This window comes from Diplotaxodon limnothrissa, linkage group LG1 (genome assembly GCF_057381915.1).
Source record: "Diplotaxodon limnothrissa isolate DT_005_m linkage group LG1, D_limnothrissa_male_GT1.1, whole genome shotgun sequence".
Classification (NCBI taxonomy): domain Eukaryota; kingdom Metazoa; phylum Chordata; class Actinopteri; order Cichliformes; family Cichlidae; genus Diplotaxodon; species Diplotaxodon limnothrissa.
Genome location: NC_140596.1, coordinates 38,022,782 through 38,166,960, shown reverse-complemented (window position 1 = coordinate 38,166,960; position 144,179 = coordinate 38,022,782). Strand labels below are relative to the sequence as shown.

Genomic DNA, 144,179 nt, shown 5'->3' with positions numbered 1-144,179 from the left:
CTAAGGAAGGAGAAAAGGAGGTATCAACAGGCTGGACAGACAGATTGAGCGGGTAAGGAATAGGTGAGGGTGGTAAAGGTCAGCGATGGAAGTCAAGAAGACTTAATCGCTGCCAAAGGTACTTTACCTGTCACAGTGACTGTGTGGCTGGCAGAGGTTGGACCCAAACACAGGACTCAGAAACTCAAGGAATGAACTCATTGGTCTTTTTATTAAACTAAAATAAAATACAAAATAACAAAACCAGGAAAATCAAACCTTTGCATCTACAAGGAAAAGGTACTTTGAGGGAGAACACATGGAATATGTGTGTGTGTGTGTGTATATATATATATATATATATATATATATATATATATATATATATATATATATATATATATATATATATATATATATATATATATACATACAGTGGGGCAAAAAAGTATTTAGTCAGCTACCGATTGTGCAAGTTCCCCCACCTAAAATGATGACAGAGGTCAGTAATTTGTACCAGAGGTACACTTCAACTGTGAAAGACAGAATGTGAAAAAAAAATCCATGAATCCACATGGTAGGATTTGTAAAGAATTTATTCGTAAATCAGGGTGGAAAATAAGTATTTGGTCAATAACAAAAATACAACTCAATACTTTGTAACATAACCTTTGTTGGCAATAACAGAGGTCAAACGTTTACTATAGGTCTTTACCAGGTTTGCACACACAGTAGCTGGTATTTTGGCCCATTCCTCCATGCAGATCTTCTCGAGAGCAGTGATGTTTTGGGGCTGTCGCCGAGCAACACGGACTTTCAACTCCCGCCACAGATTTTCTATGGGGTTGAGGTCTGGAGACTGGCTAGGCCACTCCAGGACTTTCAAATGCTTCTTACGGAGCCACTCCTTTGTTGCCCGGGCGGTGTGTTTTGGATCATTGTCATGTTGGAAGACCCAGCCTCGTTTCATCTTCAAAGTTCTCACTGATGGAAGGAGGTTTTGGCTCCAAATCTCACGATACATGGCCCCATTCATTCTGTCCTTAACACGGATCAGTCGTGTCCCCTTGGCAGAAAAACAGCCCCATAGCATGATGTTTCCACCCCCATGCTTCACAGTAGGTATGGTGTTCTTGGGATGCAACTCAGTATTCTTCTTCCTCCAAACACGACGAGTTGAGTTTATGCCAAAAAGTTCTACTTTGGTTTCATCTGACCACATGACATTCTCCCAATCCTCTGCTGTATCATCCATGTGCTCTCTGGCAAACTTCAGACGGGCCTGGACATGCACTGGCTTCAGCAGCGGAACACGTCTGGCACTGCGGGATTTGATTCCCTGCCGTTGTAGTGTGTTACTGATGGTGACCTTTGTTACTTTGGTCCCAGCTCTCTGCAGGTCATTCACCAGGTCCCCCCGTGTGGTTCTGGGATCTTTGCTCACCGTTCTCATGATCATTTTGACCCCACAGGATGAGATCTTGCGTGGAGCCCCAGATCGAGGGAGATTATCAGTGGTCTTGTATGTCTTCCATTTTCTGATGATTGCTCCCACAGTTGATTTTTTCACACCAAGCTGCTTGCCTATTGTAGATTCACTCTTCCCAGTCTGGTGCAGGTCTACAATACTTTTCCTGGTGTCCTTCGAAAGCTCTTTGGTCTTGGCCATGGCGGAGTTTGGAGTCTGACTGTTTGAGGCTGTGGACAGGTGTCTTTTATACAGATGATGAGTTCAAACAGGTGCCATTCATACAGGTAACGAGTGGGGACAGAAAAGCTTCTTACAGAAGACGTTACAGGTCTGTGAGAGCCAGAGATTTTCCTTGTTTGAGGTGACCAAATACTTATTTTCCACCCTGATTTACGAATAAATTCTTTACAAATCCTACCATGTGGATTCATGGATTTTTTTTTCACATTCTGTCTCTCACAGTTGAAGTGTACTTCTGGTGCAAATTACTGACCTCTGTCATCATTTTAAGTGGGGGAACTTGCACAATCGGTGGCTGACTAAATACTTTTTTGCCCCACTGTATATATATTCCAGATACAGACGGACAAAATGGTGGTGGCTAACCAACCGGACATAGTGGTGGTAGACAAACAGAAGAAGACGGCCGTAGTGATCGATGTAGCGGTTCCGAATGACAGCAATATCAGGAAGAAGGAACACGAGAAGCTGGAGAAATACCAAGGGCTCAGAGAAGAGCTGGAGAGGATGTGGAGGGTGAAGGTAACGGTGGTCCCCGTGGTAATCGGAGCACTAGGTGCGGTGACTCCCAAGCTAGGCGAGTGGCTCCAGCAGATCCCGGGAACAACATCGGAGATCTCTGTCCAGAAGAGCGCAGTCCTGGGAACAGCTAAGATACTGCGCAGGACCCTCAAGCTCCCAGGCCTCTGGTAGAGGACCCGAGCTTGAAGGATAAACCGCCCGCAGGGGCGTGCTGGGTGTTTTTATATATATATATATATATATATATATATATATATATATATATATATATATATATATATATATATATATATACACATATATATACATACATACATCCATCCATCTTCATCCGCTTTATCCGAGGCCGGGTCGCGGGGGCAGCAGCCTAAGCAAAGAGGCCCAGACCTCCCTCTCCCCAGCCACCTCCTCCAGCTCATCCGGGGGAATACCAAGGCGTTCCCAGGCCAGCCGAGAGATATAATCTCTCCAGCGTGTCCTGGGTCTGCCCCGGGGCCTCCTCCCGGTGGGACATGCCTGGAACACCGCGCCCAGGGGGCCTCCTTGTCAGATGCCCGAACCACCTCAGCTGGCTCCTTTCGATGTGGAGCAGCAGCGGCTCTACTCTGAGCCCCTCGCGGATGGCCGAACTTCTCACCCTATCTCTAAGGGAGAGGCCAGCCAACCTTCAGAGGAAGCTCATTTCTTGTATCCGCGATCTCGTTCTTTCGGTCACTACCCACAGCTCGTGGCCATAGGTGAGGGTAGGGACGTAGATGGACCGGTAAATTGAGAGCTTCGCTTTTACACTCAGCTCCCTCTTCACCACGACGGACCGGTGCAGCGTCCGCATTACTGCAGCTGCAGCCCCAATCCGTCTGTCGATCTCCGGCTCCCTTCTCCCATCACTCGCGAACAAGACCCCGAGATACTTGAACTCCTCCACTTGGGGCAGGAACTCATCCCCGACCCGGAGTGGGCACGCCACCCTTTTCCGGCTGAGAACCATGGCCTCAGATTTGGAGGTGCTGATCCTCATTCCCGCTGCTTCACACTCGGCTGCGAACCGTTCCAGTGCGAGCTGGAGGCCCTCACCCGATGAAGCCAACAGAACCACATCATCCGCAAAAATCACAGATGAGATTCTGAGGCCACCAAAGCGAAAGCCCTCCGCCACTTGGCTGCGCCTAGAAATCCTGTCCATAAAAATTATGAACAGAACCGGAGACAAAGGGCAGCCCTGGCGGAGCCCATCACCCACCGACTCATTGCCGGCAATGCGAACCAAACTCTTGCAACGGTTGTATAGGGATCGAATGGCCCGTAGCAATGGGCCAGACACCCCATACTCCCGCAACACCTCCCACAGGACACCCCGAGGGACACGGTCGAATGCCTTCTCCAAGTCCACAAAACACATGTAGACTGGTTGGGCAAACTCCCATGCACCCTCAAGTATCCTCGAGAGGATAAAGAGCTGGTCCAGTGTTCCACGACCAGGACGAAAACCGCATTGTTCCTCCTGTATCCGAGGTTCGACTAACGGATGAACTCTCCTTTCCAGCACCCTGGCATAGACTTTCCCAGGGAGGCTGAGGAGTGTGATCCCCCTGTAGTTGGAACACACCCTCCGGTCCCCCTTCTTAAAGATGGGGACCACCACCCCGGTCTGCCAGTCCAAGGGTACTGCCCCTGATCTCCACGCAACATTGCAGAGGCGTGTCAACCAGGACAGCCCTACAACGTCCAGAGCCTTCAGGAACTCGGGGCGGACCTCATCAACACCAGGGGCTCTGCCACCAAGGAGTTGTTTAACTGCCTCAGTGACCTCGCCCCCGGAAATTGGCGGGTCATTCCCCTCATCCCCAGACTCTGCTTCCTCCTCGGAAGACGTGTCAGTGGGATTAAGGAGGTCCTCGAAGTATTCCTTCCACCGCCTGACAATTTTCTCAGTCGACGTCAGCAGCGCTCCGCCAGCACTATACACAGTGCAGGTAGAGCACCGCTTTCCCCTTCTGAGACGCCTGACGGTTTGCCAGAATCTCTTCGAGGCAGTCCGAAAGTCTTTTTCCATGGCCTCTCCGAACTCCTCCCACACCCGAGTTTTTGCTTCAGCCACTGCCCGAGCCGCATTCTGCTTGGCCTGTCGATACTACCTCCGGAGTCCCACAGGCTAACCAAGCCAGATAGGACTCCTTCTTCAGCCTGGTGGCTCCCTTCACCTCTGGTGTCCACCATTTGGTTCGGGGATTACCACCACGGCAGGCACCAACCACCTTGCGGCCGCAGCTCAATGCAGCAGCTTCGGCAATGGAGACGCTGAACATGGTCCATTCGGACTCAATGTCCCCAGTCTCCCTCGGAATGCTGTTGAAGCTCTGCCGGAGGTGTGCATTGAAGATCTCGCGGACTGGGGCCTCTGCTAGACGTTCCCAGCACACCCTCACTACACGTTTAGGTGCACCAGGTCTGTCCAGCGTCCTCCCCCGCCACCTGATCCAACTCACCACCAGGTGGTGATCAGTTGACAGCTCAGCCCCTCTCTTTACCCGAGTGTCCAGAACATATGGTCGCAGGTCTGGTGATATGATTACAAAATCGATCAGCCTAGAGCGTCCTGGCGCCACGTGCACTTATGGACACTCTTATGTTCGAACAGGGTGTTCGTTATGGCCAAACTGTGATTAGCACAGAATTCCAATAACAAAGCACCGCTCGGGTTCAGATCAGGGAGGCCGTTCCTCCCAATCACGCCCCTCCAGGTCTCGCTGTCGTTACCCACGTGAGCATTGAAGTCTCCCAGCAGGACAACAGAGTCTCCAGGTGGAGCACCTTCCAGCACCCCGCCCAGGGACTCTAAGAAGGCTGGGTACTCTGAATTGCCACTCGGCGCATAAGCGCAGATGACAGTCAGGACCCGTTCCCCGACCCTAAGGCGCAGGGAACAAACCCTCTCGTCCACCGGGAAAAACCCCAACGTACCGGCAGCAAGGGGATATTAGAATACCCACCCCAGCCCGCCGCCTCTCACCAGAGGCAACTCCAGACTGAGACAGAGTCCAGCCCCTCTCCAGGAGACTGGTTCCAGAGCCCAAGCCATGCGTAGAGGTGAGCCCGACTATATCTAGCCGGTACCTCTCAACCTCACACACTAACTCAGGCTCCTTCCCCACCAGAGAGGTGACATTCCATGTCCCTATTGCCAGTCTTGGCAGCCGGGGGTCAGTCCGCCAGGGCCTATATATATATATATATATATATATATATATATATATATATATATATATACACACATATATACATATATACTAGGGGTGCAACGATATTCGTATCGATATTGAACCGTTCGATACAGTGCTTTCGGTTCGGTACGCATATGTATCGAACAATACAAAATTTGTAATTTATTTTATCAACTTTCCTTCTGACGATGCTGTCTGTGTTGAGCGCTCAGTGAATCTGCGTTCGACTACTCCGCCTAGGGTCGACAGTGCAGCCTAGGCGGAGTAGTCGAACGCAGATTCACTGAGCGCTCAACACAGACAGCATCGTCAGAAGGAAGAGCGCAGGGCAAGCTAGCGAGACAGAAGTTAAGCTCTCTTTACAACATGGACCTCCCCCACTCTCATTCAGATCTGGCGTTTGGAATTATTTTGGTTTTCATGTGACGTATGACCCTGAAGGTAAGCGAGTCATGGACTAAAGTAAAACAGTATGTTGGATGTGCCATGCAATGCTCAATTACATGGGTGGGAACTAGTGTGTTAGCGCAGTTAGCTCGTTAACGTGTTGGCCGTCTAGCCCCATGCACGGGCGATCGGCGGTAGCTCGTTAACGGAGATTTGCCGTGTTGTGGCGTTAAGGTCATTTCAACGAGATTAACCTGAAAGCACTAGTGGGAACACAACGAATATGACTGCACATTTACGCCGCCATCATCCTAGTGCAAAGACAAGTGGAAGCAGAAAAAAAAACAAGCAAGCATGCTACTAACTTTAGCCGAGTCATTTAGACAGCTGTTTAATATGCTGCTGAGAATATAGCCCAGAAGAAGCGGATAGTATAGCTTTTATTTTGGAAAGAGGCATTTCTCTGTAATAAACTCTCTTTTCCAAAGATGAGTGATTCCTCAATCAGATACAGGGCTCGCAATATCGCTAGCCCAACGTCCTGGAGCTAGTGATTTTTTTCAGTCGGGCTACCAAAATCTATCTCTTCCCTGCCCGTCGGGCTATTGTAGGAAGGAAAAATATATGTCAATGCTTTTGCATTCTTTCGGAAATGTAGCTGGGTAATTATGTCATTGGCATCGGTGAGCCACTGTCAATATGTGACATATTGAAATCGCGTTTGAATTTGCGCTTGTTTTTTTGCTTTCACTTTGCAATCGTGCGAACTGTGTATAGAGGGCGACAGCACTGATCTGTGAGTGATGATAATTTGTGCACCAATTCCTCTGACATCGTCTTATCAATCGTTAGCTTACTGTGCAAACATGACAAGTGAAATCTCCCGCAGCAAGCTTAAACATGTGAGAGGTTGATCGCGCAGAGAATCGCTGAGCTTATGTGAGTGCGTGTGTAAAAGCAGCAGGATTTATATTTGACTACGATGACCTGGATGACTGAGAACCTTCACAGACAGATATATATTTTAGTTCTGCTGAGCCAAATAAGACAGGTCAGGGTGAAGAAGTGACAGCCAAAGAAAAGCTTACCACAAAACGGAGAAGTTATGACAAATCAGACTATAAGGCAAAAAGAAAGTGCAGCTTTATGGTTTCATGGACAAAAGAATTTCTGTGGCTGCAATATGACGAGCTAAATAACCAGGGCTGCACATAAGTGGTCCGCAGGTGCGCATTCGCTGTCAAAATAAAAAACACGCACAAGGGTTAGGGTTAAATTTACTTTTGAGTTAAAATATATATTTATAATTTTAATAAATGACAAATTAAAAAGGCATGAACATTTTTTTTGTATCGAAAAAATATCGAACCGTGACACCAAAGTATCGAACCGAACCGAACCGTGAATTTTGTGTATCGTTGCACCCCTAATATATACATATATATATGTGTGTGTGTGTGTGTGGTCCGCGTCAGGTGATGAGGAACCAGGGCACCCTGACGAGAAGTGGGCTACTGGAACAAGAAGGCATCGGTGGGCAAGAGACGAAAACAGGGCGTTGTTGGAATTCTACTACGCAAGTAACCCCGGCGGAAGGGGCTACATGAATAGGATGATTCTTCTATGGATTCTTCGATACCCAACATCCACAATAACGGCGAAACAACTAGTAGCTCAGTGTTCCAACATTCGAAAGAAGGGACTGCTCTCACAGCTAGAGATTGACGAGGTACAACATAAATGCTACGGCAAGGAGGAGTCAAGGTTCAAGGTTCAAGGTTCTTTATTATTTGTCACATGCATAGTTATACAAGTATAACACACAGTGAAATGTAGCCTGACACGCTCCTCGACATGTGCAAAAATTGGGGGGGGGGGTGTAGAGGAAGAACATTATATATAAACACCCAGCACGCCCCTGCGGGCGGTTTATCCTTCAAGCTCGGGTCCTCTACCAGAGGCCTGGGAGCTTGAGGGTCCTGCGCAGTATCTTAGCTGTTCCCAGGACTGCGCTCTTCTGGACAGAGATCTCCGATGTTGTTCCCGGGATCTGCTGGAGCCACTCGCCTAGCTTGGGAGTCACCGCACCTAGTGCTCCGATTACCACGGGGACCACCGTTACCTTCACCCTCCACATCCTCTCGAGCTCTTCTCTGAGCCCTTGGTATTTCTCCAGCTTCTCGTGTTCCTTCTTCCTGATATTGCTGTCATTCGGAACCGCTACATCGATCACTACGGCCGTCTTCTTCTGTTTGTCTACCACCACTATGTCCGGTTGGTTAGCCACCACCATTTTGTCCGTCTGTATCTGGAAGTCCCACAGGATCTTAGCTCGGTCATTCTGCACCACCCTTGGGGGCATCTCCCATTTTGACCTCGGGACTTCTAGGTTATACTCGGCACAGATGTTCCTGTACACTATGCCGGCCACTTGGTTATGGCGTTCCATGTATGCCTTGCCTGCTAGCATCTTGCACCCTGCTGTTATGTGCTGGATTGTTTCTGGGGCATCTTTACACAGCCTGCACCTGGGGTCTTGCCTGGTGTGATAGACCCCAGCCTCTATGGATCTTGTACTCAGAGCTTGTTCTTGTGCTGCCATGATTAGTGCCTCTGTGCTGTCTTTCAGTCCAGCTTTGTCCAGCCACTGGTAGGATTTCTGGATATATATATATATATATATATATATATATATATATATATATATATATATATATATATATATATATATATATATAAATATTAGGGGTGCAACGATACACAAAATTCACGGTTCGGTTCGGTTCGATACTCTGGTGTCACGGTTCGATATTTTTTCGATACAAAAAAAATGTTCATGCATTTTTAATTTGTCATTTATTAAAATTATAAATATATATTTTAACTCAAAAGTACAGTTTTTAAATTTAACCCTAACCCTTGTGCGTGTTTTTTATTTTGACAGCGAATGCGCACCTGCGGACCACTTATGTGCAGCCCTGGTTAGCTCGTCATATTGTAGCCACAGAAATTATTTTGTCCATGAAACCATAAAGCTGCACTTTCTTTTTGCCTTATAGTCTGATTTGTCATAACTTCTCCGTTTTGTGGTAAGCTTTTCTTTGGCTGTCACTTCTTCACCCTGACCTGTCTTGTTTGGCTCAGCAGAACTGAAATGCTTTTACACACTCACTCACATAAGCTCAGCGATTCTCTGCGCGATCAACCTCTCACATGTTTAAGCTTGCTGCGGGAGATTTCACTTGTCATGTTTGCATAGTAAGCTAACGATTAATAAGACGATGTCAGAGGAATTGGTGCACAAATTATCATCACTCACAGATCAGTGCTGTCGCTCTCTATACACAGTTCGCACGATTGCAAAGTGAAAGCAAAAAAACAAGCGCAAATTCAAACGCGATTTCAATATGTCACATATTGACAGTGGCTCACCGATGCCAATGACATAATTACCCAGCTACATTTCTGAAAGAATGCAAAAGCATTGACATATATTTTTCCTTCCTACAATAGCCCGACGGGCAGGGTAGCCCGACTGAAAAAATCGCTAGCCCCAGGATGTCAGGCTAGCGATATTGCAAGCCCTGTATCTGATTGAGGAATCACTCATCTTTGGAAAAGAGAGTTTATTACAGAGAAATGTCTCTTTCCAAAATAAAAGCTATACTATCCGCTTCTTCTGGGCTATATTCTCAGCAGCATAAGGAGAATCATGTGCTAACAGCTGTCTAAATGACTCGGCTAAAGTTAGTAGCATGCTTGTTGTTTTTGTCTTTGCACTAGGATGATGTCGGCGTAAATGTGCAGTCATATTCGTTGTGTTCCCACTAGTGCTTTCAGGTTAATCTCGTTGAAATGACCTTAACACCACAACACGGCAAATCTCCGTTAACGAGCTACCGCCGATCGCCCCGTGCATGGGGCTAGACGGCTAACACGTTAACGAGCTAACTGCGCTAACACACTAGTTCCCACCCATGTAATTGAGCATTGCATGGCACATCCAACATACTGTTTTACTTTAGTCCATGACTCGCTTACCTTCAGGGTCATACGTCACATGAAAACCAAAATAATTCCAAACGCCAGATCTGAATGAGGGTGGGGGAGGTGCCCTGCGCTCTTCCTTCTGACGATGCTGTCTGTGTGGAGCACTCAGTGGATCTGCGCTCGACAGTGCAGCCTAGGCGGAGTAGTCGAACGCAGATTCACTAAGCGCTCAACACAGACAGCATCGTCAGAAGGAAAGTTGATAAAATAAATTACAAATGTTGTATTGTTCGATACATATGCGTACCGAACCGAAAGCACTGTATCGAACGGTTCAATATCGATACGAATATCGTTGCACCCCTAATATATATATATATATATATATATATATATATATATATATATATATATATATATATATATATATATATATATTGTTACGACCCAGTGATGTGTGTGTTGTGTTATGCTTCCCACGGGGGGGATGGCTGTGGGTATCTTTCCCCTTTTTCTCTCCTAGGAGGTGGAAACCTGGGCGTGGCTGCTGGGTATCCGGGTGGAGTCTCTGCCTGTCCTGTGTGGATCCTGTGTGGATAATTGATGGACCACCTCCGGTACTTAAGGACTTAACGACAGCCACCTGGAAGCCCTCCCCGAGCCTCCACCACTCGACCAAGAACCTGTGTGATGATCTATGTTAGTGCAGTGTAGAGTTTTGAGTGTATATCTGGTTGGGATGTCTACTTGGTTGTAAATAGTGTAAATAGTATATCTGGGTGGGATGGCTATTATGTTGTAAATAATTGTAAATAGATTGTCAAGTAGTGATCATGGGTTGGTTCACCTGATATATCACTGTCACTGCCGCAGCCTAGTAGGCGTGAGAAGCCGTTTTCTTTTGTTGAGCAAGTTTTCTCCTGTTTTTCGTTAGATAGTTAGGTAAGTGACTTGTCTTTTGTTTTGGCTTCTTTTTATTTTGGTGTAGGGAAGAGTAGGGATTGTTTTATAGGGAGTTTTGTTTATTGTTTTGGCATTGCTCACTGCCGATGAAAATAAATGGCTGCTTAAATACTTGAAAAAGGTGTCGTTGTTGGGGTTTGTGCGTGGGTGGGAAGTGAGTGGGGCAAACTATTTGTTACGTTTATTTACTTGCCGGGACCAGAACGTAACATATTGGGGGCTCGTCTCTTTTGTGTTCTTTTTGTGGCTTGTTTTCTTGGTTGGCGGTTTTTTCTTGTGTGGGGGGGGGGTGTGTGTGTTAGGATGGAGTTTAAGTTGGAGGACTTCACTCTGAGCCCGTCTGCGGAGAAGTTGGACAGGTGTAAAAAGGCTGACCTCTTGCTTGTTGCTGATTTCTTTGATGTGACTGTGCCGTTGACTGCGAAGAAGAAAGAGCTTAGGGAGCTCCTGTGTGCCCAGTTGACGGACAGGGGGTTGTTTGGTGAGCCGGGTCCTGCAGGGGGGGTTGAGCTGGGGGCTGTTGCTGGTGTTTCTGCCCCACTGAAAAATCTCCCTTCTCCACCTAGCCCTTTTGCGGAGGAGCTGCGGTTAACGCTGCGCATTAAGGAGGTGGAGCTAAAGAAACAGCAGTTGGAGGTGGACGCTATGCACTTGAGGATCAGGGCTCTGGAGGTAGAGAGGGGAGCCTCTGTGTCTGCCAGTCCTCCTGTACCTCGGTCAGCCCCTCAGTCACCATCCCCGCAGGCACCCTCCCTGGAGTCATCATCCCCGCAGTCGCCATCTCCGCAGCCACCGGCCCCGATGCCAGGTGGTGGCTTTGATGTGAGTAAACACATCAAAATGGTGCCGGCGTTTCGGGAAACTGAGGTGGATTCGTATTTCACAGTGTTTGAACGTATCGCAGGTGTGCTGCACTGGCCAAAGGATGTGTGGTCTCTTTTACTCCAATGTAGATTGGTGGGGAAAGCTCAAGAGGTGTGCACCGCTCTTTCTCTGGAGGACAGTTTTGACTATGATGTGGTGAAGGCTGCTGTCCTGCGTGCTTACGAGCTTGTGCCAGAGGCTTACAGGCAGAGATTTAGGAATGGAAAAAAATCCGCCAACCAGACCTATGTGGAGTTTGCCAGAGAAAAGAAAACTCTGTTTGATAAGTGGTGTCATGCTACAGAAGTAAAAACCTTGGATGACCTGCGTGAGTTGGTGACGTTAGAAGAGTTTAAAAATCAACTACCAGACACTGTGGTAACCTACTTAAACGAACAGAAGGTTACGACTCTCGCCGCTGCTGCTATACGGGCTGATGAGTTTGTGTTGACACACAAAGTGGTGTTTTCGGCTCCTGCTCACAGTTTTCCGTCTTCCGGTAGCCCGCCCCGATGGTCTCCAAGGGGCACCCGCCGTGCCATCCCCTCATCCATTGAGAACCGCGTGTGTTATTTTTGCCATGAGCAGGGACACCTTATTGCAGTTTGCCCTGCTCTGAAAAGAAAAGAAATGACCAGGGAGGGTACATCTCCTTCCCCAATAAACCTTCTACAGACAAACCCTCCTACTTGGGGGGAGGTGATGGCACCCGAAAATGATAAAGTAGATAAGGAGTTTAAGCCGTTTGTGTCAAACGGCTTTGTTTCCTTGATAGGAGAAGATCGGCGGACTCCTGTCAGTATTTTGCGAGACACTGGTGCGAAACAGTCACTCATTCGTGAGGGGGTCTTACCGTTTTCAGCTCAATCCTGTTGTGGGGCGGATGTGTTAGCCTGGGGAGTTAGGATGTGTGTAATACGGGTTCCTTTACACTTGGTGCAGCTTTCGTCTCAGTTTTTGTCTGGTGAGGTTAAGCTTGGGGTGCGACCCCAGTTACCGGTTGCAGGTATTGACATCATCTTGGGAAACGATCTAGCTGGCGGCACAGTTTTTCCGTCGCCAGAAGTAGTTGATATACCACTTACAGATAACCATGGTTTCAATCGTGCCACATCAAAGGCTGTTCAAACCGTCAGTGTAAAGACATTTAGGCAGAGGAGAGGTGCGAGTGGATCCCAGCAACAGCAGCAGTGGAATAGGAGGCAGCCCAAGGGGACGAGAAGAACAAATATTCAAACCACAAGGGTCGCTGAAGCCACCATGCAATCAGACCCAAGTAGATTCACTTTTCAGGACAGTCAGCAGCAAAATGCTGAAACCAGGCCACCTGCTAGACAAAGACAAGGACCTCGACGGCACAGGAACCGCAGAAGAGGCCAGCTGATGGTGGCTAATGCTCCATCTCCCACCCTTAAATTTGACACAGACTTTGATTTTGATTCCTCCAACGCGCAATTCATTAAGGAGGCGCTTGAGAAGAAGTTACAGGAGAGGCTGAATCTAAAAGATGGGAATTCTGAGGGAAGGGAAAAGGAGGGGTTGCAGCTGAGTTCAGGGGAGGATCATTTTGGTCCAAAGTGCTACTATGACAAAGCAAAGTCTTTCTTTGACAACATCTCATCTGATAATGGGCTCAGACTGACATGGGCAGAGGAGCGAAAGCGCAATCTGGAGACTTTTGGTGTCCCTGGGCGGTTCCTGAGGGGCCAAGGATTCAGAGGTGGACGCCAGTGTTTTGGGGGCGGGTGCAGTGCTCGTGCAGGAGGATGAAAAAGGGCTTAGAGAATGTTATGGCTGATACCCTCTCTCGGTCTTGAATCAAACATCTTTGTGTAAGGATGGATGTTTGATTTTTTTGGGGGGGAGAACTGTTACGACCCAGTGATGTGTGTGTTGTGTTATGCTTCCCACGGGGGGGATGGCTGTGGGTATCTTTCCCCTTTTTCTCTCCTAGGAGGTGGAAACCTGGGCGTGGCTGCTGGGTATCCGGGTGGAGTCTCTGCCTGTCCTGTGTGGATCCTGTGTGGATAATTGATGGACCACCTCCGGTACTTAAGGACTTAACGACAGCCACCTGGAAGCCCTCCCCGAGCCTCCACCACTCGACCAAGAACCTGTGTGATGATCTATGTTAGTGCAGTGTAGAGTTTTGAGTGTATATCTGGTTGGGATGTCTACTTGGTTGTAAATAGTGTAAATAGTATATCTGGGTGGGATGGCTATTATGTTGTAAATAATTGTAAATAGATTGTCAAGTAGTGATCACGGGTTGGTTCACCTGATATATCACTGTCACTGCCGCAGCCTAGTAGGCGTGAGAAGCCGTTTTCTTTTGTTGAGCAAGTTTTCTCCTGTTTTTCGTTAGATAGTTAGGTAAGTGACTTGTCTTTTGTTTTGGCTTCTTTTTATTTTGGTGTAGGGAAGAGTAGGGATTGTTTTATAGGGAGTTTTGTTTATTGTTTTGGCATTGCTCACTGCCGATGAAAATAAATGGCTGCTTAAATACTTGAAAAAGGTGTCGTTGTTGGGGTTTGTGCGTGGGTGGGAAGTGAGTGGGGCAAACTATTTGTTACGTTTATTTACTTGCCGGGACCAGAACGTAACAATATATATATATATATATATATATATATATATATTAGGGGTGCAACGATATTCGTATCGATATTGAACCGTTCGATACAGTGCTTTCGGTTCGGTACGCATATGTATCGAACAATACAACATTTGTAATTTATTTTATCAACTTTCCTTCTGACGATGCTGTCTGTGTGGAGCGCTCAGTGAATCTGTGTTCGACTACTCCGCCTAGGCTGCACTGTCGAGCGCAGATCCACTGAGCGCTCCACACAGACAGCATAGTCAGAAGGAAGAGCACAGGGCAAGCTAGCGAGACAGAAGTTAAGCTTTCCTTGCAACAGGCAAATTGACCCTCATTCAGATCTGGCGTTTGGAATTATTTTGGTTTTCATGTGACGTATGACCCTGAAGGTAAGCGAGTCATGGACTAAAGTAAAACAGTATGTTGGATGTGCCATGCAATGCTCAATTACATTGGTGTGAACTAGTGTGTTAGCGCAGTTAGCTCGTTAACGTGTTGGCCGTCTAGCCCCATGCACGGAGCGATCGGCGGTAGCTCGTTAACGGAGATTTGCCGTGTTGTGGCGTTAAGGTCATTTCAACGAGATTAACCTGAAAGCACTAGTGGGAACACAACGAATATGACTGCACATTTACACCGACATCATCCTAGTGCAAAGACAAAAACAACAAGCATGCTACTAACTTTAGCCGAGTCATTTAGACAGCTGTTAGCACATGATTCTCCTTATGCTGCTGAGAATATAGCCCAGAAGAAGCGGATAGTATAGCTTTTATTTTGGAAAGAGCCATTTCTCTGTAATAAACTCTCTTTTCCAAAGATGAGTGATTCCTCAATCAGATACAGGGCTTGCAATATCGCTAGCCCGACGTCCCGGAGCTAGCGATTTTTTCAGTCGGGCTACCAAAATCTATCTCTTCCCTGCCCGTCGGGCTATTGTAGGAAAAATATATGTCAATGCTTTTGCATTCTTTCAGAAATGTAGCTGGGTAATTATGTCATTGGCATCGGTGAGCCACTGTCAATATGTGACATATTGAAGTCGCGTTTGAATTTGCGCTTGTTTTTTTGCTTTCACTTTGCAATCATGCGAACTGTGTATAGAGAGCGACAGCACTGATCTGTGAGTGATGATAATTTGTGCACCAATTCCTCTGACATCGTCTTATTAATCGTTAGCTTACTATGCAAACATGACAAGTGAAATCTCCCGCAGCAAGCTTAAACATGTGAGAGGTTGATCGCGCAGAGAATCGCTGAGCTTATGTGAGTGCGCGTGTAAAAGCATTTCAGTTCTGCTGAGCCAAATAAGACAGGTCAGGGTGAAGAAGTGACAGCCAAATAAAAGCTTACCACAAAACGGAGAAGTTATGACAAATCAGACTATAAGGCAAAAAGAAAGTGCAGCTTTATGGTTTCATGGACAAAATAATTTCTGTGGCTGCAATATGACGAGCTAAATAACCAGGGCTGCACATAAGTGGTCCGCAGGTGCGCATTCGCTGTCAAAATAAAAAACGCGCACAAGGGTTAGGGTTAGGGTTAAATTTAAAAACTGTACTTTTGAGTTAAAATATATATTTATAATTTTAATAAATGACAAATTAAAAATGCATGAACATTTTTTTTGTATCGAAAAAATATCGAACCGTGACACCAAAGTATCGAACCGAACCGAACCGTGAATTTTGTGTATCGTTGCACCCCTAATATATATATATATATATATATATATATATATATATATATATATATATATATATATACACATATAGTATATACACTGGGTGAATGTGCAGTAGTAGCAGCAAGCAGGTGAATTCTGTACATTAATATGAATAGATATCTGACTATTTTACAGGATAGACAATATAAACATATTTAAAATTAAAGGAATTGAAATGTACATTGTGCCTTGGTTTAGTGTCTGGAAGAGTCCTGTCTCAGTCAATTATAGATTATGTGATGATGTGAGAGGGCGGGTGTGTGTGTTTAGGGCACGGATGGCTTGGGGATAGAAGCTCCTCTTGAGTCTCTCTGTCCTTGCCCGGAAGATGCGGAACCTTCTACCAGATTACAGAAGTTGGAACAGTTTGTTGCCAGGATGGGACGGGTCCTTCAGTATCTGCGCTGCTCTAGTCCGGCATCTCCTGGTGTAGGTGTCCTGAAGCGGGGCGAGAGCAATCCTGCAGCAGCGTTCTGCTGTATGGATCACTCTCTGGAGAGCTTTTTGGTCCTTTCACACAGCTGTTCCCAAACCACGATGTCATGTTCTGTGTGAGGATGCTCTCCACAGCGCCTGTATAGAAAATCCTGAGGATCTTTGGAGAGACCCTGAACTTCCTCAGTTGTCGTAGGTGATACAGGCGCTGCCTAGCCTTTTTGGTCTGGACCTGAATGTGGGCAGCCCATGTCAGGTCTGAGGAGATGTGGACACCAAGATACTTGAAGGACTGCACCCTCTCCACTGGCGCTCCATTGATGATAATGGGCTTGTAGTCTCTGTGCTGACCCCTTCTGAAGTCCACCACCAGCTCCTTGGTCTTGCTGACGTTCAGCTGGAGGTGGTTGTCCTGGCACCACGATGCCAGATTCTTCACTTCATCCATGTAGGCCGCCTCATCGTTGTTGGAGATGGCACCCAACACCACTGTGTCGTCAGCAAACTTCACAATGGTGTTGGAGCCATGGGTGGCCACACAGTCTGAAGTGTAGAGGGAGTAGAGCAGTGGCGAGAGGACACATCCCTGAGGTGCTCCTGTGTTGATGGTGATGCTGTTGGAGAAGCACCTGCCCACCCTCACCAGAGTTCTGCCAGTGAGGAAGTCCAACACCCATGCACACAGACGGCTAGTCAGGACGCCAGGTCAGGGAGGAGATATCATCACCCCCACCCGAGATTGGCTACATAGCCCCAAGTGCGATAGGAGAAGGATCGTTGAGTGCGAGAGGAATTGACCTGAAAAATAGGATCATGGCCAAGCTTGACGCGGACCACACACACACACACACACACACACACACACACACACACACACACACACACACACACACACATATATACATATTTACCCTCAGAAGGTCTGCTAGATGATGTTAATGCAGCACTACGGACAATACCTACAACCACGATTACCGACACTAACAAGCTGATCTACAATACGGCAGCAGTGATCAGTGAGATGCTTGGCTACAAGTTGAACAGCCACAAGGGGCAGTACCCTCCATGGAGAAGGAGGCTAGAGGGCAAGATCAAAGTAGCACGGATATATCTGTATATGTATATATGTAAATATATATATATGTATATATATATATTTACATATATATGTATATATATATGTAAATATATATATATACATATATATGTAAATATATATAGGCGCTCGTGTATAGCGCCTAAATACGTTTATGTATATATATGTTTTCTATATTTTAAATGAAGCTTTTATTGAGTGTTTTTTTGTAAATCCCTTTTCCATTTGAACTATTTATGAATGGATTAATAGCTCATTTAGAAACATTTATACTTCCTAATTTTTGCTGACAATCCAGTGTTTAAATAATAAATTGCTTCATTAGTGTATAAATAAGTATTAGACATCAAAACTTAATTTATGAATGAATATAAAGTGAATAATTGTTTCACAATTAATAATTCATTCTTAAAATACTTTATGTTAATGTGCGTGACTCTCCATATGTACCGCGCACGTCATGCATCAACGTACTTTGTGTGTAACTGGGACACACCAGCCGCTTTAACAAAAGCCCATTATGTTATACAGTGGGCCTGATAATGGCCTGAGGTAACTCTGAGGTAATGTTAGATACTGATAACATTACGTAGGTCAAAAACTTACATCATCACGAGCACTGCTCCATGTGATCCAGTGATCACTGATCCTGATCCTGATCCTGATTCTGATCCTGATCCTGATCCTGATGGGCTCAGTGAGCACTGTGGTATTTAAGGCTGCCCTGGATTATTATAGCTAATGCAGGGATGTTGTGTATTTCATCTGACAATCTAATCTACACAAATGTAGCCAGTGATCATTAATCATGTAATTCAGATTAAAGTCAGCATGAACACATTTGCTCATTTCTTGCAGGCAGATGCATCTCTTCTGCTCTGTGGCTGCCATTGCTGTAAATGTATGAATTATAACATGAATAAAACTTTCTAAAAAAAGAAAATCCAAGCCAAGTCATCTACATAACATTTTGCAGTTGTTCGTTTGTCCCAGATCTAAAAGCACACGCAGCGATGATGTGTTTCTTACAGACTAAAGACTTTCAACATCACAGACAAAGAATAATAGTGACTTTTATTTCTTTTTATGTTTCATGTGAGTCATTGTAGCAGTTAGTTTATTATCTTTGAATCACGCCATCTAGTCGGGAACGGATCACATTACCTGGGTGGGGAGTGAAAACAACAGCTTTCTGTCTGCTGTAAAACAGCTCTCTCTATTGTGCTTCACAACTGTACAAAAAAAGAGCTTTTTTCATCAAGTTGGCACCACTTTAAGAGAACCCAGGGGAGTCATGAGGCTGGAAGAAACCAGGACAGAGTGAATGTGGTGTAACAGATTTAATGCTGGAAAAAAAAACCTTATTTGAAACATCACTGGGGTTGTGACGACAGCAGCCACTGTCCCAGTACAGTCCAGCACACAATAATTTTGGGCAATAGGACACAGATATATAGATTCCTTATCAGGCAGGATGTTGCTTTAATAAGAACTTTAACAATATTTCCAGGTGCTGAAGAGTATAAGGGCACCACAGAGAGCGATGTGAAGTCTGAAAACTACAAACTAAAACAGTGTGTGAAACTGTGAGCTTTCCAGACCTTTTTAGTCCTCCTGCAGGCCAGATTACTACTCCGAGGCTACATTAGGCCCTGCTACTGGTAACGGTGGGCTGTTAGCAGAAGAGAGGGCCTCCTCCGCAGTGATGTCAGAGACATGATACAGTCATACAGAATATCATCACTTCAACTAAACATGGTTCTACAATCTACTGAATCGTGGGGTGTTCTTGGTTTTTCACAGACCCCTGTGAAAACATTTACGTGGCTTACATTTTAAGTCAGTGTGGAAGTACCAAAACATGTGGTTCCTCTAATGAGACTTCAGGCTAATTTTAAAAGGCAGTGCATCTCCATACACTCCCATGTTACATGTTAAAATTCACAGGTAAGGTTGCCTTATTGGGGACACATGGTACACACTGTTTGCAATAATTAAAAACAGAAGCTTTTCATCCACTGTTGATTGACTTGTTTTTTAATGCAGGTTAAATTTCTTCAGCCGTTGGACAGGGGACGCATTACAGGGCTGTTTGTCTGCTATCTCTTCAACAGAAGCAGAGGAAGCCAAAGAACTTTAAATGAGCTCCTCGGTTTTTCATGGCGGATTAGGAGGATGAATGAAAAGCATGTATCTGTTGGCTGCAGGCCACATGTTTGCAGCATTACTGTACATATCTTTGGCGCAGCTGGACAGTGTGCTTTTATTTGTCACAGTTTGTGACTAAATACAGCCAAATATTATGAACACACTACATTTGTTCCAAGCTGTGGTTAAATGTGTCACGCAGCAGGGTGCACAGGCTCTGGAAAGAGCAAGAATAAAAGTTTAGGAAAGGGCAGTTATAAATAAGCATTTATAAATGATGAGCCGTCACGCTGATTTGTTTTTCTTTGGTCTGTTTCCACTTTGGGCTTAATAAGCATGTTGCACTTGGCTCCAGCCCAAGCAGCATCAGCCAGCAGAGGGTCTCCATCAACCTTTAAAGCCACAGTCCTGCAGGAGTCCAGTGCAGGAGCTGTTTAATGGCTCCTGCACTGGAGGGTTAAAAACAAAACATGAAGACAACTGCTTGTAGAAGTTATGTGACACACCCTGTAATACACTGCAGAAATATTCTGCTTCAAATTCTGACTTATTTTATAAATGAATATCTACCAAACAGTATATTAACAATATAATAATAACAATGATCCAGATAGACTGTGTGGAAGAGGCTTCCCCTCGTCAGGAACACAAGTTGTCCTTGTGTCTGCAGCACTATGGGGGGTTTAAGCCTTTTAACTCTTAAAAAAGTAATCGTTGTACCCAATCACTGCAGCTCACAGGCGGAGCCAGTGAAGGGTAAAAGGCTGTACACGGTGTGGACGTTGTGTCAGGCCACATCTCTTACTGAGTCCAGACATTTTCAGTCTCATTGCCACAGGTATCAACTCCAGCTTGTAGCCATGCAGCCGTTGCCAACATGTTTCAAAGAATGTGTTTTTGAATTCTGGCATGGTCCTGTAAGACGGTGCCACCAGTTTGTGAAATTTAGATGTTTCACAGTCGTTTAGGAGCAGCTTAGCCAAGAAGTGACTGATCATATAAAATTATAGAGTTTTGTTGCAGAGGTGTATAGTGCATACAAGTTGCCAACGCTCTGCTGACTCACTAACTGCAGATTTCCAAACACAAAAAGTGTGTGCCTCGAACATCATAGCAGGGTTTCCATTGCCAAACAACTCCTGTAGGTGTAATGTGTAGTTATCTACACAGTGTACTTGGGTGGTGATGCTAATAGAGCAAAAACAAGAGTGAATATTGGGTTTAAAGTAATCATCTGCATTGAAATATGATTCCAGATGATTGATGGTGTTGTTGTGATTCTGCTGGAAATAATGAACATCTTCACTATCATTCTCATTGTCATTGTATATTACAGTTTGTGTTTGTGTGTTTATAGACTTTTTTTTTTTTTTACTGATTTAAGTGCTCATTTTCAATTCCCATGAATATTCCCAGAAATATATAAAAACAACAACAAAAGAGCTCTGAGTCAATGGTAACTGCACAGTATGTCGTGCCTGTTATAAGCTGTGGTTACTTAGAAATGGCAGTGTGTGCTACCAACTTTATTCTGGCAACAGTTCGTCTTTTAATCGTCTTCTTTGTTACACGAAGTTAAAACACCTTTAACACACCTGACACTAATGTGAGTCTAAGTTGTATTCTGTTTACATTATACATGCTTCCCTTAGGCAGCATCATTAGAAGACATAGCATAAATTTTCACTGCTATGCAGATGACACCCAGCTCTATCTATCTATGAAGCCAGATAACACACACCAATTAGTTAAACTGCAGGAATGTCTTAAAGACAAAAAGACCTGGATGGCCGCTAACTTTCTGCTTCTTAATTCAGATCAAACTGAGGTTATTGTACTCGGCCCCGAAAATCTTAGAAATATGGTATCTAACCAGATTCTTACTCTGGATGGCATTACCTTGGCCTCCAGTAACACTGTGAGGAACCTTGGAGTCATTTTTGACCAGGACATGTCCTTCAATGCACATATTAAACAAATATTCAAAGGAGCTTGCAAAGAAAAGCGTCTGGACTTCTTTAAGTTACTTGAAGACGTTTCACCTCTCATCCGAGAAGTTTCTTCAGTTCTAAGGTCAAATGGTGGAGAGTCCCAGATATAAACCTAGTGGGAGTATCCCCCCACAGAAGGACAAAAGGACCCCCTGATGATCCTCTAATCGCCTGAGCCAACGTGTCGAACTCGGCATGGGTCCCAATCAGTCAGAGTTTCGGGTGAGTTCATTGTGAAACCTGGCCCCACCTTATCATGCGAATTCCTGAGGTCAGATGGCCCAGGATGTGAGTGGGCGTTAAGGCGTCTGGGAAGGGATCTCAAAACTGGATTATAGATGGCAGAGAGTTGGTGTCGTAAACCCCCGCCTCTGTTCAAAGATGGTCGCTCACAGTGGACATAGATGGCTTCTTTCACTCCTCTTTCAAACCATCTGTCCTCTCTGTCCAAAATGTGAACATTGGCATCCTTGAAAGGGAGAGAGCAGATTTCTCCTGTATTGGCTTCCCTTCATTGGCTCCCTGTTAAATCCAGAATTCAAAATCCTGCTCCTCACATACAAGGTCTTAAATAATCAGGCCCCATCTTATCTTAATGACCTTGTAGTACCATATCACCCTATTAGAGCACTTCGCTCTCGCTCTGCAGGCCTACTTGTTGTTCCTAGAGTATTTAAAAGTAGAATGGGAGGCAGAGCCTTCAGTTTTCAGGCCCCTCTTCTGTGGAACCAGCTTCCAGTTTGGATTCAGGAGACAGACACTATCTCTACTTTCAAGATTAGGCTTCAAACTTTCCTTTTTGCTAAAGCATATAGTTAGGGCTGGACCAGGTGACCCTGAATCCTCCTTTAGTTATGCTGCAATAGACGTAGGCTGCCGGGGATTCCCATGATGCACTGAGTTTTTCCTTTCCAGTCACCTTTCTCCCTCACTATGTATTAACAGACCTCTCTGCATTGAATCATATCTGTTATTAACCTCTGTCTCTCTTCCACAGCATGTCTTTATCCTGTCTTCCTTCTCTCACCCCAACCGGTCGCAGCAGATGGCCCCGCCCCTCCCTGAGCCTGGTTCTGCTGGAGGTTTCTTCCTGTTAAAAGGGAGTTTTTCCTTCCCACTGTCACCAAAGTGCTTGCTCATATAGGGGGTCATATGATTGTTGGGTTTTTCTCTGTATCTATTATTATAGGATATACTGTACAATATAAAGCGCCTTGGGGCGACTGTTGTTGTGATTTGACGCTATATAAATAAAACTGAATTGAATTGAAGTTTCTACATAAACAAATAAACCAGCGTGTCAGTACATTATACTTTTAAGGCTTTTCCCAAGTTTGAAACCTCCTATTTACGTATGCATTCTCCACTGGCCCGAAAGGCCTCTGAAACCAGAATAAATGTGTATCGTTACTGGACACACTCCAGCTACATTGAAGAGCTTGAATTTGCACAGTGCTGTCCTTCCAGCTGAGCAAACTTCCTGTGTAGTGTAATGGCTGCAGTGCCAATAAAAACGAATCCAAACAAGCTTTATACAACATGTTCTCATCTCCAATATAAAAACACACAGTAACCTGAATGACAAAGGGCGAGCGACACGGACCAAGAAATAACAAAAAAAACAAATTATATGTTGACGTGTTTATTGAAGATGAAACATTTACATTAAACACAACATATTCAGTACTGTCAGCAGTACAAAATCCATGCTTATCCTCAGGCGACAACTGTTTTAACAACAGCTATGACTATAAATGAAAGGGTTGGTTTATGGGAGCTGTGCTGAAGGATGTGTTTGGCATAGCAGAGGTGACAAATTAAAGGAGAGCCCTGGGCGGTTTAGATGCACTTGAGGAGGTAGGAGTTGCAGTTGGCTCCTCTTCCACAGTCGCAGAGCTTCCCGATGCGAGGCCCGTACTTCATGGCACACCGGTTCCCCAACCCGCACTGAGGGGAGCAGGAAGACACAGACTTGTTACTCTGAGCGAGTTTACTTATTTATCTTTGAATGTGGAAACAGCTGCAAAAAGAACTATGAGCTTTCACATCTGTCAGGGAGGATATTTATTTTTTATTCTGTTATTTGCGCACAAAAACTTCATTACTTTGCGAACAGTTATTCAATTTATTTAACAGAAAGAAGAAGATGAATCATTCTTCAGCGCTGTAATTAAATGCCATCCATTACCTCCAGCTGGGCCTGTAGGAAACAGGCTGACTTATTTTGTGTGAGGAGACAGGAGGATTGAAAGCTGTTTGCAGCTTTCCAGTTTCCCTCTCTCAGCTAATTGGAGTTGGGCAGCAGCCTTGATTAGTCTGTAATTGCACTGAATGAAAGAATGTTATCTTTTAATTACTGGCAGGTATATTTTCCATACGCTTTAATTAAACAGCAGTGGAGTGATGTACGCAGTACATATTAATGACTCGTCTTACAAGCCGAGACTAAATGACGTCCTTAGAGCCACGGTGCATTAATGTTAAAACCGGTGGGGGGGGGGGGGGGGGGGGGGAGTGACGTTACCAGTGGGATGCTTCCTCTTTTCTCAGGGGAGGAGACTTGATTATGGTTTCTGCCCAGGAGCACGTCCAGTGCCTCTAGCTGCTCAGCACAGAACAACAGAAAAAGTTTGATTTAAATAACATTCATCCACTTTTTGATACTTTTGCACATTTATTCGTGCTCAAACTTTTTAATGAAGCCAGAAGATACACAATAAAAACAAAAGTGTCAAACTAACTGTGATAGAGTGTTAACGCTACACTATGAGCTGTGTTACCCTTTCAGTCAGTTTCACTCAGGTTAGAGTTAAATGTTAAACGTGTTAGCATTTGTAACACTGCACTGTCAGCGTTATTCATGTTAATAACACAATTATGTTACAGAGTTACTACTAAGACTACAGTGAGATAATTTTTTGATACTGTAACTTTATTCCAGCAAACTAAAACATGTCCAGGTTCATTTGAATCATATGAATCATGAATTTATGAGTTTATATGTTTGCAGTTGGAAAAAAAATTAGACACATGACAAAGGATACAAATGCAATTAAATAGAAAGAACGCAATTTACTAAATTTCAACTGAACTCTCTGAAAAGCTGTTCAGCTTTTATAATAAAGCTTTTGTTTATTATGCTTATCATGCCATATGCTAAATGGCAAAACGTTCATAACTAACCACAGCAAAAACTTATGATGATAAACAGGCAAAACAGACAAAAGTGACCATTATAATCACCTCTCAGTTTGACGTTATTTACAGCGTGACTATTAATATAACGAGCCGTTGTGCAGTACATGTGTTGATAATTTATTGTAACTTTTTTTTTCTTTCTATTAAAAAAAATACTTCATCATTATTCACGGATCAAAGAAAAACATGGTTCTAATTATTGACAACGTGAGCCATCATTTTGGCCACCAGAAACCACCGAGGGTCAAGTAAATCACACTTAAGTTTCACGAAAAAAAAAAAAAAAAAAAAAACTGTGACGTGCAGCTGCATCCCCACTGAAACCCAAAGACATACAGCAGACAGAAAAGCAGCTGATGTGACAGTTAACAGTTGCTGTCATAGGAAATCCGGGAATATTGCATAAGTCTGCAAACTTTTACTTCTGTTTATTCTGATTGTGTTTAAGCAGCGTGGAAGTGAGAGAATCGCATGCAAATGAAATGCGCTTTATTTGGATCCTACGTGTTTATGTTGATTTGAGTATTTGTGCCTCACAAACAGTTTATACCTCACATGTACATTCGATAATCTTTAATCCTACAACTGTTTACAACTTGCATAGTTCCCATTTCTGTATAGCTGTATATCCCAGATTCTGTAAAGTTATTTATTTCATATTCTGTATAGTTTTTCATATTTATATCCTGTTCATATCCTGTACATAGCTTGTACTCACTACAGCCTGTACATACTTATAGTTATAGAATATTCACAACATACTTCATACCGTGTACATTATAACATACCATAATAGACCCATTTCTGTAATATACTCACATATCTATATTATTGCTAATATATATTGTAATATATCTATATCACTAAAGCACTTCTGGATGGATGCAAACTGCATTTCGTTGCCCTGTACCTGTGCATGTGCAATGACAATAAAGTTGAATTCTATTCTATTCTATTCTATGTAGTTTACAGCATCCGTCCAGAATTCTGAGTTTGTACTCAAAACGATATTTTCTTTTCTTAGTTATTTGGCGTCTCTCAGCTTTATCATTAAACTGCTCCCTCCCTCACTGTGGCCTTCCTCCATAAACTCACAGCTCTGCAGATACTCACCAGGTCTCTGTCTACAGCTGCTTCTTGTTTCTTCTCTCCAAAGTCTTCTGCGGAGACTTCCCGTGATGCCTGGCCGTGGCACAGGACGGACAGCAGGCCGACGAGCAGCAGCCCGCGGAGCATCCCGGAGCTATCCATGGTGCTGGTGGCGGTGAAGCGGGAGGGCGGAGGTCCCAGTGGGAGGCAGCAGATTAGAGGCTGAGGAGCACAGTGTCGCAGCAGGTCTACAGGTGACTCTCCCTCCACCCTCCGGACCATGTCCCCTCTTATACCGGTTCACACAGCCCCGCCCGGGAGGCCGCTGCGAGACTACCATACCGGAAAATACTGAAGGGGAGGGGGGGCAGAAGCACGAGAAGCCCACTCTCCTCCCTCTTTTGGTTAGACCACGAGGAACTCACACATCATGTGTAAACACACACACACGTTTAAATGTCTAGAAACCTCATCCCTCCAGCATCATCCCTGATTACCTGCTTACTTCATTTCCTGTGTGATAAAGGAAGGAGGGATTTTCATTCTGAACGTCTTTGCCCATCAAAATAACTTTTACTGTTGTAGCACCGCCATGTATCACAACGAAGTTATCATTTAGTCACATCAAATTACATCCTGAATAAAATATTCATATTTTAAATATTTATTTTCATATGAATTGTGTTGTAGGGCAGGTACTTATATATAAATATATATTTTAGATTACATCAGAAAACATCACACACAGTTGAGAGAATTACCTTCAACACCACTGTGTGTAAAACTGCCACTTCTGCATTCTTACTTCAAGTCTAACAAACACAAGTAAGAAATTCTTCCTCGGTAAGAAGAGCAGAAGCGTTTTCATGGAGCTGTGGCCTGAAACGGCCCTGGATCAAACTGTTATGGCTGGATTATTTCTCCTTAACTCTTTAGGCAGAGGTGAGCAGTGTTACAGTTTATATCCCTGCTTCCACCCTGCAGAGGCCCTCAGTCTCCTCCCAGTCACCTGTCTGACACACCCACTCCACCTTATCCCAGTTTCTCTACCTGCACCTCACTCATCATTCCTTTGTTTCCTGTAAACTCACCTCTCACCCTTTCAAACATGTTTAGTCGCCTGTCTACCAACCTGACTGCCACCCAGCAAGATCATCTTTTAAATAATAATTTGCGGAGTGCATCAGAGCAGTGACAGTACAAGAAGCAATACAGGCCAAAAGATCCATAACTGTTAGAGGCTGAGAAGCAGAAGCAAAAATGAGAGCCTCTGTGTGTGTGTGTGTGTGTGTGTGTGTGTGTGTGTGTGTGTGTGTGTGTGTGTGTGTGTGTGTGTGAGAGAGAGAGGTTTGGGGTCAATACTATTGAGCGTTTATTTTACATTACACTGACAAAACAAAGACTGGCTCTCTGTACTGATGATACAAGTCGGTGAGAATTACAACCCCACAAATAGCTGCAAGTCATCCTGCTGCAGATGTGACAGCCTGTTAACTGTGAATACTGTAAATGAAGCCATTACTCAGGCTGTTGGCCCCACAGGAAAGATGTGCCCCTGCAGAGTGTAGAACAACACCGATCAGACCCAAACCTTCAGCCCATTGATTTACATTTCTGCTGAGTGTGTGTGTGAGTAGAGAAACAGCTCATCCAGTGTCAGGGGGGCCTTATTGGAGCTCTGCGTCTTTTAGTAAATAGAGCTGTGTAGGTTACAACCTTAGGGCACGGTGATGCCTTACAGCAACAAGGACCTGGGTTTGAATCCACCATCTGACCCAGCACCACCCGGGACTGGCTCCAGCCGCTTTCCTACACCCTGAATGGGATAAGTGGAAAAGAAGGGATCAATTGGAGGAATATTATTTTTTGAGTGCACCATTATTACTAGTTTATTCATGTCCCACCCCCCTTTTTTTGGGGGGGGGGGGGGGGGGGCATAATAAAAGCTTGTTGGAACGTTTGACTGCCTTTTTAAAAAGTTGCTTCAACTCTAAACAAACAAGCTTTTTTATCCATGCTTTGATTTTTCCAGGCCCCCTTTTCCAAAGAAACTTGTCATTGCTGTCCTGGCTGATTTTGGAGAACGAAGACAAACTTGACAGTGATTTCCACGTGTGTTTAAATAAGTATCAGGAATATTTAAGTGTTTCTACAAGGAGGATGACACAAAAGCTATATTTTTGAAGTGTATTTGGCCACAGTCTTAACAAAAATTGTACCATAATGGTTGTTTTCAAGAGACATTTTGACACGTCACAGCAGGACCTGATAACACTGACAGTGGGTATAATAGTGATATTAATCAGGTGTGGGGAAGCTGTATTTATGAAATTCTTTTTTTTTTTTTTTATTAACATTTTAGAATCACTATACAATACCATCAACTTCAGCTATCTTTCAGTACATATATATTTTTCTTTTTTTCTATATTTAAACAACTAAAATATCCATACAATAAGAATAAAAGAAAAAGAAGAAAAGAAAAAGAAGCAAAACAGGAAACAACAAACAACATAAATAAAAAATACATAAGGAAAAAGAAAAAGGAAAGAAAAATAAATAAATAAATATAGGGAGTGTTTTTGTTTCCATTAATGTAACTAATATTTCCTCTAGTCTTCTAGTAGTTAACAAAGTCAAAATCTAAAGCAAAAGCAAAAACTGCCCTGCATTTTCTAATGTAGTCCATCCATTTCTTCCATCGTGATACAAACAGGTCCCTCTTGTAGTTCACATCTGCTGTCATTTTCTCCATTCTGTAAATGTCCAATGTGATGTTCATCCACATGTTCATAGTTGGGCTCTCTGAAGAAAGCCATTTTTTGTGATGGCTTTTTTGCCAGCTGCCAGTAAAATATTAAACAAGTATTTATCGTTCTTTGTCCATCCTTCTGGCATAAGTCCAAAAAATAGAGTTTTACTTTCCAAAGGTAAATATCTTCCAAATGTCTCTTGTATTGCTGCATGTATTCCCTTCCAATAAGTTTTAATAACATGACAGTCCCAGAAAATATGATAGTGATTGCATTTGTATTTCCACAATTTCTCCAGCAAGAGGGAGGGTTACCTTCAAAGTGAGATTTTTGGTGAGGTGTAATAAAATATCTTATCAGGCATTTCCACCCAAATTCCCTCCAGCTCTGTGAGCTGCTACATTTCCATTGATATGCCCATATTGTTGTCCATTCTTCCCCCTCTATCTCCATTCCTCCCTCCATTTCCCATTTTGTTTTGATATACAAGGTTGAGTGTAATTTCATATTTGTTAATCCTTTATAGAGGTCACCTATAATACCTCTATTTTTATTTGAACTATATGCCCTTTTAAATACGTCTAGCAGCTGTTTACTTAATTCAGCCTTAGCTTTTATCGTTTTATTGACAAAATGCCTCATCTGTAGATATCTATAAAAATCCTGTGTTTCTAATGAATATTTATCTTTCATTTTATCAAAACTAATTAGTCTCCCTTCCTCCATTACCATACATAAAGCTGTTAATCCTTTATATGTCCAATCTTTGAATCTGGTGTCCAATTTATTTGGAGCAAAATGTGTGTCATATGCACACCACTTAAGAACTGCTATATCCTCTTCTAGTTTATATTCTTTTATTACTGTTTCCCAAATTTTAAAAGTCAACTTGATCCATGGATTTTCAATAGTTTTTATTAAATTTTGCAAGCTTCTGTCTGCTATAATAGCTTGTATGGGGATGGAAGTCAGACCCTCCTCAATGGCTTTCCATTGAGCATCGTATGAAGGATTACACCAGCATATCATAGGCCTTAATTGTGCTGCCCAATAATATTCCCTAAGAGAAGGTAAGCCCCACCCCCCTTTTCCTTTGTTAAGTTGTAGGGTTTTAAATCTAATTCGGGGCCTAAAGGCATAAAAGAAAAACAACACAGGACATATTGGAGGAAATTAGGAAAACAAGAAATGAAATAAATGATTTGACCACATATGAAATTTAAAAAAATTAATGTTTCTTAAACAAAGGTATTATGAGGGAGGATCAAAAGCAATGAATGTATTAGCCTGGAAACTAAAAAAGAAAATAGCAGATAATACAGTTCACAAAATCAAACATCCAGTGACAAAACTAATAAAAAATAAACCAATAGAAGTTCAGAGTGCATTTGAAACATTTTATAAGACTCTTTATGCTAATAACACAGAGAGTAGTATAGTTGAAATTAACAGTTTTTTAGCTTCTCTTGATTTACCAGTACTGAATGAAGAACAGAATAAAACTTTGATTGAAGATATAACAGAAAAGGAACTAAGAATAGCAATAAGTAAAGTTAAAATAAATAAATCTCCAGGATCAGATGGATATACGTCAGAATGGTACAAGGAGCTAAAAGAAGAATTAATACCAGTGATGCTTCTAACAATGAACTGGGTCCTAAAGAAGGCTCAAGTACCTTCTAGCTGGAAAGAAGCGATTATCTCTGCCATCCCAAAAGAAAATAAGGAAAAATTAGAATGTGCGTCATATAGACCAATATCTGTTCTTAATACAGATTACAAGCTGTTTACATCTATCATGACTAGACGACTAGAAAAGTTCTTACCTAATCTAATTCATAATGATCAAACAGGTTTTATCCGAGAGCGCCAAATACAAGATAATGTACGACGGACATTACAAAGTATTAATCATATTCAAAAGAATGAAATAGAAGCAATGGTAATCAGTATCGATGCAGAAAAAGCATTCGATTCAGTCAATTGGAACTTTCTTTACCGAGTCTTGCATAGATTTGGCTTTCACGAAAATATAATTAAGACAATACAGGCACTTTATGATAACCCTACGGCAAGGATTAAAATTAATGGCTACCTATGGCTGTGCGTGCTCACCATTATTATTTGCGTTATATCTGGAACCATTGGCTCAATATATAAGACAAAATAAAGAAGTAGAAGGTATTAATATCCATGAAAAGGAGCATAAATTAGCTTGCTATGCAGATGATAGTTTAATATTTTTGGGTCAACCATCAAATTCTTTACCTAAATTAATGCAATCATTTGAATACTTTGGTCGACTATCTGGATATAGGGTTAATATGAGTAAAACACAATTGCTTAAGTACAATTATATTCCATCAGAAGAAATTAAAAATAAGTATCAATTAGCATGGCAAACAGAGTACTTTAAATATCTAGGAGTCATAATACCGAAGGATCTTACAGAACTATTAGAACGAAATTATTTACCAATACAAAAAAAAATTAAGGAAGATATAGCGAGATGGAATCTAATTCCATATTTAAGTTTATATTCGAGAATAGACTCAATTAAAATTAATATTCTTCCTAAATTATTATATTTATTCCAAACATTACCAATAGAAATTAACCAGAAACAGTTTAATGAATGGGATAAAATTTTGTCAAGATACATATGGCAAGGAAAATTTATGAAATTCTTAATTCAGCATGAATATAAATATCTGTTGTTTGTTGTTTGTTATCATTATTATCGTCCACATAACAGAATCTATTCCTAACGGCGTCGACGACATGCTTCAGTCTATCACAATAATACGTTTTAAATACAATTTTATGAAATATTTTAGAAAAAAAATGTAAATGGTTTAACGATAAAGCTTTCATCCTTCTAAAGAAGACTGTGTGTTTGCATCGATTCCTACAAGCTGAGTCCAACTTGTGTCTGCTTTTCACCATCGTTTGATTGGAACTGTAACTCAACAAAAGCTCTGAGCTCCAGCGAGTCGTGTGTGTGTGCACCATGGGCCTCGTTTTTCAGTGAATGTATCGGCCACCGAAACTCAAAAGTCTGCTGCTGACAGCGGCCTCTCAGGGGACGCTTACTGCACTGCTGGAAAACCCCTTTAAATTTAGTAACAGAGAAAAATGAGTCAGCAGCTGACCTTGTAGTTATGCACAAAGAAGGAATTATAAGAAGGCTTGTTGTTCTGTGGTTTATTAATAAGAGTTATCGCTCTGCTCTGCACTAACGTAACACTTCTATCATGTCTGCTCACAATGACATTTAACTAAAATTGCTCACATAAGAAGATCTTTACTTTAAGTGCCAGCTTGCGACTGATAAGTGGACTTGAATTTCCATAGAAACAGTATAACTGCAAGTTTGTTTGTTTGTTTGTTTTTTGTTTTTTTTTAATCTGATAACTGTTTTAGCCAATTAGCCTGTGAGACTTTATACAAACATGTATTTTATCTTATTATATAGATAGGTAGATATGGTGGTTAGCACTGTTGCCTCACAGTAAAAAGATCCTGGTTTGAACCGTCCAGAGTCTTTTTACGTCTTTGCACATTTTAAAATCCAAACTTATTAAAACGTGACTATTATGGATCAAGCTACCCAGAAGTATTTCAGTCATTAAAATCATCTCCCCTGCAACATTAAAGTAACACACATATATAAATATATTTTAGAGTGCCTCACAATTACCACATGTTTGCACTCAAACCAAGGGTCCAAATACTTTGTGAAACAATGTGAATTCAAAGGAATGTTTAAACTCGTGTGCAGTGCCACAGACGCACTCCTGCAGCCTGATAATAAAGTATTTATAACATTATACATACATAAAAAGAACAAATACATTTGTCACAAACCTAATATTTCACTGTGGTTTTTCCCTTTTGGTGAAAGACAGAAAAAGATTCTAGCGGTTGTGCACATTCGCCAACCATTTTTATCATTGTCATTCTGATTGTATTTGGTATGTTATTCTAGTTTATCTTATTTTATTCTATTGGGGGGGTTTTCTTAATTTTTGCTGCTCTTAACTTTGCACTGTCCACTTTCTGCTGTGAACAAACAAATTTCCCACGTGTGGCACTAATAAAGGTTTATCTTATCTTATTGTGTCTATTACTCCAGCTTTCTACTGTAAATACATCGTTATCCCAGTAACTGAAAGTCACAGCATCCTTTCCCCCCCCCCCCCAGTGTTTGTTGCAGATGAACACTTGGGTCAAATCCGCATTAACACATGCTGACTTATATGTACTGCCCATGATTACAGGTTGGACGGGAAGGTTCTTGGAAAATGCAACATTTTGTCATGTCATTGCGATTTCCCCGGTCCCCTGGGGTCCCCGGACCTCCGCTTGGGAACCTCCCTGCACTATCCCGCCTTCGAGTGGACGGCAGGGGGCGCTGCGCCTGCAGCTTGGCCGGCCCCAGGCTGCTAAACCGTGTTTCCTGAAACGCATACTTCAGGATTATGAAGAACACACCCAGTGACATCAGTGAGGTTTGAAGAAGAAGAAGAAAAAAAAGCTCGCAACTCAAACTGTGCAGAGGAGGAACAAGAGGGCCGAAAGGTCCTGTGCGCTTTTCTTTCGGCTCTTTCTCGGCGTGTTGCTCTTTTCAAAGTTCTGTTGAGTTTGGGACTGAAGTTGCGCTTCAACTTTTCTTCGTGACTGCAGTGGAGCGCAGAGAGTCGCGTTTCTCGACAGAGGAGGATGTCAACTTCAGAGGAGGGAGACGGGCCCCGGCCCAGATATGGCTGTAAGTTATGCGCTTTCCCCCCGTGCTCACCTTGAGATGCCAGGCAGGAAGGCTTCCTTTAACCGCACACAGCCCCGGACCACAGTGGACACTGCGCTCACGCAAGACTCCTCCAAAAGTCCCGAAACAGACGTTGTATGTTAGTAGAAAGCGCTCACGGCGAGCTTGGCTCTTTATTTCTGACGGCATGATACAGCCTAATCATGACTTCCGCGTTTTAATAGCAAGGCATCGTAGAGCGGGGAAGCAGTTTCCCCGACTTTTTCCTTCTTAAATGCCGCTTTACGTCCAAGTTAGTTCGGACGTGGGATGGGGACTGGACCTGGTGGAAACGGGACAGACGGCGATAGTCCAAAGTTTTGCGTCCTCGCACACATGAAGCGAACAGCTACCAACTTAACAACCACCGCCCATAAACTCAGACCTTTTGAGGCAACGTGTGGTGATTGCACTGTGACACTTTATCCACGCAGTGTGGAAAATGTGAAGTGGTTTGCTTAGCCGATGGTATGTCATTTATGAGTGGATACCAAACCTGGTTCCAAACAGGAGGCCGTTTCTGAAGTCTTAGCCCCGTATGTTCCGTTTCTGCTGAAAGCTGTTTTACCTGCTGAGGTGGTCCCTCCCCTCCTCTCGTCCCCATCCCCCTCCCATCATTATGTGGGAAAAACCCCACGGCCGTAGGGACTCATGCTCTGTGCAGGCCTCTGTGTAATCTCACGGGGAATCGCCCTGTGACTTCCTCTGCATTGTGTGGGTTACTGTTTGCCATCTCCACACACATGCATTCCCTAAAGTTACACGCACCTGTGTTCATGTGTGAAGCACAGATGACTTACAAACACGCTGGCTTTATGGAGAAAGTTAGAGGCCACGCTGCTGGTTGGAAAGATTTCCATAGTTATGCAAGCAAAACAAAAATTGATGAGGTGAACATTGTGTAAACGCTGTTTGTGAATAGCCACACTGTGAGGCTCTTTGTGCAGCAACACAGCCATAGTTTCTTATTTCCCATGTATTCCTGCTGTTTCAAAAGCATTCCTTGTGTTTCCTGCCTCCAGCTGTACTGGATGGCGTGGAGCGGCTCACAGCCGAGGAGATGGATGAGCGGCGCCAGCAGAACATGGCCTATGAGTACCTGTGCCACCTGGAGGAAGCCAAAAGGTAAGAAAGTCACTTCACCTGCAAGTCAGCTGAGCCTGCAGAGGCAGCAGGGTTCATGAGTAAGAGCTGTGAGTCAGCTCGCAATGAGCCCCTGCACCTAGTGTCAGATTATATACACAGAGAATTATGTAGAAAACTACCAGTTTCCAAAAAGCTACAGAAAACAGACCAGAGACGACTCATAAGAAGGTCAAAGTGATCGGCCTTGTTGCCTTTTTTTTTCTTTTTAAAGAATGTATGTCCAGTCTGAACTTGTTGCCAGTAAAGCTGGGCTGAAGCAACAAAAACACCCGGGACAGCATCCCAGCATCCCAGACTGGATTCAAAATCAGCGTCCAGAGTCTTTCAGGGCAGGGAGCTCGTCACCTCTCTGGGAAATGCTGTGATAGTGAAGGTCAAATGATCTGTGACACATGACATCACGGCTGTAAGCATTGCTGCACGGCTGTGATGTTCAGGCCTTCAGACAATTCTACATGTAAAAAAAGAAAAGGTGTTAATCATTTGTTGGGCTGAAGACCACTTGTGAAAACCACTTTCGCTGAACACAGTTCATCACTGTGTTCAACGAGCTCAAACCATGAAAACCATCCAGAAACAGTCTGTGGGTCCCATCCCCATTTAAATGGACTGAGGCAGAATATCAGACTGTCCTGTAATCTAACAACAAATATCAGAGAGGCTCAAACACTTTGTGTCAGTCACAGACTGAGGGGGACGGCCCGGGTTGTTATAGTTTAAATGCCAGCGTCCACGATAGTATCAGGGTACATTAGTGCATGTGGCACGGGTGAAGTGCTTATCTGTGAAGCCACTGATGACACATTAGGATACATACGAGGGTTATGTGTGTCTTTTAGGAAAGGCCATGATTGTTTCAGTGACACTGTGTCAACCCACAGTCTGTACATATTAAAGCAAGCCCGGCTCTGAAGTGAAAGAGTCTGGGTCGCCCACTGAAAACATTCAGCTCAATTTAAAACGAAGAATATTAGAACCAAACTGAGTTTAGTCGCTCTCGGTCCCCAAAACCCAGAGAATGTGGTTAAATGTTGCAACACAGTGAGAAAAATCCCGCCTGTCGTCCAAATGACTGAAAAGTGTTTCTGGCTTTAAAGAAAGGGAGAAAATGTCTTATCTGCGGCAGAACTCGTTCATGGCTTGTACGGCGGTGTCATCGTTTTCATTTCTGGCTAATCTGCCATCTGTTAACGCTTTATCGCTCACGACAGGCAGGCTGCACTTATTTAGTAATTTTGGCTCAAGATGTTTGAGGAGTTATGGTAATGTGAAGCATGCACGGGAAAATCTGAATAGCCAGAGCAAGTCACTGATTTGGTTCCTAATTCAACTGTATGTCTGCCCTCATGTAACCTGTGAGTATGAGATGTAACATTTGCTAGAAAGAAAGCAGGAGTCTATTTATTGACTGAAGCGTATCACAGCTTGACTGTTGCGTGCAGCGGAGACGTGTCATCGTTTAATCTCAACCTGTGCTGAAGTTACAGTTTGGAGAGAACAAGCAGCTTGGAAGTGACGTCTCTGAATGGCGGTGGTTTTGGTGCTGACTGCGTAACAGCGCGTCGCAATCCAATGTGATCCTTTCAGTGACTCTTTGATCTGACGGGTAAAACGTTTAGCTTTGGAGAACACTTGCTTTTTCTTAGGTGGATGTCATGTGTGGTGCTCCACTCAGTGACCAGCGTTGAAATGTTGGAAGAAGTTCTAATGATCTGTATGCTAACAAGCCCTACTTTCAAACATGTAGTGATGCTGGAGGTCTGTGGTTTCACTGGAGTAAAAGCCACAGGCGTACTCTGTTTACTTCTTTTCTTTGCTGTGTTGTCTGAGCAACACCCTGTGACCCCAACAGAAAGTCTCTATGAGGACCCTTGCAGTATGACTGGATACCTCAGTCGTCAGGGTGAGCGTACTTGAACATTAATTGCTAAATGCAGATCATCACACTTGAAAAGGTTCAAGCAGCCACACCTCATAACTTTATGTTGAGCCGACTTCTTGTTTTGGGGGTGATTTCGTTAGTACATTCATGACGAAATAGGTGAGGTCTGTTCTTTCTCTTAGACACGTGTGTGTGTGTGTGTGTGTGTGTGTGTGTGTGTGTGTGTGTGTGTGTGTGAAAGGTGGCGGTTGCCCGAGCTTGTCAGCAGCCACGTATGTTTGCTTTCAGTGTGTGTGGAGTCAGCGCGGGCTCATGGGTTCAAAAGAGGAAGGATTGTGTTAGACAGGAAGTGACTCAGTCCCTGTTGATTTTAATATCTCCCACTGTTGCCACAGAAACCCACAGTTGTCATAGCAACAGGTTCCGGTGTGAGTGGAGCCGGGTTGCTGCGAGGCTGCGTGCGCTCTGATTCTGTGTGATTGTACTTCTGCAGTGAAGGTGTGTGTTGCCCCTCGTCCCTCACCGGCTCACACGGGCGGGCATCAGGAAATCCTTGGAATGATTTCGGAGTATCTGACATTTCTGCTTCAGTTGGGCGGCTTTTTTTTTACCCCTGAAATGCTTTCTAGGATTTGTAAATTTGGTAAATCAGGACACTTGAGAGGAAAAGAGCACATTTTAGGTGAGCAAAGCACTAAGTATGAAATGTGGGGTCACATGAGTTTCCTGTGTTTTTCACACTGCGTTGCTGGAGGAAAGCATATGTGAGACCATATTGGTAAATTCGATATTTAGCTAAGTTCTTGCCTTAGTTTGGGAACCTAAACTACTTCAAGTTGTCAGCATTAATATGCTAATAATATAAGATCACACCATTCAACATGTGACACTTGTTCATTTTTCTTACACATTTGCTGTGAACTACAAGACTTCACTCTGATGGCACAGCCTGCTGATCGCACAGATTGTCACAGAGCTGTCATTACACAGTTCAGAATGAACCCGATTATATAAATATAAAAATATGCCACAGCGTGCTGCTTTTTGGTTGGGATTGTCAGTCTGAAGGAATCAAGGGACGTTACATCAGTCTTTGAGAGGGGGGGCTTTTGGACGAGGACGAGCCCTGAAAGCCCTGCAGCTGTGTTCTCTGCGCTTCCATCCACATGCACTTCATCAATGTAGTTGGCTGAAAGAGTTCACAAATGCTGCTGGTGGTAAGTGAAGACTAAAACCAGATGCTGCTACTACAACTTTCTCCCACGAGGACTCAAAACTCCCTCAGGAAAATGAGTGAAAATCACTGTCGGATTGTAAAAGAAGGAAAATATTAGACACTGTTCAGCTGGATGCTAAACGATGTGCTCACTGCCCCGATCCCGGAGGAAGCAGACAGTCTTCCTGGTCAGGCAGCTCAGCAATTCCCAAGAGCTCAGTGTGATGCAGGCATGTCTGATACACACAGTGGCCTGGAGAAGCGTTTGGGCCTGTAATTATGGGCCACGTTTCTGTGCGTCAACATGAAACTTACTCTGATATAAAACTGGAGAAGGACTGTATGACGGCAGTCATAACTAATCTTTGAAATTACCATTAGTAATAGACTTTTTATCATAAAATGAAAGTTACAAACTGACCTCTACCAGCTGAATGAAAGTGGAGCTTTTAACCAGCACAGCCTCCCAGTTGGCATCGAGGAGCAGGTGCTGCAAAGACACGCCTGCCTGTGTCTGTTTGAATAGCGGTTACGTTACGTTGGCTTCGACTCATTAACACAGGACTTTTTGTCTCACTGTGAGCTCCAAGATCATTCCAACTGTTTCACTACCCATCCTGCATTGCAACAATGGCCTATGAGTGTGAAAATATATTTCAATATTTTGAAATCTTTGATATTATTTTGAAATCAGATTTCAATTTCTGATGTTGATGTTACTGTAATAGTGAGGTAGCAATCATCAAATGTAAAAGCCTCATCAATTATAGTGATAGTGACCACAGTGATCCTGACTGATGCTCATTTCTGCTGTAAGCTCCTTTTACTTGGGAGCGTTTGGGAATTGACTCGTTTCTAGAACAGCCTCAAGTGGCCATTGCAGGTACTGCAGCTGTTAGCACTTGTGTCTTGGCTTCATATCTCAGGCCTGAAGGTGGCGTTGGGCAGGACGCCCTGTTTTCTTAAAATTAACAAACATGATTTTTCAACATTTCTCTGGTTTGTGAATATCAGACAAACCTGGAGGAAAGGATTCAGTAACGCGTGTGTGTGTCTGTGTGTGCGTGCGGTCCTGGATAAACCAGTCTGGGTTATTTCCCGTCTTCACATTCGTTTCTACCAGACTTAATCCAACTGCCCCACTAGCTGATCACAGCTTTGTTTCAAGGGAAGTCTACGATGTTTGATGAAGACACAATTCCTCTGTTGATTTAAATAGTCTGTTGCCAGTAGCAGCACAGTATTTGCTCTTGACCTCTACAAGAACGACTCCTCTGAGTGACGGTGTCCCGGGCCGTTGGTGGCAGGAATCTGTTACAGTTGTTACATCAGAGTTTCAGGCAGTGAAGCGACTCCATGTAGGGAACACCTGCAGAGAAAGGCCTGGGCACAGGAATGCTGGGAGTGTGTGTGGTATGATATGAATGTATGTGACAGATGCACAGCAGGGCGTGAGCCTGTACCTGGCTGTGGGAATGCACTGCCACCGCTCCAACACTACTACTGTCAGATGTGCATTCAAGTGTCGATACAGACACAAGTGCCCGTTTCATACCTGCCAGCCCGGCAGACGGATGCAAACGACAGCAGGTTTTATCGCTCTTATCTTCATGTTCCCATTAAATGCACAGAAGCAAGCAGTGAGGCTCAGGCAACCTGCTCTTTATCACACCATATTTGAATGGTAAGTGAGTCGCGCACCTCTGCTGAGCTCCGTTCACTGGAGAGGCCATGATTATTATGATTATTTTCATTGTCTAGTAATCAAGCAGCTGCCCCCCCCCCCCAAATGTTTCATGAAAAAGAAAAAATCCAAAGTAGAAATCCAGTCGTCCTGTTTGAGAAGTTGAAAGCAGCGTGTTTGGGTAACATTTACATAAGAAGAAACTTATCTTGTATCTAATGTTTCTGAAGTTTCGCTTCAATTTTCTTTCACTTTCTGCTCCTTTCGTGCAGTGTGCAGTGGGAATGCAGTCAGACATGTTTTCAGTGTGATACTATTTTTATTGATCCAGGCTACACATTCAGACATTTCATACATTGCCACAAGCAGAAAACAATTTCAAGTAGTCTCAGTGCACAGATGGCACATAGTGTCATGTGGGCTACAATTTTTTTTTTTTCTCATGATCATTTCCTGTCTGTATGTTCTGCAGTGTAGTGAAGCTGGGTACGAGTCACGCACTCAGCATATGTTTTCTGCAGATCACGATGTTGTGTTTGGGGTGTAGGAGCGGGTCGTGACAGGTTACCCCCCCCAAAGCTGATGGCACCATGCGCAGCATACTGTTTGTTTTGGCTGAAGAAGAGGGGCAGAGGTTACCTGTTTGATTTTACAGTATGGGCTGGTAAACAGATAGTATAGCTGGGTTTTTCCAGTTCAAAATTGGCCTTTAGCAGAGTGACTATACAAAAGGCATGTGTTACCTAATTGGACAAAAATGTGTGTGTTCCGATGTTATTTCTGTCCATTTGTTACAAAAAAATCAGTACTAGGGCTGCTCAATTAATCGAATTTTAATCACGATTACGATCTGGGCTTTCAACGATTATTAAAAATGACCGAGCCGATTATTAGCCCCTCCCTCATTTATCCGCGACACCTTAAAGGCCGGTCCGTGAAAATATTGTCGGGCATAAACCGGTCCGTGGCGCAAAAAAGGTTGGAGACCGCTGATTAAGAGGACCCGAGGGAAGCTCGGAAAGCTAAGCAGAAGTTATTTGGAGAGGAGAGTGACTGCCGTTGGTTGAAAAGAGAGGTAAAAAAACTTCAGTGGTGTTGCACACTATTTTATATTATTTTTTAAAGTCATTGTTAACCCTTTAAAGCCGGTCAGAGCTGCACGCTCCGTGTTGTGTAACTATTTTTAAATCCCTGTAGAACCTGAACCGTGTAAGCTAGTGCAATAATTTGTTTTGCATATGAAACCGGAGGAGTTGTACTTACATCTGATGCCATCAGCTTGTCCTCGGTCACGGTTTCCTTCCACATAAAGCTTTGCAAAAATTGCATTAAAAGCACTTGCAGGAACAAAAACATAATATTCCAGAAACACGCTTTGCCGATCTGATCAGCTGTTCGTAACACTTCCCACATTGAAACAGACGTCAGCGCGAACTATCACATGTCCGCCATTTCCTGGCCGAAACCGGAAGTGACGTCATTTTCGCGGAAATGTAGTTTTTTACTTGTAGGCCTTAAAAGCCTATACTGGTCATGTTTGACTTTTCTGAATAGTTGCTGGGATGCTTAGAACTCAAACATCACTGCTGGAAATAGTTTATTTTGATGCACATGCTGTTTTCTTTGCAAATTTGCATCATAGGATTGTTTTTTTTGTTTTTCCTGCAGTATATAAAAATTGGTGTATCTCCAAAATAAAACTATGAAGACACTCAAAAGAAGTTTCCTGTTGTTGTAAACTATTTTGTGCAACTTTTTTGTTTTTAAAGTTTTGAGGGATAAACCTCTTAAATTTCTCCAAGTAGAAATATATGTAAAAAAAACAAAAACGATTTTCAATTTTTTTGTAGTTTATTGTACTTTTTTGCAATTAATGTAGTTACTATGGACTTAATGCATACATATTATTAAAATATGGGCTATAACAGTTGTATAGCAACTTGAAATGCTCCCACAAATGGCACTACCACATATAAAAAAAATAATATAATCTCTGGCGGACTTGGTTCTATAGTAGGTCTTAAAGGGTTAAATAAATATCGTCAAATAATCGAGATCTCAATTTCAGTAAAAATAATCGTGATTATCATTTTTGCCATAATCGAGCAGCCCTAATCAGTACCTTTATATGATATAGTTTATTTATTCCAGATTTGGAAAATAATCTTGTTACAACAATAACAAAAAAATTTAAAATGTTTTGGGGGGAAAAAAGGAATTTAAAAGAAAACATTGAGTGGCAGTTATTTTAGGAAGGAAAAACTTTGTCATCTTCCAACTTGAGTTTCTTCTAATTTGTCCATTGGACATGAATTCTTGTTTTGTTTTGTTTTTATTAAAACTCACAGCCTGTTCAAAAGAACAAGGAGGAAGTGATAAAACTATTGTCCAGGCGTAGGTGGAATCCTGACTGACTTTTATGGTCAGATCAGAGATCAGACTCACCTGTCAGGTTAAAGAAGTAAAACGACAACAAACAATTCTTTTACCCGCAGACACCACGTGCATCACTCACCATGAAAATGTTATAATTGATAACAGAGGTGTGGGTACGTAGTCAGTTTGTGCTTCGTACCTTCTCAGAAGCACTTCAGTCACCAGGTCAGTGTGTACCACCGATGTCGTCCAGCTGCCATCTGTGGTATTAGTCCTGCCGCTGACAGCGCGCTGAGATGGCGAGATTAAGAACAGGAAGGTGTCTGGCTTTGTTTTCTTTTGTGAGAGTGTGGTTCATTTTCAGGTCTATTAACAGCTCACAGAAGTCAGAGAGGATGTCTCGTACGTATTTACATGACAGTTTTCCTGCAAAATGTTAGAAAGGATTTGGATTTGAAAACTGAAAAGAAATGGCAGTGCAGTTATGTAAATGACTGAAACAGGTTGCAATGACTCGTTGCTGGAACTTTCCGTTATAAAGCTTAGATTAAACCAGTTTTGAGTCCCTCTTTGATTTGGAGCTCAAGAGGCGGTCGTGCTTTGGTTGTTGGACAGACGAACAAATGAAATGTGAGAATTCGTGGCACTGATTAGGTGCTATGCTAACGGTTTCCCCGCTGGTCTCAGTACTAAGCTAACCTCGCTGGCTGCTGGTTATGTTCAGCACACACAAACGAGAGTGAACTCTGCAAGAAACCGAACATGTGAATCTAAAAAAATACGCCAACGATTTAAGCATTTTTAGGAAAGTTACATCGAATCTAACTTAGCGCTGTAGCTTACTTTCCATAACAGCCACTCGTCATGTGTAGCCCACATAACTGCTCTAAGATCATTTATTGTATCCATTATGTTTAAGGTCACTGCAAATGATGAACCCAGTCATTGTTCTTTATTGATTCCCCTTCTCTGATCTTTTTCCTCCCACACACACTTCGCAAACAGAATTTGGGTATGCTTTGCACGAGAGTTGAACCTTTACTCTGAATAAGACAGCACAAAGGTCAAATGATGCTGTGAAGCTCTTAGTGTAATGCTACCAGGTCTCGTATACAACGACAAACAAGTTTCTTTCTACTATTCAACCTCAAAGCCAGCCATACTGCTGTGATGTAACTGTAGATACCTGTGTGCAGGTGTTGTGCTCCAAAATACTGCACAGTTGTAGTTGATTAGTTTGGGATTTTTTCATGGACTTTGGTAATAAATTTGAAGGTGAACTAACAAAAAAAACCTAACTTGTTGCCATGACGACAGCAGAGTTTACCTGTGATTTCACCCTCGCTGACACTGACTGACATGCTGCACTCAGGCTGTTTTTGCTCAGATGAAATCCATCCTTCAGGTCATAGTAAATGCTGTTTGACAGCAAAGGTGTGTCACCTCTTAAAATGGGGAAAACATTTCGCCCATCACTTAAGAGCGATGAGAATTTCTTCACAGACGAGGTGGTCGACAGTGGGGAGAGATATCACAAGTGGCACAGTGAGGTGGTTGTTGGGTTACATCATTGGCAGCTGACAGCCACTAAGCTCTTGTTATACGAGTGGAAATCTTTGGGATTTTTGTGTAATCTGTTTAAATCCTTGTACTTTATTCAGCATAAATTCTATAGCAATAACTCTATATTGAAAATCAAACTGCTCTGCTCCCTTTCAATTAGAGAAGTAACTAGTTCAGTCAACCTCACGGCAGATATGAGCTGACGGTGCAGTCAACGAATGCGACTGCCGCTAACAACATCCATTTTTCCTTCTTTCTTTTTGTGGCTGCTGCTACTTCTCTCCCACACTAAGAAACTCTCTTCCCGCAACACAAAATCCACTCACACAGGCGCATTAAGCTGTATCTACCTTCATTTGCTTAATGAATTAAAATGCTCTTGGTGCAGATTGTGTGTTTCTCTCTGCTTTCACAATGCTCTAAGCTAATGCTAGCCTTTCTGCTAACCAGAGGTGTGGCTGAGTCACTGCAACAACAATTCACTGACGCTTTTCTTCATGAAGGTTTAGCCAAGTGTGTTTATTATTATTTGTCTTGTTAAAGAAAGCAATAAAATTAATAATTGTGTTGTCCTGTTAATGCTATGCAGTGAGTGTTAATTTTATCAGTAGCTCAATAGCCACATTAGATTTTACAGCTAATTAGCTTTGACAGCTAATGTGGCTATTGGGTAACTGACAATAGCTAAAAGGCTAATATTAATGTGTGCGCTGGATACATTAATATTTATGACAGCCAGAGCTTCACTGACATCTCAAAGTTCCTCATGTTGTTAAGTCTTGTGAACGTCTATTCTTCAAGGGTTCGAGGTGTTGGGTGAAAGTGAAAGAGGCCAAAGATGTATTTATCAATTAACATATATCTTCTTTTTTTCAGGCGAACTTGCATAAAAGGTTATAAGCTTTATTCTTGGCCACGGCAAGAGACTAGGAATCATTCTTTTATATGTAAGGCAACAACAGATGTCAGGTTGATATAGTGGATTGTCATTTATGCTTAGAAATATCTACTCATATATGCTTAGAGTTTTATAATCACTGTCATGTTGGTAGAGGTTTGATCCTTAGTAGTCTGTGGAGACTCTGTGTGCCTCCCAGAGCACTCTGGCATGCACACAACTTAAGGTCTGGAGAGAGGTTATATCTGCTCTTACTGATATATGGTATAGCAAACACACGTACATCTGTTTAAGTCTAAGTGCCTTTTGTTTAGATGAACGGCTGGACTTCCAGACCAGCAGGTTTAGGGAAGTCGTTTATGGGGTCACACACTGACACCCCCCCCCACAAGGTATTCTTTGTGTGTATGTAGATGTCATATGTTAATGAACCTATGTAAATTCATGTAACCTCAATAAAAGAGCAGTGTTACGGGGGAGCGGACGAGAGCGACTGGGGTCAAGCGAAGGGACGGCGTTTGTCCAGTTCTCTCCCGTGCACGAGAGACATAAAGAACTTTGCCTACTCGTGTCTTGCTTTTGCTGTGTAATTAAATTGTCTTTAACATTCCAGCGAATAGGTTCAAGCTACAAACCTATCAACAGACAAGACTGTTTTCCTAACTTTATAAAATAAAATTTAAGACATGAATAAATCCGCGAACATAATTTTACTGAAGTGATATTTGATTAGTAAAATTAAAAAATGACATGTTGGTGTTGTTTATTTGGACTACATTTATTTTAGCTCTGTGTGAGTCTTTCACTGCACGCTGCTCACATTTACACTCACACTAGTTTTCTGTTCCCTGCTCTCGGTATCACTGAGTGCACCCCTCACAGCTGTGCTGAAGAGAAATTAATCTAAATTAAGGTTGACACAACACATTATGTTACATGGAGTTATCACATTATGTGACCTGTAAACTCTTGACCCTTTGCTATTAGCTTGCCTCATGCTGTGTTAGCATAGTGTTGAATATATGATATGAGAGAGAGATCTGTGGAGTGCAGAATATCTCATCACACATTAACCCGTGACGCGATAAAGTTTCTTTCTTATTGTCTTCTTAATACGTGGGAATGGTGCGACGCCACTGTCTTTTAATCTTAGCTCAAGAGAAGCCAGTCGAATAAACCACCTATCATGCTAAACACAAGGATCCTCTGTGTTTTATCTTTTATCTGAGCTTATCTGACACCCACAGTACTGAAAAGAAGATTTTAGGAAGTTTATGCTTAAAAAAGGAAAACGAACATCGATTGCATGGACGAGGAGAATTGAAGCAACAGCAATGAAAGGCTTTAAACTGTAAATCTGTATTTTGGTGTTGAAGTTAAGATTAGGACTGTCCCCATGCCGAGCGTCATGTTGCAGTGTAAAACAGAAGCCCGGTGTTCTCACCCTTCAAGAGCAGCACAGTTCCTCCTAAAGCTCCGGCCAACTGCCTGCAGTTTCCTGTTTTCAAAAGTTTCCCAACGCTGTTGTGTACAGCTGCTGCTGCTGCTGCAATACCTGTTACGTAATGTCACAGCCAGCGTAGGAGGTGAAAAATGGCCTCTTCGATGCCATTACAGTCGTCAGGTGACTAAACCTGAAGGCTCAGCTGATGTGCTGATTCCATATAAATGAAAAGCTTCCAAGGATGACATTTTTGTTTTATTCATTCTGAGCAAAGTTTTATTTTTGTTGATGAAATTTCAGTTAAAAACACTTGTTTACTAGTTTCTTCTCTTTTTCTTTGCTTGGTTGTTTTAACAGGAAACTCAGCTTTCCTCTGCTCTTTGTGCCTTTTGAGACATGAGTCTTCATCGTAGTATTCAGTGTAGTATTTTGGGTATTTGTGTAAATACTACCTGCTGCCTGTTTCCTGGGAGACAGCGAGGCGTCCCAGAAAACAGGCCTGAGTCACTCGGCTGGCAGTAAACAGTTGAGAATGAGGGAATGAGATGGGAATGAAAGGGAGAGGGATTAGTGCTCCATAAAGGCCCTGCGGGAAAGGTCCCGCCCTACCTCCACCTGTGAAACCTGAGACTGCAAGTTACACTCTGGACTTCACAATAGTTTCGTCCCTGCTCACCAACCCCCTGCTGTACTGTACATCAGCTGTTATTTGACCTCAGGTGACCTCGTCTGGGACTCGAGTAAAAGCAGGTCGGACGTGCTGGGACTCTTGGGCTCTACGAGAGCTGCTTTGCATACTTCACAGTTCCAAGTCGTCCTTATTTTTCGGATAAGTTTGTTCATCTTCTGTCTTAAAAAGGCTTTTTGAGTCCTGATAACGATAAGGTTTCAGCAGCAGCTGTTTGGGGACCGCTGCCTTAGATAACTGCATTATCTACATCAGCTCTCTCTAACATCATACAGAGTCAAGGACAGGAAAAAGTGTCTGAAACAAAGCAGCTGGTGTAGCCTGAATCTTGAGCTTTTGTTGCACATACCTGCATATGTGCTGAGCTCACGTTTATCACGAGAATGCAGCAGAATGTCCAAGGTGGCAAATAATAAATCCATCAAAGCCTTCTGTAGCATAAAGGACAGCAGAGGGTTGTGTGGAGCAGGCGTGGGTGAGTGCAGGGTAACGTGGTTGGCTTTGCTGTCACAGACAGGACAGGCTGTTTGACTGTGAGTGGGGAAAGTGCAAGGTCACTTGGTGCACAGATTCCAGTGTTGCAGCAAAGCATGTAATGGACAACTTGGCTTTGACTCATCTTTCTTTGTATTCCCTCCTGTCATTTCTCTCCTCGTCTCCCTCCATCACTCACAGCCTCGTTTTCCATGAAACGCAGTCAGATTCCCGCTGGGCTGGATTGGCCTGTGGTGTTAGAGTTGTGGCTGAGCATACACACCTTCCTTTAGCTTCACAGAGCAGGACATAGAGGCCACGTGTGCCTTGACATTGTGCTGCTGCTAGATAAGGCTCACCACACATCATTTGCCTTTCCAGCTATTATGTAAACACCACTTCCTACCCTTCTCTTTTCAGGCACACACAGAAATAGGTCTGTAATGCTGGGGAACAATGCGAGACTGAGAGCACGTCGATAAGTGCCGAAGCTTGGCGCTGTCGCCACTCAGCCTTTTCCTGCTTTTCTCCACAGCTCGGTCCATCCACGGGCTAAAAGTGGCCCAATGTTAGGCCTGGTGATGCATGTGTTTCTGCTCATCGCACCAATGAATACGTGTGTCGCAGGGATCGTTCTCCACAGGGGCATTCCCATTTTAACCAGGATGGTAATCCTGCAAACTGCCAATGATTTGATGAGGTCCCAGATATTTCTCCTGTTGGATTGGGTGTCACAGTAAAATAGCATAGAAATCAAACCTGCTGCACAGCACGGTTATTGCATGTAGTACATGACGGAACTAAATGTCCAACCACGCCGGGCTCGTCTGGTTTGGGAGGTTTCAGTCAAATGCTGCATTCATGACACGAAGAAGATTTCAGGTGGAGCGAGCATCGTTGGACAAACAGCGGCTGCTGTGGTTTGGTAAAAACGTGGTCACGTTTTCTGTGATTGTTATTCAACAGCCACTCCTTTCTTGTTTGGCTTTCATCACAGAGCCCTCAAACAGAAGCTCTCATCGAGCTGTAGCTATGCAGACTCCTGTCACAGCATTCATCTATACGTTTCCCCTACACTGTGACCACAACACTGTGCAATCAGTTCAAGTGATTCATGGCTACTCAGCTAATTCAGTTCACTTGCATTAGAACCAAATAAACCGTATCAGCATTCCCAGGTTTAGCCAATCCAGGATTATCCAGTTAATCCTGGATCTTTTAAGCGATGTAAAAAGAACAAGCTCCATAGGTGTGGACGTGAGGCTTTACTGGTGCTTGGCTCACTAAACCAAAACTTATTCTTACAGTTCTGTCACAATATAACATATAAACTACAATTTGATCAAAGGTTTCTTTTGTAATCAGCAGGAAATGTATTTAACATAAATGAACTAGTTAGACTAACCATAAAAGCTTTGAGCGGCTGTCTCGCTGTCTCTGACCTCAGTTGCTGAATTTTCTAGTGTTACTAGCACTCAGGATTTAGTTGGACTCCCATGTGAAATAATCTGGTTATAAGTGGTAAAAAATTAAAAGCATGAAATGAAGAAAGATCCTCAACCAGGTGTGAGATCATTCTGTCCGACCGTAATAAAACAGCACTGAGTGTGGTTCATGCTATCATAAGCAAACATATAGACTTCTTTTGATCATGTGACTAAAATGCTGAATTGTCATTTCCTGTGGCAGTGCTTGACTTCCCCTTTTTAGTAGGATTGTCCTCATAAAGGACTTTTTATTTTCCCCTCAAACATCCAATTTCTAAATGCTGGTTTCTTAATTACGGTTCATCAGTGTAATTACCTGCCTCACATTAGACACATGTCTATCATGCTAAACCAATATAATTTCACTAATGTGCACACTCGACTCACTGAAGCACATTATCGTTCTTTATAGCCCTGACCTAACTGTTCCAAACAATGAGGCATTGAAACCTATGAGGCCGCTCCCTGAGAGGCATCGGGCAGCAGTGACTCAGCTGTACAGTAACCAGGCGTGTGGCCTGCACAGCCTATATTTCTGAGCTGTTATCAAACGTTAACGGTGTGTCTGTGTCCAAAAGTGAAACCTGGGGAAAAGGGAAGCGGCTGAAGTTAGCTTATGTTATTAACGCTCCGCCTCAATCTCAAACCCACCATCCTAGCAAAGAGAGTGCAGGGCAAGTATAGGCCGTTTGATTTAAGTCATGCAGGAAAACAAGAGGAAGCTCCTCGATAGCAGGCAGAGGCGTGGTCGGTGTGTCTTCCTGGAGTAACAGCGGTCAGTAGCAGACCTCTTCCTATGAGACTGACCTCTGAACTCAGCACTGACATCGGCTTCCTGAAAGCGTGCAGGATCTGAGGAGGAATGAGACAATAATTCCTGCAGTTTCCCTCTGTGTCCTGTGCTGTTAGAGTAGAATAGTCTTTGTCTTTATACAAGGACAACAACATAACTGCTGTGATCAGCAAAATAACATTAAGTATAAATATTAAAAATGATAAATAGATTATTTAACCTGAGACAGTGCTTATATAGGGGTACATGAGTGTCCTGACAGTTATCAGTGCACCTCGTTGTATGTGGAGGGGTGGGGCTGATGGAGGCCACAGCCCGAGGAAGAAGCTGCTCTTGGTCTGTTTGTGTGGGATTGTATTAGTCTGTGGTGTGGGCTCTCCAGCCGTACGGCCCTGCCACAGTCCAGCAGCAGCTGTGCAGCTTCTGCACCGCACTGTGATGCAGTCTGTGAGGATGCTCTCTATGGTGGTCCTGGAGAAGTTGAGCTGCAGTTTCTGGGGCTGGAGCTGTGCTTCCTAAGGAAGGACAGCTGTCTGCTTTTTCAAAAGAAAAGGTTCCTTTCAAAACAAAGATCTACGGGTCCAGCAGCAGATGTTCAGCTCGAGGCTGATTATTTGCAGTGCTGGGGACTAACAGAGTACATGTACTGCCGTTACTATTTAAAATACAAAATATGAGTAACTGTATTCTGTTACAGTTACCGTTTAAAAAGGTGGTATTCAGAATACAGTTACTTTGCTGAAATAAATGGATTACACGGCGGTCTTTTCCTGTTTCATATGTTGGGCTATGCCCTCTCTGTTTTTGGGGCTCTAGAGGCTCTGATGTCTGTGTCTCAGTCTCGTGGCCCATGTCACCTCTACTTGCAGCAGCATAATGATGTGAAGAAATATTTAAAAAAATTATTCACAAAAATGATTTAATATGAAGGTAACAGGCAGAGTGTTACAGGCATCGCCCTAAAGCATGTAGCCTGATGGGCAGTGTAGTCCGTGCTGCAGCGAAAATGGACTGTCATACCCGTGATGTGTCTGTGAGCGAGGGAGGGAGAAAAAGGAAAAGTACGAGCTGTCACCGAGCAGAAACGGGAGCTGGAAGCATGTAAATATAATAATAACCACTGCAGCCAAAAAGAGAGCCCGACGAGCCCAGCTGTAAGTAAGCTATTAAGACTCGACTGTACACTGTGTTCGTGTTTTCCTCTGAAACAATAAGTTCAGTTGGAGCAGCCTTTCAGCCTCTCTCTGTCTCTCGCTAGCAAAGTTGACCCAGACAACAAAGTAAAGCTAGTTTTCAGCTACGAGCCCGACACGAACCCGACGTATTAGCCAGAGGTCCCTTTACTACGGTTCGGAGCCGCGGACCTATTTTATATTCGCGACGAATCGTTTTCTATACGAGATCGCTGCAGAAAGTGCAGCCTTACCTAATGTCTACCTACTGTTACTCATTTATATTAAGATTTAAACATCAAGTTGGTATGACGAGTAGCCTTCAGTAATAGTAATAAATCACACAACAATAGTACATTCATGTAGTTGTAAACAGCATGATAATATATTAAGTGATCCAAAGTATTCAGAATACGTTACTGTCATTGAGTAACGTAACGGAATAAGTTACAAAATACATTTTGGGGCATGTAATCTGTAGTGGAATACACTTTAAAAGTAACCTCCCAACACTGGTTATTTGGCCTTGTAGTTTATTCTGCATATTACTGTTACATTCACAAACTTCTACAGCTCCACAGATGAGATTTATTATCAGAATGTAACAACTTTAGAATTCCTGTCTTTAAAAAATCGTCCATGTCTGAATCACAGCAGTGTAACGTTATTGTCATCATTATGAAACCACACTCATGTAGATTGATTTAGTTTGATGTCTTCTTACCATTTTAAAAAAGTAACCTGAGCTTGAGCCTGGTTTTCACACACTGCATTACATCATGTTAGCTGTCTGTGCCATTAGCCATTAGCCACTCCTTTGGTTTTACAGAAGTGATTAAACTGAAACTTAAGTAAAAGCAGGACGATGAGCATCAAACATCTGCAGTTCTTTGTGAATACGTATATTCAGTGTGAGTGTCAGCACTGAATGTTAGTGCTTTTCAACAGAAATCATTAAACTGGTACTTCCAGTGTAAACTGTTGCTAGCTAGTATACATACTGAAAGCTGTCTCCTAAATAAGGACCTTGTTGGAATAAGTATTAAAAATAATCTTAATTGTCACTAATTTGCTTTGTCTCATGCTTTTAGTATCGGTCCAATATTATCATTGAAGTGTGACGTGTGAACATTTGATTTGGTTTCGTTTCACAAACATGAATCCTGACTTAATGTCCGTGTGAAAGCGTGCAGCTCTTAAACTGTTTTGTCGAGTGGGACAAAAAAACTTGATATCAGAAGTTTTCTAATGGTGATCTTTTTGGTATGACATGAATGTAGCTTTAGCCTTCGATGAGCTTGTCCCAGAGGACGTTCTTGAACCGTCACGTCTTTGATAAGACTGTTTACAGCCACTTTAGAGACTTCAGATAACATTTTCATATTTGTGGTTATTTTTTGAATTGTAGACACGCCTGTAAATGTCACACGGATCATTTTTGGCAGCTCTTTGCCATAATTGACGACAAACAATTCAGAGATCCCATTCATGGCCGCCGTCCTTCCCAGTTAAGTGGAGGGTGTGTCTGTGTTTGGGGGAAAAGGGGAATGTGTATAGCCTTGATAAAAGAGCCATTACTGAGCAGCCTTTGTGGAGCCTTTCACTGCTCCCATGTGCAGTGAAAGGGGGGGCTTGTTCCTGCCTGGCAGGCCCGAGCCCTGCGCTGTGGGTCCATCACCTCAGCCTCAATAGCAGGCCTGTCTGGAGACCCTGTGTCACGACTTCCTGAGAGGGAAGTTGTTTCAGCTGGTGGTTCGCTGGCTTCTCACGTTGGAAAATGTTGCTGTGAATGTTTCGTCACACAAGTGTTTTAACAAGAGCTTAGACGTGGATATTGCCTAAAAATGAGCCTCTGTACTTTGTATTTGATTGAATAAAGTCAGAGAGAGTTTTCACAAGTGTGTGTGCGTGCGTGCGTGCGTGCGTGCGTGTGCGTGCGTGCGTGTGCGTGCGTGCGTGTGCGTGCGTGTGTGTGTGTGTTAAGGACAGTCTGTCTGTAGGAAGAAAGGAATCTTGTAATCAGCGTAGAGTTAACCTTGTGCTGTTTCTGAAGAGTGGGAGTGTTTCCTTAGCGAATGCAAACACAGGCTGTCTGTTCACAAGAACACATTTCATTTCACTGCCTTCACACTGTGACGTTACACAGATAAAACTCAGAGTAGTTTCATAACCAGTGTTAGAGCAGAAAAGTTCACCATGCTGTTACACGCCGCCATGATGCTTTGCTGCAGGGATCATTCCTCCTTTAATGAGTGTAAACTGACCCGTATTTAAGAGAATGAAAGGAGATGACAGGGTGATTTAAATTACATACTAACATTGGCTGGCTTCATATGTTGTTACTGGTAAGTGACATTTGCTGGTGGAATCTAGTCCACCAGTTGCGTCCCAGTGAGAGAGCTCAGCGTGTCTGCTCTGTGGCCCGGGGCTGACACTGTCACTCAGCGGGAATGCGCCTCCACAGTGTGACCTGGAAGAAATGAAATGTCACGCGTGAGGAATGCTGAGGGGTTAGCAGCACTAACCAGGTTAGGGGGGTTTGTTGTCTTGGAGCTGCAGAGAATTAATACTGATGTGTGAAACGGATCAACACAGGAAGGAAAGCTGTGCTCTTTCCCCCTGAGATCAAGTCAAGACACTAGTTGGATCCTTTTTAACTGTGAGGTTGGACCTTTTGGACCTGCGGCATTAATATTAAACCCGAGCAGGGCTTACTCCTTATTCATAATAACCAATGAATCAGGCTATGGTAGGAAAATGTTTCTGTGGAAACTTCTGATGGCCGATGTGTTTATATTTTAATGGCATTTATCCTGAAATAAAACTTGCTATACAAAAAGAACCGTTTTAGATGAAAGTGTTTTGCTCTTATTCTAATAGCAGGGGTGGCAGTCATGGAGGTGCAGTGTTGCTATCTGCACGTGCTAACACTAGCGTGCATTACATACAAAAAGTTGTTTGTGCTTTGGGTTAAAAACCAAAACTTCTCAGCTGTACTTCAGAGCAGGTTTCTGAGTATTTGCCAGAAAATGATCTCGAGAGCGGTCTTGCTAAGTGTGTTGAATTAGCTTATAGCTATCGGCTATGGTTAGCTTTGTCGCCTTTAAACCTATTGGGGGAAATCTAAACATCAAGACCAAATGTTCTTTGCATGCATCTGTGATATTTGCTTTTAAATGCTGTGAGCAATGACTCACTTTGTTTCATGGCCTTTAAGAGGCACTGCAGTGTTTCCATCTTCACTTGAAGTTGTGCTTTTTGTTGACTGTAATGCATGATACGTGTTTGTGCTGCCCTCCTTGCAGATGGATGGAGGCCTGCCTGGATGAGGACTTGCCTCCAACAACAGAGCTGGAGGAGGGGCTGAGAAACGGCGTTTATCTGGCCAAACTGGGCAACTTCTTTGCGCCGCAGACAGTTTCCCTCAAGAAGATTTACGACCGTGAGCAGACACGTTACAAGGTGAAAACATGCAGATGTTTATGCATTTGTCATTTATTTACTGTAATTTGTTACTGTGAGCCTTTGTTCTCCTCTGATGTAATACGTCTCTCTTACAGGCGACTGGTCTTCATTTTAGACACACAGACAATGTCATCCAGTGGCTCAACGCCATGGCAGAGAAGGGACTGCCAAAGGTAAGGCCGGCTCAAAGCCCACAGGGGACACAAATGTGCACAAACTGTCAGTTAAGCATTTACAACAGAGACTTACTGGATTGTGTTGGTTTTGCATATTGTCAGCCAGTTACGTGATGCCAGTGCTCACATTCAAAGCACATGCTTTGTTTGACATTTCAATTTCTCACCCTCAAGACATCAAATGATCCCAGGTAGCCTGAGCTAAGCTTGCAAAGAAGTGTGCTAGAGATGACGTTACAGTAAATATATGACAGGGTGTCGGTCCTGCAGCCAGTGACTGTTAAGAGTAGTTCTTTGTCAGATTTAAATAAGCGGCTTAAGTCCTACAGTATTAATGCTGCCGTGTCAGTGTTGGGGGGGTGGGGGGCCATTCCTCCGACCTTGTTGTTTTCATGCGTTTGTCAGAATGGGAAACTGCTGGGACATTAAAAGTCACACAGTTTTAGTTTATTGCTCAGAATGTTTGGAGACACTTACTTTACCTGATGAGCTTTTTTTTATCAACCAAGGTCATGATAGCAGCTACAGGTAATATCAGATTACAAATAAGATGCCAACCCCACAAAAAAGCAGTTCTTTATTTTTACTTTGTTCTTGCATTTGAGTGGGATGTCAGAAACTCTGTAATTTAAATTTCCTCAGGCATTGAGCTGTTTGTCTGACCTGAGTGGGTGTGGGTTTTTTTTCCTGATAATTCAAACCAAACGAATGAACAATCGGATGGAAAAAGAGCTCGATGGCCACGGCTGCCAGACGACAGAGAAGGATCCTCAGAGCAGCGCTGAAGTGCAGCTCACCAATACTCAGTTTAAAGAGCACTGCCGTCCCTGTGCATCGTGACAGAACGGTGCTTTACCCTCGTGTCAAATGTTTAAAATGAATCACTAAATGTAGCTTTTATATGAAAAGAATGAGTTTTAGGTTGATTCCCATTTTTGATGACAGCAGCGTTTTTCAGAGTGACTGATTGCTTCAAACAAGCTTTCCCTTCAGTGGACGTTGACTTTGATACTGTGGTCTGAACTCCTCGGACGCTCGGAGTGCTTTGGAGAAGTTGGCAGGTTTGTAAACTGTCCATTCAGGACAGTAAAGGAGCACTCAGCCTAAAATGAGGAAACACTGGCCTGTTGTAGTAACGAGGCTCCTTTGTGAGAAATTTCCACATGAGCAAACTGGCAGCGGGTCATTTAGTTGGACGTGAATAAAATCGACTATCAGACATGAAAATGACCCGCTGGTAGCTGTGTTAAATGTTTCATTCCAGTTGTGCCACAGAGGCAGCGCCAGGGCGTGTGAATAGAAGAGCTGCATTGAGTAATCCCACCATTGAGCTAATATACTGAGTCACTTCTGCACACATGCTGCGACATGATGAAGCCGTTGTCTCTGTGTTTCAGATCTTCTACCCTGAGACCACAGACATATATGACCGGAAGAACATGCCACGCTGCATCTACTGCATACATGCACTCAGGTTTGTGTCTCGTCCTTTGAGTTTGATTTGACAGTAAGGACCCAGCTTTAGCTGCCCTGCAGTTCAGACTGCTGCTGAGGCTCTTTTTTTTAAAAGCATTAAAGCCTGGAGCGCTCAGCATATGGCGTGACTTTTGAAAAAGGCTCCAACAATGGGTCTGTGACACTGAGGTATCCAGCGGCACAGAGTATGTGCTCATTTGTTTTGATTGCACGCTCAGGTGTAAAGGATGTTGATGCCTTCAAAGCCAGCAGAGCAGATGTTGTCATTGCTCTGAGCTCTGTAATTACCCTCCTAAAGAAAACGCACACATGCACTGCCACAGAAATGTGCTCTACTGTAAACACTGAAGTGTGTGGTTTGTCCAACTGGTGCTGTGAGCAGCTGTACAGCAGCTTGTAAACCTTCACGGTTACTGTGGTGGTCGGTGTGTTAAGGCGGCTCTGAAACATCTTCTCAGATTAAGACATGGTGCCTCTGAAAACTGCCATCCCAAATCCTTCTTCTTCATCCTCTTGTGCTGCTGCTCTACTTCACAGCAAAACTAACTTTCCTACCTGTAACCTTCAGAGTTCACTTTTACACATCGCTGTTGTTCAGTCTAAATATCCTTTTAGCCCCAGGTCAGCTGAGATCATTTATAGGCACATGCTGAATAATCACGTCTCCTTGGTTTGAACCTCTTCACAGTGATAATTAAAAGTAGTATTTCCAGCCTTTAGCAAAGGCACATACAGTACTTTTCATATATTTCATACATATTGGCTGTTCACTATTTGTCGATTGCGTAACCAAAAATAAAACGAGTAGTAAAATCCTGGAGTTGTTGGAGGTGTCAGCCAAGCGCTGGTGTTTATATGCGTTCCTGTGGTGACGCTCATCTCTTCTTCTGCACATCTTCACTCATGTTTATACTCACTTCTTTTCTCCCCTGTGTTGCAGTCTGTACTTGTTCAAGTTGGGTCTGGCACCTCAGATCCAGGACCTGTATGGAAAAGTCGATTTCACTGGTAAGAGTGCGAGCCTGAACGTGCGCATCTGTTTTCCTCGTTTGCTTCTTATTAACGTCCTTATGTCGTCTTAAATCCAGACCACTGCCAAAGTTAGCGTGCCGCTTACAGGTAACCTGTGGTGCTCATTCTGTATTGTTATGGTTAAACATCACGCTGCTGGGTTTCTTCTGATTGGCTTCCACTTGTAAACAAAAGCTTGGAGCCGCTATGCAGGGAATACTTGTACACTTCCCCTGACCTCATCACGTGATGCTAAATGTCATGTCATTGCTATGAGCCTCCACCACTGTAACAACATACAGTAATATGTAAATCATGGTGAAACTGCCGTCAGCCTGAGAGCAGCACTGGCAGCGCTGTGAGTAAAGAGCGGAGGAGCTCCTGGAAATGTGAAAGTCATTAGTAACTGTCAGAGGGTTTCCTGTCAGCCCAGCTCAGCTCGCTGTCCCTGAGCCAGTCTCCAAAATCAGATTATCACACATGAGCCAGGAACAGTCTGTCTCTGCCCCCCCAACCCTACTCCTTTCTCTCTTTTTCCCTCTCCGCTGCGATCCGTGGATCTGTTCCATCTGCTCTGTCTTCTCTCTCCCAGAGGAGGAGATCAACAACATGAAGAGCGAGCTGGAAAAGTATGGAATCCAGATGCCCGCCTTCAGCAAGATTGGTGGGATCCTGGCCAATGAGCTCTCAGTGGATGAAGCGGCATGTAAGCAGGGGCTCGGGTGTCGCTGGGAGGGGGCGGGCTCTCAGAGCTTCTAATAAATGCTTTAATGAAACGGATGCATTTCTTCCCATCCGTCTCAGGATTATTCCAACTCAGGAATTTAGGACGTTTGATTGTTGATTAAGTAAGAAACCGTCGGCCTGCCTTTGTTTACTTCAGTCCAGTCCAAAGCCAACCTGACATCACTGCGTCAGACGGCATCTCTACAGCCACAGACAATCAGAAACAAACACGTCACGTTTGTGAATTCTTCCAATAAATGATTTCTTAAATGGAGACGTGATCGATAAAGATCTGTTGATGAGTGACGTCTTTACTGTGTCGTATATAACACCAGTTGAAAAGTGACTTCATTTAGTCAGCTGTGGCTCAAAGGACACAATTTTAACAGCCTGGTAAGGCAGCGATGTTACAATCCCACGTTTCAAAGTTTTTCCACAAAAACTAACAAAGTAAACGGTGTGACTGCTTCTCCTCCTCAGTGCACGCTGCTGTGATTGCCATAAATGAGGCCATTGACCAGGGCGTACCAGAGGGCACGCTGGCCGCTATGCAAAACCCCAACGCCATGCTGGTCAAACTGGATCCCAGCTGTGCTCAGCAGTACCACGACACGTTGTACCAGGCCAAAGGGAAGAAGGTGGCCAACTCACGCAAGCGGGTAACTGGATTTACCGTCCACTGCTTTCATAGCAGCCTGAGGCACATTATTTTATAATTAAAGATGAAGGGAGCTCATAGCAGTCGCGTCTGCTTTTTGATTAGAAAATAATTGAAGGTTCAGCCTGAAGATGGAAGAAAATGTTGGCATTAGTCTGCGATGTGCTGAGAATGGCTAAAACGAAGCACTGCCATACTGATGCACTTTGAATGCATGGCCCAAACATCCCTTTAAGCGCACAAACATCTTATTCTAGTATCATGCAGTGCAAACGTGTAACGTGCTGCTCTGCTCTCACAGCAAATGGAGAACGCCGAGGCAGAGAGGGACATCTACGATGAGCTTCTTACCCAGGCAGAAATCCAAGGCAATGTCAATAAGGTCAACGGTAAGCTACATCAGTACACACACACACTCTGTGGTATTTACTGGATTCTGTGGTGCACTCGTGGAAATGCCGACCTCTCTCCAACAGTGAACAATGCTTTGAGTGAAGCTGAACAGGCCTTGCTGAGTGGAGATGAGGATAAGTTGTATGAGGCGCTGAAGGCCATGGGCATTCAGAACCTGCAGCCCCAGAACAAAGCCTGGTACCTGAAACAGCTGCAGGGTGACCGAGAGAACAAAGAGCAGGTGGGGTCAACAGTCTAACAGCCACCACTGTAGCAAGCCTGCGTCCCTCTTTCCACATTAACCTGGTTTCTCCTTCTTAGACGTCTCCAGGAGAAGCCCTGACTAAGGACGAGCTGCAGTGCGGCGTGGACGTGGCCAACGGGATAGCAGAGAGCTACCTAAAGAGTACGACTGTAACAACTGTGTTATAAAAAAGTTATCTATGCGTTTGTAACTCGGTTCCTGTCTCTGTGCAGTGCTGAAAGCAGTGGAACGGATCAATAATGCAATCAGAGAAGGTGTGCCAGAAAAGACGGTGGAGGAGCTCATGAACCCTGACGCACAGCTGCCTGAGGTCTACCCGAGCGCTGCAGACCTCTACCAGAGAGAGCTAGCCAGCCTGCAGCAGCAGAGCCAAGAGGTACCCGGACCCAAAGCTCAGTGCATAATGTGAACGCTCACTGACACAGTTCTCAGCAGAGAAACGTGTTCGTGTGGCTTTAATGCCAATTACAGCAGCAGCTGACAGTCTTCCAGTTTATATCACAACAGGTGCTCTATTGGGATCCAGCCTGCTCTGATGATAGCACAGTTTATTTTATTTTTCACTGAGACGTACACAAAACAGAAAGGACACTAAAGTCTGCACAGACCGAGGTAGGAAGTACTCCTAACCCAAGTTCTCATCTATGTGAGAATATACTTTTTTTTTTTCCCCCAAAAAGTTTTTTCGTGTGTTTTCCACGACAGACATCAGAATCCGTCTTTTGTAGCACAGCATGTGCTCACCGTGATGGCAGCCATTGGGTTGTGAACTTGTCGTTGCCGTGTCTCCTTTGGCGCCAATCGTGACCTCATTGTGTGAGAGCGTCAACCACTAACCTATTAGCTAATGCTAGCAAGCCTGGTTAGCAAGCATAAAATGTGCAGGTGCAGTGTTGTCGTATCAAACTCACCGTACCAGTTTCTGTAACTAAGAAAGATTTTATTTATTTCCACATGGAATACTTTGGTCCTGTTTTCCATGCTCCATGTTTGAATTCCCATTTCCTACCCGAGCATGGAGCCATGCTTGGTGTATATTTATTATATACTGGACTGGAAGCGGTGTGTATCTTACGACCTCCTTCATGACCGAGTAAACAGTGTAGTTGATTATTTTAGTAGCAATAATGGTAGTTTTACATATGAAGCGCTTTATGTTTCTGTCCCGCAGGGTAACCTTACCCACCCCGAGCTGCTCGTTGCCGTGGAGATGCTGTCATCGGTGGTGCTAATGAACGAGGCGCTGGACGTCGGAGACCGAGGGGCTCTCTGGAAACAACTGTCCAGCACCGTAACTGGACTCAGCAATGTTGAGGATGAGTACGCTCAGAGGTGAGCGCCTACGCCTGGCGTCATCAACACGTCCTTTGTCAAGTCTTGAGTGTTTCTGCGTGAACAAAAGCAGACGTGCAAACTCTTTACCCCTGTGCTCCTCAGATACATGGATGAACTGATGCGTCTCAAAGCAGCAGCCAGAGAGGAAGGGTCCGACTATCTGACCTGGAACGACATTCAGGCCTGCATCGACCAGGTCAACCTGGCTGTGCAGGAGGAGCATGAACGTAAGAGGCCACACGATCGCATCCATTCACGTCTTTGTCAGAAACTTGTGGCTGCTCGCTTGTTCACAGGTGTCTCACCTGGTAGATCGGTGTGTTTGCTGATCTCGTGTGTCCTCCCAGGATCAAACCACCACACCATGGAGCCACGATATTTCAGCAAAGTTTGAGATGATGTTCCTGATGCCATCCAAAAAATGCTGAACATCCTTCTGTTTTAAGGAGTTTCTGTCATTGATGACAGTCTTCCTAATTAAAAGTGTGATTTAGTGCCACGGTCTCAGACGTGCTCGTGCAGCAAACATAAACGCGTGGCGCTGCTAGATCATCGGTTTGACACTTTGATATAAAGTTTTTAAACCAACATCACCGTGGATGGCTCCACTGAACTGCCAATTATTGTACTTCCTCAAATGGCAGTCTAACAAACGCAGCCACGCCCCATAAACTCGCTGGTTAAAATGCTGCAGCTACATAAACATGAAAAGCTTTGTTCCAATTTCCCATCCATGGTAACAATACAACATATAGAGCCAGGTCAGGTAGAGCGAGCTGGAAACTTGGCGCTCGCGTCTCTCACCCCGTGTCATCACTTCTGCTCCCTCCCCGTAGTTATAAAAAAATAGATGGCTATGGACTCGAGACACCAGTCCACAAACAAATGAACAGAGTTTCTGGGTAAAACACAAACATACCCATGAATAGAACAGAATGATCTAAGCTCTGATCCATAAAATGTTTTCTTATTTGTTGTATGATATGTTCAAGTTTAAGAACATTTCAGCACCTTTATTAGTTATATTCCTTAGCTTTAGTTTAGTTATAGTGCACCTTTTTGTTAAATACTGCCACATCTTGAATTATCATTCAAGATGTGGCAGTATTTAACAAAAAGGTGCTTTTCCGTTGTCGTCCTATGAGAATCACACGTTTACAGACAGCCCAACACTTTCTGTGTGTGTCTGCTTCTGCATTTGTAGGAATTGCTGCCATTGGGTTGATCAATGAAGCCCTGGATGAGGGAGATCCTACGAAGACGCTGTCCATGCTGCAGAGCCCGTCAGCCAAGCTCACAGACGTGGACCCGTCGATTGCTCAGCACTACCATGACAAACTGCTGGAGGCCCGCAGGGAGAAGGCTCATGTAAGGACCTCATGTTCCTGATTTCTGCTGCGCAAAACTGAATAACGTGTTCGGCTGCATCTGCTAAGCATGGGCTGTGGATGGCAATTACTGCGTCACTCAGCCTCTATTTGCTTTTTGTGTGTATTCCTGTGAACATTATGCAAACAGGCTACAGTTTTAACTGCAGCTTAGACAGTTACAGCTTGGTTTTGGTTTTCTTTGACGTGACATGCGACGCATGTAGAAGACTTTAATCAACTTACTGACTTGTTTATATGAACTTAGTGCAATGTTGAGTCTTATTCAGATGGGATGGACTTGCTACTCTTGGGTCGACTAATGATCCTGGGCTATGCGAGGAGTGTTTGATTGTTCACACATCGTACTGTGTCACTAAAACACAGCTGTTGCAAATATTGCATGATTTAGTGTGTGTGTGTGTGTGTGGGGGGGGGTGCACAAGAAGCTCACCAGGTGTCGTTCATGTGACTCTGTCCTCGGAGCGGTGCTTGATTCGAGTGGACGCTGATGTCATGTGTACCATCCCCCCTTACTTCCTGTCACACGTCTGTGTGGGACGTGTGCGCTTGTCTCCTTGCTCTCACTCTTTCCTGAGGCCTGACACGTCGTTTCTGTTGCTCCTCTTTGGTTGATCATTGATGGAGAGGCACCCGTGCTCTCTTTGACTCATTTGCCTGTGTTATCGTTACTGGATGGATGATGAGTCTGTGGAGGTTCTTGTGTGTTTGTGCGCGCTTGTGGTGAGGCAGTCAGTTTGCATATGATGTCACAGAACACTTGTGCTGTTTTCCTGTTGAAGCTGAAGCTCAGCTGCAGGAGCTGGTTAGAGCTTTACTGCCGTGCACAAAGGAAGTCCGCACTGACCAAAGGTCCCCTCCAGATTTCTCGAGCGTGGACTCGGTGCATTGCTTTTAGAAAGTAGTCTGTTTTTGCTCCAGCATAAACACTGATAAGGGAAATGTTCTTATCAAGTCACTGCCCACATTGTTTTCAAAGTCAACATCATCAGGTTCATCTAAAATCTGTAAAAACATCATATGGGAACTCACTTTGAGTACAGTCACCAGAAAAAGAGAAGCTGGGGAGGAAAAAAACCTGGATGGGAAAAGCAGCCAGCTATTTTCCTGCTGATTTCACAGGCATAGGAAATAACAAGCCAGTCTCAGTCGTTTGCTTCCATAAAAGGGCAGAAAGTTGACCGCTGCATTACAGACCCGCGGGCACTCTGACCGTGCTCGTCGTGTCAGCGGGCGAGTGCGGCTGATTGAAGTAACGAGCTGAAGACAGGAAGCGGTTAAAGCTTCCTGTTGGGTTTCAAAGGGTCGAAGTCAATGAGGTATTTCCCCGCCGCTGATGTCTCCAAGGGGCAGGGAATAGTGGGAATGTAAGGTGGCTGTTTCCAAGTAACGTGAGGTCAGGGCTTGCTTTGTTTTTTGCTGGATGTTGAGTTTGCGACTAGCTTCTTAGTGTCGCTCCTTTAACTCTGCAGAACAGTTAGTGAGAAGATATTTGGGCAGAAGCTGGCGTCTGTTGTGGGCAGAGGGCTGTGCCTAGATAAACAGCAGGAAGTCCTGCCCAGACTCCACTGACTAACAAGCTAAATATTCTCTCCTCATCCTCTTCATGTGATTGTAGCTGCAGTGTTTACAGTGTGCAGACTGTACTGTAGTTCTGCATGTGTGTGTTTCTCACGAGAGAGATTCATGTTTTCTAAGTATAGAAGAAAAGTCTAGATGGATGAATTATGGCCTCCCCCCCACCACCCCCCAGCTTTCACTTCCTCCCTTTCCACAGTGGGCTTGTATTGTGTGACAAACTTCATAAAGCTTTCACCCAAGTCCTCCTCCTCCACCCGCTGCCCACTCTGCCACCACACCCTGTCCTGCTAACTGCAGTGACTCATCGCCTGCAATCACCAGTTACAGCGCCAAAATGCAAACACACAAACAGTCATCGGCACCATCCCAGCTACGACTTTATTTATTATAACGACGGGGCTGGTTCGACTCCACACATGTGCGTGCTGCACAAGATGCGGGACCAGATTTTATCCGCCCTCTTCTTTCACACCTCCTGTTAATGCGTGGCACTAAATGTGAAGAGGCGGGGCGCACCAAGGAGGTGGGGGTGTTGTTGCCAAATGAGCTGCCTGCTCTCACCAGGCTCTGAAAAGCAGCGGGAACAAGCAGCAGCCAGCTCCTGCACTCTTTATACAGAGGCAGAGAGCGCCATCTGGATGCTGCTGTTTGCCACTGCATCTCATAACATTGTAGAAGTCGAGGTCTTGGAGTGGTTTGTATGGTGAACAAATGGCATGCTGGGCTACAGCTGTGAATGATTGCACTATGCAAATGTTCCATAAAGTAAAAATATGCACGGCAGGAGTTACATAAGATAAAAATATCACAGATAAATGACAGCGGCTTTCTGGGATTAACAAAGCATCTCTACAAAATCTGCTGTTCAGCTGTTGTGAAAATAATCTGTTTTTCTGAAAATGTATCTTTTAAATGCAATATTTAACCATTTTTGTGTCTCATTTAACTCTCAACATGCTGATATATGAAGGCAATTCTTTTCTGGTTGAGCAAAACCTACAAAGGGGCCGTAGTGTACTTTATTTTTTGTCATGTATGCTGGATTAGAATATTTCATATAATCAGGTCAGCATATAATAATAATAATAATAATAATAATAATAATAATAATAATAATAATAATAATAATAATACATTTTATTTAAATAGCGCCTTTCAAAGCACCCAAGGACACTGTACAACAGATAAAGACTGGAAATATACACAATGATAAAAATAGAAGATAAAAGTTAAAACATACAGAAATTTAAGAATAGGCAATTTTAAACAGATGAGTTTTAAGGGTGGACTTAAAAAGAGAGAATGAACTAATATTTCTGAGGTCCGGGGGTAGGGAATTCCAAAGTCGAGGGGCAGAGCAGCTAAAGGCCCTCCCTCCCATTGTGATCAGACGAGCAGAGGGAACAGAGAGAGAAAGAGAAGATGAAGATCTGAGGCAGCGGGATGGGAGCTTCATCTGTAATAATATGTAGAATAAATCCCTGTGAGCCAAAAGCTCAGGCTTTTTTTGTATTCTTGGCTCTTTGTCATGTCATAGATCGGGGATGTCCCTAATATGGTCATCATCTCAGATCCAAGCATGCACTTCCTGCTGTTAGCACTCTTCATCCTTATGTTGTGAGCAGCTCAGAGAGAGGTGACGGGAGCTCAAAGTGGCGTGTTTATGATTGGATTTGCTGTGTTTGTCTCAAAACATATTTTCATGTGTTCATCCAGGAGACACAGGATCCTTCTGCTGTGCTGTGGCTGGATGAGATCCAGGATGCCATTCTGAAAGCCAACCAGGACACAAAAGAGGCTTTGCAGTGTAAGAATACGTACATTTATGCCACACTTGTCTTCAGTAGTCTAGAGAGAACTAAAGCCTATCTATCTGCAGTCTCTCAGGCCATCCAGGCTGTTAACGAGGCGGTGGACAGCGGAGATGCAGCTCAGACGTTGGCCGCTCTGCGTGGTCCTGGAGCAGGACTGTATGGCGTCACGTCCGAGTGTGCGCAGACCTATCAGGACGACCTGGCCAAGATCAAACAGGAGAAAAAGAAGGAAGGTGAGGAGCCTGAGACGGATTAGTGATGTGGCGTTTTGATGAAACTCGCAACACTTGAAATAAGTAACACAGACTGTATATAAACGATGGAGACACCGCGATGTGCATAGTGAGGTCTTAGCGTTAGGAGGGTGGAGTACAAAGCCATCAGCTGCACAGGTGCACAGACTTACCTGCTGATTATTTCTAAGACACAAATATAGTGATAGAATTACTGATGGGGAGGTGGGTATTACTTTATCAGTGCCCTTAATATCTATTAAATATCTATTAAAAGGGGAACATCGACTTCGGGCTCAAGTGACTGTTAGAGGACCTGCAGCTTTCTGCACGAGCATTTCGTGTGGCTTTTCATGAACTCACGACTCTTTCTGTCTGTGTCAGAACCATGTAGAAATGGTTTGTTCCAGTCAGGCAATTGAATTTTTGCAAGGAAACACAAAAACCAAAAGAAGTGACTTTAGTGTCTGCTTTATGCTCGCAAAAAACACAAACCTGTTGGCCTTCATGTAAAATGCATACAGTTGAAGGCTCAGGCTGCCATAAGAAATGTGTTAGGGCTAATAAATAAAGTGCTAGCACATTACTACACTTCACAGCACAACTACGAGAGGAAACTTGCTTTTATCTTGCTTCCGTCCATCCTGTGTCTAGGTGATAATGGCAGTGAGTGGGTGAAACACTGGGTCAAGGGAGGACACAACTACTACTACAACCTGCAAACCAAGGAGGGCACCTGGGTGGAGCCAGAGAACTTCATTCAGAACAACACTCAGCTCAACAAGGAGGACATCCAGGTCGGCGTCTCTCCCAGGGAAGCTCTGCGGGTTCCCGGCTGTTTAACACACCTTTTAACTCTTTATTTTCTTCTGCCTGTCAGGGCGTGGTCTCTGGGGTAACCACGGCCTACAATCGAGAGCAGCTGTGGCTGGCCAATGAAACTCTAATAACCAAGTTACAAGCCCGCTGCCGTGGCTATCTGGTCCGAAAAGGCCAAAAGGAGAGGATGGAGTTCCTGAAATCCCAAGACCCTGCTGTTACCTGTATACAGGTGATATAGCCATGTTTACTGCCATCACGTTTGTGTGTAGATGGAAAGATGAGCCTGATGGAAGAAGTCATCATTTTTGGTCTCACTCGTTCTCAGGCTCACTGGAAAGGCTGCAAACAGAGGAAGGCGTTCAAAGACCGTAAGGAGTACCTGAAAGACCACACTGCTGAGGCCGTCAAGGTAAGCTTAGTGTGCGGCTCCATTCGTCTGCGTGTGATTAAATACGTGTGAAACTAACACATTCCTTTTATCTCTCTCAGATCCAGTCCATGGTTCGGATGCATCAAGCTCGTAAGAAGTATAAGGATCGTCTGAAGTACTTTGAAGATCACGTTAGTATTATTTGTTTCAGCCTCTGTCGTTTCAAATGAGCTGCCGCGGGACGCTCGAGAGAAGTCATTGTTCATCCTCTGCCACAATTTACATTGACGTAAACAAATTACTTGTTATTTAATGAAAGCTTTTTTACCGGGATATAAATCTCCTCTGACATTTCCTCTGGCTCCTGTGGCGTTCCAGGCGGTGGCTCATTTAGCACTTTGACACATGTGACCCTCTGCGGGTCCCTTTGGAGCTGTTTGTAATGAGCACCTTTGATCAAGCGGTTGTCACTTACAGATCAATGATGTGGTGAAGATTCAGGCTTTCATCAGAGCCAACAAGGCCAGGGACGACTACAAGACTTTGAGTAAGCAGGACCTGGGCTGTCAAACCAACTTTTCACGATTTAGGGGGGCCACCTGACATGTTCCTTATTTGTCTCCAGTCAGCGCTGACAATCCTCCGATGGGGGTGGTGAGGAAGTTCGTCCACCTGCTGGACCACAGCGACCAGGACTTCCAGGAGGAGTTGGAACTGATGCGGCTCCGTGAGGAGGTGGTCACCAACATCCGTTCCAACCAGCAGCTGGAGAACGACCTGAACCTGATGGACATCAAGATCGGCCTGCTGGTGAAGAACAAGATCACGTTGCAGGAGGTGGTGTCCCACAGTAAAAAGCTGACCAAGAAGAACAAGGGCCAGCTGTCGGACATGATGATGATGACCAAGCAGAAGGGAGGCCTGAAGGCTCTAAGCAAGGAAAAGCGGCTTAAACTGGAAGCCTACCAGTACCTCTTCTACCTGTTACAGGTAAGAACCCAGGACATCGCTGCACTTTGTTGTCTTTGCTACAGGACACTGATGCACAGAGGGAGGAGAAGTTTCCACCAGTTTGACTTCTCAGAGTCGCTTCTTTAGATGAATGAGAGTAATGTAAACAGATCTGACATTTTTCCTGTAAAGATACAAAGCACTGAGCATCACAGTATCCTCACAGCGTGTTACCGTGGATACATACTGTAAGGTTGTTAAATTTTCTGCGTCCTTTCAGACCAACCCCACGTATCTCGCCAAGCTGATCTTCCAGATGCCACAGAATAAATCCACCAAGTTCATGGACTCTGTAATCTTCACTCTGTATAACTATGCATCAAACCAGAGAGAGGAGTACCTGCTACTCAAGCTCTTCAAGACCGCCCTGCAGGAGGAGATCAAGTGAGAAGCCCGATGACCTTTCTAATTCACAAAGAAATGTCTTAAATTCAATAAAAGACTTGTCATCAACAACTGTGTGCAGGTCAAAAGTGGACCAAATGAAGGAGATCGTCACTGGAAATCCTACCGTAATCAAGATGGTAGTGAGCTTCCACAGAGGTGCACGGGGGCAGAATGCACTGCGGCAGATCCTGGCGCCAGTTGTCAAGGAGATCATGGATGACAAAACGCTAAACATCAAGACCGACCCAGTGGACATCTACAAGGGCTGGGTGAACCAGATGGAGTCTCAGACTGGAGAGGCCAGGTGAGGTGGAGGTGTCCTCCAGCATCTTGTTCTCCGAAAACTCAGAGACACCACCTGGAGCGGCACAATAACAAGATTTTAAAGAACACTACCTTGCACATATAGGTACATTAACCTTATTCTATGTATCCTCCCTCATACTGTTGTTTACAGTAAGCTGCCTTATGACGTCACTCCGGAGCAGGCCATGAGCCACGAGGAGGTGAGGACCAGACTGGAAGCCTCCATCAAGAACATGAAGACAATCACTGACAAATTCCTGTCTGCCATAATCGTCTCTGTGGAAAAGATTCCGTACGTTGCTCCCAACATCGCTTTTTTTTTCTTCAGTGCCCACCTCTGGCTTGTGTCACAGCATCTGTGTGTTTTATTTCAGATACGGGATGCGGTTCATCTCCAAAGTGCTGAAGGACACTCTGCATGAGAAGTTCCCAGATGCTACGGAGGATGAGCTGCTCAAGGTTTGCATCAGTCATTTGCAAGCTTAATGCTCTTGTTTATCCATGAGGGGCAGCCAATCAGGAGAAGGTTATCTCACACGGTGGGAGGAGCAGCTTAAATGTTGTGTTTCAGACAGGACGAAGCATGTTAGCACTATGCTAACACCCAGCAGGTGTTATTTTGAAGTGTGAATCATGCAGACTACTTTAGTCGTGTTCAAGAACATCGGCATGTCTGTGCCTGTGCCGACTGTGCCTGTGTAAAACTGACAGTGCTACTGACACAGAGATGTGTGGCCCTAAGAGCATTACATGTTCAACCATGCTACACAGAAAGCACTCTGCATACAGCTCACTCTTTCACACTCTGACCTTTGACCTGGATCTTTCATAAGCCTCTCTTCTCCAGCCTTCTTCATCAATCATTTGCTTCGCTCTACTTTCACTGTTTGTTTCACACTCTTTCCTTTTTTTCCCCTCCGTACTCTGCTGTTGCTCTTCTCTCCCCGCCTCACCAACCAGCTCCATCCTTCCTTTCCATGTTACGGCTGACTGCTGACGCAAAGGTGAGCCATGCCACTCTTCTGGCTCTCCTTCTCTTACTGCTCCACTTGTTCCTTACACTTTTAAGCGCTCTTCTGCATGACACACTAGCACTTATCCTGGGAGTCTGTTCATTACCCTCATGACTAATGATCCTAAAGTAGAGGGGTTCCAACCATAACAGCATATACAGTCTTGGGTTAAGGCCTCCTTTCTATATAATTAACATTAAATCCGATGAAGTCATACCTGTTGATACCTGTTGTTGCTCAGTTAGTGTTTTCCAGTCTGAGGTTTTAGATCCCAAACTTTCTTTGTCTAATAGTTTTCTTCATAATAGAGACAAAGCTTTGAAATGCTGCTGATTTTTCTGGTGGTGATCATTAAGTTTACTTTGAAACTTTCAGATTGTGGGCAACCTTTTGTATTACCGCTACATGAACCCGGCCATCGTGGCTCCCGATGCCTTTGACATCATCGAGATGTCTGCTGGTGGTCAGCTGACCACCGAGCAGCGACGGAACCTGGGCTCTGTGGCCAAGATGCTGCAGCACGCTGCGTCCAACAAGATGTTCCTGGGAGATAACGCCCACCTCAATCCCATCAACGAATACCTTAGCACCTCCTACCAGAAGTTCAGGTCTGATACGATTATGAATGTGTGCACGTAGAACAGCTAAATAACAACCAAAACTGTTACTTTGTTACCGTTTCTGTTCCCCGTGACATTCTCCTCCTGTCTTCTGTCACAGGCGCTTCTTTCTGGCAGCGTGCGACGTCCCATCGCTCGAAGACAAGTTCAACGTGGATCAATACTCAGACTTGGTCACAGTCACCAAACCTGTCATCTACATCTCCATCGGAGAGATTATTAACACTCACACAGTGAGTTTGACTCACCTCATTCATCCATTTATCTCTCACTGACTGAGACTGAGGTGCCAAAGCGCTTGCTTTAAGGTGGTCTTGAAAAGTTTTGCCTGTACAGTACGAACACTGATCGGGTACTTGTACTTGAACTTGTATCCTTAGCTGCTGCTGGACCATCAGGATGCCATCGCCCCAGAGCACAATGACCCCATCCATGAGCTGCTTGAGGACCTAGGCGAGGTTCCCACTGTGGAGTCCCTCATTGGTGAGCTTTGTCGTTTTTTTTGTAATATTTAGGAATTAACAGTAATAAGACAAAACAAAATGAACAAAACCACTGGAAGTGGCAAACTGCTATATATGTATATTAGGGGTGCAACTATACTCGTATCGATATTGAACCGTTCGATACAGTGCTTTCGGTTCGGTACGCATATGTATCGAACAATACAACATTTTTAATTTATTTGATCAACTTTTCTTCTGACGATGCTGTCTGTGTTGAGCGCTCAGTGGATCTGCATTCGACTACTCCGCCTAGGCTGCACTCTCGAGTGCAGATCCACTGAGCGCAGCGCAAGCTAGCGAGACAGAAGTTAAGCTCTCCTTGCAACATGGCAAATTGAACCTGCCCCACCCTCATTCAGATCTGGCGTTTGGAACTATTTTGGTTTTCATGTGACGTATGACCCTGAAGGTAAGCGAGTCATGGACAAAAGTAAAACAGTATGTTGGATGTGCCACGCAATGCTCAATTACATGGGTGGGAACTACTGCGTTAGCGCAGTTTGCTTGTTAACGTGTTGACGCCGTCCAGCCCCACGCACAGGGCAATCCGCGGTAGCTCGTTAACGGAGATTTGCCACGTTATGGCGTTAACGTCATTTCAACGAGATTAACGCTGACAGCACTAGTGGGAACACAACGAATATGACTGCACATTTACGCCGACATCATCCTAGTGCAAAGACAAAAACAACAAGCATGCTACAAACTTTACCCGAGTCATTTAGACAGCCGTTAGCACAGGATTCTCCTTATGGGGACCTGATATGTTTAATATGCTGCTGAGAATATAGCCCAGAAGAAGCGTATAGTATAGCTTTTATATTGGAAAGAGCCATTTCTCTGTAATAAACTCTCTTTTCCAAAGATGAGTGATTTCTCGATCAGATTTATTATTTTATCCCTTTGTTGTTTCAGCAACATTAAATTTAAAAACTGTACGTTTGAGTTAAAATATATATTTATAATTTTAATAAATGACAAATTAAAAAGGCATGAACATTTTTTTTGTATCAAAAAAATATCGAACCGTGACACCAAAGTATCGAACCGAACCGTGAATTTTGTGTATCGTTGCACCCCTAATATATATATAATATAATATAATATAACATAATATAATGTATATAACTGGTGAATAGCAAATATTTAAATGAACAACAAAAAAAACTTGTTTTTACAGACTAAGGTTCATTAATGTTTGCTCATTCTTATCGTGGGCTGTAAGCTTGATGCCAAACACACCACATGCCTCTGTACAATAGGTACACCTATGGTATGTTTTTATTATTTAACATGAATTGCATATGCTCACATTAACTAGCTATAGTGTGTTAGTGTGAGGTGTGCATTCACACTCTGGGTGGCAAAGCAGACAGGCTGATTGATCTTCAAAGGACGATCACAGGGAGGGTGCAATCACAAGAACGAGTATGTGAGGTTAGCTATAAGGTTGTAGCACTTAGGTTTAGAGAGTGCTTCATGGAAAGAAATTTAAAGACATTTGTAGAAATATAAAACATCCAAGAAACGGCTGAAAACTTCCAAATCATTTCAAATCTATAAGAAACCCCTGGGTTGCAAAACCCTGTGAAACATATTTGTGACTAAGAGGAAGCGTCTGTCTGGGTCAAGCTTTCAAGGCCAACTAAATGTTTCAGTTTACAGGACCTTAAATGTTGGTAGAGTGGAATCGATCCCTAAATGACTTCAAATGTGTTGCTGAGCGTGGCTGCACCGTAAAACGTAACCACAGAACATTTTCCTCCAATGTTCTGTGGTTTTCATTTTGGTTTTCATATCCTGGCTTTTGGACTTCCTCTGGCCTAAAATATGCTGGCAGGGAACGTTTGTGTGAAAACAACAGGTCTGTCTGAAACGGTGGCTGTCTAAACCCTGCCTCCACTCTGCAGGTCACGGGTCAGGAACTCGTCAGTAGTTTACGATGCCTTGTTTTCTGTTGCACTCAGGTGAAAATCCTCTCCCCGCTGACGACCCCAACAAAGAGCTGATGGGCAAAACCGAAGTGTCGCTCACTCTCACGAATAAATTCGATGTCCCCGGTGAGGCCAACGCTGAGATGGACGCAAAGACGCTCCTGCTAAAGTGAGTTCAGACCGCAGAGTCCAAGTCAGCAGCTTGCTGTTTGTCGGATCTCTTTGACTTCTCACATCTCTGTCTTTGTGTTTCTCTCTCCAGCACCAAGAGGCTCATTGTGGATGTGATCCGGTTCCAGCCTGGGGAGACTCTGACCGAGATCCTGGACTCAACAGCCAGCCCAGAGCAGGTGGGGAGTGCATGACGTTGTGTGTTTCTGCACCAGGTCTCAGTAATCTGGATGGGTGATGACTGTAACCAAGTCAACATCTCAGCAGATGGTCCTGAGACATGTCTACTCAGCATGTTGTATCTGAGCGGAAAACTACTGAGCTGCCTTACGACCCAAAACAGGAACTGACTTTTACACATGACTCTTTGTCCTGTAGTTGGTGAATTACTAACACAAAACTGCAATAGCCACATATTTGGTAACATCCTCTTTCAATCAAAAGGAGTGAAGTTTATGGGAAATTAAAAACTCACTACAACTACTAGTGTAACAGTATTACTGCTGCCACTTCTGTTAATGACAGTTTTAAAGACTCTGAACATAATGTGCAGGAGGCAGAGTACCAGCGGGCCATGCAGAGGAGAGCAATCAGAGATGCCAACACGCCTGAGAAGATGAAGCAGGTCAAACCGGTGGTGGACGACAGCCTGACGCTGCAGGGCAAGAAGGACAAGATCAAGAGTAACCTGCAGAGGCTGGCAGAGCTGGGGAAGGTCCACCCAGAGAACCGCTATCAGGACCTCATCAATGACATCGCCAAGGTAAAATAAACTGCTCGTCCCTTCAATGGACAAATAAGAGAGAGGCTGCCTCACGGGTTGTCGTTTCAATGTCTGCAGGACATCAGGAATCAGAGACGGTATCGGCAGCGGAGGAAAGCCGAGCTGGTGAAGCTTCAGCAGACCAACGCCGCCCTGAATTCAAAGAGCAACTTTTACAACGTGCAGATCGACTCCTACAATCAGTACATCAAGACCTGCATGGACAACCTGGCCAGCAAGGGCAAGTGAGTGACCTCCACTGTCTGCTGGTTGTTACTGCTGTCATGAGCTGCACTGCTGCTGGGGATACGGCGAAGTTTGTCACCTACATGTTGGTAAAGTTGTGCGTTTGTCAGTGCAAACCTCAGTACCACATCTGAAACATACCGCACTCAAACGTGCAGCGTAAATGGGCTTCAGACGTGACCTGAAAATGTCACATCCTGTATCCTTTCCCTCCGCAGACGAGCTTACAGCTCACGTCTGATTTGTGTCAAAACCAAAAATAGGAGCCAGTCTCTCACACTGGTCCTTGGACTCCTTGTTTTTGGGTTTTAATCTCTAATCACTGAGTGTTTTATAGCTGCCAGATTTTTTTAATGGACCATCGTTGCCTCTGAAGGTTCGAGACAGGTTGAGCTTCATAATCTTTTCCTGGGGGATCAAAGATGTTCTTGGCCTGCCCGGCATCTTCTCTCACTGTTGGTGTGGCAGAAAGACCTCTTGATTGTGCCACATGTCTTCCCTCGGCAGACCTGGGGGGGACAAAGAAACAGAAACTGAACATGCACTTGACCTGATGGGCAACCTTCAGGCTTGTTCTCATCCTCAGCTCAGTGTGAGCGTTCGTTAGCACAAGCTGATGTTTGAGGCTCGTATCCGCCCATAACAGAAACACAGGCAGTGGCGTGGGCTGCTCGGTCAAATTTAAATCACGAAGCTGTCTTTTTGTTCGTCTTTTGGCTGTTTGAACTCTGTGAATGTGATGAAATTGCTGTTGTTACATACAGCATAAATCTTTGTTCTTTTCCTCCATTTAAATGCACGTTGGCGACTTGCGATGCGTCGTCTGCTGCATGGTGACCGTGCAGCATTGGCTTCAGTGTTTTTAAAGTCTGCATGTCACAGCCTAGAATACAATAGTGAGCCTTGAAGTCTGTGCTGAGAGCTGCTTTTATTGTACACTTGTGTGTCTTTCTTCTCAGGTTGTCAAAGAAACCAGGCGACAACAAGGCTAAGAAGAGCAAACAGGTTTCTCAGAAATACACAGCCGCCCGCCTGCACGAAAAGGGCGTGCTGATCTCCATAGAGGACCTGCAGCCCAACCAGTGAGTTGTGCAGCTGATCACGTATACAGTTAGCTTCATGAACAGCCCAAGGTTAGAAGTCTGCCGTTCCTCTGCTTTAAACAGCCGTCTTCTGCTCTTTTCTCATCGCAGGTTCAAGAATGCCATTTTTGAGATTTCCCCATCGGAGACGGTCGGAGTGTTTGACGTGAAGGCCAAGTTCATGGGCGTCCACTTGGAGACGTTACAGTTAGAATATCAGGTAGCGTTGCCTTTCTCAGCTTCGTTGGCTCTTCTCGTAGTAGCTTGACCAGCGACGTATTTTGTTTGAGCTCTTTGGGTTTTTGTTTCACAGGATCTGCTCCAGCTGCAGTATGAAGGCGTGGCAGTGATGAAGCTCTTCGACCGGGCCACCATTAACGTCAACCTGCTCATTTTCCTGCTCAACAAGAAATTTTATGGGAAATAGAAGGAAAAAAAGAGGAGAAAAAAGGGCTAGAGACACTGAAACCACAACCCCCCCTCTGAGGGTTGCTTTAAAGCCCTGACCAGAACCATGCTGTCTTACCTACACATTTCCTCCAGCACGTCTCCACTGTGCCTATACAAGTTTATGCATTATGTTTTATTACATGGATATGTAGTATCCTTTATTCTTAATGCAAAACCTCCATTACCCAAGTTTTTTCCTAGTGCCTCATCTCTCATTGAGGCTCGGTCAGAGGTTTAAGATTTGTAATTTCTGTTTTTGCTCTAAATACTCTGAATATGTTGTGCATGGGCTTAGATCTAAAAAGAAAAAAGTGTATTTTTTTTTATGTAAAGAGAGTTTTACGTCTTTTTCAGCTGTTAGTTCATCCGCTCACCTGACTGAGAAAAGCCCGATGAACATCATCGATGTGCATGCGCACTTTTCAGCAGGGTTGTAGTACACGGCACTTTGTCCAGGAAAAACTGAGAGAAAAGAAAACGATGGGCTCCTTATCTTTGATCGTGTGTTTATGGTGAAAGCGCTGCAGCCGTCTCTCTCTCTGATCATCTTCTCCTGGCTTTACTGTGACATCAGTCACCAAAATGTCCAATTCTAACACTGAGCTGCAGGAGTGTGATGTTACCTCTGAAGTCCAGGCTGCACTGGTGCTGATCTGGCTCTGAGGCCTTTCCTGTCTACAGACGGGTCAGTGGTTTTGAGTGGACTGAGCTGGCCGTGACTGCAGCCCTGCTGCTTCTCAGAACTGACCTGCCGTGCATTTGTGCTTCTGGCTCCCGCAAGAGAAGCAAGCGAAACGTGGAATCACACGAAACTGGGCAGACGTGCCGCTTTGCTGGCTTTCTCAGATAACTTACTGGAAATCATTATTTTTCTTTTTATCTTGTAGAACGATTTGTTACGTTATAAAATGGGTAAGCACAACATGATGCCTGATGAATTGTAAAACAAGATGGGATTTGGACTTGTAAGCTGAGCAGATGTTAAATACTGAGAATGCTTCTAGCGTTGAAAATACCTGGTCGCCATTATTTATATTTTATATGTTTTCAGTCTGCTGGAGCTGATGGTTGCACCATCACCCAACGAGCTCCAGTGTGCGTGCAGTGTTACAGCACCTTGTGGGCCCACTAGATGTCACTCTGCGCTGTCACGTCGTGGCGTTTGAGTGGTCCTTGAAGCGATTGTTTCAGCCAGGCTGAAAATCTGTGCAGACTTGGTGAAATCGATTTTGCTTCTCACGCAGACTCACTTTGATCGGAGGTGGCCACCTTGTGCTCGCTTCATTATTTGTTCTTCATTTGATGAAATGTGCTTGTTCCAGTTTCAGAATAAAGCTCTACCAATGCGCTGCCTTTTTCCTAATCTTACAGTTTTCGTGCAGGAAGAGAAGGCGTTTTCCCAAATGAGCATTTCCATTTTATGTTACAACCACCTGTAAACCCACCTCCACTACACACACAACCAGAAGGAATGTGTAGTGAAATTACAACCCGCTTCCCATAAAGTTTGGATGTTGCGCAAAATGTTAATAAAATGGTGATTTTCAAATCTAGATTTGATTGACAATTAAAAAGAAAACATTAAACAGAAAATGTAACACTTTCAGAAAACGTTCAGTCCATTCTGACTACGGCAGCAGCGACATGCCTCAACAAAGCCCTGGAAAAGTAACAGACTGAGTATAAAAGGAGCATCTTGGAGAGGCAGAGGTTCAGCACTGCAGATCGCTCTTCCTCACTGTAGAATTGCAAAGACTTTGATGATCTCATCATCTGTGCTATGTAATAATATCTACATATTCTAGGAAGCTGAAGAATTCTCTGTGCAAGGATTTCTGAGCCCTCAGGCGGCACTTCAGTAAAAACCGATGTGATTCTGTCAGGGACACTTCCAGACATCACGGTGTCGTCTATTGATGCAGGTTCAAGCCCTGCGATGCGCAGACAAAGCCATACGTGAACCGGAAACACTGCTGTCTTAACATGGACCGAGGAAAAGTGGAAAACTGTTCTGTGGCCAGACAAATAGAAAATGTGAAATTTGTTTTGGAATACAAGGATGCTGCATCCTCTGGGATAAAGAGGAGAGGGACCTTCTGCTTCTCTGCACTACATTAGTGTTTCCACACGAGTGCTGAAAGGTAAAGGCAGGATTTGGAGCTCACATACTGCATCTATTACAACAGCGTGGCGTCACAATGGCAAAGTCCAGGTGCTAAACTTGCTCGCCTGCATTCCAAAGCTTCCATCAGCAGAAAACATTTGACGCATCGTGAAACGAAAGACATGACAAAGACGAACCAGGACTGCTGTGTCCTTTCCCAACATTTCAGCAGCTGGTCTCTCTGCCCAGAAGTCTATGGAGTAATGCTATTGTGCACAAGATATGCACAACATGCATTCTGTTTTTATTTACCTGTTATACACAGTATTCCAACTTTTTTGGAAATGGATTTGTAAATGTGTCATACTACTGTGTCATACCCGCAGTTTTCAGTAATTTGATGTATTGTAGCTAAATGCTGAGTATTCTCAGTGTCTGCAGGCTCGACAGCAGTGTGGAGTTTTCCTGCACAGATGTTTCTGTGTGTTTGAAAACTGGGTGCCCTGCATAAACCTGAGACACACACCAAACTTTGTTTCCTGTTTGACTGATTGGATTGTTCACATATCATTAAGATTCTGATTTACACAACCTTTTGTTCCAACAGAACAACAGGACAGTCCAGCTCCTGAATTCTTTTACTTTCCATCATGATATGTGCAAAATCTGGATTTCTAATAGGTGAATTGTAGAGCACAGTGTACTCATGTTTATGGTACATTCATGCACGATGTACATTTTAAGGGTGTTTTTCATGTGTATTTCAGAGCACGATTTGTACATAGCTTATTCCAAGAAACACAGCGTTTTATTATTCTATTTCATAGAAACATGAAAATTAATTTGATAAATGCAATACTTGCATATCTAAATAGCGCATTTAAGAAAATCTTGTAAGCACAGAAGTAGTTTTCTTGATCTATAGCTATAGCCAGTGATGTTCCATGTTTTGTTTTTACTTTTTCTTGCGGCTGCGTAAGGTAAGGGCGTGGTGACTTTGTCGCCCCCTTGTGGATACCACAGGTACACACCGCCTTTGACGAGGTAATGTTTTTCTCGCAGTAGTATGAGGATAACAAGCCAGCCGATCTGAGTTGCTGTTACTCGCTCCCTCAACCAAGGACGAATAAGCTAAAAACATTTTTTCCGAGAGACATTTTTTCGGCGACGGGGAAACCACCGTTTTTTTTCTTCCCTGTCGGCGCTGTTTGTTTTATCTTCACGGAGTCGCTCGGCTGGAGTTTGTCTGCGGTCTCTATGCTGTCCATGGATTAACACTAGAGTCGACTCCGAAGCGCTGTCATATCAGCTAAAGTGTCAAACTGTGGATTGTGATCCTTACGTCACTTGCCAATATTCAGCGGCTGCTTTCCCCGGTTTGGTTGGAAACAAAGTGGAACTACAGCTAAGTCTATGCAAAACGAGCGGAAACTTGTTGAAATACAATTCGGCGAGTAAACCTTTGGCCAACTGCGGGTCAGCTTTACTAGCGGGAGTGGAGAGATTTAGCTAACGAGGCTATCAACTTTCTCTGACCGCAGCTGTAAATATTTAGGTGGAAGTTTCCTCTAAAAGATACCGACAGCGGGTAGATGTCGACAAGCAGATAAAGTGCATTTGTCGGAATTAAAATGGCACTGACAGTAGCTTAGCCGACTAGCTGTCGCTGTTGCTCTCCGTTCACTTCCAACGCTATGTTAGCAGTGACAGCTAACGCCATGTTAACGTTAGATTCAAACAAGTGGTTCGCTGGAAGAGTGTCAGCGTGAAGTTACAGCTTAACTTTAACCCATTGTCGCCTCGCAGTTTGCCTAGAAAGTCAGAGTAAATATACTTTGCAAAGTTTTTATTTTGTCCGCTTTTTAGTCACACTTAAACAACTTTTATTAAAGGGAGCTTTGAGTGTTAGCCTAGCCGCGTTAGCTTGCCTGTTGCCTTGTAAAAGCATTGAGACAGTGCAGCCAGCCGAGCTACGTCTGAAGTGACTTTAGTTTAACCGATAACGCGAGGTGTGCTCTTAAAATTCTCATGGGTTTGCTACAACGCTTGCTGAGAGACTTTGCAAAATAAGACCCCACCAGCACAGTCTTCCACTCAAAACAAGTAGCTGAAGTTGTTGAACTGCGGCCCGCACCATGTCCAGCTCCCCAGGCACAGGTGGCTCGAACCCCAGGAAGTTCAGCGAAAAGATAGCGCTGCACAACCAGAAGCAAGCAGAGGAGACGCGGGCCTTTGAACAGCTGATGACGGACCTCAATGTCTCAAGGGTAAATGCGCTTCACTTTCAGCTTGTTGACATTTATTGCTCTCTTGTCTTCTACGCGGATGTGGTCATATACCTCATTCACACCGGAGCTGTCAGGCTTCATCTGCCGGCGGAGATTTCTGGTATTCAACCAGTACTTCTCGTTTCTCTTGAGCAGCCGTAAATCACACCCGTCGATACTCGGCTTATGTAATTCTACTCAAGAGCCAAATATTAAGCAACTTGCGACTTTGGGTGCAGCGATTGACGTACAGCCTTTTTAAACTGCAGTCGGCGGTGAGACAGGAATGGAGAAATTGGCTCCTTAATATTTGCACCAACCGCTTAAAAGCCGTCCTGTTTGTCATGGGCGTGTACAGGATTTTTCTTGAATGGGATAGCACGGGGAGGGGGCACAGGAAGTTTTTGGGTTTTTTTTAGCACAAATAAATAAAGTGTACACATTAGGCACAGAAAACATGGGCACAGTTTTCCAGCTTCTGTGTAACCCCGTGATGCCGTTATATGAAACATTTTCTTTTTAGACTTACTTTTTACTAAAGTCATAAACCTACTTTATTTTCTTATATATTGTTAATTTTAATATAATATTTTATTAAAAACATATCTAACACAACCGTATAAAAGTTTGAGCACAAGAATAAAGTAACTAAAGTAAAAGCACTCATTATGCAGAATCATATACATAATGATTTTGTCTCATAAGTATTTATGCATTTGTGTATCAGATGAGTTTGACTCCTTACTTAATGACTTTTATCTGTATTTATATAGCATCATTCATTAGTTATATTTTTAAACATGCAAAATAAGACATAACTAAGCTTTACAATATAAGTACAATATATTAATCTATATTATAGTGGAGCAGAAGTAGAGACATAGAAGTACTTAAAGTACCAGTGAAGTAAAAGTACACGAGTACTTTTTTCCCCCAGACTGTGCTCTCGCTCGTTGGCGCTGGCGTTGTAAGAGTAACACTACCATATGCTGATGGCGTTGGCAGCCGGCCTTCCAGGCCCCCTTCTGGACATGCTCCGGCTTCATAAACACTGAAGGAGTTTCCTGTTCAGAAATGCAGAGTTTACACGTTGTCAGTGTATTTCTTGAAAATGCTTTCACAGGTTCAACCTGATGCTTACTGTCTCATGTAATACGAATTTGAAAAGAGAAATCCGACTAGGGCGAACTAAAGAGGCTCGTGATGTCGGCACATTAGTTACATAGTCTCAGTCTTTGTGTCAGTCAGTGCTTCGCTTCACTTTCTTCACTTGTCACATTTGTATACTTGTAAACATGTGATGACCAGTGTTGGGTTACAATGTAACAATTAGAGTAACGCATTGCTGTAGTCACATTACATTTTTCAGTAACTCGGTAACACATTACTGTACTTAGTTCAGTAAGTACACGGCTGTAACCATTATGTTGTTACTTGCATTAGTGTTTTTTCAGTGTGCCGCCTTTTCCAGTGAACTGTTACTGATGACAGTACCTAATTCAACGTGTGACTCTAGTTTAACAAGTTGCGAGCAGCAGCAGGTTTGTAGTGCAATAGTAGTGACAAAGCAAAGTATCCAAAACATCCAGTGACATGGCACAAGTCAAAATATAAGCAGTCTGGGTCGTGTTTTCTCAGGAAATTTAAAGTAAAAGTATCAAATAACTGTGTAACACGTTAGTATAACAATAACTAAAGTAACCTTGTAACTCTTCAGCAGCCTGCACAGTATTTGCCACATAGTAACATTGAAAGTGAAACAATTTTCTGCCTGGCACGTTGAACATTTGAGTGTTTTAACCTGTTGCTTACAGCTCCACTATGCAACTACGTCAGTAATTTCCATCTGTCGTTGGCGCTTCCTGTCATATGGACTGCAACCATGGCTCCATATGACAACCGATGCTCCAGCCATGCTCGGTTGATTCATTTGTTTACATTTGGGTTGCACATTACCTGCTGGTAGCATCTTTTCCTCCTTCGTAGTCTGGTGGGGTTTTTTTGTTTTGTTTTTGTTGCAAATGGTGAAACATGTTTGTTATTTTGGCCTTTATTTTCCAAAGTGCTGTGCTTTGTTGGAGGTTGCTAAGTAGTGCTCTTTTAAGTTGTTGTCAGGGTCTGGCAAGCAGCTCTTGCTCTCAGACATTCCAGGACTTGCCTTGTTATGCACACTAGGGAAGTCATGGTGTTGCTATAACAATGATGTTCTGATATTACACTATTTCAATGTCACAACATTTGTCTTTAGGCCAACCGAAGTCAATAAGGCTGCTGTTGGCAGATGTTGTTGCACGTCCCTGACATGACCACCTCATGTACTCTAGGAACTGTGCTCAGTGACTGAAAAGATGATCAGAACGTAATTCTGAATTGTAACTCAAACAAAGACAGATTGATTCTCATGCGATGCTACAAAAAATAAAGAGAAAATGATTAAAAAATAGATGAAAACGTTTCTGTTATTTCCGGACGGATGCCAAACGTTAACATTAGGAGCTGGTAATGGCTCCTGTTGTAGCTGCTCTGTCTGAGAAAAGACACGCTTGTTGTTTAGTGGTTAAACAGCTCTCCACACCAACACTAAAGCCCCATCCCAGCTGTGAAGCATTAGGGTTTGGAGGTGCTTTGCTACCTTAGACCTGCATGCGTTGCAGGTGCAATTACGTCAGAATTGAGATGGGAAGTTTTCTTAGTTACTGAAGACATTAAATGTACAGTGTTTGTGTATTATTTGCTAGATTGTTTAGATTTGTGACTAGGATGATATCAGACCACACATAAACCTGGAAAATTCATTTTCCTGTGACTGTAAACCTTATGCATTCCAAGTCATAAAAACTCCTTGGATGATATAAAGGCCTTTTCACATTATTCTCATTCCATCCACTGACAGTGGGCTCTTTCTGTGTGAGCGAGAGTCCTGAATGGCTAGTCAAAGAGGATGTGGTTTTGAGGCGACACTGAGTTAAGTTTGCCATAAGATGTGAACTGTAAGTGACCTCTGAGACAGAAAAGCCCAGTCAGTGGCCAGGCCACAGGGCACACTTGAAGCAAACAGCTGAAATTAGAAATAGCTGCTTCAGCATTTACACCAACCATAAAGTCTTACTATCAACCCCTGAGAAGCTCTGCAGAACTCTGCATTGTAGCGAGTACACCAAGAGGCTTAAGTCTGCACCCTTCACATACATAAATATATGTAGATGTTACATAAAGGCTGACCCAGACACTCTAAGAGAGGCAATATTTTTTTCATGTGTCCTACATTAATAATCAATGTTACTGAAATTTGAGGCTAGAAACCCTCTGACATTAAATACCAGTTGTTGGCAGTAAAAATTTCTGAGTTGGCTTGAGGAAGCCTGTGTTTACCAACTTTTCTGTCGTGTATATCACAGACCCATTGGTTACTGACCACCAGCACCTCTAAACACCGTACCACTGTCTGCTGTGCTGTGTGTGCTGAATCAGAACAGTCTTTCGCCCACACTGCACAGAAACTGATACATTTTGTGCCAAAAGATAAGGTTTTTAGTCCAGTGGTCCTAGCTCGCCCCGAATTTCTTGCCAACTTCAGTCTCTTTGTAAACTCTTATACAACACGATACAATCAAACAAGGCCAGTCTTTGAAATTTAAATTTTGTCCTTTCGGCACTCTAAGGGAAGTTGGCCCTCTGATTTGCCTATCCCCGATCACAGCTAAGGGCCGGCCCTGTTTACCTTGGCAGAACAAGCTGCCTTCTGTTTTCTGCGAGGTAATCATTGTGGCGTCTTTGCAGTAGGCTGCTAATGTGGACGCCAAGCTGCCCATTTCCTAGAATGTGTCCCCAGTGTCCAGTGGATATGGCTGCTTTTTAATCAGACAGACAGTTTTTAATGCATTTATACATTACGCCTGTCTCTCTGTTCACTTCCAAAATGTAGATGGTAAAATCAGATTAAATAATAAGAGCACAGCTGTGCTAAAGCATCTGGAGTGGCTGCTTGCACTACGATATTGCTTCAAACTGATTGAAAACCATAAATCCATTTGATGAGACATGCAAAGAAAAAAAATGCAATTTGAGGAGCAGTGACAGTATAACAGGAGTGGGCCCCAAGTGACATTTTAGACATCCGCAGGATATTGCAGAATTTGAAGTATGATATAAGGTCGGTTGCTCAAATTCATTTCTCATTCAGAACTTGTTCTCTACGTGCCCAGACGATCAACACGTGACTCTGTTTTTGTCGTAGGTCCAGTTTCAGAAGATCCAGCAGCTTCGCTTGTCTCAGTCAAGGGCACAGTACTACGGAGGCTCTCTGCCCAACGTCAATCAAATCGGCAACACCAGCACTGAATTTCAGGTGGGAACTCGTCACCATCAAAATATACAGCACCCACACAGACTGCATTCAAAATGTAATAACACCTCTCTAAGACTTTAAGCAAAATGAAATATCATGGACTTGATAAGGTCTGTATGAAATCTGTGTGGAAAAAAAGCCCAGAGGTTTAACAGAAATACTCATTGTGCACTTGGGCCAATTCTTGTGCAGTTATGCTGCAGTGAAGTTGAGCCAAATTCAACTCTTTCACTAGACGAGCCTTATTTCTGTCTTTCTTTATATATGTATGTTTGGTCTTGGTGGAGCTCTGCATTAGCGCTGCAGCTGCATCAGTGCAGCATTGTTGTTCAAACCTATTAAGGAGGCCTCACAGGGCTAATGTCAGTTTGAACATGGCCTCAGGACATACTGGTGCAGAAACACGGGAGGTTTTAGTCGGTTTGAAGTTTTGAAGTTAAGCTAAAAAAGATTTCTTATTAAAAGAAAAGAAAAAGATGTGTGCTTTCCTTGAAATTGCAGTCCATCATGTGTAAGCTCTCGTTTTCATTGAGGGGTTGTTCAAGGTCAGCTGTGTTTGATGCCCACTTTTGATGTGCGGCTCAACTGCAAAAGCAGCAAAACTGTGTGCTGGATCTTTAGAAGTGCAAACAAGCTGCTCTCGAGAGCATTAAATAATTCACTCGAGTTTCTGCAGACTGGAAGAAAAACCAGGATAAAACATCAATGCTGCAGTTCTAACAGAGCTTTTCTGTCACACTGGGACGTGTATCAGTTCTCTGAGGAGTATCTGTCCTAAGATACACAAAGTCCAGGTAAAGGTGTCCCTGTTAGCTGAAAGAATGGCCTTTTGAGGTGGAGCTTTCCCCTCACTGACGGATAAAGCCTCCCTCACTGATCGAGTGCATTCGTCTCTACTGGGACTCAAACTAAATGGCTTCTAGCTCTTACTCGATTGTGATCATTTGTTAGCCCTAATTCAATTAAATGAGTGCAGAGTGCTTAATGTAATACTTGCCAAGGCTTTCTTAATCAGACAGAATTAACCCATTTAATCCCAACTTTTCCCAAACACCACAATACTACCATCACGTGTTAAGCCTTAACGAGAGGTAGAGCAGGGCGATATGGCCAAAAATATTTATCACGATATATATTTGAAAATTTGCGATAACGATATAACTGACGATATAATTGACGCAAGACAAAACAGAACTCCATACTAGCGAAAAAAAAACCCATCCATTTCTTTTCACTTAAACAAGCAGCTGTTTTTTATGTGCATTAAAGCTATATAAACATTTAACAGTGTAAAAGTAAATTCCTTGCTGAAAGTTTAACCAAAAGGCATTTCCAGTAGAAATGCGCTGACATATCCTGAGCATAACCATGTATAATATCCACTGAAGTTAAAAAGAGGTGCTTTGCTACATTAAACTGCATAAAAAAGTCAAATATGTATTTTTCGGACCATAAGGTGCACGGGATTATTAGGCACATTAAGCGAAACAAAGCAGTCAGATAAATCAAACTTTATTCAACTCACACTTCTTGCTTCCTCCACTTCTGTACTATTGATTCCTTAATGCTGTATTCTCTCACAGCTGCTCTATTCCCATGTTGTTGCAGTATATTAATGACTAACCTTGTATTGTGGATGGATTATCTCAGTTGTTCTCCTGACTGAAGTTTGGTCCGTTTACAGCATCCTGCCATGCGATTGCATTTGTCTCTAACCATCAGGAACCTTCACGTTAACTTTTATCGAGTGGAAAAAAGTTAGCGTTCATCCTCCAGCTTCACTGTTTATATTATGCTAACATAGCTGTGTCGCTAGCGATCACGTAGCACATCATTATATACCAGCTAGCCCAACTTCAGTAACCCTACAAACGTCACTGCTGTTTAGTTTTCTGTCTTCATTTATGTTGGAAGTGATAGCAGAGCTGTACGTTTGAATTTTTTCAGAAATCTCCCTGTCAGAACATGCTATATCATGCTTAGGTAACTAGCGAAACTAGCGAGCTAACTTCCGCTAACTTCCTGCTAGCTTCTAACTCCGTTAAATGTAATAAATTCTGTTTTCATGGATGCCTGGATGTTAAACTTCATAGTTACACCTGGTAAAGCAGCAACGCTGATCGTTTTATTAAAGATGAAAGAATTTAGACAGTTTTTAACTCTCAGTGATGCTGCAGTGTTCGTTTGACTTTGGGACCTGGAATGGGCGGAGTTTAGGACCCAGATTGCTCCCAGAATTACAAGCACCTTAGTCCAACAAATACGGCAATAACGACAGCCCGCTTGCATGTTCTACAAAAAAAGTGCTTTGTTGTGTATCTGATGGACAAACACCAAACCAGTTCCGCATCACTGAAGTGGCAGCATTTTTACAAACTAATTCTAGTTCATCTGTTTCATTCAACGATCCGCTTTTTCCCTTCTCATTCTCTGTTGCCACCATGCTTTTTCGGCCATGTGCGTATGAAAACAAAGGCACTGCGCATGCGCGTTTCACCCATATTATGTTGCGATATTTCATTTTCTTATCGTTGCCTAACATTGTACCGGTATTACTGTGAACGGTATAATATGGCCCAGCCCTAACGAGAGGTGGAAACGTCCTCTGCTTGATCTCAGCTGACTGGGGTGATAATCTGTATACTGAACTGATTTATTTCTCCACTAAAGTGCGACCTCTTAAACTCCAAAATTCCTTTCATAAGACCTGAATACTGCAAGCATACAAAACCTAACCAATGCAATAATGCAACACTACTATCGGTAGCGTGGAGAGGATGTCACACAGGCTTAGTACAGCCGAGCATATAGCAAAGGTCCGTTGGGAGCATCTGGCTGAGGCCTCGGGCAGTGAGGTCTTTAAATCCCACCCTCAGTCAGAATCTCAACAATATTCCAAGGAGATCCTGAGTGCAGTAAGGTCTATGTCAGGGTGCTGGAGAGGGGAGTCTATCCGTTAGTTGAAGCTTGGATTCTGGAAGAACGATTTGGTTTTCGTTCAGCTCTTTCTCAAGGATATTCAAGCATTTGTGGGAGTTTTCCCAACTTATCTCCATATGTACACACAAAACACAACTAGTAAACTTGGAGATGGGATCCAGTTGCATTTCGGGATGTTTTGGGAAGTTGGGGTATGTGGTATTCCTATCATGTCCCTGTACAGTGGGAGCTTGGTTCATATTGTTAGCTACAAGTCAGACTTGTTCTCGGCGGGTTTGACTTTGCCAGGACTGCCCTTCATCACGGACTCTGATGTAATTTTATAGACTCTCTAGGTGCTCTCTTTCTAGTGCAGGCATGGGATGGAAGGTGTTGAGTTCAGCTATTTCAGGATCTCATCTCTGCTTTGGGTAAATAATGTGGTCTTGTTGACTTCATCGAGCAATGACTGCTAATTTGCACTGAGGCGGTTTGCTTTATGCTCTATATCTGACCCATTGCTCTCACAAATCACTGAGGATAGTGGTTGTGGTTCTCTAGGTGCTCTATGTCAGTGGTCCCCAACCCCCGGGCCTCGGACCGGTATCGGTCCGTGAGTCGTTTGGTACCGGGCCGCGAGAGTTGAGGCTCAGGTGTGAAATGTATGGTTTTCAGGGTTTTTAATCGGTTTCAGCGTTATTTTGTGCTCTGTTACCTGCCGCTCACTGTTAATGTCTGTAAGATGTTTAGTCTTAGTGTTTTAATTCTATGACCACATACCTGTGGTCAGAGCTGCATATATAGACATAACTACCAGACACTTTAAAGATGACTTGTATGAAAACAGATGGTTCGATCTTTATGTTAACATAGTTGAGTAACATGTCTGGGTTTCAGCCAGGGAATAAACAGCTCTAAACTGTTAAACATGTGACATTACATGTATTTCACTGTGGCACTTTATGTGATGAAAATGCATGGGTACATATTGGTCTCTGACAGTGTTTGTAGACTTTTAAAGGGGACCTATTGTGTGTATCTGTCACATTTTTCAATGTTGACTTTTAAATTACACACATGGCTAAAGTTTCAGATAATCTGGCTGCAGACTGCTCCATATGCTCGCTGTCAGGTAGTTGTTTTTTATGCACAGCAGCATGAGATGTCATAGAGAAGGGATATCTCTGCGTTGGTCATCTAAGGCCCACAAACCCCATCGACCTGCTGTTTAAACCGCTGGTTTGGGAGGGGCTTCCAATCAGAAGAAAGTCATCTTAACCAGAGGGGAAAGGGGAGGAGCTACTACTGAGGGCCAGTGACTGTGGCATAACTGCTCTAATAGTGTACAAGAGTGAAAATATGGAGCACAGTGAGGTGTAAAAGGTGTTAGTGATCACATTAAGTCTGTTCTGTTTAGGTGTACAACCTTAATTAACATGATTACTAAACGGCTCATTTCAGTTCTGCAGCACCTTTCACCAAGTGTCAGCAGCTCTAACTACATTTCAGGAAACAGCTTTTTGATGTGTGTGATGTGAACAGTTCCTTTGCTGTGTCCTTTACAGGGTGGCTTCCCTTCAGGTTTGGACTCTGTGAGAGGGACTCGCCACCACGGGCTGGTCGAGAGGGTCCACAGGGACCGCAACCGTATCAACTCTCCCCATCGCCGACCCCTCGACAAGCACGGCCGGCAGATATCCTTTAAAGCCTGAACGAACGATAGTTTCTGTGCAATACGGATGTTGTCATCATCATGAAAGGTTAATCGACGATGAGAAAGTGGGTGCTGTGGCTTCCAGGTGGTTTTTGTTTTGTTTGTTAATGGTTTGTGTTCATAGTGAGCTTTAATGTGACGACACTTACTGGTGTAGGCAGATGTTCTCTAGCCTCAGGAGCAGAATTAGTCATTATGCTAATTTCAAGTGTGACGCAGAGACAATGTGCTTGCTTTTTCCTAATAGACACTGACAGCAGGAGATTCTCAGCATCGTCTGAGAGCACACTGAAGGTGTGGGTACATATGTGTGTGTTTTGCATGCACGTGTCGCAGTAAGTGAGACTTTCATGGTGAAGATGCAGGAGCAGAGCGGTGATTGTTTGACTCGTAGCTGCGACCTTCATCTCATCATGGAGTCTCATCACAGCTGAAATGAGCAAGAGAAGAGAAATCATTTCGTTTTATACGTCCTTGTAGATTTCACGGTCGGCAGTGAAATAATTCAGGATTTGTACGATTTTACGATGCACAGTTAATTATTGTGATTGTTTTTAGCAGTCAGCAATTACATGCGCGGTGTTTGTCAGGATGCATAACAGCTGCGTAGGCAGTTCACGTATAATAATTTAACTCATGAATGATGAGCAACCATTATAAGAGATGAGAGAAGTAACTTGGACAGACTGTTCTAAAAATGAATTTGCAGTGCAGGAGAGACGGCCCGATTCCTTTTTAGACTGAGCCTGTTGTGTGCTGTTATCATTATCCAACATGCAATCGCTCAAAAACAGTAGCTGCTTCTAACCGATGACTGAAACATGAGTTTCTTGATGTGGATTCATTCACACCCAGTTTTTTATATTTAAATTAAGCATTTGTTCACACTTCTAGCAGCCCTACTTGTTTCTTCTTTCCCTGCCTCTGCACAGATGTTGAAGAGAAGCTCTTTATATATAAAAGTTTATATATCTATACTAACTGACTTTAGTAAGATTGCCAAAATAAAATCAATACTCTGGTTTGAATCAATACCAAAGTTGTTGTGCATCTGTTACACTATAATGAAACAAGTGGTAACTTGTGGGGTGGCTGCATGCCAAATATCCTTGGGCAAGATACCAACCTAGAGTTGCTCTGTGATGTGTCCACTGGAGTGTGAATGCTGGATAGAAAAGCACCTGCGTAGAAAAAAAACAACAACCTAGAAAAACGTGCTCTTACAGATGGGTGTGAAAAGCTAAATGAGCCCAGTGTAGAAAAGTGCGATATAAGGACCAGTCCATTTACTTTGTTTGTTAAGTTCTAACTTGGCCCTGTGACAGACTGGTGAAGACATTGTATGGATGGACACGTAGATGTGTCCACTGTTTCCCAGGCATCGTTTTCACTTGGACCCATTTATATCAACAGCAGCTCAACATATTTGGTGATTTCTTTGTATCTGAGCAAACAATGCTATCCGTAATCGATTTGCTAGTAGATGCCCTCATTCTTCTTTGAACCTTTTAGTCACTGCTAACCAGCTAGCTGCAGTCCTTCACACCCTGTGCTTCTCTATTGGCTGACCAAGTTGCTGTTGTGGTGGTGCTTGACATCATTTAGTGGCTTTTTCTAGAAGCTCCACAGTTATCTTCCTGCTGCTCTGGAGCGAGCTGGGCCCTCTAACCACAACCTGCAGGTAGACTGGTTCCTGTGGGCCTAAGTAAATATAACTCCGCACCAGTAGGCGGCAGGGTAAAGTGTCTTGCCCAAGGACACAACAACCAGGACAGAGAGCCCGGGGATCGAACCGGCAACCTTCCGGTTACAGATGCGCTTCCCAACCCGTGTTGCTAAAGACTGAAACACACCACACCTCTTCCAAAGCTTACGACAGCTTCATTAACTGCTGTATGAACACTGCCTTCAAAATATACACATTACATATACTCTCTATTTCAGTTAAGTTTTGCAGCTGTACATTTCCAGATAGGAGCATAAGCTGCACTTCCTTTTGATCACTTTTGTTTGACATAAAACAATAAAGTTGAGCCCAGTTTGCAGACCTTTGTTCTGCTTAACAGTTAAAGAGCTGTGATTGTGGTTCACATCAGCGAGCAGTAGAACAGGATGAGAGATTAGGATGGATAGCTTTGTTTGTTTTCTAATTTTAATGAAAGTTGTATACTGTAATGTAACATGTAACCTGGGTGGGGCCCCCGTGTTGATGTTTGATCTCGTAGTATCAAAACAAAAGCGGTGGTGTCAGTTCTGTGCATTGGTGTCTGCAAAGGTCAATAATGAGGTGTTTGTTGCTCAGAATGGGCCCTGTGGGACAGGAGGCCATCTAAGCACCTGTGCTTCATGGTCACATGGTGTCATAGCCTTCCTGTTTAATATCTGATTGTTTCAATAGTAAAAATGTACATCGCAGTAGCGGAAATGAAACTTTAGTCAACAACACTGGTTAGAACTGCTGAGAGCCAAATCTGCCACTGTGCAGATAAAAAGCTGGGGGGAGGAGACATGTCATCGTTGCCCTATTAGGATTGAACAGTAATCTTTCTGTCAGCTAGGCTACTGATGATTGGTTGAACTTGAGCTGGAAAGTCGACCTTCTACTTACTCTTTACTTGTTACGTGGTGATTACAGGGGGCAGCACATCACCTTCAAAATAAAAATGACAAATTTGATGTCAGTCTGATCCTGACTATGAAAGTTGGAGATGCTGTCATCGTGACAATGGGACAAACTATGAGCCTGATCTGTTTGATTCAGTCATCAGCAGTGTAGCTCAGGTTGAAGGTATTCCAGTTGCTTTTGTCTTAGGCACAGTCAGGTCGTGTGTGTTGATACTGCTGGAAAGATCCGAGGACGACCTGTGCTGCACACTCTCTTTTTCTGTTTGTTACGTTAAGCAGCTTTCTCACCTTCATCGATACGCACATATATACACTCCACCTTTCATGTCAGCTCTACTGTTCACATTGCATGCATATGTTTGAGGAGGTGCACTCACACTGAGACTTGGAGCAGTGAAAGGAGAAACTAGCGTGACTGTAAATGACAGCTTAATGAATGCAGACTCACGCTGAGACTGGACCATTAGTTAAAATCACAAAAACATGTAATGAAGTGTGTCTGTATCAAACGACACCTGAAGCCGAGACACTTGTAGTGGATTGTTCTTCTGTTTTTAACAGTGGCAAATCTTTAAAATGTGATGGTGGCTCCAATAGGCCAGAGAAATGCAGGGTGGGCTGATTTTGAATGATTTTCCCATTTCAGGCTCACTGCTCATATAGAAGAAGGTTGTTCATTCATTTTTCCTCTTTGTGCGCTCCGGGCTGGACTCCTCCATTGTAGCTGTTGAAAGGTGTTAATCCAGTTTGACTGGATCATGGCCTCTCTGCTCTGTATCTGGGCCTGTCCGATGTTTTGTGTGAGAACTGATGAATGACACCAAGTATCTAGATTGTAAATCTGCCCCATGTCAATAATAATCCATGTGATACAGATTCTCCTGGAACAGCCGTCAGTCTCGCGTGGCTTTGCTTGAATTAAGCAGCTACCCCGTATTTCCAAAACAAAAGACCTCAACTCGCTGAAAGAGTAACTGTTGGCAAGACGAAGCGCCACCCTGCCCTCTCGCAGACAAAGCCAGGAACTCTGCATCAGCATTCAGGAGTAAATCAAATAATGCTGCCATTGTTTCATGTTGTTCAGCAGTCAGGTTGTTGGACAGCATGTTAGAGCATCCAGGATGGCGTGCCCTCTCTACTGTGCACCACAGCGTGTGTATAAAGGCAAACATGTCTTTCTTAAATGTTGTTTCACTGAGTGTTTTGGGACGGTCGGTTCTGTTGTTCACACCTTTTCTCTGCTGTACATCACTTCAGCAGGGCTTTGACCTGCTTCTTATAGACAGAACACATCTGCATATCTTTTATAATGAGGTTTAATTCTGACTGTTGTGTTATGGTGTTGATGTGTCACTCGTTTCCTTGACCAAAGCCTACATAGAGAGCTCTCCGTATGGAGCGGTGTACCTGTCGCCACCTCCGGACAACAACTGGAGAAGGTGAGTAGAGCCTCCGAGCTCCTGACAGAATGCTTATCGTCTTTTCTTCTTCCTCTAACTGGATCATTTTACAACAGGAACCATTTGCTCCTGCCAGTGTATTTCCCATATCAAGTCTGTCTGTGTGCTAGCTGTTATTTTCTTTTAAAGTCCAGACCCCAGCTATCTCGATTGAACACAGATCAGTGAGTAATGGCTGAGTGAGGTGCTGGAGCAGGCTGTTGGGTGGAGTTGTTGGCCTCGACTGTTTCTGCACAAATGTTTCAAGTGTGAAAATGCTGCGTTGGCCCTGAGAAGCCTGCGCCTCACTGAAGGTGTCTGACAGATAGCCTTTTGTTTTAAAGGTCATGCCCAGCAGCAGTCATCCTACTGCTAAGGGATTTGTGTTGTCGCTGCCCCGTGGTGCAGAATCACCAACTTAGCTGAAACTCTGTCTCGGCATCTGCTGGAAGACTGAGCTCTGATCGTGGCTGCGTAGAGCAGTCAGTGTGCTGGTAGACAGCTTTTTCTCTGTGTTTACAAGGGAGTGAATTATGGGCCTGTAATAGAAGAGCTGAGCCAAGCTCCTCCCTTCTCACTCTTTCAGTCTTGCTGTGTTTCCACACTTTGTGTTTTGTATGCCGTCTTGGCCGGCTGCCGATCAGCCTGCCTCGTTTTCTTCCACAGCAGCGACGCAGACATTGGCTCTGCGTTGCAGTGTACTATAACAGCTTGCGCCGAAGAACTGAATAAGGCCCACGCCCTTGCGTCATTGTTGATAGCACAAAACAGGTTGGCTGACAAACGTCCTCGCGGAGCAGCCAGACGTCAGCGCACTCGGAGTGGGCGTGTTTCTTACTGAGCCATGTGGCACAAAGAACTAAAAGCAGATTCGTGCATATAATTTCGGCACCGCTGCTTTTGTCTCAGACCTGTTCGTGGTGAATGGTTGAGCTTGTGAATTTAGAGTATGAGCAAACGTGACGATCATTTTGACGTGATTCAGTCACTGGACCTTCTGGCATGAAGGCGCACACAAGTCTATGAACGATAATGTGAACTCGTCAATCGATTGAATGAGTCTTCAATGGGTTGTGACTCAGTTGTGCTAGAGGATTTTTTTCATAGTTTCTCTGTTTATAGGTGCAAAGTACTCAATCTAAAATCCAAATACTCTTATGTAAACTGCCAAAAAACCCTTTGTTATGCTTGTGGTCATTTTTCCTTTCGTTTTCTTTTCCTGTTCCCTCTTCGTGCCCCTCTGCAGCTCCATCAAGTCTCTGCAGGCCAAATTGAGCCTCCTGCTCCAACCTGCAGCAGATTGCTGTCACAGTGTGTAACAGGGATAAGCTTCCCCCTCAGCAGTGGATTTTGGCCTACTTTATTGTCACAGGCAGAGGAACTACGAGTACCATAATGCTGGTTATAAGGCGTACCATAAGTGGAAGCACATTGGGCAAACTCTGCTGCCCAGTTTGTCTCAGTAGAGCTTGAAAGCTCAGAGAGCATCCCTGTCCCCCTGCTTAATGTTCGCATGTTCACCTGACATCCGAGGGCTTTACATGTGTTTTCATTTGCTTTTTAGTTCTAATGATGTAGTTCATCATTCTGAGATTTGTATATCTGGCTGAGCCAAGACAAACAACAACAAAATGCTAAGTAGCCTTCCTGAATTTTACTTATCACAGTTTCCAGATTGTGGGTTTTGAAAAGCTGATAAGAAGTTTAAACGTTGACTTAATCCATCAGTTTATTATCCCAATTTGAAAACAAAAGGTTCAGAATATTGAATCTGGCATCGTAATAATACTCGGAAGATGCTTATAACCGTCCATGAATGAGGTTAATCAAGGTTCAAGGTTCTTTAATACAAGAGCATTTAAGATTTAAGCTACAAAGATCCAATTTCAAATCCCTTTGAGGATCAGGGGCACGCTGTGGTCTCATGCCAGTGCCACTGCTGAAAATGAAAAACTGTAACGTAATCAGATCTTTGCAATCAGAATAAGTTGCTCTCAATGTTTCATATGATTTAAGACTGAAATCGATGAAGTAAAGCTGTTTCTGCTGCTCTTCTCTTTGATCAATATATGATGTTAGATCAGAGTAAAGTGCTTGGGAGCCATAAATAAGGACCCATATTAGCCCGTCCCCTCTTAGTTTTCGTTTTTCTTAAACATACCGGTATGCATATTTGTACTTAAACAATGGAGAAGTACTTCTCTTTTTTGACTCTGCACACAACCACGTTTTCATAGTCACTTGTTGTCATTTGCACGTGTCTGCGTTTGAGACGCCTCGAGAAGCGACAGCGGTCATCTCTTGATGATAATGCAGCCATAGCTATTTTACAAATCAGGTCACGGTCCTTGGACCACCTGCGTTTGGCAAGTGTCCTCGTTCTGTAAGCTGTCTGTGTGGACCAAATAAGTGAACACAACACAAGCTCCCCTCTGCACTGTCACTGTTATGCTTTTCCTCTCAGCCTGCTGACGGATATGTAGCTTGGATAAAGACATAACACATGATTGGAGGGGAAACAGGAAGTGTGTTTGGCCTGAACTTGTGTCACATTTGGGAAGCTCTTCTTCAACTGGTTGGCCAGGAAGTCCCATTGAAGAAATTTTGTGTGTTGCAATCCTTTGCAAGAGGCTAATGTTCATTTGTTTTCCATATTTAAACCCACTCAGTCTCAGCCACAGATGGGGTCTTTGGATAAGGTTAATAAGCATTCATGGAAATAGTCTCAGGCCCTTGTGTTGTTACAGTCAGAAGCAGATCCTCCAGCTAGACTGTCTCAGGGGAGAGTGGGGTGGTAAGTGTTTACAGCGCCAGCTACATCTGCACTACATTACTGTTAGTCAGTTGTGGAGAAGAGCCACAAAACACTTTAACCGTTTCGTTGCATTAGCTCAGCAGTGTGTTCGGTTTCACTGCTTAAAATCAGCCGCTCAGAAAGGACACACAGCAACCAGGAGAAATCTCATCATATTTTGCTGAGTTTTTGGTTTGATGTCATGTGCTGCACTGAGTAAAAGTTTGACAACAAGCCCAAACATGTTGGCAGAGTAATAAAGAGCAATGGTGAGGGCCAAGAAGAGCAACATGATTCAGTCCTGAGCATGTGATGGTAGAACACGGTCTACATGTAATGTATCTACATACAACCTTGAGTTGGTATACGCTGTGGAGAGACCTGTGTTCGATTGTGACCCAGCTTCTATAAACGTTCAAACCAAAAAGCAAAGCAACAATAAGAGGTAAGGTGCTATTACAGGGGAAAAGATCACTGTTAAGTCAAATATCCACATGTCAGTTTGGGCCACTGTGTTTTTGTGGTGGTATAAAACTAACAGCTATAAAGCTGTGAATACGTTAATGTTTGAAAGTGTCAGAGCTAGCTACAGTAGCTTTCTGACAGCTAACATATAGGGCGCTAAAATAATCCTTAAGGTGTTTCGGAGCTTAGTTGCAAAGAATGGATCCAAATTAGGGAAACTTGATTTCCCGGGAATTGTGTGTGCGGCGCTGTCGGCCTCCGCAGAGCCCGATCTTAGAGTACTTGAAGAGAAAATCTCCAGATGAACTGTGGCAGGTCTGGATAAAGTGTGTACACAGCACAGAGTACACACTTTACCAGCCGCTGTTAGAAATAAGATGGTGTTTTAATAAAAGCTGCTTTTCATGAAGATGATTGAAAAATATATATTTGCATTCATTAGCACATCTGTCCTCTTGTAAACAGATGACTGATGTTGAGGTTTACAGACTCTGTTACATAAGCTGAGGGATTGCCAGGCATGAGAGAAATGCAGGGGAACAGAGCTGTTCACATAGCCTTTAACCGCCCAGTGACCAGCAGTCTGGCCAAAGGAATATTTTATCATCTCTCTGGATTTTCTTTTTCTCTGAGGGGAAAAAGAGTTGTATCCTAATGCGTCCATCTGTAGTGAGTTGAGCCAGGGTTTTTGATATCCACCATCTGTCCTTCCTACACACCGACACCTTTCTGAACAGTCCAGTGTTAAAAAGGTGCGTTGTTTTTTTTGTGTGTGGGAAGACTGCTCTTAAAGGGGGTTAGTTCCTACAGATGCTTCAGGCATAAAACCTGAGTACAGCTCTGGGTCCCTTTGGAGACCATCTGGTCAGAGCATCAATGCAGTCCCACGCTCTGCTTCTCTTCCATGCACCCATCTTTGGCCTGCTGTTCCTGTACCAGCCTCTCTCGGGATGAAATCTCAGCCCAGGCTCCCAGGAGGCTGCAGTGCAGAGAAGAGGACTTAAATTCCACCGCAGTCTCTGTCGGAGATGTTTTGTGACGATTGCTAAGGGATTGTGCCCTCGGTCTGATGGCCCTGGTGGCTGCTGCTTTTTCTATGCATTTATTGAATGAGCTGTGGGTTTTTTGTGTATTTGTTTCAACTAAACAACTGCTGTCTCACCTGAAAACTGCGTCATGCTGCTGCTGTTTAACACAAACGCCGGTTGGCATTCACATGTACAACATGGCATTAACATAACCCGTCTTGGATGAATTTAGACCGGTCTGCCCTTTTTAACAATCACACGTATTTGTGCAAGTTAAATATTTTTTGTGGGATGGGTGGGATGCCACAGCTCATCTGCATTCCTTTGCCTACGTCATATCTAAATATAGCTACAGGTTGTACACCCTGCAGTAACAGCCAGGTAATGTCGCACACGTAGTGTTGTTTGTTGTTTTTACAGTTGCATGAATGCAGTAAGTTGTCAGGTAAGTCTGGAGGTTTGCAGACCTTTATACTCACAAAGCTTAATAGTAACACTAATCGTGTTTCCAGCACGGCACTCTGGGTGTTGGTTTCCTGAGACGCTTCTGTCACAGACTGTTGGAGGTCAGAGGTTTGTCTTAAACTGTCAGCGTTGCTAACATGAGTAAGTGTTGCGTGAACATTTGTGCTGATTTGAGAAAACATGATTCCAGCCTACATCATTGTAGAGACATCCTATGATACGATATTGTCACAATACTTCACTCACAATGTGATATTATTGCGATTTTTAATGTTTTGCAATATACCAAGAATTGTAGTAACCACAAAATTATGGAGTCAGTCTGCTATAAGTCTATTAGATGGGGTCAAGTCGGCAATTACATGCAATCTATGTGTGATACATGATTGACAATCACACGTGTGTTGCTGTCTACACAGACGGAAATTCTCATTTTTCTGTTAAATTTGTGCTCAGTTACCTTCCTGCTCAACCGCAGCCTGTTGAAACTCACTCAGCCTGATGGCAACATGCTGGCAATCTGTGTGCGTTTATAAATGAGAAGTTATTTGCATCAACAAGCTCTGAGTGAGCGTAGTCAGTCAGACTGCAACTGTTTGCCTCGTGTCAGGCGTGATGAGCCTCTTCAGGGCTTGCAAAATCGCTAGCCCGACGTCCTGGGGCTAGTGATTTTTCCAGTCGGGCTACCAAAATCTACCAAAATCTACCAAAATCTGCCTTGCCTGTCGGGCTATCATAGGAAGGAAAAATATATGTCAATGCTTTTGCATTCTTTCAGAAATGTAGCTGGGTAATTATGTCATTGGCATCGGTGAGCCACTGTCAATATGTGACATATTGAAATCGCGTTTGAATTTGCGCTCGTTTTTTGCTTTCACTTTGCAATCGTGCGAACTGTGTATAGAGAGCGACAGCACTGATTGGTGAGTGACGATAATTTGCGCACCAATTCCTCTGACATCGTCTTATCAATCGTTAGCTTACTATGCAAACATGACAAGTGAAATCTCCCGCAGCAAGCTTAAACATGTGAGAGGTTGATCGCGCAGAGAATCGCTGAGCGTTATGTGAGTGCGTGTGTAAAAGCAGGAGGATATATATTTTAGTTCTGCTGAGCCAAATAAGACAGGTCAGGGTGAAGAAGTGACAGCCAAAGAAAAGCTTACCACAAAACGGAAAAGTTATGACAAATCAGACTATAAGGCAAAAAGAAAATGCAGCTTTATGGTTTCATGGACAAAATAATTTCTGTGGCTGCAATATGACGAGCTAAATAACCAGGCCTGCACATAAGTGGTCCGCAGGTGCGCATTCGCTGTCAAAATAAAAAACGCGCACAAGATAAGAAGTTGCAACGCGTGTTTGCGTACATAGGATTTTCTGGAGGAGGACAGACATTTGTTTAGAACTCTTAAAGATGTCGAAGAAGCTCCTTTAAGCAATTACTTTGGTTTTCCTCCACCTCCAAACAAATGTCAGAAAGAGTCCGAACCACAAAAGAAGCATGTATTCTCGGAAAAGTGGTTGCAGGAGGTGAGCTGGCTTCAAACAAATGATGAACGCACAGAGATGTGGTGCAGAATGTGCCGTGAAAATCCCACTCTAGCAGACAACAACAGTGCTTTTTATATGGACGCAAACGCGCGTTGCAACTTCTTATCTGGTGCGCGTCTTTTATTTTGACAGCGAATGCGCACATGCAGACCACTTATGTGCACCCGTGTAAATAACATAATGTTCTACCGGGTGTGTTGTTGGTTTTATTCGATTTCTGAGTCGACAAGCGCCTTTGTTACTGGGACCAGTCATTTTAAGAAAGGCCCCCATTAGAACCCATGAGAAATGCAAGTAATGCATTATTGCTCAGTCTGCAATATCTTTCCCAGAACAAACACCAATTGCAAATAACATACTAAAAATAAACCTGAAAAATCTGTTTAGAACAGCGTACTATGTTGCAAAGAGTGAACTACCACTGGCAAAATTTAGCAGTCTTTGCAAACTTCAAAAAGCAAACGGCCTCGATCTTGGTTCCACTTGTCTCTTACCCGTGACTTCAGTGGAAATTTCAAATTCAGGATCTGACACAGACTGATTCATGTCCTACACAGTTCTTACAAGTTCATAGAAATTTCTGTTCAATTAGAACCAAGTATTTGAGTTGATGATTGTAATTTTTATACAATGTTGTAATTTGTGTTTCAACAATTTTTTGATTAATGTTTTGTTTCCGTTACAATATTATACATTAAAGTATAATATTGTAACGGAAACAAAACATTAATCAAAAAATTGCTCTCTTTTTTTATTCGGGCTACTTAAATGTATTTTGGGCTACCAAAAACTGAAGAGTCCCTGCCCGAAGGGCTACCAGGGATTTTGAAATTTTGCGAGCCCTGCTCTTGTTTGTAGTGCTCCCAAAGTATTTTCATGTATTTAATAAAATCGATATTTGATGTCCCTGCATTGACATAGTATTGCCACCAAAAAGTCTCACTGAACATATTGTAATGTTCACTTTGAAGTTATTGCCCACATTAAAGTAGGAAAGAGGATGGGCAGCTTGCTAGCTTTGGAGCAATGCTAGCTTTGCAGTGTGCTCCACTGGTTTCCAGTCAGATCCACCCTGGATTTTTTTTAATATCCACTTTTAAAACACCAAGACAGTCGGCTTGAGACGTCACGTAGGGAACCCAGTCAGTGTTGTCACAGGTCTGCACTGGTGCCCTTTGAGAACCAGCCCACATTATGTCAGTTCTGAGAACTGATTGTTATGTAGCCACAGTAGCAGAGGTCGAATTCCTCAGAGAAAAAAGTCACAGCGGGCTCTCAGCTATATCTTAAGCCTAACTTGGACAGTGAGAGGAAACGTTAGCCTTCACACAGACAAAGTCCACTCAGAGATTCACTGCCCAGCAGGTTCGAACCCAGGCTCACACGTCGGGCAGTTAAATTCTGTCTCCCTGTACTGAAAGTGAAGATGTGGCTAAACAGCTTGTTAACAAAGTGCCTGACGTCATTGTGTTTCTGGTTGCTTTGATTTTTGGTTTTCCAACTATTTCTTTGATGGCAGCTGAAAAACAGGAGCATGTTGTTAATATATAACGCTAGTGGTGCAACAGATCAAATATCTCACGGATCAGATCAATTTTCGGATCAGCAAAAATGAGAAAAAAAAAAGACAAAAATTTGACTCGCCATTTACTCATTTAAGTATTTTTTGCCTATTAAAAAACATTAAATTCAAGACTCATTCCACGCACTTATATAAAAATAAATTAAGGTGCAATATGGACATTATGGACCATGCTGGGCATCCTCTGCACACGGTCATAAACAACCAGAGGAGTCTGTTCAGTGACAGGTTGCTTCTCCCAAAGTCAAGAACCAGCAGACTTAAAAACTCCTTTGTCCCACACGCCATCAAACTGGGAGGGGAAACGGGGACAGAGGAGGGGGGAACAAGTAAGCTGTAGTGCCTTTTCACTGTGCAATAGTTTTTGTTAATATCCAACGGTGTAATAGACTCACAATACTTGAAATGTGCCGATCCCTTGTATTCTTATTCTTATTCCTGTTTATACTATTTATCCCCTTTGTATTCTCTGTATTTATATATGTGTAAATATGGTATATTTCTGCTCACATTCTGCAACTTCTGTTGCAGAATTTCCTGGAGGAACCCACCCGAGGGATAAATAAAGTTTCATCTAATCTTATGTAATCTATAGGGCAGGGCTTTGTATCTACCACTCCGCTGTGATATAACAACGATATAATAAAGGTCACGTAGCTTTCCGTTGCCCTGGAGGTCCACCCATTTGTAGTTAGGGCAGCAGAAGATGTCTGTGACAGTTCAGCCATAACTTTAAACTTTTCCTGCTCACACATGCTTGGAGCGATCTTGTCACTGAAGTGGACGCACAACAGGATATCATAGCATGGCTCAAGCACGTTCATCACAGTTTAAACCCCTTGTTTTGCACAACAGAATACGGCCTCCCGTCTGCAGCTAAACACCCCAATAGCTTCTGTAATAGCTTTAGCCCGGTCGGACTGGGCAGCAAAGGGCTGCTTAAATACCGCAAACTCCTCTGCTCCTCCACTCTACCGCTTGACAGACTGACCACCATACACATTTTTTTTTCTTTCTTCTTTTTCGGATCTTCGGATCACGTGCATGCCGAACCGTGGAGTGGGATCGGTTCGGATTACGGATCAACCGTGATCCGTTGCACCACTATATAACGCTAAGAAAGCATTCCACAAACATCCCAGCCAGCATGACTGGAGAGAGGGTGGTCTAGTTTATTATTTATTTATTTTTAGTTTTTAGTTCTTTCCATCACAGTTTAGTATTTTTAGAAGAGTAGCTGTGCCAGTTGGAGAAAAACAAACTGTTACTACTTCCTTTTACGTAGAAGTCAGGACCCTTTTTGATGAGCGCTTTAGGACAAAATCTACTCAGTCAGCGTTCCCACTCCATCGTTTCAGGCTTTGACGACTCTGTTTCTCGTCGTTTCCTCAGAGTGCTGGTTGCACGTGTGAGAGGTTTATAAACCTAGCTTGCTTCTTGTCTTTGTCTTCATTTTTCCTTCCCATCAGTCTTCAGCCTGTTTTGAATTTATCCCCTCTTTCCATTTTCCTCCGAAATAAAGGACTTTTGTGCTGGGTCTTGAGTGTTTTCTGAGGTCTTTCTTCTTTCCATGTGTATGCCAATGCAAATATGTCACATTTTTTACAGGGATATTTTCTCCTCTTGCAGAACTTTAAGGCTGGAGCCAGGGGTCTCTGCTTTTACCCATTAAATGTGTCTGTCATGCTTTTCCTCTGTCTGTCTTCGAAGGGAACAGCAGCCATGGACTGAGGAAAAACGGCCGGGGTTTAGATTAATATCACAACTCAACAGGTGACCCCTTGACCCCATCCCTCTCTTTCTCAGTCTTTTTCCCCTCTTTCACTCGGCCTGCCTTATCCCTCGCTTACAGTGGCAAACAATTCTGTTCTTTGTCTTTTTGCAATCCGTCTTGTCTACATCGTGTCCTGGTTTCTATCTGTTGTAAATCTCTGCCTGATTTGTAACATCTCAATAATCCCCTTCTTCTTTCTTCCTTTGAAGCACTGGAATAGAGGACCCGAGTCTCAGCTCCAGAGTCTTATCACTCATTTCTTTGTAGCTTTCCACTCCTGTTTTCAGTCTGTAACATTAGGTACTCACTAACCAGCTTTAGGACTCTTTGCAGTCTAACATCAAGGTCCCTTACTCACATTTTCTGACTCTCAGCCTTTTTACATCATCTCTGAAATGTTGTATTGTCTTTGGGTTCTCTGATTTTTCTGGAGTCAGTTTGTGTTGGCGGCAGTTGCAGGAAAAGGTTGAGAACATGTTGGAATTAAAGCGAGTTCTGCATTGATTACTCATAAAATGTGGTCTGATCTTAATCTCTTTCACAGCTCTGGACCAACACAATGTGACCAAAGCAATAACAAACCAACAGCTGCACTGTACTCGATTGTTGCGGGGAGCAGCGGCTTCCTTAGCACCATTCTTCTTTACTGTTTGTCTGATTGGATTTCTTATTATAAGAGAACAGGATTAAAAACACACAAGTGGAATATGTAGAAAAGAATAAAATGGCACACATTGCAAAGTGCTTGAGTGCTTTCTACAAGTATTACCTCGCTGTGACCGTTGGCTTCTGTGAAACACCGAATTGCAGCTCTCGAGGTACAGACTGGATGGGATATATGAAATATCTGCGCACATACACTCGTAAAATGGCACCAGATCAATTTTATACCATCTCCAATGTGGCGTTCTCATCTTCATTCAGCATGATATTTTTCCATAACCAACTTTGAGTATCAGCCTCCAGGTCATCACCACGGAGAATAGTTTGTCTAAAATACACATTTTTAGGTTTGCACCAGCGGATTATCAGAAAACGGTGTTTCTGTTACTATGACAACAACATTAAATTGGATCAATCAGTCAATCAACTTGTTTTTCTTTGGGGTTTTTTGGCAGATTGATCACGACGTGTTGGCAATCCGTCTGCATTTGTAAATGAGATGGCAGTTTTTTTGCACACCTTCACCAGTCTGAGAATAACTGTAACCAGCTGAAGCTGGATCACGATTGTTTGGAGACAGGTTGCCTCCCATTATGAGATTTGTGCGATTGCCTTGTGAATAAAAATGGTTGTCCAGACTGTGACACACTCTCAGTCTATGAATGAACACTTGGTTGCTGCAGTTGACTGCCAAATATGGAAATAAATTGCAAATATCACAGTAGCAAGGACGTTGAAGTTTGTTTTTTAACGTATAAAAATGAGGACACTTACTCAATACTTTGATTTTATTTTAATTTTGTAAGTAAAAGGCAGCTTCAATGAGTCAGTTAACTGTAATAACGTCAGCTGTGAAAGGGTTTAAATCTGACTTAAAGACTGAACACACGACCACATTTGATGAGTACTGAGTGCAGAAGTCTGGATCTCCTACAACAGGGGAAAAATGAAAATGACATGTCTGAATTTTAAATGCTTTGAAGATAATTCAATGTTTTGTTTTATTTTTTTCTAAATTTGCAATCAAAATGTTTGTAAATGCACCTGTTTGCTATGAATGGGGGCAGATCACAGAGTCTCCACCCTGTGCTTGTTTAACTGTTGTTTAAAGGCTATTTCCTAACTTAGAATGTATTACTGTGTGTAATGTGAATGTGTGTGTGAATGGGTGGATGACTGGATGTGTAAAGCACTTTGGGGTCCTTAGGGACTAGTAAAGTGCTATACAAATACAGGCCATTTACCATAAAGTCAGTGATCATTAGGACTGGGCGATATGACCCAAAATTCATATCTCGATGGTGATATACGATATATATCTCTCCATATTTCTTAAAGCCATAAAGTAAGAACAAAGAGAGAGCTCTTAGTCAAAGCTGTGTCCCAGATCTCACACAGACACTTTTATTAACATACAGCGCAGATGTACGTGCAAAAATTACTCAGAAATAAATTATCAGCATTTAATAATAATGCTCCATAAATAAAATAAACCAATGTTGTTTTTGTGCATAACAAAAAGCTCACAATTGTGCAGTCAAAATGTAAACTAACAGACGCTGAGCATAATAACAAAGACAGATTTCACAGCTGCTCTGTTCCCAACTTCTACTGCGTGACTGACAGCCTGGAGTTTGAAATCCTCTTTGTAACCGTGTCTCTGAACAGGTGCCATTTATGGTCCTTATACACACACAGTACGGTAATATTACGTTGAAGCACAGTACTATCACTCCGCGAGGCTCCTGCCTACGATAGCCGTAATGCTCCGACAATCCATCAAGCGGTGCGGCCTTGTAGCTTAGCAAAGTCGTACTAAAACATTTTTCACAGAATTTTGAGCGCCATGTACCACAGAAAATCGGTTCAATATCAGTGAGCACAACCAGAATTCATACATAAGGCGCGCTGTCAATTTTTGAGAAAATTAAAGGACTTTAGGGCATGCAGCCCCCGTGCGTGGGGCTGCATGGCGTTAGCGCGTTAAAGCATTGCCGCCGTGCAGCCCCACGCACGGGGCGATCCGCGGTAACTCGTTAACGGAGATTTGCCACGTTAACGTCATTTTAATGAGATTAACGCTGCCAGGACTAAAGCAGTAATTTCCAAATGTTTTGTTTTTACCGACCAGCTCCTCTTTGATAGCTGCGTGTCCATCTAGTCGTTGCCTGCAGGTGAAGCGATGGGGGAGGCGGAGTAACGCAGCATAGAGACAAAAGTGGACAAGAAGCAAACTTATAATCATAACGTGACATAGACGCTATCGATATAAACGATATTGTCACATCTCTTATCTCGTATAAAAATATATCGATGTATTGAAAAACTCGATGTATCACCCAGCCCTAGTCATCATTATAATTGGCACAGTGAAGAAGATGGTCATTTTGATGTGTCTCTGTTATTTTATTTCAAACCACAGCACAGATTTATATTTACAGCCAAAGTGTGTAGATGCATTAGCTTCATTTCGATGTGCTCAATAATCAAACGTACTCGCCTGCCTCAGCCTACAGTAATGGATGGTACAAAGCAGACTTGGAATAAAATCTGGCAGCTTTAAAAGCTTAAACTGGATCAAGTATAAATGGTAAATGGCCTGTATTTGTATAACGCTTTACTAGTCCCTAATGACCCCAAAGCGCTCTACACATCCAGTCACCCACCCATTCACACACACATTCACAGTATAAGTGTGATTACAACACTTTTCTACATTGTGGTGCACAAAAGCAGCTATTTAGGCTTAATGGAGCGCACTAAAGAAAGCTCTCAGCTGAAGCGCTGCAAGACGAAGATGCTGTGTGTGGGCTGGCTCGTGTGTGTATGTTCAGAGATTGCTTCAAGTGAAAGGTGAACATATGTGTGTGAAATGTTGGATTGGGCATCTACCGCCAAGAAAAGCGCAGCTTCAAATCAAATAATCAGATGAAATTGGATTGTTATAACATTCATATTAATCTTAACCATTGCATGGAGTTCCCTGTGTCTCGTTCAGGGTTTAAGGTGATTATGTTACGATGTCCTGCTAAAGATTGAGCTGAGTGCTGTGAGGGTGTTTATGTGTAAGGTCAGCGGGAGCCTGCAGATGAATGTGGCCCATGTGCAGCCAGAGCAGGAATGATTCACTGACCTTACAGCCCTCAGAAACCTTCTGCCTCTGTCCAGGGTGCTGGAATACACACCATAATTTCTTCCTCCTCCTCTTCCTCCTACACAGAACCAACTCAGACTCTGCTCTTCATACAAGTGCTATGAACCCAAACCCTCAGGACCCATTTGGCATGCACCAGCAGATGGGTAGAGGACCCCCACAGCGCAATGGTGAGAGTATCATACGCACACTCATTCAGAGAGCACTTTCTATGCGTCCCTTTTGACAGTGTTTAGTGTTGTAAGTTAGAATTTGACTTAAGAAGACCTGCAATTCATCTCCATCATTAAGACATGCCTTTAAGTTGCAAAATTAAAAAGACATTTGGAGTTTAAAGTAGTCTTATTCCTGTAAATATTACCTATGTTCACAGCAGTTACTTTGCTCTTATTGGCCATCAAAGAACCTGACATCATCAGGCCTCAGTTTGCCTGAAGAGAGACGCAAACAAACCAGAAAATGTCGCCTCTTCACTCCGTGGGTTTTGTGCGTCTGTGCTTCACCGTGAGTTTGTAACTTCTGTGCAGAGTGAGTCACCCGATTCACTTTAAGCTACAAGCAAACAAGATGGTGTTGCATTTGGTTGCACAGGTGTGATATGGAAGTACAGTGCTTAACAAATTTATGAGACCGTCTGTTGTAAAAATAGGAAAACACGCTTTTGGAAAATATGTTTAAAACAAAATAATTTCCTTAACTCAATACACATGTTTAACAACATTATATTCTAGTATTAAAATATCATTTTGATTAAAGAACTTGCACATGCAGATGGTTTAACCATGACACAAACATAAAAATGGTTTTGTTGATTAGCAGTACTGTTATGTTACGGTACCTGTGGTGTAAACCTGGACTAATACATTTGTTAAACTCTCTGTTTGAACATCTTTAAACTTCCCAGCTTTGTGTCTTAAAACACATACTCAGGCTCATTTGAAGCCACGGTCTGCCCCACCAGCTAATTTTAGTTCAAGCAGAATTTGTGAATTAACGTCTAACACAGCGCTGCTAAGCAGGCCGGATTAGCATAATCCCACAACAGCTGAAAAGTGCCACAGGAAGTGGAAGGTTTTGCAGGTGATCTAAGAGTAAATCACCAATTTATGAGAAAAGACGTGACCGAGTCATTTCAGTAATGAGCAACACGAGCTACCACGAGCTGTGCATAACAGGGGGACAAAACTAACGACCGAGGAGAGGGGGCAGAAGGAGAATCGCTGTGTTTTTGGGTAAAATCTTCTGTCAGCCACTGAGAAATGCTGTTCTCCAAATCCCGACAGCTGAGATGGAGTGCAGGATTCATCCAGAGTGAGGCTGCTTTATATTCCCAACCAGAGGGCGGGATGTAAACCTGGAATCTGTCTTTAATAGCTGACCTGTCGGATGTGTAGAAAAACACAGAGCATTAGTCAGATTCTGACCGACTGTGTTTAAATGACTTGAGAAGTACACACTGTTGCCTATATGCGTCCCCTCTCTCTGACCTTTCAAATCAGCTCGGATGCATTAAAACAGCAGTGTTGAGGAGCAGAAATATGCAGGGCTTGGTTCAGAGGGAGCAGTCGTTAAAGACTGAAGGAATGGATCTTACAGCCTTGTGCTTGTTCTAACAATGATTGCTGCAATGACGGACACGGGGCTAAATGATGCCACAAACAGCAGCAGTGACCTCGTCCTCCTGCAAATCTGAGCAAGTCAGAAAGTCCAAGCTGAATTAATCAGCAGGTTCCATCGCTAACCTGTTTGTGTGCCTGCTTTTTGGTGCCAACAGAGGTTTTTATTCTGCCCTGAGCCACTTAATCAGGTCCTAAATCTAACAGGAACCATCACATGAAAGAATCTGAGGAATAACAGTGTGAAACGCTCCACCAAAAGGCCAGGAAACAGTCCAGCGAGACTAATTACAACCCACTCGTGGATTTAGCCTCAAAAACTTAGCCAATGTGTTACACTTCAGAGTAGAAAGCTGGATCACTGCAATACAGAGCTGATGTGTTTTAGTCATATAGAGTAAGCAGACCGCTCCTATACTGGGCTCATTTCATTGTAATCATGCTAGTTTATGATGTTTGTGTTTCTGTTCCCCTGGTCATTTATTAACAGAGAACACAGTCCAACCAGCTGCATTTCAGGCCAGTAAGCCACTCTAGGCTCAGTTACACAACTCACCATCAGCCCTTTGTGGTTTAAAACAGTCTGTTTATACGTCTGTAGCTGAGCCAAAGAGAGAGAGTCGACTCAGAGTCAAAGAGCTGATCGTCCTCTTCTCTGCACTCGTTAGTCCTTCACTTTGTGCTTCTTTGTTATCTCAGTGCTGATGAAGTGTGGAACAGAAGTGCTCCTGCAGTGGATTCCTACTCCTTCTGTTTAGACAACACATTCAAACAGGATATTGCCTCAAGATCTAACCCAAGAAAGAGCTTCATTTATGCACACAGGGTTGCTTTTGCCTGTATGTTAGTTCCAGCTCGCATGCACTGATGGGAGTGGCTACCCGTGGATCCTAGATGGACGTAGCCACTGTGACCCATTAGTTTTTGTGTTTATAGCATATTGGCCGTTGATCAGTGGGTTAGGGCTGAACGATATATCGCATTTGCGATAATATCGCGACATGATCAAGTGCAATTTTCTAACCGCAAAGGCTGCGATTATACTCTGGACATGTCCAAATTCATGGGCTGCATCCTCCTGAGGCCGCATTTGTAGACCGATTACGTCACAGCGACGTGCCGAAGGCTGTCCAAATTACTACCATATCCCAGAATTCATAGCGCGGCCCAGCCAAACTCCAGTTTCCAGCAATGGCGGCCGCTACTAAGTTTTAAAATTACTCATACTAATCTTTCTGGGTCACAAAATAAACTTTTAACATATTTTCAGGCGAGAAAGTAGTTGTGTAAACATCAAATATCTGCTCGGTTTATCAAGATATCCCATATTTGCAAAAGTGCTTCGACGTTTTCAGAGGCGTCTGCTACCCACCAGCTCGACAGCTAGCCGGGAGCTCGAGGGTTACTGATGCGGCCGAGAGCGGCACAACTCACGGCACATCATTTTCAGATCACCGCGGAGTTTCGCTGCTCGGGTTAAACGTAATATATAAGTCACTTAGACAACCTAAAAATGTTATTGTTGGGCTTTTTTCAGTGTTTTGTTTGTTCGTGAGTAAATCGGTTTGGCTGAGATTAAAGTTATTAGATTAGATAAAATAAAACTTTATTAATCCCCCGGGTGGGTTCCTCCTTGGTTTTCACACAGCTGACTAAACGTCAAACAGAAAACTTATTAAACAGAAGTATGAGACAGTCGAGAATTTACACCAGTGTCTGGTTATATTTTAGATAGCAAGAAGCAGACGGCCGAGTTTATTAAACTCCACCGAGACAGCGGTGACGCTAATCAGAACTAGACCGTCCAATTTCACGCCTTTAAATTTTAAAGGCGTGTTTGTGTGTGTGTTTATACAATTGCTATTATGTTTGCACTTTATGTGTAATGTTACTGACTGCAGAGATCAGTAAGATGTGTGTATTTTTTATTTATTAGTTTTATTTATTTAATATTATTTTTTAATTGAATGACTGTCTAGTAGTTCACAGATGTCGAAAAACTGAGTGTGGTAAAGCCACTGATTTTGTTTATGTATATTTCTGCAATCTGCACATTGTACTGACTTTCATTTTAATGTTTACACCAGGGTTCCTTGTCACCACTTTATGCTCAGATGTTTGTAAGCTAAAAATAAACTATTGTGTATGTTCAAATATACTGTTGTGATTGAAGAAGTTAAATAAAAATGTCAGTCATCAATTCATGCATCACCTCATGTCATCATAACAGAGGTCTGTCTTCCAGGAAAGAACAGTTTAAAATTAATGTAATATAGTATTGGCCATACTATATGATGTATTGCTTGTCTTTGTTTAATAATACAGAAGACAAAGACCTTAAAAAATAATCGCATATCGCATCGCAATCGCAATATTGGGGCAAAAAATCGCAATTAGATTATTTTCCATAATCGTTCAGCCCTACAGTGGGTGGAGTACTGAGTTACCAACTGTTGTTAGCAAACTGCATCCATGAAGTGGACACACAGCACACTGAGTAAAATATTACAGCCTTACACACCAAACCTGAAGCACAGACTTCTTGGATGGTCTGTGCTGCATTTCAGCTGTAACATTTGCTCGTCTGTTAACGTGCTCCAAAATGCACAAACGGCACCCCAGAGGTCCAGTTCAGCGACTCCAGTTAATGGAGGTGAGGCCCAGCATGCAGCTATGGGACTACAGCTGTCAGCACACCCCGTACTTAAACAAAATCCAAACAGGTGTGCTATGAAGGGAGAAATTACCCAAGAAGACCAAAATAACTAAGCGGTAATTTATTTATTTTTTTAAATAATGAAAAAAAAAAAGAGGTATTTTAAAATGAAACCTTAACATTAAAGCCTCATTTGGCCATTAGAGGAGCTGCAGCTTGAGACTCCATCAGTCAGAATCCATAAGGTTTCTTTAGTCTCCCATCATTGGAATTGTTAAGAGGCTCAAACCACTGAAGGATTTATGTCTATAAATGAATGTGTAATTATGATAATGTCCGTTGACAATAGTTTAAGTAGTTAAACTTTATTCGGTGCATTTATGTCAAACTGATAAATCATTAACTGTATCTGCAAAGAGCTAATTCTGTTTCTCCAACATGAACTAAGAAGTCTGCGGGGGACTATGCACAGTGCAGTCTGCGCTCACAGCCTGTTGTAAATGTAAAATACATGTTGCACATGACCCACAGGCTCTGTGTCGTTTCCTCTGAAAGAGGCCTTGAGATGGAGCAGCCTGGTGTCACGGCCTCCTGCACAAGCGCACAGAGCTGTGAGGCTCCAGGGCCTCGTTGACACCTCTCAAGGCTTCGGCGGACTTAGAGTGGTGTTAAGCCCTGGCTGATTAAAGAAGCATCTAACTAGAAATTACAGCTATGAGTCACACTGGAGGAATAGGTGGAAACACTTTGGACAGATCAGTTCAGCTGCAGTCTCTAATCGTGAGATTTCGTTTCTGTTGTTGTCAGTAGAAAAGGAGCAGTCTGTGCAGCTGACAGGGCTCTGATTGCTGCTATGCTGTGGCAGTAGACACTAGTGTTTTTTCTTAATCCTGAGCATTTACAACACCCATACTGAGAGCATTGCACGGCCTGATCCGAGCCAGGGACACCAGCCCAACCATTTTCCATGCCAGTTGTCCCGTTTCCGTCCTAGTTGCAGCATTGAGCTACGGGGACTCGACAACCTTTAAAGGGGAAATGTAGCGATGCCAGACGCTTGTCTTGTCTCATTGCTCCATCTGAATGCTGTCTCTGAATTTGAATGGGCCTCAGAGAGGATGAGAGCACGGAAGGAGTCGGGCTGTGGAGATCCTGAAAAGTCTTTGGAAACATCTGTCCTCAAAGCAAATTACAATTATACTTTAAAGGTTTTATTGGATTTATGCTTCACACTACATGCACTGATATGGTCTAAATCCAATGAAACCAAAACACTTCTGACTTGTTCCAAAGGTTGATTCTGGACGTTTTCAGTGGGAGAAACGTTTCGTCGTCATCATCAGGTGACTTCTTCAGTCTCAGCTGACTGCAGGTTTCCCCAACATGATAAACACTACATTTGCACAATGACTGAAAGTAGCACCACTGAGGGAACGATGGAGGTCAGTTCCTTGATCATTAATATGCAGATTATTATAGCCATTGATCAACAACCACCGATCAACGTCCATGAGTACCATTCACAGAGAGCTGGGCTGCAATCACAGCATTATAAGACGGTGAAAGATGAGTGACAAACACTTCTCCCACTCCCACTATGTCCAGATGAACAGAATCAACGTTTAGGGATTTACTTCAATCAATCAATCAAAATTTATTTATATAGCACATTTTTAAGACCGAAGTACACCAAAGTGCTTTCCATTAAAATCGCAGTACAAATAAAATCACAATAAAATATAAATTACAAATATATAAAATAAGATAATTACATAATCTAAATACAGAGCCAGATGTAAATTACCCTAATTCGCCTTAAATGCCAGATCAAACAAATACGTTTTTAAACGTGATTTAAAAGACTGAATGGAATCTGACGCGCGAATATGAAGAGGGAGAGTTTTCCATAGCCTGGGTGCAGCAACGGCAAAGGCACGGTCTCCTCTGGTCTTCAGCCGAGACCTAGGTTGCACCAAGAGCAGTTGGCCCGATGATCTTAGTACTTACCTGGATGATTGAGCACTTCTAACCTGTGGTCACAGGTTTGTGGAGCCTTTGTGTTCTGTGGATTTCAGATGCTGCCTCCATGTATTAGACCAGTGCATCCCATTGGAAGCTGGTGCAGTTTGGAGGCAAAGTCAGTGCCTTGGGCTCTTGATTGTGTTGCTTGAGCTCTGCCTGAGCAGTTGCTCTGGTGTAGTGGGGGGCATAAGCCTGCCGGGGCGAGCCGGCTTCAATTTGGGAAGTGTCTGTGCCAAAGTAGCATTGACATGAATTCCAGATTTTCAGCCCTTAAACTTCTATAATAGCAGTCGTAAAAAAATGACCTAAACTCAAGTTTGATGCATGATGAGCTCTGAAGGAGAAAACGAGAGAAACAAAAACTATTTTCCTAATAAGCAACAGAAGTGTTTCACAGGAAGTGGTGTTGCCCACACGATGACTTGGGCAGAGAAAAGAGAAACGCTGGGTGGACGAGACACAGGCATGTGGATCTGCTGTTAAGTCTGGAGGAGTAGAAAGCATCTTTGAGGCATGAGAAAACAACAGTCGTCTCCCAACTTTTCTTCGCCCTCTCTGATTAATAACACGATGCCAGATGCCCAGCTGTTGTTGTTGAAACTGCACAGTAATTGCAGAATGCCAGAGGGCCTGTTACTGTCAGAGAGGCTAATGAGAGCATCAGGCGTGCTGGGATTATTCAAACAGCTGGTTAATATAGAATATCCTCTAACGTTCCTCCGCCTTTGTTTTCTGTGTCTTTCTTCGTCGATCACGCCACTCGCACTCTGCTTCCTGGTTGTTTGCTTCTGATGGAGGCTGGTGTGCAGCGAGTGTAAATGAGGCCGAGGTGGACGGCTCAGGAGACGGTGAGTTGAACCACATTGCACCATATTATACTTGACATTAGGAAACATGTGTGAATGAACGTGCGCCTTTCTCTCTGCAGTCTTCTCCTTCCCCACCATCCCTAACGAGGAGAACCTCATAGGTGTCAGTAAGCCTCTACCCAAGCAGCTGTGGCAGGCCAAGAAGGTGAGAAGTTTGCTCTCTTTTTACATCGCTGACCACAGGCTGGCTTCATCCCTGCACATCTGGTTGCATTCTTTCTATGCTGATAGAAACAAACTTGAAAATGGGACCAACAGCACTTGTCTGTGGCAGCGTAGGTGATCGTGACACCGTGGATTCCTGCCGTGGCTCAGGAGAGACTGCAGGTCAAACCAGTCCTTCCTGTCTGATCGTTAGCAGCCAGAAATGTGAGAGGCAAATATACGGAATCGGGAATGTTGAAATTCACAAAGGAACAAGAAATGATTTAAATACACAGAGAGTATGGTGGTCTTTCTAACCCCTCGAGTCACCAGCTGCACATTTGCACATAACACAGTTGCATGCGTGACATTTACTTTTGCACACTGTGTGTGTTTTAAACGTGGACCTTCAGTCAGAACACTGTCTGTCTGATCACAGCATTCTCAAATGTTATGACCACCCATTGCTCAGTGATTAATGTCCCCATTCTTTTTGCTCAATTCTTGGTATTCAGGGGGATTTCTGCTCATTATTGGATGAATACGCTGTGCTGATGCAAAGAGCCGCTCTCAGCACAGATGCTCTGGTTTTGATGCCTGAGCGATCCTTATTTTACTGCTTTTATTCTCTAAGTGTTTGTTGAAATCATTTCTCTGGAATAGCAACATGTGCACGAGCAATAAGCGGTAGTAGAAAAGTGAAATAATGGCGAGCTTTTTCTGCTGCCTGGCGGTAGTGTTCATGTTTTTAACTTGTGCACATGGATGCGTGTTTAAGTGTTCATCATTTCCAAGATGCAGTTTCTAAACAAAGTTCTTCATCGCTGCTCGTCAAGTGCAGCCTATAAATGGTTTGATGCTCCCTTTGGTGGTGCACGGCCCACAGAGTGGCTGGGAAGTAAAGAAGCCACAGTTTAGCACATCTTGACACCGCTGCAGGACTTTTTCTCCTCTTCCTCTCTCTCATGGCAGTTCTGTTTCAACCTCTAATTGAAGCTGTAAATGCTGTGAACATGCTCTGACATGAACGGGAGGCTCCAACATCTCCATGTTGTTAACATTTTAAATGTTGCCTAATTGCTGATCTTTCATGCTCAGTCAAACGCACCGCGTGGCCTAGCCCTGACTGCAGTCACTGGCTGCTGTTGCGTTGCCTTTTTTTAGCACACTAGGTTGTCTTTGATGCAACCTTGAAATAATTTTAGCATAAAATCAAAATGCAGAATTGTTGTTTCAAGAAGTGTAAATGCATGTTCAGGGTTTTCGTTGCTTTATGTCTCAGTTATGTTTTGCGTGTATCATAGTTTTCCTGTTTCTGTTTCAGGTCCAGTCTCTGGCCTCAAGGCCTAAATCCTGTGAAGTGCCTGGAATCAAGTGAGTCTGAGCAGGGTCACTGTGTGTGTTTTCTGCTGTTTCCCTGTGGTCATAACTGACCTGCTGTGGGTGTTTTCCATGGGCAGTAACAACTGCAGCTGATCTAAGGAAACAAAGGAATGCTAGAAATGAAATGCCACGCATTCCCACTGCTTCAAACAGGACGTCCTTTACACCTTTAACCTTTAGAAGTAAGAGGAAGAGTGTTGTTACGACAATCACATGCCATTGGCATTGTTTAACCATGTTTTGTTGACACTATTTTCCTTCCACCACAAACGACCTCCGGTGTCGTGAATCTCCATTTTTGCCAGGAATGTATTAGCAGCAGCCTTGTGGTACCGTGTGAGACAGCTCTGACCTATATCTTCTCTTTTCATGATACAGAATGCAGTAACAGCTTCTGCAGAGCGTTCATAGACTTGCCCCAGTTGAACATGGAAATAAGAAAGGGAGAACACTGAGTACCAGGTGCCGAGCTGCTCTGTTTATGGAGGCGATCATTTGCTTTATAGTCTGGGGACAGACGAGGCACAGTTGCTGCCCATATGCTATTATTTGGAAATAATTGAAGAAGCAGAGAGTGGGTGGGGAACAGAAGAGAGTGCTTTTCAATTAGTCGCGTTCGTTACTTTAATCCGAATGGTTTGTGGTCAGCGGCGCAGTGTTGAATCAGTGTTCTGTCTGCCTTTCCTACAGCATATTCCCGTCTCCAGAGCAGAACCCCGGGCTGTCCCACTACCAGGGCTCGTTGAGTACCGGGGGCTCCCTGCCAGACCTCAGCAACCTGCAGTTTCCCTCCCCGCTCTCCACGCCGCTGGACCCTGACGACAACATCGGGTACCCCAACATCAGCGGGGGCAGCAGCACCGGAAACCTGCCAGCTGCAATGATGCACCTGGGCATCGGCAACTCACAAGGTTGTGTGTGTGTGTGTGTGTGTGTGTGTGTGTGTGTGTGTGTGCAGGGGCGGATCTAGAGAAATTTTCTTAGGGTGGCATGAGGGTGACAAAGAAATCAAATGGGGTGGCAAAATCAAAGCCCTTTTTTTCCCCCAAACACATATGCAGGTGGTTAAATATGGTTAAAATGATTCAAATACAGTAAGAATACATGTTTTTCATATAAATATAGTCTACAACTTAATTATTGTATGTAGCCCACATAATTACACACTTTAGTTACATAAAACATGTGAGTTTTGATGTTATGTACCGTATAACCTGTATAATAAATAAATATGCAGCCCAATAAATATAAAAAGCTACACAACATGGGGCGGTTCATTTACAAACACAAGTCTGACTTAAGTTTCACACTGTTTTTTGTCAGAAAACAATCACATTGTTACATGTTAAATTACACAAAATGTCAGAAATCTGCACTGTCATGAACAAAAATTTAAACCTAATTTTTCATGATTTGTTGGATTAACCCTCTGAGGTCTGAAATACAACCGGCCATTTTTGACTCCTTTTGAGTTTACGTTTGTATTTCACCCTCAGATTGTTTCATTTTATTTTTCCCCTTTGCCTGGTTTGGTTTCATTCTTTCAGCTCAACAGCATGTTGTTGTTTTTTTACTGACATACTGCATTAGTATTACTATTACTATTAATAGTTCTATTACTGATCTGAAATCACACAAAGAACTTAAAATCTTAGTAGTATTTTTTACTGTAAAAAAACACAGACATGCTGGGTAAATATAAATTGTACATTTTGTAAACATATACAACTATTTATCTAAAAATGCAGCCAATACACCTGCTGGTTTTTCATTTTCTACAACCATTTAAAAGTATTACTAAAACTAAAGTGAGAGAACAATCAGGTGTCACAATAAGATGCCCCACAAATGATGTGTGTCAGTGTAAAAAAAAAAAAAGTTTGTCCACCAAAAGACAGAACAGCACAGGGATGAACCTGCAGGCCTGACGACAGGAGGTGTATCACTCCGCTGGTTTTCTACTTAGTGACAGTGTTTACATTGCAAATGTGCCTTTGTGACATTCATTAGTGCCCTCACTGACACACAAAACAAAACGACTACACAACAGAACAACTACACAAGACATGTTATAATTTGACGGTGACTTGCGACTAAACCTAACCCTACCCCCACCCATAACCCTAACCATAACCTTAAGAAGTATTCCGGATGGGTGAGAGAAAAAGAAGTTAATTCAGCGTTGGTGTTGTGCGCATGCGCCACTTCTGCGCAGAAACATTGGGTAGGATGTTTTTTCAGGTAGGATGGATTCCCAGAACACCGTTACCGTCACTCCCCAATAAAAAAAAAAAAAAAAAAAAGTTTTTTTTAATATGCAAGTCATTATGGGAGTTTATTTAAAAAAATACAAAGCTTTATTTCTGTAAAAAAACAAAAATAATCACAAATTAGCAGCTGTTTGTGCAGTTGTGGTCACTGTGGAGCACCCGTGCCTCTCTTGCGCCTGTCGTAGCCATGGTGCTGAATCAACAGTCCACATGTGATAAAGACTCATTTTGACCACGTGGAAATGAGTAAATTACAAACAAATACTTGTTTACACACAAACACAGGACACACACACCAGGGGAACCCTCACAGATACATGGGTGCCTGCCTCCCCTTCTGTTGCTCCTCTTGCCTGATAGCGCAAACTCAAAGTGCCCCCCCTTTCATCACATGACATCACCGCGGACAATCTCTGGCCCGCACACCTCAAACATGTCTGGGACGTTCCAATAATATTGAGCTGTGACCGATCCAAGACCAAAGATGTGAGTCTGCCTGAATTATTCATAAAACACATCACAGCAGTGATTCTGTGGGAGCTCAGTTTAACACAACACTGCTGCTTCCACTTGTCCTTGCAACATTTAGTTGTGGCATACTTGGAGTGAGTAACACGTGCTTTTGATAGATTTTTCTTTGACTTTTAGGACTTTACGCTGAAACAGTCTGGACAGGTGAATAACAGTGCTGATGGGGAAAATACATGAATTTGGGGCTCGAACTGTCCCTTTAACTTAGGAAGCCGAGCTCCGGCACTTGGAGCGAGCTCCAGCTCCATGTCTCTGCCAGCCATACGTTGTTAGTAACTCATTAAAGGCTCTCTCTGTCTCAGAGCTCCCACTGTGAACTCTGCTGCCTGGTCACGCCCATAAATGTCTGTGTATGTTGCGTGTGCGCGTGTGTGTTTGGGCTCCCATGTCGGATACAGTTCAGCTTGGCCGAACACCAAAGTGACAGAGAAACTTTGACCCTCTTTCGGTTCGCTACAAACAGCCCTTTTCTTTCCCCTCAGTTTCCCTCTGTCCTCTCATTTTCCTTTCCTCTGCTCGCCATCTTTCTCTCCCTTCCCAGTCACACAATAAAGTCTAGTGTTGTGAGTCGGGGCCTGGAGAGTATTCTGGAAAAAAGTACATCAGCAGTACCACATACTCTCCTCGTTTACACCGTGCTGGGTCTGAAGCTCGTGTGATTGAGTCCCTGTGTTGCTGTGCTTTCTCTCCCTGCAGGTCTCTCCTCCTCTTTGAGCAACCCTTCAATCCAGGCTTCCCTCAACAACTGTCAGCTGCAGTCTTCGCTCAGCAATCCCTCCATCAACTCGTCCCTGCGCCTGTCCAGCAACTCCCCCCGGCGAAGGCCAGCTCCCATCAGCCCCCTCACCCTGTCTCCTGGGGCCGAGCAGCGCAGGGGTCTGGCCAAGCAGCTGTCTCCGACCATGTCGCCCTCGCTGTCCCCCATCACGCAGGTACACTCACCTCACACACAGGTTTCCCCTGACTAGAGGGAAACACCAGAAAAAGGAGTTATTTCACTGTGTGAACGACTGCTGTCACAAAGAAGGATCCAAAATTCAACGTACGCATAACAAAGCAAAGCATTTCCTCCAAGTTACTCATTTACATTGCAGAAAACACGCTGGTGTCATTGTTCAGAGTAATGAAGTAATGACACTACAGTCAGACTGAATTAGCTTCAGGTCTTTATTGGACTTTAGTGACTCCTGCTGGGTTTCTCTGTTGTGGATAGGGAGTTGCTTTGGATACCAGCAATATGCCAAGGGAGCCTCCGCCGCCCTATCCGCTCTACCAACAACCCCAGCATGTAGTGGACCAGGGCCGCCAACGCCAGCAGCAGCAGCAGCCCGTCTCTCCGCTTCAGAGCATTCCACTAGACTTCAACATGAGCCAAGTGAGTGAAGAGCGTCTTTGTCTGTCTGTGTGTGTCTGTGTGTGTGCAGAATGGTTAGCATGCACACGCGGGGACACACAGTCATGTCACTAAACAACAGTGTTTGCAGCGTATTATTGATTTTCATACATTTTTGCTTCAGCATTTGAACTGTAACAGACAAGGCTGAGCCTTTATATCTTATTATGGAGTCTGAACAACAAACAAGCCAGTGCAACACTGAGGCTGTAGTTGGATTTGTCAGTCAGCACTTCATATGCGATCATTTTTATGCAGATGTGTTCAGAAGCAGACACACAAAGCCTCTTTTAGTTTCATTCTGTTTTAGCTTTTTGTCCTTTCCTGTGGTTACGGTTAAAGTGACTGAAGCAACATTATATGTACCGTATTTTCACGACCATAAGACGCACTGTGCTAAAAGGCGCAGTCTCAGTTATGTGTGCCATTACTGTATTTAACACACACATAAGGCGCACTGGATCATAGGGCGCATACAAGTACCGTATGCGTATTTAAAAATAAAGCGGGAGCAAACCTGAGTTCGGTACCTTACTCACATTTTTATTACCAGTAATCGTCATCATCAAGAACACACAAGCATACAAGTGTGCGTATTTAAAAATAAAGCAGGAGCAAAACAAAGTTTGGTACTCACATTTTTATCATCAATCAAACCCATCGAAGTCCTCATCCTCTGTGTCTGAATTGAACAGCTGCGCTAAATCTCCATCAAACATGCCAGGTTCACTTTCTTCACTGTCAGAGTCACTTTCTGTGCCGTGCGGCTCCTCGGAAATGATGCCGGCTTTTGCGAAAGCTCGAACAACAGTGCCAGCAGACATGTTAGCCCAAGCATCTACAATCCATTGGCAAATTGTGGCGTAACTCGCCCGGCGCTGGTTTCCACTCTTGGTTAAACTGTGGTCTCCATCGGTCATCCATCGCTGGATGTGTTTGTCGCCGATGTGTTTGCTGCAGTAGGAGCGGAAGATGGCCAGCTTTTCCTTATAATCCGCTGGAAGTTGCTGCGCTACCGTAGTCCTGGTCCGGAGGGAAAAATGGCACCGTTTCATAAAAAGTGAAAGTGAAACTGCTTTTAGCCGAATGGTGACCGTCGAAACGCTTCTCCCGCTCGTTCTTTGCTCGATGATCGCCTTATGTCCGCGGAAACTCAGCTGCGTTTTCTTGACCTGCCGGAGCTTGTTTTCCAGCTTCCTCCACTTGCGAACCATCGATTCATTAATCTTAAATTCTCTCGCTGCTGCTCGATTTCCATGTTCCTCCGCGTAGCTGATTGCCTTCAGTTTAAACTGTGCTTCGTAAGCGTGTCTCTTTGCCATTTTCAGGGTTGTTAAAACAACGATGTCCTGCATAACGCACATACCTGTTCTTTTATACAGGTATGTGCAATAAAGTCAACGCACACACTTCACCCTTTAGCGTTCTCATGGTGTTCTCTACTACGTCCTCCTTACAACACACAGGGCGCACTGCGCTATAGGGCGCGCCGCACTTTTTGAAGAAAATCTAAGACTTTTAAGTGCGCCTTATGGTTGTGAAAATACGGTAATAATAATAAAGTCTGATATGTTTTGGCAGCACACGTCATCACGAATGAAATGAACTGATTTCCTTCTCATTGTAATGTTTTCTCCCTGATAGCCCAACAATTTGGCAGCTCTCTTCAGCGACCCGTTCATGGAGCCGCAGTTCTGTAATCGCCAGAACAAGATGGTCCCCTATCAGGTGACCACTGTTAAACCTGCAGATGTGCTATGAGAACCTCGAGTGTTTGGTTATTGACACACAGATTCCAGTGTCTGTAATTGTTAAAAGATTGAAATATCTTCTGGGAACATTTTTCCTAAACAAAATCCTGCAGACTGTATGTGTGAAACCTCAAACAAAGATCAAACCAACAGTAAAGTGAGTGCAGTGTTGACAGGACAGATCAGGAGGATGTGACGTTTTTCTTGTGCTGAGAAAACGTGCTACATGGTACAGTCTGCCAGGGTGAATGTGACACCATCTCAGCTCCTTGATTCTTTCTGTTTTTCTCTCCACCTTCTGCCTGCTAGTTGGATCAGTTTGGTCTGTTGGAAAACACAATGAGCTCCACAGCAGGGGGGTCTTGCTTCGATCCGTCGTCCGCCTCCCTCTATTACTCGCAGGCTGCTCAGTCAGGGATGGGTGGCAGCCACAGCAGCCTGCAGGACCAGATGCACATGAGGTCCAATATGTTGTACTCAAACTGCAGCGGAGGACTGCCCAACATCATACTGACTGGTGAGTCTGACGGGGAGAGAGCCGCTGTCATGTCTGGATTAAAAAAAATAAACATGCGAGTATGTAAAACAAACCGAACAGTCGGTGTTTTCCTGACACGCTGGACTGTTTGGATATCCTGGTGCAGGAATCTGAGCCAGTTACACAGCCCTGTTTTTGTCACCCTTACTGTTTGCTATGATGTCACATTGTTATTAGTCTTACTTTTGTTGCTGTTGCTGTTAGTTTGAGTTAACAGCAGTCAGTGACTTTGGCACAGGGAGTCCTCACCAGGCTGCCTGCTGTTCGATTGGATGCGGTGCCACATTTTGGTGCTACTGTTTTCAAACAAAGTCAACATCTGGCTCATTCACGTTAGCAGAGCTAGCTTCGTCTGTCAGGACGGTCCAGCTGAGAGCTCCTCTGCTGGTCACAAGTTGTTTTACTGCACCTCCCGTTTTCCATCTGTCTTTACTGCTTTCGGTGGATCACGGAGCCCCTCCCATCTGTTAACCTGTCTCTGGCTTGCTAACATGAGCCACTGGCCTGTGCAGTTATGGGTGTTAGAAATCACCTGTTTCACAGGATGTTGTGTATTATGATGTTTGCCGTGTTGCAGAGAGCTGGTGGATGTTGAGCTAATGCGGCGCAGCCTCAGACAGCTGCAGTGATTGTGCTGAACTGCAGTGACATTAGTAAATGTCACGCAGCTGCGACCTCGAATTTTCAGTGTTCATTGAAAGCAAAGAATAGGAGAGCGCCGTGCTGACGTTTCTCACTGAAGGGAGATGAACTCACTTTCATGTACGTGACTTTTACCTGTGCTGCTCTTGTGCTTTTTTTTTTATTTCTTTTTGGTCTAAGCAAAAAGATCATTGGGCGTTACCTGCTTCTCTCTCTCAGATGACTCCAACCCCAGTCTGTCCAAGGACATCAGCAGTGCGCTCTCCACGGTGCCCGAATGTTTTGACTCAGAGGTAGGCTTCCCGTTGGAGGACGAGCTGCGCATCGAGCCCCTCAGCCTGGACGGACTGAGCATGCTCAGTGATCCCGACATGGTGCTGCCGGACCCGTCTGTGGAGGATACTTTCCGCAGTGACAGACTCTGAATGTGAAGAGCACCACATGTCTAAAGAAACACACTCACACACACACACAGATTTGCAGTGTATAGTGTACAAATCTGAATCTGCATGCAAACAATCCATGTAGGGCCACTGTGCATGCATCCACTGCCACTAAGATTCATGAAATGTGAAACACGCCCACACGGTCATGCCCACTTCGGAAGAAGGAGACTTGTGAACAGACACTGTTTATGCCTGCTCTGAGCAACGTTCCCCTCATGCACGCTTGAGCCCCCCCGCCCTAACACACACACTCACACACACACACACAGCCCCTCCCGTCTCCACACTCAAAACCTCGAGGACGTCCGACAGGAGCTCGAGTGCTCCCGTCCTTTCACTCATCACCAGCTCACAACACCCTACCCCCACCCCACTCTGCGCCAATCACCATGGTTACGCACCATAGCAACCCCGCCGCTGCTCCAAAAGGCGACGCGAACGCCAGCACGCAATTTACGTTTCTTCAAACGTACGAGTGGAGCTGCGATGAAGTCGAACACCTGCACGACTTTGTTCTGCAGTGAAGTCAGCCGTGGCTGCTTGAACAACAGAAGTGCAGCTCACAGGGATTTGAGCGTCAGATGATTTTGAGATGTTTGCCACAGATTTGTGAATACACGCTTACACACTCGTATACAAGCCTCAGCATCAGTGTGATTAGAATGTATTTACCCACTCGACAAAAAGGGCAAACTGTTTACAAAGAGGACATTTTGATATTGCTACTAAAAAGTTTAGATTTGTGAATTTTCTATCGGAGAAGTCAGATTCTGAGACGTTTTGTTTATTTGCATTTTTGATGGATCTTTCCTGCGTCACACGTGAGCAGCCTGGCACTTCTGTCTGGCACAGCTCGCACAGCTCTGGGCCGAATCCGCTTCAAAGGAACCTGACACATTTTTGCTCATGTGTACGTTCACTGCATATGATTTTATTTTACATTTTGTACCGACTTGTAATGGCGCTTTTTTTAAAAAAGACAAGAAAAAGGGGCGGGGCATGCGCTGTGCTACTGGGTTAATTACATGTTTGTCTTCTGTAGCAGTACATAGCTCCCCTCCCTCCACCAGCACTCTGTGGCTGAAGCTGCTGAGTCGTTCAGGGGGCTCTCGATCACGTGGACTCCGGACATGGTGTAACGTTGCATTTAACCTCTTTTGCACTAATTGATTCTCATTGTGTAGATTCTTTGTTTAAACCTGCAAACCCAAAGAAACAGAATGAAGCCATCACTGAAGACTTTCTATAGCACACATGCAGTTGTTGCAGAAAAGCACCACGAGTTTAATTTTGATGCGAGATGAGTTTTTGTTTCCTGGGTGAAAAGTTTTTCAGATTTGCAGACGATTATGTAATGAATCAAAGTCATTCGGTGCCCTCTAGTGTTTGTTGTAGTCAAATCGAAGGCTGTCGTTTGCTGCCTGCTCGTTTACCTATGCAACTTTTCAAAGAGTTTCAGAAACCTGTAGAACAGGTGCAACTTGGACTTTATGCAGTGTAACAAGGCTCGCCGGTTGAGTCGATGGGCGGGCTCGAGTTTCCTACAAATTGCGATATTACATCCGTCCGGCGTCCACGGTGCGTGCCGACTCTCGTGAGAGTTTACAGTGATTGATGCAAAGGAACCTGGAGGTGTCCTGCACTGTGTGGACTGTGGCTTCTGTCTGTGTGTCAAAGAGATTCAGTGTCATTATATTTGTCAAAATGAAAATGAAGGGGGGGTGCTGGGGTTACACTGAGGTTGTTTTCTAAAGAGTTTATATTCAGCTACTTGCTCTCTCTTGTTAACTCTGTAAAGACGGTGAGTGAAGGAACCACACAGCAGTTTCTCCTCTCTTCGCTCTGATCCTCCCCGCGTCCCAGCCTGTTTCCTGCTGCCTTACGTCCTTCCTCCCGCGTCAGCTGACTTTAGCTTTAGCTCTGTTTGGTACTGACTGCCTGTGGTTCTTTTCCATCACTATTTAATTCGTTTCTTTTTGGTGTCTTACTTTTTTCTGTTTTTTTGTTTTTTGTTTTTTAGTTGCGTATGAAAATGTACAGTTCTGTTATTTAAAGAATGTTTTTTGTCCACTAGTGTTACTATTTTTTTGTAATGTCATTTGAGTTTTTGTTTTTCCCTAAGATATAAAATTTTATTGGTTTGTATCATACGTTATAGTGCTTTTCTTTCTGATTTAATATAAACAATAAAACTCTATACTGTGCATTAAGTATTAATGTTGTCCTGGCGTTTCTGCTCCTGCCACCAGATGGCAGCAGTGTGGTGTACCTCACACTTACAGTCGAACACACGCTCGCTTGAAACCAATATAACTGTACTCTGTAAAGAGACAAGTCCCTTAAAGGGACGTCTGATTTGATTGGTTCCGATGTTTGTAAGCGCTGCACAAACTAACAGCATCACTGCAGGAAGCCTCTTTAAACCACAGCTAGTTCAGCTGATGAGCTCAACACGTGCAGTTTCCTTTGCCCTCATGTTTTCTGTAAGTGGTCTACAAACAACATTTGTTAGTGTCTGTCAGGATTCAAATGCAGATTATTTATTTACAAGTTTCCTCTATGCATTAATGTACACATCCCCACACACCATGATGTCAGAGGTCAGTGGAAAACTGTTTCACACTGATGGAAAGGGTAGCTCTGAATGTACAACATGTCAGCCCTTAGAGTGCTGTTAGAAACAGTCCCCGGTGTGGTTGTTTCCTATCAGAACAGGGAGCTGAGGCTGCAATTTACATGGCATCGCCAAACATCGGAAGATAAATGGTTGGAAAAATGATCATCCACCTGATGTGTCTCAATTTGTGCTGCAACATCTGGATGATGAGGTCAGAATTTGATGTAAACAAATGAAAACACGACTCCTTCTTGTATCAGTGGATCAGGTGCTGTAACGGTGTGGAGGACATTGTCTTTACACACTTCGGGCTCCTTTTTACCAATTAAATCAATCAAACACCACAGCCTACATAAATACTATTCTCCTTTCATATCCATCCCTTCTGATAGCTGCTTCCTGCAGGATATTGTGCCATGCCACAAAAATTGAAATGCATCAAACTAGTTTCTTGTCCTTTTAGTTACATCTTAATCCAGTCGAACACACATCATGGATGTGCAAAAATCTGCAGCAACTGTGTGATGCTGTCGTGTCAGTAGTGATCCAAATCTCTGATGAATGTTTCCAGCAACTTGCTGAAACTGTGCCACAAAGACTTGAGGCAGTTCTGAATGCAAAAGGTGATCCAACCTAGTACTGGTGTAGCTAATGATGTGGATGCTGGCATCAAATAAAACATGACCAAAGTTGCATATAATCTGTCATCCAAGTTTCTGAGGGTTTTTTTCTTTTAGCTCCACATGACATCAAGGATATCCTCACATTGAAAACACGCTCAGTTGTCTTTATGTTATGACGGTCAGCCACTGGAAAGAGCTTTAGGTTAAAGGAAGGACTGCTTGTTTCAAATGATGGCTAATTGCGCGACTGCACAAAGTCCTGGTATAAGATTTTTTTTTAAAAGATGATTTTGAACCGTGAATCATGCAAAGCTCCTCCTAGCAGAGCCCAAGAATAAAAACATGAAGCTGTGAATGAGCACAATAGCGTCACGTTACTCTCGAGTGTCTGATGACTACAGTACTCGATCGAGTGCCGGCACATAGACCTGTTCATGTGTATTTATTAGCACTGCTGCTCTGTGTTTATACGTTCAAGCTGAAGTCAGATGGTAACAATTTGATAATGTTTGTTCCTCTGTACCTGCCAGCAAAGGCAATAAACTGTGGTATTAAGTCGAAATCTAGTCTTCTCTCTGTCTAAGAACTCTAAATTTCAGCTGAAGCTATGAGAGAAAAAGTGTTTCCCAGAGTTTTAGTCATCTCAGTGTGTTCGCCTGCTTCGTGCTCATCCTCACAGCTGCCGTAAGAAGATGGTAATACTAATTGTTGACTCTGCAGTAAACACTATTTCAGATAAAATGTGACATTTGTTGCCCCGCGGGGGATAATTACAGTCCCTGGAACCACACATGCAAACAGTATAGACTTTACATAGCAGTGTGAGAGGACAGTGTGGGCCATGGAAATCAGCCAGGCTTCATATATCAAATGCAGTCTGGGAGTGAGTTCCCAAAACAACTACGCACCCACACACACACACACACACACACACAGTAAGGGAGCTGAACAGATAATCAGTCCTCAGTCAGAGAGCTGGAGTAGCTCCACAGAGTGAGTCTGGGCAGGTCAGGATGCCAGCCTGACATTCCTCTGAGGATGATGTGTGTGTGTGTGTGTGTGTGTGTGTGTGTGTGTGTGTGTGTGTACTGTCCAGCTGGTGGGAACCTGGAGGAGTACTGAACTGAGCTGCTGCCGAAAAGTAATTAATGAACTGGTTTAAGCTGCCGGCAGTCCTGCAGTGCACCAGCTGATTTCTGTTTAAACCAGTTAAGAACAAAGTTGGTCGTGGAGTCGTTAGCTGGTCACAAAAAGCCATCTATTTATTATTTAATGTTACTTTGAGTTTTGGTGTGAGATAAAAATATCAATCAGGGCTTTCTGGGTCTTTCAACTGCATCTTTGTCTAAGGATGAGGTTTGTTGTGTACACAGAGAATAATCCTTAAAGCATTCATGTTCTCAGATGCAGTCAAAAGTTTGCAGCAGTTTGTTTTATATAACTTTGTGAGTTTGGGTGAGATTTTTACAGGCAAGCTAAAACGAGGAGACGGGGGACCCATGGCCTACATCAGGATGTCATTACTCTGAAATGCATAGAGTCACAACTAAAAGGTGATCTTAGAATAGGATGCAATCGTGGAAGTCAGGACTCTCCATTTCCAGTTTGTGTCACACTTTTCACAGTTGTACCGCCCCATGGCAAGTCGTTTTTGTGTCTGCAGACAAATCAGCTTCTTCCATTACAACTACTGGCAACCTGCTAGTGATTAAAGCACTGTGTATAGCAGTGTTTGGCAATCAGCTGCATCCAGGAACCACTAAATGGTTGGGGGATACACACCTTCCCCTCATTGCTGGTGGCTGACCAGTCTGTGTGTGGCTGCAGTGTAAGCTGATTTACTATCAGGTAATATTATAGCTTGACTCTCACGATGCTCGTCATTCATCTCAAACATTTGCTGAACTATTTAAGTCCTTTTTTGCCTTGAGGTTCTGATAAGGTCAGACAGATTTAATGCTGTTGCAGGTTTGTCTTTTCTAGGTTTGTGCACACGATGATGTTAATTTGCATGATGATTGTCGACAACAATGATCTCTGTCTACGGCTCTGGTGTCACCTGCTTTTTCTCAGAAACACACAAAAGCAGCTGTGCTTCTTCTCCATCATTCATTTCCACCCAGAGCATGATGGGAAATTCATTAAAATCAATCTAGTTCTATCTTTCCCCCATCTTTGAAAAACTACACATTGACTTTGACCTTCTTCGGTGCATGTTCAGAATTTCATGTTTGCAGTGGATTATTTCAAAAGAGCTCAAAAGAGCTCAAAATCTGTGAGATACAAAGTACACCAAGATTTTCTGTATCAGGACATCATAAAAATCTCTGGCAGGTCTTAATTGGAGATAATATATAAGACTGGAGATTACCTGTGACTCTCAGGATTGGGACACCTCCATACATGTTATTGTCTATTAGAGTTGGATGTCTCGAGGCCACTTTTACGTGGTCTCGTCTCGACTCTGTCTTGGTCTCGATACCCTCTGGTCTTGGTATTGTCTTGGTTTAGGCGGTCTTGACTTCAAGTCTATTGTCTATGTCTTGTCCATATATGTGACCTCTGAGGCCTTCAGCAAACAGCAGCCTGGATGACTCACGCTATCTGCTGCTATGTGTCAGAGACGTGGTCAAACCCACGGGCAAATGAAAAATAAGGCAAATTCAACCTGAGATTAGCTGCATGTGACACACTCCACTCTCTGTTTAACAACACTGCAGCAGCAGTGTTTCTTCTCAGTCCCTCATCACAGTGTAGCTTCAGTATCAGGGCTCTAGAGTGCGAGTGGTGCGACTAAAAATAAATATTGTTCCGGTAACAACAACAAAAATCTCTGTAACTCTCCGTGTGGTCAACAACACTATCGTGGACTAAACCAATCAGAGATAGTCAGGGGCGGGACCTCTCTGATTGGCCGTGGTCCAGTTGAAAGTGCAGGTGGAAGAGAGAGGTGAGTAGCTTGAATAAAGCGATATCAATTCATTAACGGATTCCACACAAAGACCTAAACACGGAGCGGACCCAACACATCAGAATCAGCTTCGTCTTTCTCGGCTTTCTCACCCGAAGGCCCGAACACGGACACGCTGTCGGAGCTTAGCGATTCTTTGGGTCCGCGCTGTGTTTACGTCTTTTTGCGCTGATTCTGAGCTGCAGGTTTTGCCTCGATTCTGAGCTGCAGGTTTTGCCTCTCTCCAACCAAAATTCACCGAGCCAGCAGCAAAAGAAGCAGCAAACTGCGCTTCACATTTGATCAATGTCGTCATGAATTCCCTCTGACTTTTGCTGTTTTGCTTCCACCACGATAAAAATCACACTTCCTGCACAGCTCTCTCTCTCTCTCTGTACTTCAGGAACAGTTTCCCGTCTCAAATCTGTTTTCTGCATTATTCATTCGCTTATTACCCACCAGTCTAGCGTTGTTTACAGCGCTTTTTCTTTTTTCACTTAAATGACCTCGGACAAGAAAGCCTAATTTCTGCTGTTCAATACTGAAGAAATGTAAATTTCTTAAAATTATGCAAAATTGCACAATATTGCAGAATATTTTTAAGGTTATCTGCTATAAAAAGCCAGACCAGGAAAATCTCCTTCATGTTTTCCTGTGTTTTATTCTGTTACTTTCACACAAAGGCATCTGCTGTGATTTTCACAATTCTGATGAAGTCTCATGTGTATCAGTACTGATAAATGATCAGAATTATAATATTTCTGACTGTCTGAGGCTAAATTGAATCAAATCAGGACTTTGAGAACCGGAATTGAATGGATTATAGAAATCAGTGATGATACTCAGCCCTAGTGAGCAGCCTAGGCCTGAGAGAAGTGGATGTAGCTGTGGGTAATAAGAAAAGATGAAAAGAACTATTGATAACTTTTTTGTTAAGTTAAGGCCTGATCTGTCTGAAATTCATAGCCAGTGCTCTGACACGGTGCCATCAATATTTGAATGCTGAAAAAGCACAGTGTATCCAGAAAACACATTATATGCTGCAGTAAATGCACTGCCCAAGTGTCCCCTCTCCCCACGGCCTTTCAGCAGCAGACAGCAGCAAACAGGTCGTCAGAGGAGGCCAAGATGATGATTAAGTTTAACATTTTCTACAATATTGACAAAGCACTTTAAGCACAAGTTTGTTAGTTAATAATTTAGAAATTAATATTGTCTGTATGGACTTCCCCCCCCCAAAGAAAGTGCACATGTAAAACTGCGGTGTTAAGCGATGCGGTTGAAAAATTTGAGTGCGCCTAACTTTTGTGCCGGTACACCTAAATTTTTAAAGTTAGGCGTACCGGTGCGCCCATGTCAAAAAGTTAGTCTAGAGCCCTGAGTATATTTGCTTCTACCATAGCTCTGTTTCACCACTCAATGTGGGCCAAGCTTTAGCTGTCAGGCAGACGTCCTCACATTTGACCGATATTTTGGTTCATGGTTCACCAACTGCACGATGCAAAGAAGCCCGGCCCATCGTAGCTTCTGCTGTTCGGTGTATTTGGTTTTCGCGTGGCTGATTCTCTCCTTCCTAATTCCTGTGGAGACAGTGAGGGTGAACTTCATTCTTCAGACACTTCTTCTGTATTTTGAAAAAATAGTGGCACAATTCGTCATGTGTTGTAGTTCATTCGAGACCATTTTTACCTTATTTTAGGACCTAATAAAGACCAGGAGATCTGCATGTAAAGCTTCTTTTTTAAATGGGTGTGTACTACAGTTGGCGTGATTTGGGTTCTTTTCATATTTAATTGGTTTCATGATGCAGCTGTTGTTAGATGCCTGTATAGCAGTGTTTCCTTTGCTTTCTAATGCCTCGCTCATTGCACCCACTAACAAACTCTTTCGTTCTCATCCGGCCTGAATGCTTGTGATCTGTATTTTTAGGTTTCTTGTGGCCGGGGTGGCAGGGCAGCCACACCTCTGGCATTGCATGTTGTGGGTGACTGAAATAGACTAATCCACACAACAGCAGCAGGATCCTGGCTGAACGGGCTCAAATAAACCTGGTTCCCAGAAGAGTACGAGGAGCGTCAACATCATCCCGATCTGCGACCTGCCTTTGTGCTTTGGATGTTTACATGCTTTTGTGTGTTATTCTCAGCCAACAAGTACAAAGCACATTTGGGCTGTGTGGGAACATTTGCCAGCAGTGAGCCAACCGAGGATGACTTTGTTGACTGTGTGTTTGTGAAGTTATTCTACGTGCGCGTACGAGTGGATTCCCCCTGCAGCTGTGTTTGAGGGCATGTGGATGTTTGTTTTGAGACACTGAGACGTGTTCCTTAGACTACCGTGTTGCTGGCATAAACACAGCTTCTCCGCTGCATCTGTGCAACCTCAACTAAGACGAGCTGTGTTTATCTACGTGTTTATGACTGAGCAAAGGAGAGACTCCATGAGAACGTCAGTGAGACGGCAGATGTTTCCCATCCAGACACCTTGTTTATACTGACAGGTTACTGACCCGTGTGACTTTACAGCGGAAATACAGTGTTTACTATCTCACTTAGCATGCATCCCCAAATATCCATCATGCCTCAGGTGGGTCCATTTCTTCTGAGATATAGCTCCTGGGTTTTATCCAGTTTCTCAGAGAGATGCATGGTCTGACCTTGGGCCGGATTTGCTGGGACGCCCATTGCTGGGAACGATGTGGCATCCTGATGTGTTAGTACACATCTGGATGCCCAAACTGCCACTTTTATAGAGATGATCAACCTCAGCAATGATCAGTTAATCAGATGCATTTGATTAGCAGCACCTGGCTGCTAATGACACTCGTAGTTCCCCTGGAAGCAGTGAGGGTGGACTGCATACATCCTGTGAAAACATTATTGTTAACAATGGCTGCGTGTCCTTACAAGAAATTTTATTCGGTGAAGGTTGTCACAGCAAACGCCTGAGACCCCAGGACGCGACGCAGTAGGTCGTTTGTGCAAGTTCCCGTTATGATTTACACTCATGTTTTTAAAGTCAAGAGAGTTTATGATCGTGTGAATACGTTGAGAAAAATGTGCACAAAGCTTTGAGACATGTGTTGTAACCAAACAGTGAGTGAAAATCATATGGCGAACGAACCATGAAAAATCCTGGTCGAATACTGGTCAAGCTTTCTGCAGAGTGTTGGGCGCGCTGTCGGGCATGTGGACCGTGTGGATTGGTGACCAGCATTCCTTACAAACAATATATCAACAGTTATGCTTTCACTCAGCGAGCTCATACTCCCTGCAGGAGATTTCCAACCATCCCACAGGCCACTGGTTGGTTTTCCAGCCTGCATCCAATTCCAGCTCATGACTGGCTTCTCAAAAATAATCATAGAAGTAGACATATACACCAATCATACATGACAATATGAGCACTGACAGTGAATAACACCGATCATCATCATGGCACCTGTTAGTGGGTGGAATATATCAGGGAACAGGTAAAGATAGAAGCAGGAAAAATGTGCAGTTTCCGTGTGCATGTGCGTGTTTGTATGTGTGTGTGTGTGTGTGTGTGTGTGCATACAGCTAAACCTGGGTCTGTGGCTCACTGAGCCTTGGCGCCTGTAGGACCTTGTTCTTGGGGGCGGGGTATGCAGTATGGAAGAAGGCAACCAGTATGAAGGTTTGGACAATGTTCTGTTGGGAACACTTGGGTACTGCCATCCATAAAGATGCTACTTGCATGCATGAGCTGCAGATCAAGTAGCTCCTTACTCCCCGATGGTTCAGGAATGGTTTGAGGAGAACTTCCGGTTTATGTGACTATGGCGTAGGTCGCACCGAGTGCAGCTCCTGCAGAGTCTAGTTATTATCTAGCATGTCCAGGCACATTTTGACGGGTGTTTTTAAACTGTTTTGTATAGTTCCGAGACAAGACTGTTTTTGCTTTTTGCGTTTAGAATGTCGCGTAAGGTTAATATGAGCGCAAGCACCTCTCAGCCGAACTTGCGGCCTGCTGCTAACACTGCATCCCCGCCTCGTGGTAAAACTTCGCCACTGCCTGGGTCGCCCGACATTTTGACGATACGGAAAAGTTCACGAAGGCTGACCTCCTCTCTGAACTTCGTGAAGAAATTTCAGCACTGTTTAAAAAGGAACTGACGGCTCCTTTGCGGAGAATCTCACGTCTATCAGGTCCGACATACAGCAACTAAAAACGGACCTTTCCTCAGATATATCTACCATGCGGCAGGAATTCGCTGACCTCAGAAGCACAGTTACGGAGATGGAACAGTCTCTCTCTACATGCACGGATGATATTGTCCACCTCCAAGCCAAAGTGGATGCGATGTCAAAGGAGTTGGCCAAATTGGAGAATAAATGCGAGGATTTGGAGTCCAGGTCTCGCCGCAATAATATAGCCTACGCATTGTTGGTGTGCCAGAGGAGAACATCCTATCTGCTACAGATGTGTCCGTGCTGTTGATGGAGGCATTTCAGCTTGGGAAGGAGCCGCTTGTAGAAGGAGCCCACCGAACTTTGGCCCCCAAACCTAACACCGGTGAACGTCCCCGCGCTATGGTTGTGAAGCTGCACTAATACGCGGACTGTGCTAGGATTCTCCAGAAGGCCAGGGAGCTGCAGAGGGTGCAGATAAATAATATGACCATTTCTGTGTTCCCCGACCACACCGCTAAGACAGCGCGGGCCCGTGCGGCTTTCAATGAGGTCCGTCGCCAGCTTCGCGGCATTCAGGGAGTCCCATTTGGGATCCTCTATCCGGCAAGGCTACGGATCACTTATCAAGGAATGCAGCGCGACTTCGTCTCGCCAGAAGAGGCCAAGGAATATATTAAGACAATAACCACGCGATAAAAAATATAGCGGGACAATGTTTGTTTGTTTGAAATAGCGAATGATCCAAATCCAAACATCATTGTGGTGAGTTAAGTTTGTTACTCTGCCAAACACTTGTTTTGTTTTACCTGTCTAATAGTAAAATATAATTGTGTTATTTTTTATTTTATTTGTGCCTTTTAATTTATTCAGAAGTCGGGAGCATTTTTGTTCAGATTGCTCCGGGTGGGAGCGTGCACTGCCATCTCCATCGTTTGGGGATGGGGGCTTTTGCCGCGCAGGGGGGAGGCGGGAGGGTGTGTTTGACGAGTTATTATTATTATTATTATTTTTATTCTGAAGCTGTACTTCTGTTGTTGTGGGTTTGCTTTGTGTGTTTGCGTGAGTGTGTTTTTCCCACTTGTTCTTTCTTTGGGGGTGAAGAAATAAGTATTTTCTCTTTTATCTTTCTGCAATGATCAGCACTTCAGGTCAGTCTTTAGGCAATAGTGGTATTAGATTTTTAACTTGGAATGTCAAAGGTATGAATAGCCCAATTAAACGATATTCTCGCATCTTAAATGTCTAAAGAGTGATGTAATGTTTTTACAAGAGACCCATTTGCGAAATAGGGATCATCTTAGGCTCAGGTGCCCATAGGTGGGTCATACTTTCCATTCAATGTTTAATTCAAAAGCCAGGGGGGTGGCGATCTTAATAAACAGAAGGGTACAGTTTACAGCCTCTGAGATTAAAGCTGACAAAAACGGGAGGTATTTGGTTGTTGTAGGCACCATGTACAATGTACCCGTCCTCTTAGTCAATGTGTATGATCTGAATTTTGATAATCCAGGTTTTACAGATGCACTTTTGAGTAGTCTCCCTTCCCTTGATACTCATCTCTTAATATTGGGTGGTGACTTAAACTGTGTTATTGATCCTGCCTTAGATCGCTCGAATCCTCGGACCCTGACCCAATCCTCTATGTCCAAGTCTATTTCAGAGTTTATGTTTCAGAATGGTTTTGTAGATCCCTGGAGGTTTTCTAACCCTACCACCAGAGCGTACTCTTTCTTTTCTCAGGTACATCAGTCCTTTTCGCGGATTGATAATTTTTTTTGTGGACGGTTCCCTTATTCCAAAAGTACTGTCATCTACATATCATCCAATTGTCATTTCCGATCACGCACCACTTAGCGTTGACATCAAGCTCATAGCCCAGTCCTCTTTTTCCTCACCCTGGAGATTTGACTCTCTGTTGCTTTCGGATTTGTTACCTTTATCAAATCCGCAATTGATGAATTTATGGTGTTTAATGACAGCAATACTGTTACGAGGTCATTGCTTTGGGAATCTCTTAAAGCATATGTGCGTGGGCAAATAATTTCTTTCTCTGCCCATTCCACTAAAAACCACAAAGCCAAACTTCAAACTTTGACTGCACAAATTTGTGAGATAGATAGACAGGTTGTTGACAGTCCCACTCCTGATTTGCATAAAAGACGACTTGACTTGCAGACCGAATTTGATTTACTTTCTACGGCAGATGCTGAATGTCTTTTACTTTGTGCGCGTGCGACTTATTATGAACATGGTGATAAGCCCAGTAGGCTTTTGGCCCATCAGTTAAAACGTCAGGCCTCTTCTCGATTAATTTCTCAAATTAAAGATGCGGCAGGCAACTTGGTCTCTGATTCAAAGGAAGTAAATGAGGTGTTTAAGAAGTATTATTCCTCCCTATATGAATCTGAATCTGCTGCTGACGCCTCTGAGATGGATTCCTTTTTTAACGGTCTTATAATGCCCACTGTCGATCCTGTTATAGCTGAATAATTAGATGCCCCTCTTAGGCTGGATGAAATTGTGCATGCAATCAAGACCATGCACAATAGTAAGGCACCAGGACCCGACAGGTTTTCAGTTGAATTTTTAAAAACATTTATAGACAAGTTAGCCCCACTACTTCTTTCAGTGTATAATGAATCTTTTGAACGTGGTCTATTGCCCCCTACATTGTCTCAAGCACTAATTACTGTTCTCTTAAAGAAGGGTAAGGATCCTACGCCTTGCACCTCGTATAGGCCTATTTCACTGCTGAATGTGGATGTTAAAGTCTTGGTTAAAATTTTAGCAATTTGCCTTGAAAAGGTTCTTCCTACTATTATTTCAGATGAACAGAATGGCTTTATTAAAGGCTGCCAGCTGTTTTTTAATGTTCGCATGCTTTTGAATGTCATTCTTTCCCAACACTCGACCACTAATCCAGAAGTAGTTATCTCACTTGACGCTGAGAAAGCTTTCGATCGTGTAGAGTGGAGCTTTCTCTTTGCAGTCTTACAAAGATTTGGTTTCAAGGACAGATTCATTTCATGGATTCGACTGTTGTACAAGGCACCACAAGCCAGTGTCTATACAAATGGTGTTTCCTCTGGCTACTTCTCATTGTCACACGGCACGAGACAGGGTTGCCCCCTGTCCCACCTACTTTTTGCTATTGTAATTGAACCCCTATCTATAGCTTTGAAGGCCCTTCCTCATTTTCGTGGTATTTCCCGGTCAGGCCTTGACTTAAAATTGTCTTTGTATGCAGATGACCTGCTTCTATATGTTTCTGATCCCTTATCTAGCATACCATCGATTGTGTCTCTATTAAAGAAGTTCGGCTCTCTGTCAGGTTACAAAATAAATCTTCTTAAAAGTGAATGTTTCCCCATAAATTCTTTAAGTCTTACATTTAAACAAACTGACATTCCTTTTAGACTTAGCCCTGCCGGCTTTAAATATTTGGGAGTTAACGTGACTCGTACTTTGTCTTCTTTATGCTCTTCCAATTTCAATTTAATTCCAATTTTCTCAAATTCAATCTGATTTTCAGAGATGGAAATCGCTACCTTTGTCCCTAATTGGTCGGATCAATGCTGTAAAGATGAACATTTTGCCTCGATTGTTATTTCGGTTTCAGAGTATTCCTATATTTTTACCTAAAGCTTTTTTCAAAAAGTTAGACCAGCTAGTTACATCGTTTTTGTGGGGAGGGAAACATCCCAGGGTGAGGAAATCATTATTACAGAGACTGACGTTTGATGGTGGTCTTGCCTTGCCTAACTTTTTATTTTACTATTGGTCCTCTCATATTCACAAATTGACCCATTGGCTTGAATCTCAAGAACTGCTGTGGTGCAAACTGGAGCACCTGTCGTGCACTTCCTCATCCTTAGAAGCTTTATTGTTCTCTCCACTACCACTTAAGCCTTCTCATTTCACCAAAAACCCCGTGGTACAGTCTATTCTAAGGATCTGGTCACAATTCAGGAGTCATTTTAAGTACATCTCTGCGTCAGTACACATGCCCATCACACAGAACCATCTGTTTACTCCTGGCCTCATTGATGGTACCTATGTACAGTGGAAGCGTCATGGTATTAATACGTTTAAGGATCTCTATAAAGATGGCACTTAAGTTTTTTAGACCTGTGTTCAGAAACAAATCTTCCGGCTACCAATCTATTCCGTTATTTTCAGGCACGGCATTGCACTTCTGCTCTCTTCCCCTCCTACCGTCTTCTTCCAAATGTCCAACCGTGGGAGGAATTCTTATCCCTTAAACCCAATAAGAAGTCAATTATATCTTTAATATATAAACAACTTATGGATTTAAATGTCCATTCAGTTGTTAAAATTAGGAGGGCTTGGGAGCGGGAGTTAGGAGTAATTTTTTCGGATCAGCAATGGGAGAAAGCAGTATCCAATGTCCGTTATAGTACGTCCTGTGCCAGGTTACAACTTATCCAGTTCAAGGTGTTGTACAGGGTTTACTATTCAAAGTCTCGTCTGTCTGAGATTTACCCACAAGTGATGGATCAGTGTGAGAGATGTCATGCCACCCCATGTGACCTAGGTCATATGTTCTTTCTGTGCCCAAGACTCCATGGCTTCTGGAGTCAGTATTCAGTTATTCTTTCCAAGGCTCTTGGGACCCAAATCTGCATGGACCCTTTTCTAGCTGTTTTTGGGCTTCCAGTCAACACTGGTCTAACCGACCCTACACACTTCAAAATATTAGCCTTTACATCACTTTTGGCTAGACGTTGCATCTTACTCCTTTGGAAATCTTCAAAGCCACCTTCAGTTTCTTTTTGGTTTAGAGATGTGATGTCATTTCTTAAATTGCAAAAGATAGGCCTTGTGGCGAAGGGCAAATACAGAGACTTTTATCGTATCTGGGGCCCCTTCGTAGACTATTGCAAGTCATTAAACGCTCTACCAGCTGATTAATATCATGTCCCCCCCCCCCCCCCCCTTTTTTTTTTGTGTGTGTGTTTTGGGGTTTGTTGTTTGTGTTTGTTTTGGGTTTCCTCTTAGGTTTTGTTTGTTTGTTTTTTCAATTTTATTTAAGTGTGTGTGTGGGTGTATTATTGTATCTGTTCATGTAAGCAAAACTAACAAATATGTGAGGGGCACAGATTGTATTGTCATTGTAAACTAATGTACACTTGTCTCTCAATAAAAATATGAAAAAAAAGAAAGAAAAAGGAATGGTTTGAGGAACACAACAATGACTCAATTGTATCGACCTCCAAAATCCCAGATCTTAATCCAGAGCATCTGTGGGACCTGCTGGATAAACAAGTGCGATCCATGGAGGCCCCACCTCGCACCTTGGAGGACCAAAAGGATCTGTTGCTGACGTCTCGGTGGCAGGTACAACTGCACAGCTTCAGGCTCTAGTGGCATCCATGGCTGGAAGGGTCGGGGCAGCAAAAGGGGGACCAACACAACATTAGGCAGCAGGAGGTGATGTTCTGGCTGATCGGTGTACTCTAAGCTGAAGAATGCATTTTTTTTTTTCAAGGCATTGTGTTGCTGTTTTTCCACATGGGCACCGAGAGCTATTAAGAGCAGCATGTGGCTTGTTTGGTTTCTGTACATAACTCCTGATGCAGATGTTCTTACAGGATTCAAGTAGCCCAGTAAACTGAGTAAATGGTGTTTTACCCATGGCTTCAAGTGGCTTTCTGTGCATGTTATTTCTCCCTTATGTGAACACGGTATTGTAAATTACATGACGGCTGCATGTAATAGCTCGTATTCTAACAAGCTGGTTGATGAACAAGCTCGACTGTGCGCTCGGTGTCTGCACTGCTACACACTCTCTTTTCCTGCCAGCATTAAATCAAAGTGGCTGATCCCTCTGCTCTGTTTATGAACTTTACTAAGCCCCTGCATCAAAACCTCACCGCCTCAGAGAGTGTCTGCCACAGGGCCACATATAAAACATGTCACAACACCACATCACATGTATGTGCCGGTGTGTTGCCCAGGTGACCGGTGACAGATCGAGATGAAAGCAGGACGTTCCTGCACACTCTTTAAGTGTTATTCTACCTCCACTTGAATTCAAATCCCACCCATGCTGACATGCTGACATCACGCTGACATGCTGAGGCTTCTCGTCGTCTGTTTCAAGCCTATGAAGTCTTTTATGAATAAAGTGATTTTGGTCATTCTCCTTAAAAGAGTCTCTTTATTTGATTATAGAGGCACCCCTCTCATGTTGTCACAAATATGATGCTTTCAGTTTCTTTCCCCAAACACCTGCCTGTGGCCATCATGCCTGCATGTTGTCCTGTGGAAGGGACACTGGGTGAACCTACAAAGAACACGTGCATCTGTCACTGCCAGTGAGGCCTTCTCCAAACCACAGCCTCAATTCATGCTCAACCATATATTATCTGCTAGAAACACTGTCAAACCTTAATGAGGACGTGATCCCAGTGAGTGAAAACACTCATTTGAACCACTGAAGTCAGCAGTGAGGGGTGCATCACTTCTGTTATGGTGTTTGTGGTATTTTGCTGCCATAGTTTGAGTCTGAACACAGCAAAGCAAAACATTTATAAAAACAGACCTGCAGTTAAATTAAAACCTACCCACTGCTCTGGCTGTCTGGGGGCTTGTGTGGTGCATTCCACAGATGCTGATCAGGTCACTGTGTGGAGTGTTTTTTAGGCAGGTCAGTAAATTGTGACACAAGTTTCCTGAGCGACATTTTCTGTGGGGCAGCAGAGAGGCTGCCAGTGGGTGTTGTTGCCATGTGTGAGTGTGCTTTGACTGATTAGGTGAATGAATGAGAGTGACACAAGTTTCACGTGTCACAGCAAAGTAGTAATGAGGTCATCAGTGCATTTATAAAGGCATGTTATAAAGCAGAATTCCAGTGTGAAATAGCTCAATAGCAGTTTCCGATTGCTCCATATGAATAAGAGATTATATATTTTTTATTTCCCCGCTCGCCCCTGTGGGCGGTCTATCCACCAAGCTCAGGTCCTCTACCAGAGGCCTGGGAGCTTGAGGGTCCTGTGCAGTATCTTAGCTGTTCCCAGGACTGCGCTCTTCTGGACAGAGATCTCCGATGTTGTTCCTGGGATCTGCTGGAGCCACTCGCCTAGCTTGGGAGTCACTGCACCGAGTGCTCCGATTCATAAAAATGCAAAAGAAGACCCCAAAATGATGCTATCCACTTTGAGAGTTGCTGTCCGTGCTAGGCTGTGAAGTCTGAGTTCTGCTTTGGCATCCTTTGAGAACCAGCCAACATTTCAACAGTTTGGGTTTTTCTGTGCCAACCATGTGTGTAACCCTCGTACAGCCAGTGGTCCTCTGTGCTGGTGGATGCTGTTTCCTCTTTCTTTCTATGTTGAAGAACATGCTTAGAACCGGTTCTAGCTTAGACGCCGGCACCGCGTTGGAGGAACGGGGATATCATTTGTTTGGCCTGCCCCCTGCCCCAGTTCAGCTGTTGATGTCCAGGTATTCACCAGTATTTGTTAATGGTGCTGTATCTGTCACAAATATGGATTTTCTCTAGACAGCAATAAAACTGTTAAAGAAGGCCGACACACCTGAAGAGCTTCCTAGCAGCAGCTGTGCCAAGGCTGCATGTACTGTGTATGATTCCTCACAGCACCATCCACAATCTTTCATCAGCGCTGCTGCGTGAAACCCAGTCCTACCATCAGCTTCTCATCGTGGCCGCCTGCCAAGCTCAGTAAAAACCTGAAAGAGGGGCGGGGCTGGTAGGTGTAAGTGCAGCCCTCCATATCCCCCTCCTAACCCCCAACCCTCCTCCTCACTAATATCTCTGAGGAGCGGGAAAGTGCCTCCTCATCTCAGAAAGCTCTTATTAGAGGGAAGAACATAGTAAGCTGCCAAAAGCACGCACAGAGAAAGAGAGAGCGTGCACGTGTGCGTGAATGTGATGATTACTGTAAACACTCGGCTATCTGCCTCTCGGTAAACACACAGAGTACTAAAGTGTGCTCTGTAATGATGGGGAACTATAGGAGGGCGTAGGAAAATCTCTCTACAAGCCGGGACAAGCATCCAGACCTCGGAGCGCTTAACTAATCATTATATACACGAGTGCTGAGGAGCTGCTTACTGCCCACGGAAACATTTCTATCACATATGACTGATAGGCAGCTTGAAGCTGTTTAGAGCTATTTAAATACTTTTGGAACCAAGATGAAGACGTTAAATATTTATGCTTTTTGTCTAACTGCATGGAGCCCTTTGACTTATTAAACAGAAAGTTTCACTGTAAATGTATCTGAAAGACTGTTTAGTTTAATAACGCCGTGCTGTGAAAAGATTACACTCTGTGATGGTGAAGCTAGATGAAGGAGCAGGAGATCAGAGAACTGTTTAAGGCTCAGCTCCTGATGGTGGTGAATGTACAGATGTGATGTCTGGCTGGATCAGATCCACTTTGGTGGTGCACACAGGCAAAATTACAAAAGGTCATTGTCCAAAAAACTAAGTGCATATTGGTGTTTGCCTAAGTCTACTGTCATGGTTCCAGGGCCCAACTGAGAACCGGTTCCATGCACTGAAACCCAGAAAAGGACCAGTTCAAAGCACTTCATACCAGTACTAGCTTTTTTATGTGAAAATGGCCTGTATTTATATAGCGCTTTACTAGTCCCTAAGGACCCCAAAGCGCTTTACATATCCAGTCATCCACCCATTCACACACACATTCACACACTGGTGATGGCAGCTACATTGTAGCCACAGCCACCCTGGGGCGCACTGACAGAGGCGAGGCTGCCGGACACTGGCGCCACCGGGCCCTCTGACCACCACCAGTAGGCAACGGGTGAAGTGTCTTGCCCAAGGACACAACGACCGAGACTGTCCGAGCCGGGGCTCGAACCGGCAACCTTCCGATTACAAGGCGAACTCCCAACTCTTAAGCCACGATTGCCCTCCGTACGTTATGTGAACGGAGGGAAGAATCATGTGTAATAATTTGTTCTTGTACTTGTGGTATGAGTTTTCAGGGACTGGCACCAGCACAGCCCTCTTGGAAAAAAGCAGCTGTGAGCAGTGCTTGTATGTAGTTACAGCACAGTCCAGCTTCCAGCATCTGTTTAGCACGCCAACAGCAAAAACTTGCCTTAATGCTTCGCTTCAGGCTAACAAAGTGTGGACTGAGAGGATTGATGATGTCGGCATGGTTTTGACCACGAGTCCGTTTTGTGTTAGCTGAAGTTTAATAGATTCAGACCCACACAAAACTTAATGCTGTGTTGTGGCTTTGGGCTTTTGCCACTTTGTCCCATCCTGCTGTGTACAGATTGGCCGCCTTTTATCTTCTTAAGCCATGCTGTGGTCCACTTGAGTCTGCGATGGTTAAACCAAACATGCCTTATTTAGTCTACTCTCACAGTTTAACGTACACTCTGTTTGGCTGCTGACGGCTTCCACCCCTCTGATGATTTATGACTCATTTTGTCTACAAGTCAACATTTGTAGTTTCTCGTGTTTTTTGGCATCTGTAATGTTTATGGGCATCATGTATGACCCTGTATGGTCAAAAACACGCTCACGGGCAGTAGCAGAGCTGAGAGCGCTGTCCTGTTTCCTCTGTTATGTCTGCATGGCTCCAGATGATAGCTCAAGGTCGCGCGTGGAACCTGAAGCACAGCTTAACTGTAGCTGTCTTGGCTGAGCATAAAGGGAGTGTGCTCCGAGTTCACAGAAAGCCCGTGTGGTTGCTCCACTATCACTAAGTTATGCTAGTTGTACCGCTGGACAAGCGGTGCAGGAAACTGGAGATGACCTGGGTGTTACTGTCTCATTGCAGAAAACATTCCCACTGTAACATCAAACCTGCTAAATACGAGCTTTGGCACGTCAGACATAACGCACAGTGGGAGACAAAAAGAGAAGCCTGAGGGATACAGTTACACACAGGTCCAGAGGAAGAGGGGGTTTTAAATGTGCCTGTAAAATAAAAAGAAGAAACTAAGACTGGTATGATAAACGTGTCCTGACATGTCGATGCAGAGGTCTACTTTTCTTAAGGAGTCACCCTCTGAAACAAGGAGTCACAGAGGATGACGTGATGTGGAGGGATTAATGGAAGATGCAGGCAATGAGAACGGGGCCAGATGAAAGAGGCAGTGATGATAAACGGACTGAGACGAGGATATTCGAGATACTGATTTGTTATTTTTGTGGCTGTGCGGGCTCTGAAACACAGTTTCATTTTTCAAGTTGTTTTAATGACATTTAATTGAACTGAAACAAACACCAATCAATAAACTGGTTTATGAGACATACAAGTTAAATCCAGTTCTTTGCCTCTTTTTGTATTTTAATACCAAATAAACTGTATAAATGTTACATCAATATAACACGATGAAGTCATAAACTCGTTTGTAGGAATACTGTAAAATAGTAGTGTCTGATTATTTTGTACAAGAAGTTAAAGATTTACGCCCTTTTTATTATTCCTAAAATTGCATAAAGGTGGAGGATCCACAACTAATGAGACGTCAAAGTAAAGTCACGTTTCTTCAGCAAATGTATATTTGTTACTTGAGAGTCTTTCCCTTCTGAGCTGGAGCAGGTAATCGTGGATTACCAGGGTAACTAAACAAACAGACAGTCTGCAGACTCACTGTGTTGATTCTTCTTTGTTTTTTTAAAGAAATCTTTGCCTTTGCAGTCGTTGCTATTTTTGTAGGGAAATGTAAGGCAAAAGAAGATTCCCAGACCTAACTGTGGTCCCCATGTTTCATGTGTCGGCCCTCTGAGGTGCACACGATCTTGTGAAAAAGAAAGGTTTTATTAGTTTTATTAGTACTTGAAGTACTTGTTTCTGTGTGCCTTCATTGTGGGGGAATTCTGGACGTTTTTCTACTCAACGTTACTTCAGTTCACAAAATATTTGGGGGCATTTGTTCCTGAACAGCTCACATAAGGCCCCACCACAGCATTTCAACCTGCTCGAAGCCTGGTCTTTAACTGGGACAACACCTTATTCTCCAGCTGGTGTGCTTGCTTTCATTGTCATAACCTAGTTTCAAGCAAACGTGAGATGGACTCGGGTTTGACTTTGGTGCACAGAAGAGCTCATGGTCAGCGCAGTGACTGAAAGGTTCATCTGAGGTGCTCGAGCTTTCTCTTGGCAACCTTTACAAACCTGTTCAGTCTTTTGTTGTAACGTCAGAAGTTTTCACATTTAACATGCTAAATAAGGCCTCCCAAGAATGAGATCGCTTACTCCCCCCCCCCCCCCCCCCTTTTTTTTTTTAAACATTACACAAGCTGGCCCTGGGGTGAATTTTCTGAGACATCCACACCAAGAAAGGAGTGGCAGCTGTCTTGTTTTCCACCTGTGAATAATCCCCTTCACTGTACATTGATGAACTTCAGACTGTTTGGAAATGACCTTTTAGCTTTTCACAGATAGACGAGCAGCAACAATTACTTCTTTAACATCACCGCTGATGTCTTTCCTCCCTGGCATTGTGGTAACACACGGCTGATCGCTCAGCAAAACTTCTGCTTTAACAGAAGTGCTCACACCTCCCAGTGCTGCATTTTATTAGCTGCATTTATCTCTGGCTGGCTGGAGCAGCATCTATTAAACAACTCGCAAAATAAAACAAAATAAAAACAAACCATCAGACACGAAAACACCAGACATCATGATACAGACTTATAATTTGCACCAATGTTTTTCAAAATTCTGTACGTGAAAAGTGAGCGCGAGAGCCCTCGGTGCGCCTGCGCGCTGCTGAAGTCAAAGTAAACTTTATTGTCATCTCCGCTACATACAGTCCAGTCGTACAGGGAGATGGCCACAGGCAGGAATGATTTCCTGTGTCGGTCAGTGGTGCATTGTGGGTAATCTCAGTCTCTCACTGAGCGCGCTCCTCTGACTAGCCGGCGTGTCATGGAGTGGGTGGGAGGTGTTATCCATGATTGTCTTTATCTTGAACAACATCGCCTCTCAGATACCACCCTAACAGAGTCCAGCTCCATCCCCACAGCATAACTGGCCTTATGGATCAGTTAATTTAGCCTTTTGGCATCTGTGACCCTCAACCTGCTGCCCCAGCATGCAACAGCAGAGAGGATCGCACTGACCACAACAGAAATACAACAAGTAACATTAATTAGTAGGGACAGTGAAAACGTCTGTTTACCTTTGTTAGCCACTTGG

At 43.6% G+C, this 144,179-nt stretch overlaps 3 protein-coding genes across 4 annotated transcripts; 2 read left to right on the top strand and 1 right to left on the bottom strand.

Moving 5' to 3' along the window:
• Window positions 1-23,474: 23,474 nt before the first annotated feature.
• Window positions 23,475-26,204, bottom strand: cartl (cocaine- and amphetamine-regulated transcript-like). Of its 2 annotated transcripts, XM_085358149.1 has the most exons (4): window positions 25,947-26,084; window positions 25,170-25,208; window positions 24,160-24,240; window positions 23,475-23,582 (listed from the first exon to the last, which is right to left on the bottom strand). In XM_085358149.1, exons 1-4 carry the CDS (start codon window positions 26,082-26,084, stop codon window positions 23,475-23,477), a joined length of 366 nt encoding a protein of 121 aa, XP_085214275.1. The 2 variants fall into 2 exon arrangements, with proteins under 2 accessions (XP_085214275.1, XP_085214268.1); XM_085358142.1 differs by lacking the exon at window positions 25,170-25,208 and having other exon boundaries at window positions 24,160-24,237; window positions 25,947-26,204.
• A 6,988-nt stretch (window positions 26,205-33,192) lies between these two features.
• iqgap1 (IQ motif containing GTPase activating protein 1) lies at window positions 33,193-76,041 on the top strand. The gene is made up of 37 exons (XM_085350232.1): window positions 33,193-33,443; window positions 34,505-34,607; window positions 53,611-53,767; window positions 53,866-53,943; window positions 55,344-55,420; window positions 56,363-56,430; window positions 57,026-57,139; window positions 57,640-57,818; window positions 58,119-58,206; window positions 58,294-58,451; window positions 58,532-58,616; window positions 58,688-58,851; window positions 59,647-59,807; window positions 59,913-60,037; window positions 61,015-61,178; window positions 64,496-64,586; window positions 64,659-64,826; window positions 65,481-65,623; window positions 65,707-65,877; window positions 65,974-66,057; window positions 66,138-66,209; window positions 66,496-66,565; window positions 66,644-67,008; window positions 67,250-67,413; window positions 67,496-67,720; window positions 67,874-68,014; window positions 68,097-68,181; window positions 69,111-69,343; window positions 69,456-69,588; window positions 69,736-69,838; window positions 71,829-71,964; window positions 72,058-72,145; window positions 72,520-72,729; window positions 72,808-72,974; window positions 73,935-74,057; window positions 74,169-74,277; window positions 74,371-76,041. Exons 1-37 carry the CDS (start codon window positions 33,398-33,400, stop codon window positions 74,482-74,484), a joined length of 4,962 nt encoding a protein of 1,653 aa, XP_085206358.1. The 5' UTR covers window positions 33,193-33,397; the 3' UTR covers window positions 74,485-76,041.
• A 1,589-nt stretch (window positions 76,042-77,630) lies between these two features.
• Window positions 77,631-123,727, top strand: crtc3 (CREB regulated transcription coactivator 3). Its single transcript, XM_085350227.1, has 15 exons — window positions 77,631-78,878; window positions 83,116-83,226; window positions 87,711-87,842; window positions 91,865-91,923; window positions 101,522-101,584; window positions 105,469-105,572; window positions 112,506-112,544; window positions 112,625-112,710; window positions 114,034-114,083; window positions 114,783-115,003; window positions 117,590-117,825; window positions 118,107-118,268; window positions 119,931-120,014; window positions 120,347-120,554; window positions 121,437-123,727. The coding sequence occupies exons 1-15, from the start codon at window positions 78,747-78,749 to the stop codon at window positions 121,640-121,642; spliced, it is 1,893 nt and encodes a 630-aa protein (XP_085206353.1). The 5' UTR covers window positions 77,631-78,746; the 3' UTR covers window positions 121,643-123,727.
• Window positions 123,728-144,179: the final 20,452 nt, after the last annotated feature.

Coding starts and splice junctions, on each gene's coding strand:
- cartl (XM_085358142.1), bottom strand. CDS start 26,204: ATGGTCCGGAGGGTGGAGGGAGAGTCACCTGTAGACCTGCTGCGACAC. Junction 24,238..25,946: donor CAGCTGTAGACAGAGACCTG/GTGAGTATCTGC, acceptor TGTGCTGAGCAG/CTAGAGGCACTGGACGTGCT. Junction 23,583..24,159: donor AAAGAGGAAGCATCCCACTG/GTAACGTCACTC, acceptor TGCTCCCCTCAG/TGCGGGTTGGGGAACCGGTG.
- iqgap1 (XM_085350232.1), top strand. CDS start 33,398: ATGTCAACTTCAGAGGAGGGAGACGGGCCCCGGCCCAGATATGGCT. Junction 33,444..34,504: donor GCCCCGGCCCAGATATGGCT/GTAAGTTATGCG, acceptor TCCTGCCTCCAG/CTGTACTGGATGGCGTGGAG. Junction 67,414..67,495: donor GCCCTGCAGGAGGAGATCAA/GTGAGAAGCCCG, acceptor AACTGTGTGCAG/GTCAAAAGTGGACCAAATGA.
- crtc3 (XM_085350227.1), top strand. CDS start 78,747: ATGTCCAGCTCCCCAGGCACAGGTGGCTCGAACCCCAGGAAGTTCAGC. Junction 101,585..105,468: donor TTAATATCACAACTCAACAG/GTGACCCCTTGA, acceptor CCTCCTACACAG/AACCAACTCAGACTCTGCTC. Junction 115,004..117,589: donor GGGCATCGGCAACTCACAAG/GTTGTGTGTGTG, acceptor CTCTCCCTGCAG/GTCTCTCCTCCTCTTTGAGC.